This window comes from Mytilus edulis, chromosome 6 (genome assembly GCF_963676685.1).
Source record: "Mytilus edulis chromosome 6, xbMytEdul2.2, whole genome shotgun sequence".
In the NCBI taxonomy this organism is placed as follows: domain Eukaryota; kingdom Metazoa; phylum Mollusca; class Bivalvia; order Mytilida; family Mytilidae; genus Mytilus; species Mytilus edulis.
The window spans coordinates 52,993,612-53,137,790 of NC_092349.1; the positions used below are offsets into that span (position 1 = coordinate 52,993,612).

Below are 144,179 nucleotides of genomic sequence, written 5' to 3' on the forward strand. Positions count from 1 at the left end.
TATGTCTTTTCAACAGCGTTATACTACTGCTGCCTTGATAAATGGGGTTTGCTAATGCAAAGTATTTTATATTATCATTCGGAATGTAACATCAATTTGAAAAAAAAATATGTTATAACTATGTGTACTGCCTTGAGGATTTGTTTTATGTATATGATATAGTTTCAGAAGTTTCAAATGCAGATCAAAACATGCATGGAATTTAGAGAGGAACTTTTCTCTACCAAGTCTCCAATGTTTTGACATTGAAATAGACATCAAACTTTACAGAACTAATTTGAACCAATAAAAGCTCTACACCACTAACTGCATACCTGTATCCGCTTGAAAGAACACGAATGTGAAGATTTTTTTACTATATTAATGTTTTAAACAATTTAAAATATGAAAGAAACTATATATTATGACGTATCTTTGAATATATTCTAAGTTATGTTGTCTTTTTTATCATCTCACTCAACATAAACACTATGATTTATTACTATAGCAAATGCATAGGGTCGAAACTATTACATTAATGACCACAAAATGACCACAAAATGACTATAAATCCGACCGATTTTATCTTCAAAAAGAACATTCAAGTTATTACATGCTCATAAAATCAAATCTAGAAAACAATTTCAAACCATAGACTGTCGTTAATCAAGTTCAGCTGAGACAGTTCTAAATTGTATGAAGAATCATATAGGCATACGAGAATGGCTGTTGTAATCACGAATGAGTGAAGATAAATTCCTAAAAAAATCTTTGTTAACAAATATTTAGATTAAACCTTTCAAAGGTATATAAATATCATCTTTTGTTTCAGGTATGCATGATCTAAGTTCAAACAAGAGATAAAAGTCTATTTGGATTCAGCGGTTTTAGATTTAGACAAAATGTTAGTATTTTATCAAAGTAAACACAATGTATTTGAATATTTTCACATGAATAAACGTCATGAACGTGTGTGAAATAAAAAGAAGGGATTATATGCCAAATATATTATCTCACAGATGAATGTTTTCAGAGACATAGACTGGTTTATTAAGAATATAAGATGTTATGTGTTGATCTATGAAATACTTGTTATGATAAACCGAAAATTTTTAAAAACATTAGTACCATAAAATTCAGACATTTTTCAGTTAAAATATACATAAATAGAATATTATATATACTGATGATTACATTCTTGGTCACAATGTTATTCATATATTAACTTTATCTATCTTTTGTATGTATCTCATTGTAGAATAAATATTTCAAATGGTGAGAAGTGTATAACAATCACACAGAGTTGACTTAGCTCAAATTTCTCTACTCTTTCCAATGTCTTTCTGCTTGTGCTCTTCAATGTAACAAAAAGTTCATTTTTTGAAACTTTTTGTTGAAATTGTACCAGACAGAGTTACTTACAGAATTCAGTTTTATGTGAATGGAATACATGTCATGCTTTATTTTATATTTACATGTTCTTTCATTAACATGAATATGTATATACGCGTTGCAGTATCATAAAACTGTCAAAAAGGGATTTCCAAGACATTGTTTACATGTTAATATGAGTGTGTTTGGCATCAAGTTTTAAGATAATTTAGAAAAATATTGATTGCCAAGGCAGATCATTTAGCACAGCGTGCAAAGTAAAAATGGATTGTGCATTAATATCAGAATGCATAACTTTCAAAAATTGCATGACGTGTGTTAAAGTTGCTTAATAGTATTGTGTATTTAATTATCCTTCAAAGCGTTCGACAGAGGAAACAACTTATTTTGCATTCCTAAATAAATTCCGTTTAAAACATAATGAAATTGCATAAACATTTTTTCCTCTCTATGGTCAGAACAAGCAGAAAACGTGATATATTATAGTTGCAGTATAAAAAGGTCTAAATACTGCAATGCAATGTACGCAATAATTTCATATCCCGCTATCTCTCAATGCCAACAGCTGTATTAGTGTGTCTATTTTCTAAACAATATTTAAATGTAACAGATAACAAATGATTGACCTCGATTCACTCGTCGGATACATATATTCAATAACTTTGTTTTAGAATGAAATCAGTTTCAATAAATTTATAAATAACCTTCCGGTCATAAACCTTGGTATTTTTATCGTTAATGTGACTAATTTATATAATACAGTAAAAATATTACACAGGTTTCGCATTCACTGTTATGATATACCTAGCATTACTGTTTTAAATTTTATTTTCATATATATAGCATTTGGTAGAAATATGTCTTAAAGATTACTTTGGCAGTATTTTGTATACGAAAATAACACAACACTATACTTACAAGTACCAATAAGCTAATTCACATAAAAAAATAGTTTCTATTTTTTTCAATTTTGATACCCACAGCCCAAATGTCGTAACTTACATTATCTACGATGGAAACATTTAAGTTTTGACAATTACATGAATTAAGAAGTGTAAATTTAAAAAAAAACATATATATTTATAGGTATGTATACCTTTGAAAGGTTTAATCTAAAATATTTGTTAACAAAGATATTTTTTAATTTTAGTTTCTTATGTTTCTATTTTTTCTTTTTAAAATGTCTTCCATATGTATCGAAAACATAATTTACAATTAGTATCTGCAATTTAAATTCATAAACTGGTTACTGTGTCAATCATTATCAAACTTCCTATAAGATTTGTTTAATGCCTTAGTACTTAAACGTTCAAGATAGGATGTTTTTGACTTTGAAAACAACCATCAAGTTGTTTTAGATGTTGATAATGTTTATTCAAAATGACAAAATGCTGAATAAAGTGAACTAGGTTTTACTTAAAACGTATTTTTGTGTCCGCATGAAAATACACAATAGAAATGAATACAAATTATAACAACTTAACATTGTCCTTTCCAAATTACGTACACAAAAAAAATAAGCACAAACATTCTTAACTCCGAGGAAAATTCAAAGTACAACTCTGTATACTTGCTTTTCGGAATCACTAGTCATAAAGCTTCCTATAATTGATTTATGTTTTATATAGTATCTTGGTTATACTGTCTATTTTCTTTCAATTTGTTTACTAATCTCACAAAAAATACAAGAGTATGAATACATGCAGGGCAAAAGTAAATACATTGGGCTAATATCATAAACGTAATGGCCACCAAATTACTATTATCCCGTCGATTTGCATCTACGAGAAGGGTTTTTAGGTTGTCATATTTTCATAACATCACATCTGGAAAAGTGTTTGACCATAAGCTGCAAGATTTAGCTTTATCATGATGACTATGTTTATCTAGGACATCTTTCAATTGTATGGAAGATATAAGAAGACTGGTGCAATAATGACTACAGATGGAATTGGTTGAATGAGAAAGGGGAGTTTTTTTAAATTACAATATATCACTTAATTCTGATGACAATCAATGTTGTCATCATGAATGAATGATCTGAAGATTATTTACGAGATTAATACGTATCTGGCTTCAAACAGTTTAAACTTTGAAAATATTAGTATGTTTTCAAAGTAAACAACATTGATCTTACAACTGTCACACGAAAAACTTCAATAAACGAGATGGGTATAAAAAATAGGGATAAGATCAAAAAACATTATTTCTAACATGTAGATGAGCAATATCAAAAACACTCATTGATAAATATATGGATGTGGAGAGTATTACATACCATTAGAGTTGAATTAGTAACGAGTTATCAACATTACCAGGATTATAATTTAGTACGCGCCAGACGCGCGTTTTGTCTACATAAGACTCATCAGATACGCTCATATCAAAATATTTTTAAAACCAAACAAGTACAAAGTTGAAGAGCATTGAGGATCCAAAATTCCCAAAAGTTGTGCCAAACACGGCAAATGTAATCTATGTCTGGAATAAGGAAATAAATTCTTAGTTTTTCGAGAAATTAAATGTTTTGTAAACAGGAAATTAATTATAATGACCACACTATTGATATTCATGTCAACACCGAAATGTGGACTACCGAGCTGGTGATACCCTCGGGGACGAAACGTCCACCAGCAGTGGCATCAACCCAATGGTGTAAAAAGTTATCAAAGGTACCAGGATTATAATTTGGTACTCCAGACGCGCGTTTTTTCTACATAAGATTCATCAGATACTCTCATATCAAAATATTTATAAAGCCAAACAAGTACAAAGTTGAAGAGCATTGAGGATCCAAAATTCCAAAAGTTGTGCCAAATATGGCGAAGGTAATTATGTCTGGAATAAGAAAATTTTAGTTTTTCGAGAAATTAAATGTTTTGTAAACAGGAAATTTATTTAAATGACCACACTATTGATATTCATGTCAACACCGAAATGTTGACTACCGAGCTGGTGATACCCTCGGGGACGAAACGTCCACCAGCAATGGCATCGATCCAGTGGTGTAAAAAGTTATCAAAGTTATCAGGATTATAATTTAATATCCCAGACGCTCGTTTCGTCTACATAAGACTCATCAGTGATGCTCATATCAAACTATTTATAAAGCAAAACAAGTACAAAGTTGAAGAGCATTGAGGATCTAAAATTCCAAAAAGTTGTGCCAAATACTGCGAAGGTAATCTATGTCTGGAATAAGAGTTTTTCGAAAAATTAAAAGTTTTGTAAACAGGAAAAAGATCATTAGTCATTTAATGGAAACTTGTAATGCGTTTCAATTCACACATTATTCCGTGTAGATATTCATAAATTGTAAATAAGATGTAATGAAAATGACCTCCTATGTCTAATGATAAGCTTATATTTTCAGTATTTATCTGTCGTGTGTCTTAAATTGTCAAATAAACGTTTTGAATGATAGAAATGAATTTCAAAATATTCTATTATTAGTCAGAGGATTCGATTATAACAGTCAAAGATATTTTGTTAAAGCGACAGAAGACCCAAAATAACGATGTTCCAATATATAACGAAATATTCATGAATGAATCAGGGACCAACATATGTTAACGGATGAACGAAAAACAAATACGTTCGAACTAAAATGCATTCGTGTATATCAGTTAAAATTTAAACATGTTACAGTTGATAATTGTTAGTCATTTTGTCCATTGTGAAAAGTTTGCTTTGACCTCATGACTTTTACATTAAACAGGGTTTTTTGAAATGTTTTATTTGTTTTTATAATAATGAACCGAATGCAGACTTGAATTGTCAAGATTAACACAGATTCTTCACATACTTAAACATGCTTAATGATATTAGAATCGCGTATACATGTAAGAATTTATATGCATATCATCTTGAGATTGATGGCTGTAGAAATGCCAACCCGCATATGAATTTCAGCAAAAAAATACAGATCGTAGTTTTTTTTTATTTTTATAACTTCCCATTGCATGATCATTGTCTGTGTCTGTGTTATGTTTATATTGTTATTCCATATCCGTATTGTATCGTGTAATTCTAAAACTTTGTGTATATTATAAATTTACTGGTGTAATGCTATAAATGTACTAAATAAATGTAATACTATCAGAATGTGTCAAGAGCGATGGTTTGAGAATATATCCATCCAGTATGATGATAAAAATGTACCTTGTGTAATTTTATTAGAATGTATCCAGTGTGATGTAAGTAGACAACTTCTTCGCAAAGGACAGAAGCCCAATAAACTCATGACTTTTTGGAAATTCCGTGAGCCGACTACCTTTCTTCGGAAATTGGAAGGGAGACTGTTCATTATGTACCGTTATACGAGATTACCTTGTGTATAGGGCCATACAAATTGTGCATGTATCTTAAAGAAATGAAGTGGTATAATATATAAAAAAAGAGATGTCACGGTGGAATGATTACAACTGAAACAGTTTAAAGTAGATCGGATGGTATTTTTTTTATCAGGGCGTCCGTTCTGTTCATTTTGCTAATAAAACACTCTTTTGTTATAAAAATATCGTGCCAAGTGACATTCAATATAAAACAAAATTATTATACTTGAGCTATCAATTCATTTTGATTTTTTGTCAAGAAAATAAGACCGTGTTATTTTTTCTTTAATATTTTAGGTATTCAGGAAAAGCAATTCTCTCGTCGAATTTAAGATTGTACTTAGGCGTGGTTTTGGAAATTGGTGTTAAATGTTCGGACTCCTTGGATTTTTTTCCATCAATACAAGGTAAATTATTTTGCCCAATAACACCTTTTTTTTTCTTTTCATAGAAGACTTTAATAGATCATAAAAGGACATTTTCAAAATTTCAGCAGATTATTGTCTTAACCCAAATAATACCAATGCAAATGTAAGGTAAGTCAGCCTTTTCCCGCCATTTTTTAAAACGCAAATATATTTTTCAATATTTTGCTTCTAAACTGGTCCTCTTTCAACATATAGTTTCAATTTTAATTTGTTATTTTTTGTAAATTTCACCTAAGCACATTCTCAAGAAATTTCTATCGTTTGGAATTTCCTCAATAAGAAAAAATAAAATTTCCTTTATATCAACAGAATTAAATACCCCAAATGTTGTTGATTTCTATGTATTATTACGAGAAAACAAGGTCCTGGGTACACAACTTTATAATGATTTTGAAATTACGTACATCGAGTTTTTTTTACAGAAATTGACGAATAATCCTTCGTCGTACATTAGTCACCATACCTAACTGAATGTAGTAGATGTGAGCAATAAGGGAGTAATTCACTATTTTCAGAGCAATATCGTAACAAATGTCATCCTATGTTTGAACCCGTTCTTAATATGTTTTTTTAAAAAAAACCATCAAATTAGCCTGATAACAAGATTGATAACTTATCAATTGAGCTTGGGGAAGGTTATAACATCAAAATTAATTTAGTAACGGGCGGTGTTTGTTATTCTTTCACTTATTAACTCTTTGGTTAATATGGTATCCAATGACTAAATGTGTTGCACTCCAAACGTTTCGTTGTGACCATACTTGATGGCTTAACTTACAGAATCACACAGTGTGCGCATGAATAATGTCGAACACTATTTATCATATCAATTGTTCTCTTATTAACTGGTCTTGTATGTGTACAAATTTCTTCAGCTAAATATGGTACCCATAATAAAGCAATGTAAAGTTAAACAGATGCAAAACTTATTTATCAACCTTTAATGGATCTCATTGTAAAGGGAAGTTATCTTGGTAATTCACTTAAAGTCCTTAGCGTTACTTGTGAAAGCTGTTTGAAAAATTCAATTTATAATTATAGAACTGAACTCCTATATTGAATCATTGTCCTACGAGCATTGTGACAACCACATTTGGAAAAATAATCGGTAAACATTATACATCTTTGAGTAATTTGAATTCGAAATATCTATGTTTAGCGTCACTGATGAGTCTTTTGTAGACGAAACGCGCGCCTTATGTAAATACAAATCCTGGTGTCTATGATGAGTTTATTTCATATTCAACATAAGTATTGGCCATTTTCATCACTGAAGTGAAAAAAAATTTCGAAATGCGCATCTGTTGCAATACAATTGGTGCCAATTGTTGTTTTTGAAGAGCGTAATTGTATCAATATATTGCGTTCATCATGTTACACTATTTGATGTGCCACAAAAATGCACTGACGTGTGCTTACTTTCCATTCCTGATGTATTTATATCGTTCTTCAATTATAATTATTAAATCAGTACAATGGATACAAATGCTAGTTGGGTTGTGGTTTACTTTGCAGAAGGTGTATTTTTCATTGTGGATGTTTATAGGCTTTATGAGCATGCATGCATGGGTGATGAAAACTCGGTTGTTAAATAATTACTGGTCTCTATACATTTTGACTGACGATAACACAGTACAATGACTGGTCAATCAACGTTTCTTTTTTTTTTTTTAGCTCACCTGACCCAAAGGGCCAAGTGAGCTTTTCTCATCACTTTGCGTCCGTCGTCCGTCGTCGTCGTCGTCGTCTGTTAACTTTTACAAAAATCTTCTCCTCTGAAACTACTGGGCTAAATTAAACCAAACTTGGCCACACTCATTATTGGGGTATCTAGATTAAACAATGTGTAGCTTTACCCGGCCAACCAACAAAGATGGCCGCCATGGCTAAGAATAGAACATAGGGGTTAAATGCAGTTTTTGGCTTAAAGATAACGAGAAATTGTAAACTGCAATAATGTTCAGCAAAGTCAGATTTACAAATCAGCCAACATGACCAAAATGGTCAGTTGACTCCTTTAGGAGTTATTGCCCTTTATGGTCAATTTTTAACCATTCTTCTCTGAAACTACTAGGCCAAATTATTCCAAACTTAACCACAATCATCTTTCGGGTATCTAGTTTGAAAAATGTGTAGCTTGACACGGCCAACCAACCAAGATGGCTGGCATGGCTAAAAATAGAACATAGGGGTAAAATGCAGTTTTTGGCTAATTACTCAAAAAACCAAATCTGACTTGTTAATCAGGTCAAGATCTATCTGTCCTGAAATTTTCAGATGAATCGGACATCCTGTTGTTGGGTTGGTGCCCCTGAATTGGTAATTTTAGGAAAATTTTGCTGTTTTTGGTTATTATCTTGAATATTATTAAAGATAGAGATAAACTGTAAACAGCAATAATGTACAGCAAAGTAAGACTTAAAATTAAGTCAACATGACCAAAATGGTCAATTGACCCCTAAGCAGTTATTGTCCTTTATAGTCATTTTTTAACAGTTTTCATAAAATTTGTAAATTTTTACTATCATTGTCCACTGAAACTACTGGGACAAGTTCATTATAGATAGAAATAATTGCTAGCAGCAGAAATGTTCAGTAAAGTAAGATGTACAAACACATCACCATCACCAAAACACAATTTTGTCATGAATCCACCTGCGTCCTTTGTTTAATATTCACATAGACCAAGGTGAGCGACACAGGCTATTTAGAGCCTCTAGCTAATTTTTCTGTAATCTTTTTTTCATAGTCATGATGTCAACTATATAGCGTAAATAAACCGAAAAAAAATGTTTTTTAACCTTTATTTGATTTGAAAAAAAAAATATAATAAAATATGGGTAAATTCGTCTATCGCTGAAATAAAAAAATATAAAGAGAGGTTACCAATTCAAGACTGTAATTAAATGATAAATGTGTATTGGTTTTAAGATTGGTTTAGTCATCAATAAAGTAAAATCAAAACTAAATAATATTGGTATAAACATATGCCTATTTATGGCTCTAGAATCTGTCGATATCTGTATATACGTTTTCTGACTTTTTATGTCATCTTTACACTAAATCAGTCGGATGTTGGATGTGTACAAAATATTCTTAGATGTATATTTTTATGAGTTGGTGAGCTTTCAACTAGCTGTCAGTGACGGCGAGTAATATCAGAGCTGTAATAAGTGTGCTTTTGTGTTTGTCATGAAAAAGTACCCATTCACTACTAAACTGTGATTGGGTTAGATATCCTTCTAATTGTATTTCTGATGAGTTACATGTATACCCTTTTTAACTGATTGGTTTAGTTTATTCTACACCACTGTTCGAAGTTATGTAAAGGATTATTGCCCACAAAATAGTTAAACCCCTCCTCATTATGTGTGTGTCTGTTCCACGACAGAAGGCTGTTATTCAGTAGTTTTCGATTGTTTCTGTGTAAAATATTTGTTTTTCGGTCCTGATTTTGTAAATGAGATTGACAGTTAGTTTTCTCATTTTAATTGGTTTACATTTGTCATTTCGGGACTTTATCATCTTCGTTTTTTATATTTAATATAAGCAAAAATGCTGACATACACACCGGTATTGGCAAAGGATTAGGATTAAAATTATAATCCAGGATCGTCAATAGATTATCAGATACTGCAATAGAGATTATTAAAATTTATTTCATTTGATATTTGTGAAAAAATAATCTATTTAAAAAAGAACGTATTACATATTTTCAGCATTAAACCACAATATACAGAAATATTTGCAATTACATATATATCCGTTGGTTTCCTTCATTAAGTTAGCTAAGTCGTGTTTCTAGTTTGAGAACATCAATGATACTTTGTCAATAAATGGATAGATAAACTAATATGAATGAGCTCGCTCGCTACTGTTGTTCTAAAATTGAACATATCGTCTTGAACAGATTTAAACTGTATGAAAGATCCTATCGACAATGAAAGGATGGCTGTTGCAATCATCACTACAATTTCCGATTCAAATGAATTAGTTAAGGTTGATGATTCCTTCTGTAGCCATTATTTCATGATTTTTTTAAACTTCAATTGTATCAAAACTACAGTTCGTTCTTATGTGGTACTGTTATACCACTGTCCTAGGTTATGGGAGGGTTGGGATCCCGCTTACATGTTTTACCCCGCCACATTATTTATGTATGTGCCTGTCTCAAGTCAGGAGCCTGTAATTCCGTGGTTGTCGTTTGTTTATGTGTTACATATTTGTTTTTCGTCCATTTTTTATATAAATAAGGCCGTTAGTTTTCTCGTTTGAATTGTTTGACTTTGTCTTATCGGGGTCTTTTATAGCTGACTATACGGTATGGGCTTTGCTCATTGTTGAAGGCCGTACGTTGACCTATAGTTGATAATGTCTGTGTTATTTTGGTCTTTTGAGGATAGTTGTCTCATTGGTAATCATACCACATCTTCTTTTTTATACGGATATTATGAATACTAGAGATCGGTCATTTTGTACATATACCAAGGGGAAACTCGATGCAAATCATTATTATGTACTGTTTCATTGCATTGGATAGAAAAAAAGAACTTTTTGGCAAATAAATCAAGATATTTATAGAAAATCCACAGCCTTTAATACAGAGATTTTTGTAATAAAATTTGAAACATTGATTACTCACTTGTGTTTCTATGATGTACTAGTGTTTATTTTTTACAAAAAAGTTCTAACAAACCCGTAAATTCCAAATTACCTCGTGCTGGGTCACTAAAGTCGAGCGCTTTGATTGATTTGGTCTATATTTTTGTTTGTTTTAATTAATAACTACATAAATAAACTTGTTTTAAGAAAATCAATGCTACCCTACATGCACTAATCCTATATCTATCAGTCGTCAAATTGTTAAATATGAGAATACAAGGATAAAGGCTTTAGATTTTCTATAAAATTTCAAGATGCTTAGCATTGAATCAACACAAGGGTACATAATCATTAAAAGAATATCAACAAAACGAAAATATCCGTTCATTTAATGACAATCATTCATTTCATCTGGTTTGCTTGGTCCTAAATTCAAACACGATATATAGGTATTTAACTTCAAAGGGTTTATATTTGGACAATAAAGATAGCGTGTTTTCAAAGTAAACAAAATTTATTTTAAAACTGTCACATGAAAAACTTTTTTATACGAGTTGGGTATTGAAATAGAGATTATATCATAAAATGATTTCATACATGTTGACGAACGTTATTAGAAACACTCGTTGATCAATATATGAATGTGGAGAGTATAACGTAAAAGGTTAGGATCGAATTATATGTACGACCCTTTAAAACAAAAACACGATTAAATGCACCTATTATCAGTTTAGATATCAATAAATTGTAATGTCGAAATGTCATTTTAATGTAATCTATATTTATTTTGTGTATGTCTTATATTGTGAAATAAAGTTTTTGACACAAGGTTAGTATTGGTTCATAAAATACCAAAAGAGGTTCGATTGATTTAGAATTAAATATTCTGTGAAGAAGATCGAGAACCAAATTAATGGTGTTCCTAAATGTAACGAAAAAATCATTAATGAACCAGGGGCCAATATATATGCATGTATAAACGAATGAACGTAGAATAAATATATTTTTGATAAACTGAAACAATCTAACCTTGCTAGTGCACGTCTTGAACTGACAGTGAGGTGAGAGGGTATTGTTTATGTTCCGTGTTGCGGCCTCATTGTGACTTTGATATGTCAAACAGCAATAAAAGCGCTGTTCCCTTGCATGGTGTGTGATTGTACTTTTTGGTTTTGTCATGAACGAATACCCCATACAATTGTTTTGCTATAAAAAACAATGTTTTGAAACTGTGAATATCAGTAATAGAAGTATAGTTATTAAATCCTGTATCATGTGGTTTCACATTGACAATCATACCACATCTTCGTATTTTCATACACTATATTACATGTTAAAATGAATAATGATGACATGTCACTACAATAGATTGGAAGATGTTGATGTCACTTTACTTTCGTTTTTTTTTCCCTTGAAACGTAAGCATTAAAATATTCTACAACCGACAAAAACAATGTTTTATAGTGTATTTAACCAAGGATGCAGGTCAGCCGAAAAATTTATGTGCACATATTGTTTTATTTGTGAAATCGCAATTCTATGTCAAATGAAAAAAAAGGCTCTCTCTTCACCTGTTTTTGCTTTACCTTTAAGACACTCATTGTCTTAAAATTACACCTTATTATGTAACTAATGTACATGCCATTCGTCCTTCGTCCCCTCACAGTGGTGGGCTTTTATACAAAATCTAACATTAAAACCTTGAATTGAACTCTTATTAGTTTTCTATCATATGAATCAGTACAACGCATTGTCCAAACAGTAATTTTCATTCTTGCCTTATTGAATATTGGATACGTTAAAACACTTCAAAAGAGGGACGAAAGATACCAAATGGACAGTCAAACTCATAAATCTAAAACAAACTGACAACGCCATGGCTAAAAATGAAAAAAGACAAACAAACAACAGCACACATGACACAACATAAACTAAAGAATAAACATCACGAACCCCACCAAAATACTAGGGGTGATCTCAGGTGCTCTGGAAGGGCAAGCAGGTCCTGCTCCACATGTTGCACCCGTCGTGTTGCTTATGTGATAACAAATCCGGTAAATGGTCTAATTCGGTAAGATCTGCTTACCCTTCCTGAGCACATGAGATCACCGCTAGTTTTTTGGTGGGGTTCGTGTTCTTTATTCTTTAGTTTTCTATGTTGTGTCATGCGTGCTGTTGTTTGTTTGTCTTTTTTTATTTTTAGCCATGGCGTTGTCAGTATGTTTTAGATTAATGAGTTTGACTGTCACTTTTGGTATCTTTCGTTCCTCTTTTCCAACTTTATTTGATTGTACCTTCGTACAAATCTATACAAAGATTAAATTATCTTTATATATCTTAAACACGTTAAACCTCAAATGTACTTGATGTACTTACAATTCTATTTAACATAGTTTATCGGATGGTTTAACGCTGTCTGAAGGCCAACAAAAATCAACGATAAAATGTATTGCGTATTTTACCTTTTTCAGTCTTTTTATCCATAATGTAGACTGATAAGGAACTTTTGCTATTTGAATAATGATTAGATATTTTCTGTAAATTGCTTATTCAAGTTATCTGAAATTCCTTGGTTTAAACAAACTTAGTATGAAAAACAGACACAAATGAAAATAAACTAAATGTAAAGTGGTATTCCGTATATATTGTTCTCTTTCGTTTTTCTATTCTATGTTAGTAATATGGCATTATATCATGTAAATAACAGTTTGCGACTTCAGTCATATCATACATTTAAAAAACACTTCTCAATGAAAGTATCCTCAGATATATCCTAAAACTATTTTAGAGACTTCATATCTGATGGTCATAGGAATGAACGTTGATACTGTTAAGAATAAAAAGAAAAAACTTATATTGAATCATTGTCCTACCTAAGATCATCATAAGAACAATTTATGATAATGGATTAACTAATACTGTAGAAACCTTAATTTTCGTGGGGTTAACATTTCGTGGTTTTGTCTCTCTATAAGATTTCATGGGGATTTGATATCGTGGTTTCCTAAAATATAAGTGGTATTATAATGAGATTAAATCCTCCACGAAAATTTCTGATTATAGTAGATATGTATAGGGTGGTAAATATATCAAATTTTCGAAATTTTCTGGTAGAAGTATAATGTTATTTCTATATTATTTTTTTCAAAAAATAGAATGTTACAAGCAAAACAATATCATATTATAATTGGTTATAATTTAAACAAAACTAATCTCAAATAAGAACCTGAATGAAAACTAGTTTAGTCCTATTCTTGTCAACGTGTACCCTTATTCGTGTTAGGCAATCTCCATACATCTTCGTGAGAAGAGTTAAAATAGCTATCATAATCATTTCAGAACGTGTAACGTGCGCCTCTTTTCCATTCCTCATGTATTTATATCGTTCTTTAATTATAATTATAAAATCAGTACACTGGATACAAATGCTAGTTGGGTTGTGGTCTGCTTTGCTGAAGGTGTATTGATCATTGTGAATATTGATATGTTTTATGAGAATGCATGCATGCATGGGTGATGAACACTCGGCTAGTAAATAATTGCTGGTCTCTGTACATTTTGACTGACGATATCACAGTGCAAGGACTGGTCAATCTGCGTTTCATTTTTTTTTTTTTATTATTTTTCGGTTTTTTATAGTCATTTTGTTATCGATATAGAAAAAATAAACGGATAAAAAAAATAACTTTTAACCTTTATTTGATTTGAAAAAAAAGATATTATTACAATATGGGTAAATTCATCTATCGTTAAAATAAAATTATTAAAAGAGGTTACCAACTCAAGACTGTAATTAAATTATTAATGTGTATTGAATATCAGATTGGTTGAGTCATCTATAAAAACTGAATAATATTGGTATACACATATGCACATTCATGGCTCTAGAATCTGTCGATATCTGTATATGTTTTCTGACTGTTTATGACATTTTTACACTAAATCATTTGGATGTTGGATGTGTACTAAATAGTCTTAGATGCATATTTTTTATGAGTTTGTGAGCTTTGAACTAGCTGTCAGTGACGGCGAGTAATATCAGAGCTGTAATAAATGTGCTTTTGTGTATGTCATGAAAAATACCCATCCCCTACCAAACTGTGATTGTTTTAGTTGTACTTCTAATTGTATTGATCTGATGGGTTATACCTTTTTTATCTACTTGCTTTTGTTTGTTCTACACCACTGTTTGAAGTTACGTCGAGGATTAGTGCCTACAAAATAGTTTAACTCCTCCACATTATGTGTGTGCCAGTTCCACGACAGGAGGCTGTTATTCAGTAGTTGTCGATTGTTGCTGTGTTAAATACTTGTTTTTCGTTCCTGATTTTGTACATAAGATAGGCCGTACGTTTTCTCATTTGAATTGGTTTACATTTGTCATTTCGCGACCTTATCGCTGGCTATAAGGATATATGCTTTATATCATTGGCAACCAAAGCACATCTTCGTTTTTGATATAAGCAAAAATGCAGACATACACACATGTACTGGCAAAGCATTAGGATTAAAATTAAAATTCAGGTTCGTCAATAGATTATCAGGTACTGCAATAGAGATTATTAAAATTTATTTCATTTGATATTTGTGAGAAAAAAAAATAATCTATTTAAAAAAGATTGTATTACATATTTTCAGCATTGAACCACAATTTACAGAAATATTTGCAATTGCATCCATATCCGTTTCCTTCATTAAGTTAACTAAGTCGTGTTTCTAGTTTGAGAAAATCAATGAAACTTTGTCAATAAACGGATAAATAAACTAATATGAATGAGCTCGCTCACTAATGTTGTTCCAAAATTGAACATATCAATTGGACGAAGTACCACCGAAATAAAACAATTCTAGAGAATAACGCCGAAATATCTCGACGTCAAAATTTCTCAATATATGGCAGAATCAAACTCTACAGAATGACCACCAATATATCTTTATCCGGTTGAAAAAAAGCGAATGTTAAGCTTTTACTGACTGTACAAACTTTCAAAAATATGAATAAGAATTAAAATCTTTTAATTTTGATTTGTCCTCGGATAGATTTTTTTCTGAATCACAAGTCATATAGCTTCATTTAATTGTTTTCAATATTCTTGGTAATTCTGTCTAAAAAAAATCTAATCTCATGCATAATACTACAGTATGAATACATTTAGAAAATTTACGTGAAGGGCATTAATGTTGTTATATTTTAATAACAACAATCTAGGAAGAGTTTTGAAAACTGATTGCAATATTTTACTACACGCTGTTAACACAGTTCGTCTTGGACAGATTTAAACTGTATGAAAGATCCTATCGACAATGAAAAAATGGCTGTTGCAATCATCACTACAAGTTTAGACTGAAATGAAATAGTTAAAAGAACATCCACCAACGAAAATGCCCAGTCATTTTGATGACAATTATTTATTTCATCTGGTATGCTATGCTCGGTCTTAAGTACGAGCACGATATAAACAGGTATTTGGCTTCAAAGGGCTTATATTTGGTCAAAAAAGATAGCATGCTTTCAAAGTAAACAAAATTTATTTTAAAACTGTCACATAACAAACTTTTATAAACGGGTTGGGTATTGAAATAGGGATTACATCCTAAATTGATTTCATACATGTTGATGAGCGTTATCAGATACACTCGTTGATCAATATATGAATGTGAAGAGTATTACGTAAACGATTAGGATTGAATTATAGGAAGGATCATTTTAATTACGGAATCACGTATTACAAACATGATAATCATATGATACATCATTTATCAAAACCTTTTGTTTAACTAAAATGATAGTTTTTAACACATTTGAGTACATTGGTTCCACAGTACACAAAAAAGGGAATTAAAGTACATTTTTCTATAGTCTGCGTTCAAATCAAGTAAAAATAGGAGAACGCAGAACTACGATATATCGCATCTATCTAAATTTCCGAATAGTAACATGAAATTATCTATCAAAAAGTCATCAAATATATAAAATGTATTCATTTGGTTAGGCTCTCAACTATTCCAGTTGCGACGATTAAATGTACGAGGTACGCAATTAATGTATACCCCGAGCCCTTTCAAAGCCAATTTACTATAATGTCCTCAAATTGAATTCAGTCTATTTTATGAACGATATTTGTATTACGCTGATGATATATAATTTACATAACACGTCTTGCAACATATAAAATCGAAACCAACACACGCTTAGAATGTCTTCAGTAAAACAGTTTTATTCAAAACTTAATCCAAAAATTCATTAAAATGAAAAGTATGCTTTCAACGCCAAAAAAATAGAAATGATTAACTTAGAATTCAAACTAACTATATATTGAAAACAGAATGCATATTTAGTGAGATTTACATCAATTTGTATAAGGATAAATGTAAAGTTTATGAAAAATATTTATGTTCTGATTTATTTGTGTTGAGATAAAATTTATAGGTTAGATTAAACATTAGGAAATAAAGACCATGTAAACTATAATATATTTTCTTTGTTTCTTTATCTCGTTGGTCATTATAACTCATATCTAATTTTTAATTGAAAAGTTAAGTTTTGTTATTTCGTTTTCTTTCTATTCTTTTCTTTTTATATGTCTTTCAATATTTTTTTAATTTTAAAGTGTAAATTACTGAAGCCATCACGAGTTGGTTGACCGTTATGGAATAACCGTTTCACAAATGATATCGGATATGTTCCTTACATCGTAACTACAATCCCCTTCCCTTTCATGAATGTGACCTATCGAATTAGACCATTTACCGGATTTGTTATCACATAAGCAACACGACGGGTGCCGCATGTGGAGCAGGATCTGCTTACCCTTCCGGAGCACCTGAGATCACCCTAGTTTTTTGGTGGGGTTCGTGTTGTTTATTCTTTAGTTTTCTATGTTGTGTCGTGTGTGCTATTGTTTGTTTGTCTTTTTCATTTTTAGCCATGGCGTTGTCCGTTTGTTTTAGATTTTTGAGTTTGTTTGACTGTCCCTTTGGTATCTTTCGTCCCTCTTTTAATGACAAATTTTCAAACTTCCGATTATATTTATCAGAATATGGTGAAAAGTGGAACTCATATGTACTAAATTGGATTTTTGATATGTAAACATCCTTCAATGGGATAAAAATAGGTGATAACAATTGATTATTTTGATAAAATTGTCAATTCCGTGAATCGTTGATATATGACATTGAAATTTGTATTTTCTGTAAATCATATTTTCTGATTTAATACAGTAATTTCCTTTACCAAAGTGTCATTTATAAAGATAAACGATGGTTGATTGATTGTCTGTTGTTTAATGTTATATGATTACTAAATTTAAAAATTTGATTGGTGATGATTATACAAGAAAAGGTAGTGCAAGTATTTTTTTAAACAATGAAATTGAGAGTGGAAATAGGGCGTATGTCAAAAATACAACAACACTACCAAAGAGCAGAAAAAACAAACTGATCTTAAATGTAGCGAGAAATCCCGCACCCGGTGGCGGGTCTCAGCTGGCTCTTAAATAAGAATGAATATTAGTTTAGTTCAATGGAGTCATACTAAATTATGCTTTAAATTCAACATTATTTTACAGATTCAGTGAAAAGCCAATAAGATAAAGTTAACCACAGAAATTACCTTTTATTTTTATTAGAGTAGACAACCATGTTTGTTATATTTAAATCAAGTGATTCGAGTAATCGATAATTTTTCTTTTAATAAAGTTTAAACTATAAATCCGTAAGACAATTAGAAATAAGTACATGTATTTGAACTCTGATCACTTTATTGATTGCACTTTTTAATTATACACAACACGGTATATGACGAAAGGCCAAATTGTAATGTTATTTTAAAATATTCGATGTATAATTCAATCCCACCTCACTGTTTATGAACACATTAAAACATTGTTGTATAATAGTCCAGTCAAACTATGATTTAACCTCAAACTAACTGCAACAGAAAATGTTTTAGTTCTAATCTATAGTATAATGCCCTTTATAAACACAGAAAAAAGTCCAATAAATGACTTGAGGAAAACTCAAAATCAGCATTTTTAATTTCCTAGGGAAATTAGAATCGGAAGGGAGATAACTCTTGCAAAAATGAGTCTTTTTTTGGTCAGTTTTTGGTTGTTTTTCTTTTAATTTATGTAAAGTATGATACTTTGATGGGGTTATAAGTTCGTATTGACTACATTATATAATCTTCTGCTCATGAAATGTACAAAACCTAAGTGTTATGATTAGTTTTATTTTTTTCGTGCATTTTTCATTAAAGAAATTGCAAAGGAGTAGGTCCTGTAAGGGCCGATTTTGGCCTCAAATTTCAGGTTCATCTAACGAAGGATTTTAGACTCTTTTTAAACACCTAAGTGTCTATTTCAATTGATTCGATTATTTTATGTGAAAGATTTTATCTGATTCAGTCATTAAAAACGCTCGGATTCAAGCATAAATATGAAAAATCTATCAAATATGCCAAAGAACGACACTTTTCAGATGTTTTTTTGTCAAAATGAAAGTGGCCGCATCCGTGTTCGTCCTTAACTTTTATATATGTTATGTATTATCATCAAATACAACTTACATTTCAATAATATGGATGAACACGAATGCGGCCACTTTCATTTAAGACGGAAACCGTCTAAAATTTAACTAAAATGCTGAAATTGTGAAGATTTTAGTAATTTAGCACGACTTAATGATGCTAGTACCCGATATGTATTGTCAAAAACAGCCCGTATTTATGTAGCAGAAGCATTCTACTTTCCAATAAATAGCTGAAAGATTACATTTTTACACTTTTGTAAAACTGCTATATTTTGGGGCCAAAAAAGGGTCTTACCGAACATACTCCTTTGTGACCATTTTGAAAAAAATTATGTGAAAATTTGGATTTGTTTATATCTATATATTATATTTTTTCAGCAACTTACTTATCTAAAGAAACTTTAAACCACAAAAAGAAGAATACATGCTTAATTATTTTTATTAAATTTGGGATCCTTTACCTTGACATGTTGCAAAATTCAATAAATGGTTAACTAATGAATTACGAAATCTAGATTATAGCTTGATAAATTATATGAAAACACCTTGAGAATTGTTTGTTATACTCTAAAGACCACTAAAAAATCAAGAATCAATACATTATAATGAATAGAAGCGGTAAAGTTTTTTTTGCAAGAGTTAGCTCCCTTTTCAATGAAAATCTCCATAGGAATTTTAAAAGGTGATTTTTTTTTTTGTCTTCCTCAAGTTAGATTTTATGGGACTTTTTTCTATGTATAATAGGGGTATAATGCTCAAGATTAAAACTTAAAAATCTTCTGTTGCAATTACTTTCGGGTAATGGTCAAATTTATGATAGAATGACTGGACTAAACAGACTATACTTTTCTGACACGTAAAGCTACATTTTTTTTTATATACAAAAGGGTCTATCTGCACCCGATGTTTTAGTCCATTTTAAACGTAGCAAACAAGATGATAAAATCATAGGAATTGCTTGAATTGTAAATGAAGTTGGCCAGTAAGATTCTTCTACAACGCCCCAATCAATCATTTCAAAATTTACTCAGTCAAACTATCTAGGTTTTAAATATGACATAAACTGGTTATATTGACATGTATTTCCCAGTATGCTTTAACAACTGGTAAAATTGTCGCCGGTTTGACGTGCATTCAGAAAAAAATGCACTTACAAATGATTATAACTTTGCATTTGGTCTCTTCTGGACAGTTGTCTCATTGGCAATCATACCACATCTTCTTATATATATATATATATATATATATATATATATTATTCATAGATATTGATTGCTAGAACTGTACACTAGATGTCGATGATGGTTGAGGTGGAAAAAACTCCAACACATCAAACAAATTGATAACGACTGCCGTATTCTAGATTCAATGCCGATTCCGAATTTATCTTCAACTTGCAATAAATCAGATTCAGTACGTACAGGGATTAACTACAGTTCATTTAATGTTATTATTTATGTTTTTAAAAATGTTTAACAATGATTTTTATAGAATAAATCATTGAATTTTTATTCATGGTTTCTTCAGGTATTATGTATAGCCCCTGACAGATTTTTCTAGTAATTATGCACAACTCCTTACAATTCAAGTAATGATAGATTATTACTTGAGTTACAAAAAAAGTATAATATTTCCTGAAAACTTCAAGAAGAATACCATCCTTATTTTAAAAATGTTCTGTAGAGATCAATTTATGTATAAAAACAATTTTTTTTATTTGCGTTTTATATTTGCATGCATTACGTTAGACATTAAAACAATTAATATTGAATGAAATTGCGTTAACTCGGATTAATTATCGTGTAATATATACATTTAATTGTAGAATTACAATTAATAGAAAATTGTATGACCATTTTATTGTACAATGTAGCAAGGGGGCAAACATATACTAAACCAAATATTAATTACGCTCTACACCATCATTATCTTACTTTCAATTCGTTTACAATTTTTTTTAAATATGGTATGAATGAGACAATGAGGCTACGGAAGCCAACATTATCATTTTATTTACTAAGTAACTGAAACAGTTAAAAAAAGAGGTTTCATAAAAACGCTTTTTAGATGAAATTCATATTCTTTTTAATATGCTATTATAGGTTACAATAAATATTTTAAAGTCATAATGACAACACAAAATATAAATTGTATAATTGTTCATATTATTTTTTGTTTGATAATTGGACATTGTCATATATTGTTCAGTTCAGTTTATTGTCCTCTATTCTTTACTTTTTAATATGTCCTTCATATATATATATATATATGTAGGTCTGCTTTTAACTCAGTGTCTGCAATTTTGATGCGTAAATTGTTTACACATTGCTATCAAACTTCCGATAATATATATCAGTAAACGGGAACTTGTATGTATTTGATCTCGTTTTATCACATTGTCAACATCCTTAGAGGTGTTTATTTTAAATGATAACGTTTGATATAATGATAAAACTTATAATTCCGCGAATCGTTGAAACATAACATTGAATTTTGATATTTTCTGTAAGCCATAATTTCTGATTTGATACAACTACTTATTTTACCAAAAAGACAAAAGAAATAGGTCTGTCTCCATAAAGACAAGTTTATATATATAAAGTGAACTAAGTACGTACACTAATATTTGTTTTGTAAAAATCAAATTTGTTATCTTTGATTATGTAATATAAATAGTTAGGATGATTTAAGCTTATCATTATTTTCTTTTTTAATTTTAACTTTCTGAACTAGCTACTTTTATTGTATTTTAATTTTTTCTATATTGGGATTTTTACTAGTGATGGTACCCCTAAACAGAATTAGAATATGGTTTTTTTTGGTTATACTCTAAGGGAGATATCTTTTTTTTTAATATAACAGCAAACGATTGATTTTTTATAATTTTAAAAGCTTTAGCATGATATTTTCTGTTTTATTCATATTTTCCTTTGAACTTGAAATCCAAAAAAAAAATATAAACATCAAAACAAATATTTAATTTCGACCCCATTCCCCCTTTTTTGTATTTAAGGAAAGACGTTATGAATGGCTTTGCCAGTTTATCTACTCGTATCTCGTTTATCTAAAGTTGAGTCAACCAAGGGATTAGTTCTATTATATGACAAAGTCAAGTGATCGGTGACACTGTCCTATTTATTTCCGTTTAAGATGGTAAGAATGTATTTAATCGTAAGACATTCGTATTTCAGTGGATATGTCTATTTCATTGGACTATGAACATTTTAATTAATGCACTTTGAAATTTAAACATAACCTAGTTTAAGACATGAGGTTGATAAAATTGCCAAAGTTATAAATGCATTTCAATTTTTTAAATTTAATAAATGAATAGAATGTTTTGTGACAAATGTGACACTAGTTCAAAACGTATGCATAAGGGATAGTGATTTATCTGCATAAAACAAAAATAAAGTCAAAATTTTACCCTTTCTATCAAATGTTCTAATAACGTGCAACTAAATCTATAAAAAAATCTGAAAATACGCATGTTAAACATTTTAACATTAGAGATGTTTCCTGTCCACTATATGTTTCCTGTTTCGATCAGTAGTTCTTATTTCTATAAGTGAGAGTTATTTGTAAAATTTTATATATAATGTATAATCCAAAATAAATTTAAATAAGATACATATTTTTTTACAAATAATTAATAATAACTCAAAATAACAATCAAATGCACTAAATCAACAATCATTGATGGAAAATAATTTCTAAAAATGAGGAGAAGAATTTTTGGATGGTATTGTTGTAAACTTATTGAACTGCTTTAATTTAATTGTGTTATATTTTTTCGGAAGGGCGGGGCTTAGTAGTAACCCTGTTGTCCTATCAAAACTGTCCAATGTCTGATTTAGTTAGAGGACGTCAAGCGTTGATAATAAGAATAAAGTTATCAGTCTTGTGACTTTCTTTATCTTGTTTTATCAATTGGAAGGTAGAAAGAGATTGTATATAACATAAGGAACAACCACAAAGTGTGCACAAGTGATAATTGGTACTCTTAAACACCCATAAAATAAAGTAGATAGATATCAGCGCGGGAACCATTCGCCCACATACATAAGTGTGTCATGTGACAGTGTTATTAGTTTTATCTTAATATTCTTTTCGTTTAAAGGTAGACGATTCAGATTCGTATTTAACCCTTCTTTATGTACATATAAGTCAGCAAATTAGTTAGTAATTGTCTTTTCTATATCTTGATACTTTTGCTATCTTTCGATTTCGGAATCTGTTGTTGATGGTTTTTTCATTGCTTTGTCTGATCTACGTGCCGGCATTTGGGACAGATTTAATTTTGACAAATCTTAAATTGTCAATTGCTGATTACTGCACTAAAAAATCATTTTTTCCAGGGCATAAAATCGTTTCGATGCTGTTTTAATAAAATGGCCCAACATCTCCATATTATCTTATTGATCTAGATGCGCACTTCATTTTATGTAGGTATTTCCCAAAAACTCATCTCTCCATATAAAAAATGTGGATATTTGTGATAGTATTTTTCGAAAGTTCTGCTTTTTCACATACATTTGTACGCTCTTAAATTTTCGGGATACGAAGTATGATCCATTTCCCGTGATTTAAAGGGGCACCAGCTGTCAAATTCGTGGTCACCGATTTGACTCAAATTCTCATATTTGATTTATAATAATGAAAAATATTTATCCAAACTACCAAAAGTCTAAAATAAACAGTTTACAGAGCATGGGTTAGATAATTTTTAAGTTTGTTTCGTGTGTATTTTAGTCCAGACGTCATCTAATTAACTATCGATTTGACCTCAGATGACCATATTAGCGATGTAAACATGAATAAAAACATGAATAGATTAAACCAACACGTGCAATTGGATTTTTTCAGGTCTGTTTCAGTTTATTTTAAAGTTTAACAATAGATGTTTCTCATTGTTTTTGACAGAATCATTTAATATGAATCGAATCAGTAATCAAATGATTTACCGTAGTTTCACTTTCATTGTTGGCATTCTTTTTCTTTAAATAACCAGTACACGTACAATGCATGCGTTGTCAATCTCTAGCAAGGGGTTAAATTGAAGTTCATGTGAATACGGATTTAATGAGGTCGACTAATTCACTTGCAAGTGAATGGGTAATTATCAATGTTTCTTCGCTTAATTTGACAAAATTGAACCATTTTGGCTGCTAAAAGCGAATTATTATTTCATTATTTCACTGTCATTATTGATTGATCAAAAACAAATCATACTTTAGTTTTTTATATATCTCGTAGCTAGTGCCCCTTTAACATAATTTCCAAGTCCTCTGCACTGCTTATCAGGGTAAACAATCATTTTTTTCACAAAGTTTTTTGCATACATTTAGCATGTTTAGTTATTCCCTATTCTGTTTATTAAATCAGCATCACTATGAAGTTGAAAAAGAATGAAATATGTCTATTGTCACTGTTCAGATATTTTATGTTTAAATACTATAATAGTAGTTTTTCAATTCGAAATGTATACTGAATATTAACCCATAAATAGTTATAAGAAGATGTGGTATTAGTGCAAAGTAGTCAACTTTCCATCCAAGTTATAATTTGTAAAAGTAAACCATTACAGGCTAAAGTACTGTCTGCAAAACGGTGCCTTGGCTTACACCAAAAAGCAAGCTATACAGATCCCTATAAATCACCAGTGTAACACCATTCAAACGGGAAGACAAAATACTTATGGTTAAGTAAAAGTTGAATAATTGTTGTACCTACAACGTGTACGTTGTTGCTATCAATAATGAATGACAAGGCTAAGGATATTGCAGATACCTTTAATAACGCTGTGTATTTCATTTGATTCGATCACCGAAAAAGCGATATACGTGTATAGGATATATAAATACTCCCTCGATATTACAGATGTCTTTGTATTTTGATTAAGCTGTTGCGATTGTTTTCTGTGAATCGTATATTTGGAATTTGATAATTTTATTAGCTCATGAAAATATTTTTTTTTGTTCTTAATAATATTGTGTAATTAAAACTGTGGTTCCTTCTCATTGTTATTAGAAATCATAGACATTAAAAGTATGAGCTATCTTAGAGTCTAGTTTATTAGTGATTTGACATAAAACCCATCTAAATTAATTTGATAATTTAAAAAAAAGCTTTCTTGTGTTTTATTGAGTTATAACGGATGACGGGGAATAACCTTAGAATTAATCTAGAGAAATAAAGTTCTGAATATGAATTTGTTTCGATTTTAGAGGTTTTTTTTTTAATTCAGCTTACTCTGCAAAGCTTAAAACCAAACAACATGATCATGATCAATGCGTTTATCTAAGTGCTTGTAAACTATCAGACCAAAACAAATCAGCTGTGGGAATCAGTTCTTACATATATATTTGTCCGAAAGCGAATAAATCTTTTTCCAGTAGTACATTTGAATGAAACGAACCACTTTTTAGCTCACCTGGCCCAAAGGGCCAAGTGAGCTTTTCCCATCACTTGGCGTCCGTCGTCCGTCGTCCGTCGTCTGTCGTCCGTCGTCGTCCGGCGTCGTTAACTTTTACAAAAATCTTCTCCTCTGAAACTACTGGGCCAAATTACACCAAACTTGGTCAAAATCATCATTGGGGTATCTAGTTTAAAAAATGTGTCCGGTGACCCGGCCAACCATCCAAGATGGCCGCCATGGCTAAAAATAGAACATAGGGGTAAAATGCAGTTTTTGGCTTATAACTCAAAAACCAAAGCATTTAGAGCAAATCTGACAAGGGGTAAAATTGTGTAACAGGTCAAGATCTATCTGCCCTGAAATTTTCAGATAAATCGGATAACCTGTTGTTGGGTTGCTGCCCCTGAATTAGTAATTTTAAGGAAATTTTGCTGTTTTTGGTTATTATCTTGAATATTATTATAGATAGAGATAAACTGTAAACAGCTATAATGTTCAGCAAAGTAATATTTACAAATAAGTCAACATGACCGAAATGGTCAGTTGACCCCTTTAGGAGTTATTGCCCTTTATAGTCAATTTTTAACCATTTTTCGTAAATCTTAGTAATCTTTTACAAAAATCTTCTCCTCTGAAACTACTTGGCCAAATCAATCCAAACTTGGCCACAACCATCTTTGGGGTATGTAGTTTGAAAAATGTGTCCAGTGACCCAGCCATCCAATCAAGATGGCCGCCATGGCTAAAAATAGAACCTTGGGTAAAATGCAGTTTTTGGCTTATAACTCAAAAACCAAAGCATTTAGAGTAAATCTGACATGAGGTAAATTTGTTTATCAGGTCAAGATCTACCTGTCCTGAAATTTTCAGAAGAATTGGACAACCCGGTTTTGGGTTGCTGCCCTAGAATAAGTAATTTTAATGAAATTTTGCTGTTTTTGGTTATTATCTTGAATATTATTATAGATAGAGATAAACTGTAAACAGCAATAATGTTCAGCAAAAAAAGATTCACAAATAAGTCAAGATGACCGAAATGGTCAGTTGACCCCTTTAGGAGTTATTGCCCTTAATAGTCAATTTTTAACAATTTTCACTAATATGGTAAATTTTTGTAAATTTTTACAAAATATTTTTCACTGTATCTAAAGGTCCAAGTTTATTATAGATAGAGAAAATTCTAAGTACCAAGAATGTTCAGTAAAGTAAGATCTACAAACACATCACTATCAGCAAAACACAATTTTGTCATGAATCCATCTGTGTCCTTTGTTTAATGTGCACATAGACCAAGGTGAGCGACACAGGCTCTTTAGAGCCTCTAGTTATGTTTAATATTTATTATCTGTGTATTAAACTCATTGTTCAAATAGTTATATTCATTGTTGACTTATTGAATATTGGATCGGATAAAACACTACTAACTAATAAAAGGGTTAAGCGAAACTTTTAATGCTTAGTAGAATTACTCTCCTTATATTTTCTGGGCCAAACAATAGTCAATTTGTCAGTTTGTCTTGACTTTTATACTTGAGTTGATTGGGGATTATTGATTGAACTTTTAAACGCAGTTGGTTTACAGATAGCACTTTTTATGCATAGAACTATTGTAATCATGTGTTGTTATCTAATTTCATACCACTTTTTTTATTCGACTGTCATTATGAAAGTTATGGGACTTAGACCGTGGGTTTTCCTTTGTACCGCAATAAAACCTTGTGTATGCAAATCGTCCGAGACCGTTTGACAAATAGTTTCGCCAGATTGGTTTACACAATATATAGTTCGCCTTAAATGATTTCAATTTGATTTGATAATTTGTACCATAATGACACATTATAAATGTGTGAACTCATCTGATACCATTTCATCAAAAGAAAACTGCTCATATTTGGTGTATGATATTTTACCAAAAATTTTAAATGAACATTTCATACCAGTACTGTGATTTAAAACTAATAAAAAGGAGGGGCGAAACATACCAAAGAGACAGTCAAACTCATCATGCTCATAGATCGAAAATAAACTGACAACACCATGGGTAAAAAGGAAGACAAACAGACAAGTAATAGTACACAAGACACAACATACAACCTTTTGAGGTGTCATACCACCAATTACTCCCTCAAATTTAGAACGTACTGATGTAAATAAAAACAGTTAAATGACCATGACTGCACTTTTGATCAATTTGTAGTACTTTACTGACACCAGATGAAAAAAAGGGGGGTCAGCATTCATTGACACTTCAATACCTTGGATTTTTTACTAAATGCATTGCAAAAATTGTTGAAAGTCTTTAAAGTAGTAGAACAAACAAGGAAAAATCAGCAAAAACTGATCTTGATATTGAAAGTTTATGTTCCTGTAGCTCAAAATGAATTTTTCAAGTATTTTCTATCAAAGTCATACATTACAGTCAGTTTAAATTGAGCTGTGAAATTTTTGATATAAGTCGCATTATGCTCAGAAAGGCTGTTTTTAACTTCAAATTGACTAAGGATTAAGAATAAAGCAAAATAAAAGATTTTTAATCAACTTTTTTGTCTCTTTAAGCGAAATGCGGTGAAACATCAAATTCAGAAAACAATTGATTTTGTTTTGTCTTAACTGATCATTTAAAATAATAGTAGTCACATTTCAATCTTTTTGGGGGCAAAATGTCACATATTGCATTTAGAGCCTAAAACTTGAGTTTGTGCTATTTTTAGCTTTTCCCACCCTGACAATATGCTTTACTATTAAAAAAATGTCCTAAATTGTTATAAATGCAAAGAAAGTTGTTTCTGTGGTGTTAAACATTAAAATATAGGTTATTTACTACCCCCAAACAAATTTTTTCATGCAGATTTAATGAAATTATTTGATTTTTACCCTTTATATCATTGCGTCATACTATGTACTTAGTAGATAGCATAGCCTAATGTAAACACTGCAGAAAGTCACAAAAATACCATTTATTATTCGAAATGAAATTTTTTAGCTTAAATTTTATTTGCTGATGTAAATAAAAACAGTTAAATGACCATGACTGCACTTTTGATCAATTTGTAGTACTTTACTGACACCAGATGAAAAAAGGGGGGTCAGCATTCATTGACACTTCAATACCTTGGATTTTTTACTAAATGCATTGCAAAAATTGTTGAAAGTCTTTAAAGTAGTAGAACAAACAAGGAAAAATCAGCAAAAACTGATCTTGATATTGAAAGTTTATGTTCCTGTAGCTCAAAATAAATTTTTCAAGTATTTTCTATCAAAGTCATACATTACAGTCAGTTTAAATTGAGCTGTGAAATTTTTAATATAAGTCGCATTATGCTCAGAAAGGCTGTTTTTAACTTCAAATTGACTAAGGATTAAGAATAAAGCAAAATAAAAGATTTTTAATCAACTTTGTTGTCTCTTTAGGTGTCATACCACCAATTACTCCCTCAAATTTAGAACGTATGTGAAAGTAGGCCTACTCAGACAAAAAATAGTGCATTTGATGTCATTGTTCACCTAAACTAACCAACAAATTTGCAGAAATGAAACTTTTGTTGAAACAGAAATATATTAAGACCATTTTGAGCCAAATTTTACCTGTCTAGGAGTTTGCATTTAAAATTGAGGATTAATGCGCTCCATGGTATACTAATTTAAGATTTCCAGAAAACCAGTTTTTTTTTTAGTGGTACCTCCTTTCGGGAGCTCTCTTCTTTCTTATATGATTTTGAATGTATGTTGAAAATTGGCATGCAGAAAGGTGACACCTGTACAATTCAGGATATACCTAGTTTCTATGAAGTTAAACTTAAGGTAAAATATTTAGAAAGCTGTGAAAATTGCAAAATTTGGTTGAACAGATAGGGACTTTTAATTGGTGGTATGACACCTAAAGACTAAGTTTTATGAATTGTAATTTGAAATTTTACATTTTTGTCGAATGCAGTCGGTCTATAAGAATTGGTGTGCTTCGGATGTGACATGTAGTTTGAGGTGTCTGTGTTGTCGTTAATTTCTTTGAGATGTCCGTTGTTATTTCTGCGGTTTACATGTAGTAATGCACTGTTAAACTATACATTGTTGGTTTCTCTGCAATGATTGTTCGGGTTTTTTTTGTACGGTATTCCCGTCATGTTGTGTTGTCATTTAAGCGGTATTGTGTAACATTGTAATATTAGCGGGTCATTTAGCTAGCCATAAAAACAGGTTCTACCTACCATACGTTCTTAAAATGTCCTGTACCAAGTCAGGAATTTGACAGTTGTTATCAAATTGTCCGTTGTTTCTTTGTATATTAGCGTGTTTTTTGGGTTTTTTTTTTTTGTTCAATTGGCAGGTCATTGTTTTTGTTTAGGTATTTCCAGTTTTATTGTGTAACCCTCATTTGTTCTCTCTTAATCGGTTAATGACTTTTCAGCCGCGGTATACTACTGTTGCAATTATAAATGATGCTTCCGAATACAAAGTAGTTTATATTATCATTCGGGATGTTACTAAATTGGACAACATCGGTGCTATACCAAACATTTACTCTGTTGATATTTTATTGTAAGTCTACGACATTTTTCAGTAGTTCAAATGCAGATCAAAACTTGCATCGGATTTAGTGTGGAACTCTTCAATAACACATCTCTGTTTTGACATTGAGAATAGAATCAAACTATACAGTATTACCTCATTGTAATTCTCTATCCGATTTAAGGGGGTTCGCGGGTCTAAATCATTTATATAGGATTTGTCTATATTTTTTATAAATGAACTTTATCTTATAGTTAATAGAAAAATAAAATAAAAAAGTGGGGTCACCGTTCATTTGCGCTCACAATCTGCCCTCGAAAGAAGCATACATTTTTGTAAAGGCGTCTTTTTTCTGTTGAAGTAATAGGAGAAATAAAGGTAATATCGAAATAAAAAAAGGAAATTTATTACAGAAATCGCTAAAATTTTACAATAATTTAGTTTAAGTACAGCTTATATGGAAATTATATAAAAAAAAAGATAGGTCACCGATGAGTTGAAAAAGATATTTCAATTTTAGAGCCAAAAAATGGCATTTTTCCACCAAAGGGAGATAATTTGGAACTTTTTCAATGATATATACATTTTGAAAGTCATCTGGGGCCAACACGAATTGATTGTTTTGAATGATTTTTGTACCATATGATAAAGTAACAACTACAAAAGGAAATAAATAAAATTTGTAATGAAAAACAAATGTTTAATTTTTTTCTGAAAATTTTATACCCTCGAGCCTCCTTAAAGAAAGCAAATATGAAGTTTTTTTTTAAATAAATAAGAAGGAATATCATATACATTGTATGTTTGTATTTTCTCAAAATCGCAATTTAAACAGCTCCACTTAATTGATTTATGTTTTCAAGATTCTTGATTATTCTCTTTCTAATCTCGCAAAATACAACAGTATGAATACATTAAGGACAATGGTAAACACATAGTACTGAAACCATTAACGTAATGGCTGCCACAATTTTTTTTTTCACACAACCAATTTTCCTCTCCGAGAAGGGTTTTAAGGTTTATATTGTTTCATAACACCACATCTGTAATAGGTTTTCGACAATGCATTGCACGATTGAACAACTTCCTGTTTCCAATGTTAAACTGGGACATTATTAATGTATGAAAGATCATATGGATTATACAAGAATGGCTGTTGTTATCATGACTATAGGTAGGACATGGGTGAATGTTTAAAGAGAATATAGATTCTTAAATAATGATATCACTTAATCTTGATGACATTCAAGGTTTACATTAATTTTGTATCATCTGAAGTTCAAATTTGAGCTTAATACGTGTTTGGCTTCAAAAGGTTTAAATTTTGAAAATTGTTAGTATGATATAAAGTAAACAATATTTGTTTTAAAACTGTCACACAGAAACCTGGCGTGAACGAGTTGATATCAAAACTAGGGATTAGTATAATTTTTTTTTATCTCATACATGTAGAACAGCATTCATTGATCAAATAGGAATGCAAATAGCATTACGTAAAAGGTTAGGGTTGGATTAAGAAAGGCATTAGTCATTTAGCGAAACATTGTAATACGATTAAATCCACATTCCGTTTAGATTTTTATAAATTGTACGTTATATCTCTTGAAAATGATTTCCCATGTCAAAATGTTATGCTTATATTGTCTGAATTTATCTTTTGAATGTCTTGCGTTGTTAAATAACCATTTAAAATGATAAAAGGTGTATTACAAAATATTATTTTTATTGGTCATAAAATATTGAAAGAGGATTAGATTAGTATTGTGAACATATTGTGTTTATGGATATGATTCATAACCATGTAATACATATGTTATGTACAATTTTTAATGTTGTATGAATTATAATTTATAACTTTTAAACTGATGCAAACACACAGTCTGTAGTTTCGCATATTTCTGTCATATTTCCATGTGTACTGATACTGATACTTTTATGGATATGATTTTGGTATTAGGAGAAAAACAAAAGTAAACTAAAACCTTTCGGGTGTCGTTATTTCCAGTTAGAGGAAACGGAGAATAGCATTAAATTGAAGGGTTGAAAACATAAAACTGTTTTATTTTAAAAGACAAAAGTTAATACCGGGTGCAAAAAGGTATGTGTAAAAAAAAACAAAAAAACACAAATATATGATTATTACAAACTTGCGTGTTGTTCATTAAATAAATAATTTCATTTTAGAATGATGCAATTTATAGAAATCATATGAAGGTTGCTGTACCAATGATTTTCCAAATAAAAGCAGACTAAAATATACTATACAAAAAAGCGCACTACATGAATTTTTATTTTTTTATTTTTTTTATTTTTTTGTTTTCCTTTTATTCTATTTTTTTCTCCTTTTCTTTATTCAGAAATTTTAAAATTCGGTATTAAATGAGACAACCTTCATAGCCTTGAAGTTCAATATCTTTTTATTTTATAATTTAACCATTAAAATTTGATGTTTTAACAAATACTTGTTTTTAAATAATGATATTGTAAACTATAAATTGTATAATTATTTATTTTTTATTTGTTTAATAATAAAAATAAAAGGTAAAATCAAAACAATACTGAAAATTGATATTTTTCCAATTGGCAACCGTGCATTGTACCCCACATTTTAATTTTAGTTTATTGTCTTCTATTATTTACGTTTTAATATGTCCTTCATATATATACTGAGAACTGATTTCAAATCAATATCTGTGTAATTTGTTTACACGTTTATTTGTAGTAGATCACGTTTTATTACGTTGTAAACATCCTTCTTGATGTTTGTAATAGGTGATAATAATGATAAAATTTTGAATTCCGCGAATCGAGGATATATTTAATTGAATTTTATATTTTCTGTAATCCAATTTTTCTGATTCGATACAGCTACTTCCTTAACAAAAATGTCCTTGGAGATAAACTAAATCCGTCTTTCTCTATGAACACAAATTTAGTTATATAATGTGAACTATGTACACTAAATTTATATGTTTTTTCAACCCTGTATCTGTATCTTTATTTAAGCTTTTTGTTTTTACTAAGTCTTTTTTAAGTTAAAAAAAATGTTAGTATATATGTTTTTCCAATTAAGATTCGGTCGTAGATTCTAACTTTGAATATGAAATATCAATGGTGCGGATGAGTTAAGTATACCATTAAATTAGCAAAAATTTCCTGTCTAATATATGTTGGCTTTTTTAGTTTGGATTTTTTCAACTTTCTAATTTTTTTCCACATTCTAATATTTGTCATATTGAGTTTTTACAACTCAGGTCCTGACTTGAATTGTGATGGCTTAAAAATGCATAAACATGTTTTTTGGTTTTACGTGTGAGGATATGTATGTTGACCATAACAGCAAATGCATGTTCTTCAATTATAATTCTAATAGCTTTACTAATAATTCCAAGCATGATATTTTTCCGCTTTACTGTAAAATCAAAATAAAATATATAAACATCGACACAAATATTTAAATCCGACCCCATCCCCCTCTTCCTTTTAAATATACAGTTGAAATACGTTACGATTTGCATGATCTACTTATCTATCTCGTTTATCTTAAGTTAAGTTAACTGAGAGATTTGTTGTAGTGACCAGTGACACTGACTTATTAACTTCCGTTTAATAGAGTACAAACGTATGCACCCATAAGACATTCATATCGGAAGATACATACAAGTGATTAGACTATAGGCGTACTTTGAAATTACAAAAAAACTAGTTAAAGGTTGATAAAGTAACCAAAGTTGGAAATGCATGAAAAATATTCAAATTTAATAAATGAATTGACTTTTACAAGAATCCGGAACCACCAGTACATCATTTTATCCATGTTATCATTAGGAATAGTGGTTACTCGACATACAGCCAATCAAGGAGAGGATTTGTTCCATAAAGTCTTAATTTGTTCCTTAACGTAGGATTTCCTAGCATTACTAAATGTTCTAATAACGTGTAGATAAAATATTTTAAACAATCGGAAATATTCATTTAACATAATTAATTGATTAATTATGTCCCATAATTGTTTCACGTTTCAATAAAATACTACTGTTGCATTCACTTATGGTCTATTCATTTCTTACAACGTTGTCCAAAATTAATGTATTTTAAACATATAATGAGATCTTGTCGATAACGTTTAAAGCAAAAACTTCTAGTTCATAAAATTCTATCGTAAGGATGCCAAATTAGGACTTTTGATTTTACATTTACACTGCTACTTTTTGAGGATTTGTTTTTTAAAGTTCGCTCGACAGGATATCCTCAAATCTTTAACAATAGATCTGAACTTCAGTATCATTGAATTTCTAGGTTATTATCAGCATTGTTTGTAATTCCATAAACAAGTACAGAGGTGTAAAACTTAACTTTCTCGTACAGTGTTTCATAAATGTAAGTATGGAATGCTCTTCTAATACAAATTAAAAATGTATGTACTTTTAACGTTACCAATGTATTTGTACTGTTTAGCCATGCAATAATTGTTTATTGTAATTCAATTTTTTACATTTTCATTTATCATTTATATTGATATTTTATTGGTCTATTTATAATGTAATTATTATTTTATTAGGAAAGCCTTATTGAAAACTTGGTGTAATCTTAATGAGTTCCTCTCTCTAAATATAGATATTCATTGTTATCATTATTAACATTATTATTTTTATTGTTGAATATAATTGTTTTTCTTTATGATATCAACAACTTTAAATCTATTCTAAATCATATTCCGTACAAGTATTTGGTGTACAAAAACGAGAAAACAGATTTTTCGGTTTTTATTTTTAAAGCATATACAGGATTGATTTTGCATTATTAACAATATACTGAGTAATTCAGTATGAAAAACGTCCGACCTTGGTTAATTTGATTATCGGTTTTTATCCAAAAGAAAAAAAAAGAGTTTCAAACAAACATATAGAGTTTTTCACTAATACAGAATACAGTATCATATACTTGAATTTCAAATAAACAAGTCTAATATAAGTTTCCGTATGATCACTTGGCTGCTCATGGCAATATAATTTGTTTTTATTCTATCAACTTCATATCAATACTTCGTTTGATTATAACTACTGTATCACATTAAATGTATGGTAATTCTTGTCCAATATCAAAATCTAGTTTAGTGTTGGTTTTGTTTTCTTTGATATTTAACGAAATAAACATAATTCAAATGCACCATTGTAATACTTTAACATTGCCAAACATACAATTTTGGGGATACCGTATTGTAAAAAGATAATATCTAAACGTAGATTGCAAATGTACAGTAGTTCTTAATTTATGAAGTGAGAGTTATTTATATATATTTAATGTATTATCTAAAATAAATTTAAATAAAATAAATATATATTTTACAACGTATTAATAGAAATTGAAAATAATAATAAAATGCACTAAAACCACTATACTTGATTCAAAATAGTTACTAAATATAAGAAGATAATTTTGGATGGTCTTTCAGTTAACAAATTGAACTTCTATGATTAAACCGTGTTAATAATTTGTCGAAAAGGCGTGGCCAAGTAGTTACTCTCTTGTCCTATCAAAACTGTCTAACATCTGATTTAATAAAAGGACTTCAAGCGTTGATAATAAGAATAAAGTTATCAGTCTTGTGACTGTATTAATCTTGTTTTATCTATTTGAAGGTAGAAAGAGATGCTATTTGACATAGTGAACAACCACAAAGTATGTACAAGTGATAATTGGTTATCAAAAACACCCATGATATTAAGTAGATAGATATTAGCCTTTGCGTGAACCATTCGCCCACACACATTATTGTGTCATGTCACACTGCTATTAGTTTTATAGTAACATTTTTGTCAAATAAGGGGAGACGATTCAGACCAAAAAACTGTAATTTAACCCTGTTACATCATCATACAATTGAGTAAGCAAATTTGTTAATGATTGTCTTTTTCTATATTTTGGGAATTTGTTGTTGATGGCTGATTTCATTGGGTTTTTTTTGTGTTCCACGTGCCTTTGAAAAATTGTAAATTATTTATAACACGTCTTGCATCATATATAATCGAACCCAACACACTCTTAGGGTGTATTCGGGAAAACAGTTTTATTTAAAATCTTAATCCAAAAATTCATTAAAATTTTATGTATGCTTTCAACGCCATTATAATAGAAATGACTAGCTTGGAAATAAACTATGTATTTAATACAAAATGGATATTTACTGAGGTTTACATCAATTTTTATAAGGATACATGTAAGGTTTATAAAAAATATTTATCTTCTGATTTATTTGTGTTGAGATTAAATGCATAGGTTTGATTAAATGTTAAAAAATAAAGACCATGTAAACTACTATGATGATTTCTTGTTTCTTAATCGCATTGGTCATCATCATGATCATACCTCATATCTTTATATTTTTATATGAAAATAAAGTTGTGTTATTTTGCTTCCTTTTTATTCTTTTCTTTTCACTTCGTTCTCATGTAATATTCAAGCTCATATCAATAAAATTGAGAAAGGAAATGGGGAATGTGTCAAAGCGACAACAACCCGACCCTAGAGCAGACAACAGCCGAAGGCCACCAATAGATCTTCAATGTAGCGAGAATTCCCGCACCTGTAGGTGTCCTTCAGCTGGCCCCTAAAATATGTATACTAGTACAGTGATAATGGACGTCATACTAAACTCTGAATTATACAGAAGAAACTAAAATAAAAAAATCATACAAGACGAACAAAGGCCAGAGGCTCCTGACTTGGGACAGGCGCAAAATTGCGGCGGGGTTAAACATGTTTATGAGATCTCAACCCTCCCCCTATACCTCTAGCCAATGTAGAAAAGAAAACGCATAACAAGACGCACATTAAAATTCAGTTCAAGAGAAGTCCGAGTCCGATGTCTAAAGATGTAACAAAAGAAAATAAATAAAATGTCAATAATAAATAAATAACAACAGACTACTAGCAGTTAACTGACATATATATTTTCAATTTTAAAGTGTTAAACATTGAAAAATTATCAAACATCCGATAATATTTATCAGTATATAGCAACATGTGCATTTTGTGTGTAGTTAATCTGATTTTTGATATATTAACAGTATTCCATTGGATTAAAATAAGTGATAATAATTGATTGTTTTGATAAAATTGTCAATTCCACGAATCGTTAATTTATGACATTGAATTTAGTATTTTCTGTAAACCATATTTTCTGATATGTGACTTCCATGATAAACGTGTCATGAGAGATAAACAATTGTTGGTTGATTGTCGCTTGTTTAATGTCCTGTAGCAAGTACTTCATTCAAGGTCAGGACGAAAACAAACTAAAAATAAAACAATAGGTAAGTACTATAATAGAGACCGTTCTTGATGAAGGTCGGGGACATTTTGACTGCCACCGGAAAACGAAGAAATTTTGGATAGGGACAGAGGTTAAGCATTGCGTACATAAATGCATGAAATGTATATCTCAAGTTAGATTTTTTGGCCCAAATAAATGGCATTTTGAGAAAACGGGAGGTTTGAAAATAGCAAAATCACAAAAAAAAACACTGAACTCCGAGGAAAATTCGAAAGATAAAGTCCCTAATCAAATGGCAAAATCAAACAAATCAGAAGAATGGATAACAACTGTCATATTCCTGCCTTGTTACAATGCACAGGAATTTTTAAATGGACCCAAATGGACTTGATATTGAAGACACAGATGTCCATTAGGGGTATTTATATATCATATAAAACTGTAGGCTTGATATATATATATATAAAAAAAGCATTTATTGGTTCAACTATATGTTATCATGGCTGGCTTTGGTTTGAATTTTCGCAGAAATTTTGTTCGAATCAATGTAGATGTCATCTCAATTTATACTATATTTTCCTAGAACTGTTGAACTGATTTTAACAAAATTTGACAATAGTGCTCCAAATAATCACTATTACAAAAGACAAAAATCACATTCAATTAATTTAACAAAAATCCTGTATGTGTAGTATCACCAAATCATAGTGTGTCACATCCAGTTGCATACTAAAAAAGGGTGGGACAAATCATTCTTTTGAATTTGACACCTACATTTCATCGTAAAAAAAAAACCAATTCTGATCATAAACATACATCTTATGTCTTGCAAAGCACCACTATTTTTACAGTTTGTGTTTCTATAGAAATTAAGGAAACATGAGGTTACATGGCTACTCAATCTTGTACACAGAAAAAAAAAGGGTGAACACTTAATTGTTGATGGTTAAACAAGAAAAGGTACTGCAAGTATTATTTAAACTAAAGAATTGAAAAAGGAAATATGTCAAAGAAACAACAACCCAACTAAAGAGCAGAATAAAAGTCGAAAGCAGCCAATGGATCTTCCGCGCAGCGAGAAAATCTTGAACCTGGATACGGGCTTAAGCTAGCCCCTAAATGAAAATGTATTGTAGTTCAGTGAAAAAGGACGTCATATTAAATGATGTTTTAAATTCAACATTTCTAACGATTCAGGTGAAGGCCAATATGATTGAATTAACCAATGAAATAGTCTCTTAACTTACTTTAAGCAAACAGACACGTTTGTTATATTTGAATTGTGTAAGTCAAGTGACCTATTATAATTCTTTTATGTGGGTTTTTTTTATATGTTAAATGTGAATTTTTATGGATGATTATATGTTTCATGAGAATGAATACAGGGCTTGTTGCAAACTGGACTGGTACATAATTACTAGTCCTTACTCTTATTGATTTACGGTGGCAAAATACAAGGACTGTTGGATCTAGTAGTACTTTGAACTATAACTCGTTGTTAAGAAGGAGAATACTAACGTCCTAATCGTATTATACCGATTCAGATAAAAATTGAAGTTCAACATTCAATTTGATTAGAAAAATATATATTGAAAAATAGAGGAAAATCTAATTAGCCATTATATAAGTACAATGATTCAAATCTTAAATGCAAAATGTTCGACTTCAATTCATTTCTTCCCATCCCATTCTTCTTTTGTGATTTTACTTTTCATCACATCCCAATCTGACAGACAAATATGGTTGACTGTAGTCACCTTCACTAATATCCATCGCATGTCTGTGCATAAAAAAAGAGAAGTCAACTTAAATCTTTCTTCAATGTTAGGGAAAGGCCCATGGTAGAACTTTAATAACAATTGGAATGTGGGCTTTCATAGTATAAACAACAAGATAATTATAGCTTTCGGATATCTAAGTTTAAATACTCATAGCTTCATTAAATTCCATTAAGTTCGTTTTTTAATTCTACTATCCTAATGCTTTTGTCTGTTTATCTTTTCCTCCTTATTTTTGTTCTAAACTTACGCAAAGGTAAATATAAACATCTTCTCAACATAAGGTCTATAAAAAACAAAACATGCGTGCTATTTTCCTAGAATTGATCTTATACAATAGTTTTAAAGAATTAAAATAATACCGATTAAAATGTATGCAATGATACAAAGCTTATTTTGCTTCCTTAAATGGATGTCATTGTGAAGAAACGTGATGTTATTGTAAGAAATATTTCTGGACCTTTCCAGAACTTAAAGACGTAATGAATTATTCCAGTTGCAGTAATATAAGTAAGAATTAGTTAAGATTGGTGCTTCAATATACAAAATGAGATCAATGAACTCCAAATTTCCTTGCCGACAAATTTCAGTTTTTCAGTTTTTTTCCTCAACACCAATTATAAAAAAATCAAAAATTATCAAAAGCTAAAACACATAAAACGATTGGACAACAACTGTCATACTCCTGACGTGTTCTTTATGTAGAAAATAATGGAGAGATTGATGACAAAATACACGTATGGATATTTTTCATACCGATGATTTTCTAGATAAAAAGTAGACACAAATATACTACTCGGTAGGTATGAATGACTCATTTTCCATAGCCTGCAATATCATTTTGTTATAACTTAAACAACTAAAATTTGAATTGGTTTCAAAAAACCTATTTTGATTAATTTCATTTATTTCTAAAATACTATAAAAGATTAAGATGTATATTTTTAATTAATACTGACAATATCAAATGTAAATTGTGTTATGATTTTGTTTGTTTGATGTTTATTATCTCATTGGTAATCATGCATTGTACTACACCTCTTCTTATTAGTTTATTGTCTTTTTTCTTTATCTTCAAATATGTCCTTCATACATATCTAGGACTGAGATAAAATCAGTATGTTTAATTTTGATATGTTAATTGTTTACACATTATTATCAAACTTCCGATACCATATATCAATAAACGGGAACTTATATGTATTAGATCGCGTTTTATCACATTGTAAATATCCTTCAAGGTGTTTATAATAAGTGATAAAGATTGATAATAATGATAAATTTTTTGAATTCTGCGAATCGAGGATATATTAAATTGAATTTCATATTTTCTGTAATCCATATTTTCTGATTTGATACAGCTACTTCCTTTACCAAAATGTCCTTGAAGATAACAGAAATCGGTCTCTCTTCATAAAGACAAAACTGTATATTAACTAAATGGAATTAAGTGCATTAATATTTGTTTTGTAATTGTAAAATTTGTTAACTCTCAACATGTAATATCAATGGTGAATATGAGTTAAACAAATCGGTAAAATAGCAATAATTTCATACCTATTACATGTGTTGTTTTTATTTTTTGGATTCATGCAAAAAAAACTCATCATAGATACCAGGATTAAAAAAAATATATATTTACGCCAGACGCGCGTTTCGTCTACAAAAGACTCATCAGTGACGTTCATATAAAAAATTATCAAAAGGCCAAATAAAGTATGAGGTTGAAGAGCATTGAGGACAAAACGTTCCTAAAAGTTTTGCAAAATATAGCTAAGGTAATCTATTCCTGAGGTAGAAAAGTCCTTAGTATTTCAAAAATTCAAAGTTTTGTTAACGGTTAATTTATTTTTATGAACATATGAATGATAACCCAAGTCAACACAAAAGTGCTGACTACTGGGCTGGTGATACCCTCGGGGAAATTAATATCCACCAGCAGTGGCATCGACCCAGTGGTTGTAAAAACTCATCATAGATACCAGAATTAAAAAAATATATCTATTTACGCCAGACGCGCGTTTCGTCTACAAAAGACTCAAAAAATATTTAAAAGGCGAAATGAAGTTGTTTTGATGCTTTCTATATTTTGATTTTAAAATTCAAGTCAAGATCTATACTTGTGATGATGCTTTTAAAAAAAGATTAAAATTATGTTTTTGGTTATACTTTAGGGGATATATTGTATTAGCATAACAGCACTTGAATGTTTTTGAACTGAATCTTTAAAAGTTATTCTAATAGTTCCAAGAATGATATTTCCGCTTTATTTATGTTTTCCTTTGAATTGGAAATCCATTTCAACCACCCCTCCCCCTCTTTTCTAAATTATGCAGTTGACAGTCGTTCTGATCGACTTGACCAACTTACCTATCTCGTTTATTTAAAGTTAAGTTAACCAAAGGGTTCTATTATATGAAAAACAGTCAAGTGATCAGTGACACTGACCTATTTATTTCCGTTTAAGAGTGTCTAAATGTATGCAGCTATAAGACATTCGTTAATAAGGGGTATATTCTTTTAATTGGACTATGTACGTTTAAATTAATGCACTTTGAAACAACCTAGTTTAATACATCATGTACATAAGGCTGATAAAACTACCAAAGTTGTAAATCCATATTAAAAATTAAAATTTTATGAATGAATAGACTTTTATGGGACAACAGGTCACCAGTTAAAAATTGATGCATTAGGGAAAGTAGTTACTCAGCATAAATGAACGAAAAACTCGATTAAGAAGGAGTTTGACCAATTAAGTCGAGATTTTAAACGTGGTATTTTTTAACACTACCAAATGTTATATAACTACACAAACAATCTGAAAATACGCATTTTAAACACTTTAACATTCGACATTTTTCCTGTCCACTGTCTGTTTCCTGTTTCAATCAGTTATTACTGTCTATTTCTTCTCTACAACGTTCAATATATTTTATAACATATGTTTTAAAGACGAGATCCTAACCATATGACCAACAATGCATGTTGTCGACAAAGTTTAAAGCAAAAATGTATATTTCTTAGATTTACCAAATTATTACCTCTCAATTGCATCATTCTTACTTTGTGTTTATTGAGTTTGTATTTGTATTAAATATCGTTCTACATATGTTTCCTTCAAATATTTTACAACATTTCTGAACTTCAATATCATGGAATTTCAAGGTTAGTTGCAACTATTTCCTTTCTTTATGGATATTAACGAAAGTAGAATTTATTTTAAACGATATTCCCATTTTATGTAGGTTTTAATTTATTATGTTTTTTAGTTTTAAAGTTAATTATGCATTTTGAATTACTTAACAAAATTCTTAGTTATTCATTATTAAAACATCAGACCTGATTTATTTAATTATCGTTTTAATATATAAAAAAAACTAAATTAAAAAATAAGAAGAATGAAAATAGAATTTTCAAACAAAAATATCGAGTATTAAATAATAAAGATTACAGAATTATATACTTTAATATAAAAAACAAGACTAATCTGACTTCCCGTATTGTTAGTTGGCTGCTCATTACGGCAATACAAAAAGTTTTTTTTATATTTTTATACCTATGCTTCGCTTGCTTATAATCATAAAATTATGGTAATTCGTGCATTTAAACAAAAGTTTATTATTAGTTTTGTTTTCTACAATATATACATGATATAATAAAATAAGCAAAATTAAAATGTATCTTCGTTTTACTTTACCATTGCTTTGCATACAATTTTTGGGACATAGTATTACAAAAAGATCATTTAGAATACACATGTGCAGTAGTTCTTATTTCTCAAAGTGAGAGTTATTTGGCTAATTATATGTTTTATGTAAAATCCAAAATAAATTTAAAATAAGATTTATATTTATTTTACAACGTTTTTTAAAAAACTATAAAAAAATAATCAAATGCACAAAAACAACAATACTTGTTTTAAAATATTACTAATAATTTTGGATGGTATTTCAGTAAACTAATTGCACTGCTATGTTTTAATCGTAATCATAATTTTTCGGGAGGGTTGGGCCAAGTAGTAACTCTCTTATCCTATCAAAACTCTTCAATGTCTAATTTTATAAAAGGACGTCAAGCGTTGATAATAAGAATAAAGTTATCAGTCTTGTGACTTTATTTATCTTGTGTTATCAATTCAAAGGTAGGAGAGATGATAATTGACTTATGCAACAACCATTAAGTGCGTATAAGTGATAATTGGTCCTCTAAAACACCTATGAAATAAAGTAGATAGATATCAGTCAGCGCGGGAACCATTCGCCCACATACATTAGTGTGTCGTGTGACAGTGTTATTAGTTTAATCTTAATATTCTTTTCATCTATAGGGAGACGATTCAGATTTGTATTTAACCCTTCTATAAATAAGTCAGCAAATTTGTTAGTGATTGTCTTTTTCTATATCTTAATACGTTTTTATCTTTCAATTTTGATATTTTATTGTTGATGGCTTTTTTCCTTGTTTTTTTCTGATCTCCATGTCAACATTTGGGACAGATTTGACATTGACAAATCTTAAATTATCCATTGTTGATGACTAACTATACAATCTACATTTTTCTAGGGCATAAACTGGGTTCGATGCCGTTTTAATGAGATGACCTAACATCTTCATATTATCTTACTGATCGTGATGCGCACTTCATTTTAGGTAGGCGGTTACCAAAATCAAAGATGTAAATATATGTGATGGTTTCTTTTGAAGCTGACACCTTTTAACTAAAAATTGCATGTTCTTAAATTTTCGTGGTTCGAAGTGTGGTTCATCTCCCGTAATTTTGCATAATTCGAAAAGCCCTCTGTGCTGGTTCTCTAGGTTGATTTTTTTTTATTTTACAAAGTTTTTCGCATACATTTAGTAATTCCATAGTGTACACTTCATTGTATGTTCCGCTATTCATTAAATCAGCACAACTATGTTGGTTGTTAACAACTACTCAGACATGTCTTATATCACTACTCAGAGATTATTTATTTTAGTACTTTAGTAGTTCCTCAGATCGAGATGCATAATGGATGTTGGCCTATAAATAGATATAAGAAGATGTGGTATGAGTGTAAGTGAGAAAACTCTTAAATCAAATCACAATTTGTAAAAGTAAACCATTATAGGACTAAGTACGATCTTCAATACGGATCCTTGGCTCACACCGAATCGCAAGCTTTTAAGGGCCCCAAAAGTGACCAGTGACTTATATATTATGGTTTGAAAAGATGCTAAATTTACAAAATGTATGGTGTTGCCATTCAATGAGGATTGGTAAGCCTACTCATATTACAGAAACGTCCAATAACATGAATAACGCTGTGTATTTCATTTGTTTCGATCACCTAAAACGATATACGTGCATAAAAACCCTATCATTTATATGATGAAAGGTAGATATATACTAGTATAAAAAAAAAACAGGATATATGTACTCTATAGATGTAACTGATGTCTTTGTATTTCAATTAAGCTGTTGCAACTGTTTGTTATTCACTTGTCACTGGCATACCTTCAATTATGAAATAAACCGAAACACATCATGCATATCTCCATTGCTAAATATTGATTTAGGATAGTCTTGACAAAACATGTCATATCTAATAACAAATTAATCTTTTCGTTCTAAGTACCAAGTTCTCCGATATGAAATTAGCATATTTTGGTTTCTTTGTTTTTTCTCTTTCTGTATATCATATTTAAGGACTTTGATATATTTTATTAGCTCACGTTAACGTATTTTTTGTTGTTAATATTGTTAGAAAAAAACTTCTCTTTGTCTATTAGAAATCATCAACATTAAAATAATAAGCTAACTTAGAGTCTACTTCATCATTGATTATTTGACGAATTCTTTGAACAAACTGTCGTTTGTTTTATTTAGATGTAACGGATAAAGGGGAATAACTTTAGAAATAATTCATGAAAAATAGATATAAGACTATAAATATGTTCCGTCTGTAGTGGTTTTTTACTTCAAACTAATCAGAGACGCTTAAAACCGAACAACTTAATAGTAGAGTTTATATAATAGTATACTTGTTTAAGTATTTGTAAAACTATAGGATCAAAACGGACCAGCAGTGGGTACCAGTTCTAACTTCTCTTCAAATTGCAAAAAAAAATGTAAAAATAATTAAATAATTCATATCTCGTAACACTGGAATATACTTTGTATTTGTAATATCTATAAGAAAACAAAACAATTCTGGAAATCCTTATCAATATTTGCCCCCGTCAGTCATCCACATTTGTGTTGATGACATGAATTATCATTGATATGGTTGTATTTATAAATTAACTTTTTACAAACTTTAGAATTTTTGAAAAACTAAGGCTTTTCTACCTCAGGCATATATTACTTTAGCTGTATTTGGCAAAACATTTAAGAATTTTGGTCCTTAATGCTCTTCAACTTCATACTCTATTTGGCTTTTTCAACTTTTTTGGATTCGAGCGTCACTGATGAGTCTTTTGTAGACAAAACGCGCGTCTGGCGTATATACAAAATTTAGTCCTAGTATCTATGATGAGTTTATTTCCACAAGTTCATTAACATGTACATATCTAGTCTGAAAGAATCATTTTGTATACCTCTGTAGGTATACTTGATTGGCGTTGATACATGTATGTATGAAAACGATTTTTTTTTACAATTTACCTGATATACTTAAACATTAACTGAACTCCGATGAAAATTCAAAACGGAAAGTCCCTAATCAAATGTCAAAATCATAAGCTCAAACACATCAAACGAATGGATAATAACTGACATATTCTGAAATGGTACAGGCATTTTCTTATGTAGGTTCCATATTTCCGTCCGTAAACGAATATATATTTTTTCCAGAAATACAATTTTATGAAATGAACTGCTTAGTATTTCATTATCAGGTTTAAAGAATATATATATAAAATTCCTGGTCCAAAGACTTCTATTTATATTTACTACATTTCAATGCATTGAATAATTAAAGCAGTGCAATACTGAGAAAACGTTTAATGTAAAACTTGCATACTACAGGGTTATATAAGGTACCAGGATTATAATTTAGTACGCCAGGCGCGCGTTTCGTCTACATAAGACTCATCAGTGACGCTCATATCAAAATACATATACGAAGTAAAATAAAATCAAGTCATATTTTTTTGGGCATACATTCTCAGTTTGAATTGACTATTTAACGGGAGCTATTTGGGAGAAGATAACTTGTGAAAAGCTGCCATGTGTTCGATTAACAGATAGCTCTTTTTGTGTATGAATGGTTGAGTTGTTAAAATTATTATACTGCTTTTTAACTCGACTTTTGTTATGAAAGTTATAGTACTTAGACCATCTATTTTACTGTTGTACCGCAATGACACCTTGTGGTTACATATCATCCAAGAGCGTTTGACAAATAGTTAAGCCAGATAAGTTTAAACGATATTTAATTCGCGGAAATTGCTGTCAATTAGATTTGGCAATTTGTAGCACAATGTCACAATGCTAATGTGAAAACTTATCTGATATCATTTCATCGGAACTGCTCATATTTGGTATGATTGTTTGCCAACAATTGTAACTGACCATGTCATGCAAGTACTGTGATCCAAAACTTATGAAAGGAGTATTGGGAATTTTACAACTTTGTCCTTCGACATAGGGTATCTTGCAATGACATGTGTACTTACTTATGTCTTTCTGAAACATACCAATTCTTAGAGACCAACCACATTACAGAAAAACTGCCAAAAGTATTATTCTTTTTTCCTGACCAATACCCACGATGGATTTTGACCATTTTATAAGGTATTGTCACAATGACACTAGTGTAATTCACTATGATTGTTTTACGCTTCATTGAATTGTATACCATCCTATTAAGTTTATCAAAAGGTGTCATTTGATAATTTTGGCAGAATTTAGAAGAAAATGACTATTCGTTTTATTATGTCAACACTGAAACCTAATAATAGCAGTTGATCTAAGACCTTTTAACAAAACCTCTCATAATTAAAAGATTGTATTCCATAATGGTTAAGATGACTATATTGTACAGCCATAATGATACGACCGTTTTTCAGGTGGTATGGGACTTTTACCAATCTTTTTTATTATTGAAAAAGGTCACCGACCAAAAACTTCCTCAGACACCCTTTGAAACATATTATATTAGACATATGATTCCTGTCAGATTGGTCATATAATAACGTTATTAGTTATCAAAAGTACCAGGATTATAATTTAGTACGCCAGACGCGCGTTTCGTCTACATAAGACTCATCAGTGACGCTCATATCAAAATATTTATAAAGCCAAACAAGTACAAAGTTAAAGAGCATTGAGGATACAAAATTTCAAAAAGTTGTTATGTTTGTTTTGTTGACTTTGATGAAAGTTATTGTAATGACAACCTCTTTTAAGTGAAACACAATTGAAATGGTTTGTTAGAGAGCTCTTATTACTGGTAAGAAGGTTTGCCATAAAATAATGTTGAACATATTAGACTCGAAGATAATCAAGAAAATCTTCATGAATCAACCCTGTTCACAGGTGAAATGCAACTATTGTGTAATATTCTACAAAAGTATAAGCTTAAAATACACGTTTTCGCTGTGTTTCCGTTATACGACGGTAATTACGAACCGTGTAATTTATTTTCAATTTAGCCCTCGCGGTGCAGGTTGGTTTGGTTATTTATTTCTGACACATACATTTTGTAAAATGCTCGTTTCAAAATAGAAACGTATATCTAGCGTCATGCTCATGCTCTATTAATAACTCATCATAGATACCAGGAAAAAAGTTGTATTTACGCCAGATGCGCGTTTCGTCCACGAAAGACTCATCAGTGACGCTCGAAAAAGCTAAAAAGGCCAAATTAAGTACGAAGTTGAAGAGCATTAAAGAGCATTGATTGCTTACAAATAAGTCACGTCTTTTTTTGTAAAAAGCAGCATATTCAATTAAAATAAAACAGAAACGTTATAAAATGCACATTCATCTAAAACGCATAACGGTAAATATTAAAAAATGATGTATGAGAACTAAAACATTTGAAGAACTATACAAACTAAAAATACCAAAACACAATAAACAATTTCATCAACGATGAACTTTGCTTGATGGAATTAAAAGAATCATACATTTTGCAGGATTATTTGCATGTAAAGGGAAAGGGGAAGTATTAAAATTTAAATGATATAATAAAAAATAAGAGAAGTACACAAAGTTTATTTCAGATCATGTGTATTTTGTTGTAATTATGCATTATAGTTTGATGCTTGTAGCAGTTGCATATTTGTTACAGATATCAAATACTCTGAATCCGAACTCGAAGAACGTATGCCCTGAAAAGTTGCCACCAATAAATGAGTACGTAAAATTTTATTTTCATAGTTCATATGTAGCTTAATCATCAATATATATTCTTTATTTCTACTATTTTACAGATAATAAATCGATTTATTTCTCCCTTTTTTAGTGAATTTCGAAACATTTCAAAGGATGCGTTTGGAGTAAAATGCTGTCCAAACTTCTTTGACAAAAACGGCATGTGTGAACGTAAGTATTATCGGGCTTTTACATGGTAAAATACCCGGGGAATCAAATAAAACAGTTTATATTCAAATAACGAGTTAAGGAGAACAAGAGATATACAATGATGTATAAAATTACTGTTTCATTGTCTTTTAAAACAAAATGAACTATGTTAATAATATGATATTAAAATAGTAATCAAAAGAGGGACGAATGATACAAGAGGGAGAGTCAAACACATAGATAAAAAATAAACTGACAACGCCATAGCTAAAAAAAAAAAAGACAAACAGACAAACACTAGTACAGAACACACAACATAGAAAACTAAAGACTAAGCAACACTATCCCAACCAAAAACTGGGGGTGATCTCAGGTGCTCCGGACGGGTAAGCAGATCGTGCTCCAGATGTGACGCCCCTCGTGTTGCTTATCCATGAATATGTTTATTAGGTATGGTGATATTTTCAATATAAGTCTAATTTGTTTGGAGATTATTTTGGAGTAAGGAACCAGACATTCGTTAAGAACTTTGCAATAGGTTAACTATTTCAAACGCCTGTTGGTACGCTCCTTTCCTCAATTAAGGTTTCGTTTAAATTGAGGGATCGATGAACATTTCATATTACATTGACAACATTGGCATTGTTATAATATTACCCTATTCTAGAACTAAATCATGAGAGAGAGGGGGAAATAGAGGAAGAGATATGGGTTTGGGAGGAGTTTAAATTTCATCACAATGTTTTATGTTTTCAGCATGTCCAGCGGGAACTTACGGAAAGTCCTGTAAAAACCAGTGCTTACCGGGTTCTTATGGAATGCTATGCAAAGCTAAATGCAATTGTAGTTCAGTCCAAGAATGTCACAATATATTCGGATGTGTTTGTAAAACAGGTCATAGAGGAGACAATTGTGATCAAGGTAATATCGGCAATGTCCTCTGGCCTTTGTTAGTCTTGTATGATTTTAAATTTTAGTTTTTTGTGTATATTTCGGAGTCTAGTATGCCGTCCATTATCACAGAACTAGTATACATTTAATTTAGCGGCCAGCAGCTGAAGAACGCTTTCTGGTGCGGGAGCTTCTTTTGTTTTTTTTTTAAGACCCATTGGTGGACTTCGGCTGTTGTTTTCTCTTTGGATGGGTTGTTTTCTCTCTGTCACATTCCCCATTTCCATTGTCAATTTAAATGCAAGAACCTAACACAATGAAGGTTGTGACAATAGCTGTGTATGCTGTCATATTTTAGTGCCAAAACTGATAATATTGAAATCAAAATTTTTCTTTTTCATCGTTCTGATACATGTACTAAAGACCAAATGATTAAATAATTAACAACTTAAGGTCACTTCAGCAATGAGTAATAGGTTTATTAATTCCTCTGGATGACATAGCATTAGCATACCATGCATTTAAATTTACGTACCGGATTACATTAATATTATGGAATTAATTATTTCCGGAAATCCGCTATCGTGTTATTATGAAAAGTGATTAAAGTGGAACTCGTCTCAAACTAAACAAAATGCACAATTTAATAACACTGCGTTAACGCATAATAGCCAGTTGTTCAGTTCCGAACATTTTTTACTGGGAATGCCAGATTTATTCTCCAAAGAAACCTGGCTTCAATCTACATTAACAACCTTCTCGATGCTCTACAAGGGGCTTTAAACATTGACAATCACTCATATTCCAAAATAGTTCAACAATGAGCATCAAAAAGCAAAAATGTATCAACTGTGCAACAATTTTGAGGAGTTAACGAACAAAGTTGAACACGAATTATATTTTCCTAAGGAGGATATACACAAACAAGGAAAATGAACATTGTTTGGGGTAATAACTCTTTCAAAAAAAGTCCTCGGCTAAAAAGGATGAGTTTCAAAGCGTAATATAAATGTTTGATATAATATTCAAAACATATAAAAGACATCTTGCGATACTCCTATAAACTGCATGAAAAATGGTTGGTGGAAAATTTAAAAAAATATAGTTTAAACAGAATCTATGGATCTTCCTACATATAAGAGGAAAGACCTAATAAACGGGTTGGAAATTCGGGACTAAAGCCATGTATTTTAGATAAGCAAAGAGAGTATGCATAGATAAGGGGAGAAAACATGTTCCGCAAATGGATAAATCTGGACTCGATAATATTTTAGAGTTGAACAAAGAGTGCCACAGACCAGGCTTCGGATTTAACGTTCCCCATCAGACCACAAATCGACACATCCAGCACAACAAATGAACGCCTGTATTTATCAATGATTTAATGTATTAACGGAAAGAGTCAAGGGCTCATCATATTTCTATATTCATTTACTCTTTTTGTTCTCCCCCCCCCCCCAAAAAAAAAAATTAAATCTTATATGCTTATATTACTATATTTGACAATTTAAACATAATGACGTCTAGTGATCTTCTTTGGTATACGACAGTAATCCATGTGAAAATTACATAGATAACACAATAATAAGTTTTAGAATTTTGTTGCAGAAATATCATATGAAGATAGTACCGTCACAATAATAATTTCTACTAGCATTCCGAGTAAAGCTATCATTATTGAAGAGACAACAGTAAAATACAATGGTAGGTAGAAGCAACAATTTGTTGAGTCTAAATAATAGCAAAAGTAACTGCCATGTCATTTTCAATTAGCAGATTCAATTAAAAAAAACGTGATATATAGGTTGAGCAGAGGTCAATCGGCGCAACCGATGTCATCGAACAATTGATTCTTATTGTGACTTAATCATAAAGGCATGTGACATAAATGTGCACGATTAGGAAATTTGTCTGTTAACTACATGGTACCAGTTTCGGTGATACATTTGTAATAAACGTCAAAGAAAAGTATACTCGCTATACCGTTTCTTTTAATTCTGATTAAATTACAATAGTAATGCAAAGTTTCGTGAATCGCAGTTCTGTTTTTTTTAATAAATTTTACACTTGTATATCTACTGCCGTGATAAATTGATTTCACCTTTGTAGGATCATCAAATATGGATTGGCTTTTGTATACACTTTGTATAGCTGGCGTTATAGTGTTGACTGCGTTTACCCATTTATTACGTTCTTACCAACAGCGAAAATCAACTAAAAGATCTAAAAGCGAAAAAGTAGTTTGGGAATCGACTACAACTTCTCCGTATACAGGCACTTACGACGAAATTGACGAAAACATATTAACAGATAACACGCCAGGTTTATGCGTGACAGCACAGCAATCTAAAATGGAAGCTGTATACTTTGTTCCATAAGAAAGTACTTATAGCACAACAATCACTGGACAAGTTAAAACAGATTATCTTGATCCTGTTTTCGAAGCTGAAGTAGAAGAAGGAGAGAAATCGGAGGATCAAACTTTAACTTGCTTCTCGTCTATAGTTCCAACCGAAAGTGTAAGTTCTTCTACATCGAAGGAAAGTACGCATGAACTTTTACATGAAAATAGAGTATCAGTGACGATTCATCAGTTTATCGAATGTTCATCAGATGAAGATACTACCGAAAATAAATGTTCTCATACGTATCAATCCCTACAAAAAGACTGTCAGATTTCAAGTAACAAGTATGAACAATTTCAAAAACCAGAAAGTAATTATAAGATCGCACATGATGCAAAGTTACAAGCAATTACTCAATGTATATATGGAATTAGTGAACCTCCGAATGTAATAAATAAATATGTCGAACCTGATACAACAATAAACGGTTGTGAAGAAAATCCGTCTAATCACGACAAGCTGACAAAAGATGAAAAGAACAGTTGTCCTGATTTTTAGATTAAAGAAAGTCCAGTAAATTAACATGCAAACAAAGATTTCTGTAGACAACAGTAGTAACGCAAATATTTATGCTGACGAAAACTTTTGTTAAAAAAATGTTATTTCAGTCGGAAACCCGGTTTAAATAGAAATAAAGAATCGAAGCTCTTTGTTAGAGAAGGCGATAAATGCTTACTGTAATGTTTACTATAGTAACACAAATTTTAATAGAAACAAATAAAATGACAATTTTCTTCTTAATAACGAAGTGTTTTATTTCAACACACCATTTGCATATGTTTTTGATTCATCTATTACATAGTTAAGAAGAACAATTAGATATCAAGTCGACGACATGGGTATCTAGCAAGTTGGATAAAGAAAATGCATAACCTCGGATTTTTCAAAAAAAATTACCACGGACGAAAAACATCAATCTATTATTTCAGTAATTTCCGTGTCTGCCCTCCCATTATGTGACTCAAGAACAATTCCAAAAAATGGGTAACAATTGTATCGAAAAGTGAAAAACGAATGCACCTTTTTATGTTAGGGCATGTTTGAGTTGAATATTTTATCTTGAAATCGTACAAAGTAAGAATATTTGATACATCATCTCGCTTCAGATTCTATCGTTTTTATATATTAAAGCTGCAGGTTGACTTTATAACATAAAAAAATCACAGTACTAAAAGATGAAATATATGGGTCAAGTGAAATACCTATCTAATGAATAACAAAAACAGAGAAGGTGTGTTCGAATAGTTATTTTTTTTGGATAAAAGTACTTGACGACAGTCTTTCAAGTTGGATGATGAAAATGCATATCTTCGAAAAAAAAAATTGAGTGTGATAACTAGGGTTTATAGTCCTCAACCACTAAAAAACATCTAGTATGCCATTCCACGAAATAATTAATTAGATTTTTTAAATGTTTATGAATTTTCGAAAATTCCACCTGACAACCGACCAGACAATAGATTTAAGTTGAACCAATGCAGACAAGATCATTAACTGACGCTCATTAGCTAGTAGATACATTTGTCTTTTAAAATACAACTGACATATAAGGATCGTAATGGTGCTATGTGGATAAAATCGGTTTTCAAGAGCAAAATTGGCAGCGCGTCATCCCTACAATGCATGGCTTCCATTTTTACGATTGTGAAAATTAACTGGCGTAATGGGGAGATAATTTTGACGATTTTGTTGAAAAAAAGGACAAAAGTAGTTTTCTGATGTTCAAGTTTCATAAACCCATTGTGATATGCAAACTAGAATAACAATTAAAATTAATGTGATAGCATAAGCGTCTCATGTTATGCTTGTATCACCTGCCATGTATATTCACGCTAGATTAAAAGGAAATGATCATGAGTAGAATGCACTCGGAAAAATTGATATACTAATCTGGTATCTTAAGAGTGCATTTGATTTTTTATTCAAACGATGTAAATGGTTACGTGCTAAGTCGTTTATCCATTTACTACTTATATTGTTTGTCAATGTTAACATAAACAATAAACTTGCAAAGTAGTCATTTATAGTCGTTGATCGTTAGTCGTTCAGAATAATTAAGACTGTATTTTATTCTGCATCTGTCATTTAACTAATTGCTACCTTGTTGTTTTCGCTACGTCCTGGTCATTTATTTCCCGCCCTATTACCTTTTTTGTTGACAGTACATGTATGCAATCTACTTGTCTCAATACACAGAAGTCCGTGTAACACTTATCAATTCAAAGTTTTAAAAAGTTTTCAAATTTTAGATTTTTGGAATTTTGATCAAAGTTTTAAAATATCAAAATTCAAAATTGTGTAAAAGTTTTGAAACTTGGAAATTTTAACCAAAAAATTAGAATATTAAAATTCTACATATGGTTTATAAATTTGATAGTTTAGAAATTTGATCAAACTTTAAAAATACTAAACCTTACGTGCAATTTTGATTAAGATATCACTTTTTGAAAGTTTGATATTTTAACTTTTTAATTAAGATATCAAAAAAAGAAAAGGGGCAAAAAGAGGGGTACCTATAAACTGATATTTTAAAACTTTGATCAAAAATCCAAAAACTTTTTAAAACTTTGAAATGATAAGTTTTACACGGACCACAAAGAGGTTCATAAACTTCATTACACGAAGTATTTGTTTCTACTGCTTACCGTCGACATACATGTAACAAAAATCACCGAGGACAAAGGAGTAGGTCCGGTAAGGGACGATTTTTGCCTCAAATTTCAGGTCCATCGAACGAAAGATTTTGGATACTTTTTAAACACTTAAGTGTCCATTTAAATTGATTCGATTAGTTAATGTAAAAGATTTCAACTGATTTAGTCATTAAATACGCACCGATTCAAACTTAAATATATGAAATTTACCAAATATGCCAAAAAACGTCACTTTTCAGATGGTTTTTGTCAAAAATGAAAGTGGCCGCATCCGTGTTCATCCTCAATCTTTATATATGTTATGTATTATCATTAAATACAATTTACATTTCAATATTATGAATGAACACGAATGCGGCCACTTTCATTTTAGACGGAAACCGTCTAAAATTTAACTACAATGCTCAAATTGTGAAGATTTCAGTAATTTAGCATGACTCAATGATCCTAATACCCGATATATGTGCATTGTATTGTCAAAAACAGCCCATATTTATGTAGCAGAAGCATTCTACGTTCCAGTAAATGGCTAAAAATTACATTTTCACACTTTTGTAAAACTGCTATGTTTTGGGGCCATAAAGGGGTCTTACTGAACCTACTCCTTTCGGGTTACTAGGAACAAATGAACTCTATGACAGTAACTACTGTACTGCAATCAAAATAAACAATTAGCTGACCTTGAATATACCATTAGATTGTATTATATTTTAAACTGGTAAGAGTAAAATCACGAAAATAATGCCGATGCATTCGTGAAATCGGTCCCAAAGCTTGAATTTAATATCAGTCTCGGTATCTTTTTTGTTTTTGTTAATGGTAATATACAGTGAGATATAATTAGTAACAACTAAATGGAAATATGCAAAAGTGGTCTCTTCATACAGGCTAGGATGAATTTGAAAAACATTTCCCGACTATGACCGGACGGAAACCTACACACACCTGTTGTTGCATTTTGTAGTGTAATAATATAATATATTATGTTGATATCTCATAAGCTCCTGCAATACAGTAAATTGTTTTAAATAAATTCCATTATATTTTGGTGTCTTCCTCGTCTTATATTGATATTTTTTTCCAACGGACGCATATGTGAATAGAAAAAATATCTATATATCACATTAAAATATTTACAAACCGTGAGAATTCTCGAATGAAAGTTTAAAGAAGTGTTTGTTTATTGATACCCTGTTTTTCTTCATTATCATTACTAGCAAAATCAGAAGTTTGCTCTGTATTGCCGTCATATTATTTCTATCGGTTATACCAGCATATGAGCCTCATTAATAAGTTCAAATTCACTGTCAAGTTGACTGCCTAAGTTATCATTGTGTAATAGTTGATGTATAATTGCCTCAGTAGTTTAGAAATGTTATGAACCGTTACCTCCCAATATTTAGTTTGTCTATCACTTGTTACAATTGTAATATAGTGCAGTGCAATGCTCTTTCCTTATTTACCATAACAACACATGTAAAAAATTTTGTTTTCAACCCCGTTTAAAATTTGAAGAATGTGACCAATGTTGAACATAATTATGTTATTTAGGTAACGAGGCGGTATGGTTTCCCCCATGGCGATACCATTTTGATATTTAATCTATTGTATCTATAATTTATGAAATTCAATGTACTTGATACTGTGTGGCTATTTCAAATAGCATCAACTTTTAATTCCGATGTAAGTCGGATTTTGGCATTTATTTTTAAGAAATTGAAACCCCTTCTACCTCCTTCCTCCTCTATCAGTAGTGACGATAATTTTTGCTGGAAATTTTGGAAAAAGGGGAGACATCACTAGGCACTATACTTCATCTAAGTTTTCGACTATAGTGTATCGTTTATCGTTGCATTTTTACAGAAGCATGTTATGCTTTACAAGAACAAAAATAAATGCAGCTAATCGTTAATATATTCGCGAATCAGATATAAGTAAAAAAATTGCACAAACATTCATTTAAAACTGCTACAATAACAATTATACACAAATTAATGTGTGGTCATTTTTTGATTGCTTTTTTCTATTTTTATGTTCATTAATGTAGTGGTAAACTTTCTAGATCTTGCTTCGTGTTTTATCCTTACATTTTGACAGCTTTTCTTCTCTACCAAATATCGCGCCTTGTTATCCTTTATCGGTCTTTGTTACAACACCAATTGTGTCTGTGTTACTGCCTGTATCATTTAATAGTGTTCTCAAATATACAGTTTGATAAATAGAAAAAGTACTTCAAAAATGTGTTCAAGTTTTATTACATATTGAAGTAAAGCTGTCGTATTATAAGTTAAGTAGGGTGGTGATCAGATCAGTTAATACTATAAAACAAACATTCAGGCGGACCTTGTTCAAGTGACCCAATTTAAAAAAAATACAATTGAAGAATATTTTATGTGAAAACGCTATTTATATATTTTGGTCCTTGAAAACTTATAACCTGAACAATGATATTTCCTATCTGTTATAGTATGTCAATTCATTTATTTCCGTTTATGCTTAGCAAATAAAGCAATATATTTTCACTTATTTAACTTAAGTGTCTGTATATAAAAAAAAACCTAACCAATTGCATTTTGAAAACGTCATGGGTTTTGTAGAAATGAACATGTTGTCTACTCTATGGTCGGGTTGTTGTCGCTTTGACACATTCACCATTTCCTTTCTCAATTTTATCCGATATATTTGTGTGATAAAGACAAAAAAAAATGTGTCCCAAGTACACGGATGCCCCATCTGCACTATCATTTTCTATGTTCAATGGAATGTGAAAATGGGATGGGGGAATTTATAATCTGGCATTAAAATTAGAAAGATCATGTCATAGGGAACATGTTTACTAAGTTTCAAGTTGATTGGACTTCAACTTCATCAAAAACTACCTTGACCAAAAACTTTAACCAAAAACTTGAACCTGAACTTTGCACTATCAATTTCTATGTTTAGTGGACCGTGAAAATGGGATAAAATCTCTAATTTTGCATTAAAATTAAAAAAAGATAATATCATAGGGAACATGTTTACTAAGTTTCAAGTTGATTGAACTTCAACTTCATAAAAAAAACTACCTCGACCAAAAACTTACATCTGAAGAGGGACGAAAGGACAAACGGACGAACGAACGGGCGGACGGACGCACAGACCAGAAAACATAATGCTCATAAATGAGCATAAAAATAAAGTCTAATGAATCGTGTATTTGTGCGTTTTCTGTGCAAATCATTGTCGTTGATTGGTCAATAAACATACTTCACAGGATATTCTCCAAATAGCAAAAAGGAAGTAATTGAATGATAATTCATAACATAATATAAATAGTTGTATCACAGAATTGTGAAATTGATGTTAAAGTTTATGTTATTCTCAAAATGTATAGTTTACTCATAATAACAGCATATCAGTTGTTGCAGATATCCAGAACTCTGAATTGGACTTTGAGGAATGTTTGCCCTAGAAATTTGCAACCTGTTGAAAAGTAAGAAACTTTAAAACAACCATCACAACTAAAGCACACGTATATCATTTTGTGATTTCATATGTTTACGGGTAACGTTTTGGTGTATTTCTATTTATAGCGTGGCTCGTAACATTTCAAAAGATGTATTGATAGTGGAGTGTTGTCCAAACTATATAGAAAAGAACGGCATATGTGAACGTAAGTATAAGATTAACTGCGATGCATTAAAGTTGATACTAGTTTTAAAATTTTAAGAATTACAAAAAAAATATGTAAGCCTCTTCCAAATTCAGATAGATCTAGATCTCTTCTCGGTATGATACAGAATCAATAAAAAAAACCATCTCAAATCAAGGTAAGATAATTATATTGAATTCCATTTATTACAGGGAATTGTGTTTCTTTTTAACAAAAAGGACCAAGTAAGCTTTTCTCGTCACTTGGCATCCGTCGTCCGTCGTCGTCGTCCATCGTCGTTAACTATTTCAAAAATCTTCAGTCTCCTCTGAAACTACTTGGCTGAAATTAACCATATGTTGAAATAACTCATCATTTGGGTATCATTTTAAAAAATGTGTCCAATGACCCGGCCAACTGACAAAGATTGCCACCATGATTAAAATTTAGAAATAAAACACAGGAGTAAAATGTAGATTTTATATCTCTAACCAATGTAGAATGAACAAACACACAGCAATATGAACAGTAATATTCAATTAAAAAGAATTCGGAGTCCGATGTCAGAATAGGTAACAAAAGAAACTTAGTAAAATGTCAATGATATATAAATTAACAAAGGACTCTCAGCAGTTATGCCAACAATTGGTCCTTGAATAAATATAAAATTTAAAATTTTGAAATGGGTGTGTGTGTCAAAGAGACAAAAACCCGACCAACGAGTAGAAAACAACCAAATGGCCACCAATGTGTCTTCTACACAGCGCGGTATGCGTATTGTTATGCGTTTACTTTACTACATTGGTTAGAGGTATAGGGGGAGGGTTCATATCTCACAAACATGTTTAACCCCGCCGCATTTTTGCGCCTGTCCCAAGTCAGGAGCCTCTGGCCTTTGTTAGTCTTGTATTATTTTAATTTTAGTTTCTTGTGTACAATTTGGAAATTAGTATGGCGTTCATTATCACTGGACTAGTATATATTTGTGTAGGGGCCAGCTGAGGGACGCCTCCGGGTGCGGGAATTTCTCGCTACATTGAAGACCTGTTGGTGACCCTCTGCTGTTGTTTTTTATTTGGTCGGGTTGTTGTCTCTTTGACACATTCCCCATTTCCATTCTCAATTTTATTCCATTGTTTATTTCTGATGTGAAAATCAATATTAATACAAAATATGCCATCTTTGATGACCTGACAACAGTCTCGTAACTATATCCCTTCTCAGTTAGTCTGTTTAAAGGTTTGTCTGTTTCATGTGTTTTGTATGTAAAGAATATTACCTTAAAAAATATATAATTCTATTTTTTAACGATAAAATAAATTAGGTGCCGTAATAGTATTTCAAAGTAAAAAAATCAATAAAAAAAAACATCTCAAATCAAGGTAAGATAATTATATTGAATTCCATTTATTACAGGGAATTGTGTTTCTTTTTAACAAAAAGGACCAAGAAACTTTTCTCGTCACTTGGCATCCGTCGTCCGTCGTCGTCGTCCATCGTCGTTAACTATTTCAAAAATCTTCAGTTTCCTCTGAAACCACTTGGCTGAAATTAACCATATGTTGAAATAATTCATCATTGGGGTATCATTTTAAAAAATGTGTCCAATGACCCGGCCAACTGACGAAGATTGCCACCATGGCTAAAATTTAGAAATAGAACACAGGAGTAAAATGTAGATTTTGTCTTATATCTCTGAAACCAAATCATTTAGAGCAAATCTGACAGAGTTATTATTGTTTATCGGGTCAAGATATATCTGCCCTGAAATTTTCAGACAAATCAGACAACTCGTTGTTTGGTTGCTGCCCCTGAATCAGTTATTTTAAAGAAATTTTCTAGTTTTTTGTCATTATCTTGAATATTATAATAGATAAAGATAAACTGTAAAAAGCAAAAAGCAATTATGTTCCGAAAAATAAGATCTACATATAAGAGGGGGCCCACTGACTGCCTTAGGGGGGGCAATCCCGTCACTTTTTAGTGATTCTCTATATAACCAACCAGGTTTTTTTCTGAAAAGGGGGGGGGGCCTTGCCCCCCTAAATCCTCCTCTGCTTTGGATCCTCCAGTTAATCGAATTTTCAGAAGAAATTATGAAAAGTAACTGTCATTGAGAGTTACATGATGGTGTATATAACCTTAACAAATATTTTGTTCAAAAATAATTGATAGGGCTTGATAAAATTTCACATTCAAAGTGTTACAAAACCTTCAATATATGTAATTAGATTTGTTTATGACTGTCTACCTTAGGAATAAATTTCCCTTAGCTGGATTTTGACAATACTTCCGGAATTTAGTTTTTCGTTTCTTGTATTTTGCCTTTTCTATTTTGTCAATTTTATTTGAGGTCTGGTGTGCACAAAGTTGGTTTGGTATACTCGTATATGATGAGTTTATAAAATCGAGAATGGATATAGAGATTGATTCAAAGGGAAAACAATTCGACAAAAGAGCAGAAAACAGCTGAAGGCCATCAATGGGTCTTCAACGCATCGTGAAGTCCTGCACCCGGAGGTGGACTTCAGCTGGCCCCTAAACAAAAAATATGTATGACTAGTTCAGGAAACTTACCGTCAAACTTAACTTTAAAACATGACAATGAATCGAAGTTTAAAACAAATACAAGACTAGCAAAGGTAAGATGCTCCTGACTTCGTACAGGAAAGACAAATGTGGGGATAAACATGTTCTGTGATCTCTCAATTCTCCCAAATATCTCTAACCAATGTAGAATGAACAAACACACAGCAATATGAACAGTAATATCCAATTAAAAGGAATTCGGAGTCCGATGTCAGAATAGGTAACAAAAGAAACTAAGTAAAATTTCAATGATATATAAATTAACAAAGGACTACTAGCAGTTATGCCAACAATTGGTCCTTGAATAAATATAAAATTTAAAATTTTGAAATGGGGGTGTGCGTCAAAGAGACAAAAACCCGACCAACGAGCAGAAAACAACCAAATGGCCACCAATGTGTCTTCTACACAGCACGGTATGCTTCCGTTGTTTATTTCTGATGCGAAGACCCTATGTGAAAATCAATACTAATACAAAATATGCCATCTTTGATGACCTGACAACAGTCTCGTAACTATATCCCTTCTCAGTTAGTCTGTTTAAAGGTTTGTCTGTTTCATGTGTTTTGTATGTATAGAATGTCACCATAAAAGAATGGATGTTACGTGAAAGTATAAGGTGTTTGCATGTTGATTTATATTTGCAAATGATGCCTGCATTGCCAAAATATTTCAAAATATCTTTCTACATGTTTGGGTCTGGGAAGAATTAATAAAATTAGATACTCATCCAAATTTTGGATATTATCATGATTATTTTTAATTGCAATTTAAAAACAAAATAACAAACATAGAAAAAGAAAGAGTGCACATGAAACACATATAGTCGAATGATTTTGATATATTTTGTAGCATGTCCAGCAGGAACTTACGGGAAGTCCTGTAAGAATAAGTGCACAACTGGTAATTATGGTACAATGTGAAACTCTACATGCCAATGCAGTTCACTTCAAATGTGTCACATTATTTTTGGATGTGTCTGTCCAGCAGGATTTACAGGAAATAAATGTGATAAAGGTAATGTTGGAAATAATACATTTAACTCAAAGACATGCACTTTCTTACTTCAAGTATTTGTTAAATCAACAAAATGTTATGTAAACCCCGCAATTAGCAAATTCTTGCAGCATTGACGACCCATTAGTTGCTTTGAGCGAATTTTTTTTTACGTGCAATATTTTAACTTCAAGTTTTGGCTGTAATCCATACAATTCCCTAAACAATGAAAACGAGGTCACTATTTGTCTTTTTGGTTTCCCATATTTGTAATTCCTGTTATCCGATGTATGCATTATACATATTTAAAATAACTTCTATTGTAGCATGCCCGGATGGAAAGTATGGTGAGGATTGTAAGGACGACTGTAATTGTTCACCATGTAGTACGTGTGACAATGCTACAGGCAACTGTTCCTGTCATAAGCAATCGAGTCCTCCTGAAAAATTAACGACAGAGAAATACAAATCAGGTTGTCATTTTAGTTTATGATTTGGACTTCTGAAAATCGTTTTGATTAGTAACTACACATATTTGAATTTTATGTGGCATTATTTTAGCAAATTAATTAATTTTGGTGCATGTTGACATTAATTTCATGGAAAATATAAGTTTATATCGTTGATGTTATAATTGATGTTATAATGTTGGGAATATAAAAAAAAGAAGATGCGGTATGACTGCCAATGAGACAACTTTCCACAAGAGACAAAATGACACAGAAATTAACAACTAATAATCACCATACGGCATTCAACAAGGAGCACAGCCTTTTATCATGCAATAAAAAGTGATAAATCCTAATAACAAATGTTATAAATAATAGTCCTATTTCAGGTCTCAGAGGATTTATAGTAAAAAATATTATTTGATTCTGGCTACATCCAAGGGTTTAAGAAAACATTAAGGATGTTTTTATAACATTTCATACTGTAAACTGTATAATAGTGTATCACAAAACATTCATATCTAACATATGCAAGTGTTATTTTGATTCATGTTGATATAATTTCATTTCTTTTGACTTAAACATACCAAATAACATAGTTTTGCATGTTTTTTTTTATAATGACCCATCTACGTTGTAACATTTGTTTTGACAGAAAAGGTAAGGTTTCACTGATTTATGCTTACAAACACTCAGCAATGACACCAGGCTTAAAATTGTATACGACAATCGCGCCCTGTTTTCTTAAGTTTTGACATCCTCCACCCGTCCTCCAAGATTAAATGTAAATACAAAAAAATAAATAACTGTTTTACAAAAGAGCCTCTATTGCAATTTTGTAATGAATAATCATAAATAATTTCTAGTTAGATCTTTCTATCAAATGATCAAAATCAAGATACTGGTCACTATTTTGTAGCATACATGTATCAAATGTCATAGACGGCAATTTCTGTATGATATGTCTTGCAAAAGGTCAAGTGTAAAATAATCCGAATTTTAATATGTGTCTATATTTATTTCAGTGACTGATGACCATTCGTCACATCTTGTTCAGGTGTATATCGGAATGGCTGCTGCAATTTTTGTCCTCATTTGTATTGTAGCTGCCACTGTAAGAACAAAGCAGAAAGAATGCATATTGATGAGGTTACGCAATAGAAAAGCTCCCAAAATCAGATTACAAGTACGAAAAGACATCATCACAAAGCCAGCGGGTCGTACACGAAATGACTCCATCGATGCTTGTTCCGATAGATTAGAAACGGATGCACAATCGCTTCATTGTGAAATTGATAAAGGATACTGTGAAATATGGGAAGTTAGCGAGTCACATCATACTTGACATAATGGCCTTGATCAAAATGACAGTACAAAGTAATTATAGTACTCACGAGTGGTCAAATTATGCCTTGTACAGATACTTTATTTCACCAAATTATTGTATCTTGTAGATTCTATGTTTATTATCCGTTTAACAGGAAACTGTAGTGTGTTCAAAATTAATTCAAGTAGGTGTTATAGACAAAGTTAAGTTAACTTTTGTGTCTCAAAGTATAAGAGAAACAAATAAAAAAATCCGTCCTAGTGTGAAGTACATGTCGAGTAATTGTTACATGAGGCAGTTAAATACATTGACTTCAGTAAAGAAAGCAACTTCATCGCAGTAAATGCATTTCGACAAAAATATCTCTAGTACCACAATGTTAGAGCTCACAGTATGCTGAGAAAAATAGATGGTACCTAAATTGCATCTATTTGGACAGACTTTTTTGTATGCCTACCCTTGTAAATACTGTAAAAAAAAAAACAATTATGTGTTAGTTTTGCCGATGTTTTCTTATTCACTTTATACAATGCCACAATTTCCTTTTTATTCCATTTTTAAATCATTATATAAATTGACATTGAATCGACTTCTAAAGGACCTTAGATTATGTAAAGAGGAAACATTCTCCACATTTCTAGAATTAAATATTCACAATATTCCTCGCTTTTAATTTTTCACTTTGTAAAAGATGGATGTTTCTTTTTAAATATGCACATTCAGGTAATTTTTTACTCATGTCGCTAGGACTTTTCTGTGATTTTATTTTGCTTCTCTTGGTACATGTACGTCATATATTGACACAATGTATAACATGTGACAGTTTGATGTTTGTGTAAACATACATATACAGTGTGTTTGTATTCATGACTGCTAAATGGCAGAATTTACGGGGGTCACGATATACTGCAATAGTCAATCCATTTTCAGTGATACTACACTTACAGTTATAATACTGGATCTAATTTGTAATGATTACATGAACAAAGTTGTATGCTTGTCTGACAATTCAAACATCTACATTATTCGCTAAGGCTGACTTTCATTATACTTGTACGACCATGTGAAAGGCAGAAATCCAAAGACAAAAATAAAAATGATATCTTAGGTCAAACTATACAGTTTTCAACAACTGCATTTAAAAAAAAAATATCTCATTTATCAAAAGCTCTTAAATTCCAATATGTGTTAGGCAGCAACTGTTTGAGTTTCGGGGGGGGGGGGGGGGGGCTATGGATTTTTGTGGAAAAAAAAGTTTGTTTCCAGTTTTTGGAGAAAAAATTAATTTGTTTTTTATTCTGAGAAAAAAAATGTTTGTTTAACTCTCAGCTGCCACTATATGTAATGCAAAAATTGAAAGAAAAAAATTGTTTTCGACTTGTCGCGAAAAAAATTAATTATTTTTCGCCACAGGCGAAAACAAAAGTTTGTCTAGAAAAAAAATCCATATGCCGGTTTTTCCATACGATACAAGGTAAATATGTTGCCCCACAACACCTATTTATATTTTAACATAAAACGTAATAGCTCAGAAAAGGTCAATTGACAAAATTTAAGCTGATTCTTGATTTTCTTTCTTTGATTTGAGACCCATGGCATGCAAATATAAGGTAAAAGTCCAAGTCAGTCTCTTCCCGCCATATTTTATATATATAGTAAATATCTCAAAAACGAGCTCCATGATCGACCTATCAATATTTTTAGTTATTTTAATAATTTATTTACCAAATTCTCTTTTATCAGTATCAGTTTTGATTATTTGATATTTTAATTTGCTTATTAAATATGATTCTGAAATTATGAATATATGTATGCACTTTTTTTTTTAAATTGAGTTACAAACGGTAAGAAAATATTCTAGAATTGGAAATTATACGTAGTACAACCTTTATTTTATTTATAACACTTACATTAATGATGCCATTCTATATTTAGAATTGGGTATTTCCAATTTATTAGATATTTAACAATTACGGGACGGTCACGTTTCATTTTCAATAAATTCCGAGGCTCTACTGGAGGGAAAACGGTACTATTTATTCTGCCATAGGCGACAATACTAACATTTTCTAAATTTACAAGTTTTTATAATAAAAACCTGGATAAAACAGTTATGTGTGGTGTTAATACTGTATTACTGTATTCTAAAAATTGAAGCCAAATAGTATCATGACAAATTTCCAACGGAGCTTGTTTATGTTATCCATGCCCACCGTCATTTTGCACCACATTTATGAAATTTTAGAAGCCTTTTCAAATAATTCTTTAGAAAGTATTTTAATAGGTTTTAAAATTTATATTGTAAATTTACACACTGCAGTTTTTATAGATAAATAAAAAAATATATTGTACTCTTACATCAATTCACAGCGCTCTTAAGTTGACTTCCTTCAACTGTCTTGGGTACACAAAAGGCCAACCTAATGCTGGGAAAATGTAATACTACCGTTTTCCCTATGCTGTGACACAAAACTATAAAGAATTCTTATGACACCATCAATGCAATACTGGGTTATTGTGGAAACCTTGACTATAATTAATGCTTGTATGTCCCCATTACTTAAAGAAACATGGATAATTTTATGTCCCCACCCCTACATGCTGATTTACTTTTTTCAGATAAGGCTTTACAAACAACCTGAATTCAACCATATCTTATCTTATTTAAAAGGAATAATAAACATGTCCATTTAAACAGATAAAAAAGACAATTTCATTCAATTTGTATACATTTTATCCAAAATTTGCAACGTAAGCACAAATTCAAGATTTGTCATACTAATCTCCATTCCATGCTTTAGTATATGCCATATTGTGGTTCAAAATTTCAGAGCTGGTTATAAAATCCATTATTTTGTCTTGAAATGATAAAAACAAGGATATTAGGCACTTAAAACATGAAATCTGCGAAATACTCAGCTGTAAAGTTGCCTTTGTTGCCTGTATTAATCTATGAAAAAGCTGAATTTTGTCCCTTGGAAGTATTAAATTCCAACAAAAGTCCTTTCAAACAGTATAAAATTACAAATTATATATGCCTGATAGAATAAAAGATAGAAACTACAAAATGAAGCACTATTGAAATATTTGCTGCATGAATTGCCAACAATGTGAGCATTTCTTTACACAGGAGAGTATAAATTTTATCTAAATTTAGCCTCAAGTGGGCCTCTTTTTTTCTTAGATGAACAATTCTAACAGTGAAAATGCTTCAAGTATGACCAAATACTGCCTTACTATATAAACAGTACAAACCTAACCAGACAATATCCAATTTTAATAGATTGTGTCAAGGGAAATACCCAATTGATACACTTAGGGAATTACACAGCAAAAAAGACAAATATATCGCTTAAAAATAGGTGTCGCGACTTGAATTTTGGATCTTCCAATTGAATTAATCATTGCGAAAGGTGAAAACAAATTAATACAAAAGAACAGTAGTTTGGTGCAGTTTATACAATATAGTTAATATTGACACCCTAGAATAAAGTTTTATATCAGTACCCATCAATTTGACTTATTATGATAACTCAGCACTTTTCTCAACACAGTACTGTTATCAGATAAAAAAAATTATTCTTTGTGGTAAAAAATCAAATGTTCTTATCAAATGCTTCAAAACGGTATATTATGACTGAAGTCTGATTGATTTTGATTTCCCTTGCTATCTTGAGTATACTGTGACACAAAGCTACAAAGAATTCTTATGACACCATCAATGCAATACTGGGTTATTGTGGAAACCTTGACTATAATTAATACTTGTATGTCCTCATTACTTAAAGAAACATGGATAATTATATATCCCCACCCCTACATGCTGATTTATCACTTTCTCTACTTCTTTCAGATAAGGTTTAACAAACAACTTGAATTCAACTATATCTTATCTTATTTAAAAGGAATAATAAACATTTCCATTTAAACAGATGAAAATGACAATTTCTTTCAATTTGTATACATTTTATCCAAAATTTACAACATAAGCACAAATTCAAGATTTGTCATACTAATCTCCATTCCATGCTTTAGTATATGCCATATTGTGGTTCAAAATTTCAGAGCTGGTTATAAAATCCATTATTCTGTCTTGAGATGATAAAAACAAGGATATTATAGACACTTAAAACATTAAATCTGCGAAATACTCAGCTGTAAAGTTGCCTTTGTTGCCTGTATTAATCTATGAAAAAGCTGAATTATGTCCCTTGGGAGTATTAAATTCCAACAAAAGTCCTTTCAAACAGTACAAAATGACAAATCATATATGCCTGATATAATAAAAGATAGAAACTACAAAATGAAGCACTGTTGAAATATTTGCTGCATGAATTGCCAACAATGTGAGCAATTCTTTACACAGGAGAGTATCAATTTTATCTAAATTTAGCCTCAAGTGGGCCTTTTTTTTTTTCTTAGATGAACAATTCTAACAGTGAAAATGCTTCAAGTATGACCAAATACTGCCTTACTATATAAACAGTACAAACCTAGCCAGACAATATCCAATTTTAATAGATAGTGTCAAGGGATATACCCAATTGATACATTTAGGGAATTACACAACAAAAAATGCAAATATTTCAGTTAAAAATAGGTGTCGCGACTTGAATTTTGGGTCTTCCAATTTAATTAATCATTTCGAAAGGTGAAAACAAATACAAAAGAACAATAGTTTGGTGCAGTTTATACAATATAGTTAATATTGACACCCTAGAACAAAGTTTTATATCAGTACCCATCAATTTGACTTATTATGATGACTCAGCACTTTTCTCAACACAGTACTGTCGTAAAGGTGCAATAATTTGATATACCTTTCCTAATATAAGATGTCGTCTAGGTAGAATACACTGTTAAGGCAGGAATCCCAGGGCTGGAGTTCACCACAACTGGGTCGTCTGAGCTCCGGATATATTCTGCGAGGTTGCGCAGTAAATACTAACTAAAGTTCCGGTACCTAATACGGTTATGGCAATAACTTTCCGGACCTTTACTACATTCCATCCTGTTTTATTAAAATGTCAGCCATCAATGCTGACACTAACAACGATATACTAAAATCCGTCACCGAACAGAAAACAAATTCATAACTGTCAATCAATCAATAATCAGGTTAAAAGCATATATACAAACCCCCTCCTCCTGCATTTAATCTATATTATACAATTGTCTGGCGTTCCGAGTTGTCACCCTAGCTATTATTTTCTCGGAGCGTACGTCGAACATGGATGCAAGCTTCCAGATGATTTCCTTAAGTAGTGCAGGAGATGCCTCGTGGTGTCCTTGAGGTTTGAGATAAGGTGAGTCGGTCTCTAAAACTAGATCCTCCAACTTCATCTCACAAACGGTTGCTCTATAACCTGAGTACTTGTTATCATTGAGTAGGAATGGAGAGATACCAAATTTACCGTTTGGAAACATGGTTTTACATTGCCTGTACTCCTCCGTGTCACCGTTAAAACAATGCCAATGTATTGGATGGTCTTCCTCTAGGAAATTGATTAATGAATCCCTGCACATATTCATTATTTTCTTGTCTCCCCTGCAATGAATCACCACAGGAAGATGTTGCCTTTTAGCTATTCTCAACTGCTCCTCGAATACATAGACCTGTTTCTTAAGTTCTTTACTATTTGGTTTATCAGCGGAGTCTAACCCACATTCCCCAACTGCGATCATTCTGTTCACACAGATTCGCATCTCTAAATCTGTAATCCACGAATTCAGGACACTCATCTCCTCCCCTTTCACTATCCGTGAATGTATTCCAGCAGTACTTCTTATTCGTCGATCTCTCCTGATCTCTCCCATTTCTTCTATTGTTGGCCAGCGTCTTGGGAATGCATAGTTTGCTACCAGATGTCTTATTTGGTATACTGACTCTCCATCTTTCCATTTATAGATCGGTAAGCAAGAAAATCTGGCTTGTTGTTTCATCTTATCCAAATGGAAATGAGAATCAGTAACCATAATAGCCTTTTGAATACTGCATTGATAAAGGGATATTTCCTTTTCAAATGTAATAAGGTTTTCTGCATCCTCAGTTCCTTTTAATAATAAAGACAAAATGTTCCAATGTATCAAAGAATATATTGCAGATGGAGGAAATACAGCATGAATGACCTCCACATCAAATCTGTTTTTCGTATTGTAGAAATTCAGTAAGGGTATATCTGTCCAATGGAATACAGCTGATTGGCATTGTTTAAAGACAGCTTCTGTTCGTACATATTCCACCAGATGATCAAGGGTCTTTTTGTCATAGCGCTGGCAAAGTTCCAATAGGAGACCATTCATCAATTCTGTCCATACTGACTGGTCATCTTTGAATATATTATCAGCAGTATTGCAGTTGTGGAGTTCAAGGCAATGATTTTCTAACATTTTGTTCTGACCAAATTGTTTATGGCAGGTCCAACATGCAGTTAGTGGATTAGTGTACCAGGGCAAATGTTAGTGAAATACATGCCTTCTTGCATTAGTAAAACGTCCTGGACATACTGGACAGAGTCTTGCCTTACTCAGATTCCTGCTACTGCCTTTTATCCTTGCATCTTCCTCCAATCTTTCAGGGATTTCACCATCAAATGGACCATAATCAAGCTCATCATCCATACTTAAAATAAATTAACAAACATGTAAATATATACATAGTTATCCTATTTACACTATTTCAAAATATCTACTGTACATAATCATGTAAGTAGGATGGCATTTGTCTTTTGCGCCTACCTAATTGTCCCTGTTTGAACCCATTATCTAATGTATCTGTATCGCGATTTATATCATCACTGTTCAGAAACAGCGAATTTTGACTCAAGTCATAAGCGAGTGTTGCGTCTAAATCAAAAGGGATGTCAATCAAATCATTTTGAGTATTCTGATTCCCACCACTAAATAAAATATCCAGATATAAATCTTCCAGCTCCATATTAGTGTCTCGCTCCAATTTATTCTCAGCTCTTCCAAGAATATCATTTTTAAGTCTCTGTAACCATAGTGGTATTTCTCTGTCAATGCACAGTTTGAGTCTATCATGATGCACGACTTCCTCTCTTTTCCTGTCTTTAATCTTTATCAATGCTGGAGACTTAACTTCAATAACCACATATGGACCTTTCCATGGAGCTTTTAATTTTGGGGATATCCCTACTTTCCTGGCTGTATCTAATTTTAGTACAATATCTCCTACACAATATTTTCTAAAGTTGAGATTTAAATCATAATCTTGTTTTTGACGTTTCTGTGCAGATTTCAAATTATCTCTGGCGATATAATGAGCGTCCTCTAAAGACTTTCTTAAACTTTGAACATACTTACAAATATCTTGATCTGGAAAATGTTCCTTTATTTGTCCTAAAACTAGATCAATAGGCTGATTTACCTCTCGTCCGAAAACCATGAAATTCGGTGAAAAACCAGTCTGTCGATTCTCTGTTGCTCTGATAGCACCTGCTAATTGTTGTAGGTGTATATCCCATCTGTTTTGAGTCTTCTTTAAGAAACAACGGATTAATTGAGTGATTATTCTGTTATATCTCTCTACCTGACCGTTGGAAGCAGGATGATATGCAGATGTTCTTGTCTTCGAAACTTCAAGAAGATCACACAGTTGTCTTATTACCCTTCCATCTACATTTTTGCCTGATCTGTATGTAGCTCCATGGGACAACCGAATCTAGATATAGTGCTATCCATTAAAGCTTTTGCTACCACTTCAGCGTTTTGGTTTGGCAAGGGACAACATTCCAACCACTTGGTAAATTGATCTATGATGACCAAAACATACTTATTATTTTGTTTTGTGACTGGCAATGGTCCAAGTATATCCAAATGGATACGTTCAAAAGGAACGCCCGAGTGGTACCTACCCAATTCTGCTTTGGCTCTCTTCAAAAGTTTTTTGTAACTATTACATATCTGACATGTCGAAACATAAAGTTTACAGTCCATCGTCATTCAATACCAGTAAACTGTGTGTCTTAATTTTGACAAGGTTTTATCTTGTCATAAATGTCCTGCTGATCGTAAATCATGACAAAGATGAAGCATTTCCTGTCTTAATTTCCTTGGTGTTATAAACAAGAGTCTTGGTGCTACTGCATCATCCCAAAAATAGTAGAGTATACCATTTCTAAATTCAAGTTGAGATTTTGACTGCCACAAATGCCTTACAAATGGGCTACTCATCTGTAGATCTTGTTTTGAAGGGGAGAAATCAGTAGATAGCCAGGCAATAACAGTACTCAGATCTATGTCATTCTTTTCTGCATCTCTAAATTCAGTTTCAGTATAAGGCTGTTATATCTTCTCTTTTGTGGATGTGACATCTTTAATGCTTACAGCACGTACTGTTAGTGGTTTAACAAATTCTACTTCTTCTTCAAATGTGGACCACTGATTCCGGGCTTTTGTACAGTATTTACAACCTCCACATGGAAGCTTATTAAGGGGAATACTTGGCAAGTACGAATTGCATTCATTAAGTGTATCTGGGATTCGGGAAAGCGCATCTGCGTTTACATGTTTTTCACCTGGTCTATGTTGAACTAACATGTTGTATTGTGATAGTTCCTCAATCCACCGAGCTAGTTGGCCTTCGATATTCTTGGAATTTAACAGCCAAGTAAGACTATTATGATCTGTACGGACAACAAACTGGTAACCTAGTAAATAATGTCTATACTGCCCTGTAAAAGTGACAATAGCCAATAACTCCATGTCAGACCTTTCAAAACCAACTGAATGACTCTGCTGAAAGTTGCTGGTGAGTTACATAATCCAAACGGACATCTTTCTCATTGATCTCTATTTGCCAATAGCCCGCAGCCATGTCCAACGTACTCATGTAGGCGCTTCCTCTCAAAGTATCCATACAAGACTCAATCTTTGGAAAAGGAAAAACGTCCTTAGTTGTCACTTTCTTAAGGGGACGAAAATCAATGCAGTACCGCAGACTGCCGTCCTTCTTTTTCGCTAAAACAGGACAGAAACACCAATCTGAAATAGAAGGTTTAATAACCCCCTTATCCAACATTTGACTAAGATGTTTTTCTTCTTCATTTTCAAATTTCAGTGGAGTTCTACGCATTTGTTGTTTAATAGCAGCTGCTTCCCCTGTGTGAATTCGATGTTTAATATCCCCATTAAACAATCCTAGATCCATGTCTCCTTTTGCAAAAATATTTTGAAATTCAATGAGTACTTCAGCAATCTTTATGCTACGATCTATGTCAAAATCTTCTACTGTTCGAGTATACAAATCTTTCAGGTGTTCTGGAATCTTAGAATTGAGTTCTTTTAATTTGTTACGTTTATTTACAGAATCTCCATCTTTTATTACAGTACGAATTTTTTTTGACGGGTTGACAGAAAATCTGTCACCTTTGGGCGGTTTGACAGAAAATCTGTCACCTTGGGGCGGACCGACAGAAAATCTGTCACCTTGAGGCGGACTAACAGAAAATCTGTCACCTTGGGGTGGACCAACAGAAACTCTGTCACCTACATGTACCTTTTCCAATGTCTCAAAATTACCAGTTGGCGAACTGACAGAGAATCTGTCACTTACGTTTTCTGATGTTTTACACGAATATGGATTATCGACATTGACAGAAACTCTGTCACTATGTACCTCGGGGTCTTCAGCCAAATCATCCTGATCAGTTACAACATTGTATATCTCCATACATGTACCAATACCAAATTTATGACCCCCTTTCAATGTGATAAAAGTGTCTGTGTCGTTTCGAAATACAGCCATCCCGGTTTCGAAATACAGCCTTCCCGGTTTCATCCTTAACAATTAAAGCATTTGGGGACAAAAGACCTTTTAAATTGGATTTGGGCTGAATGATTATATCATCTGCTGGGGTGTGATCAATTTCCATATCAACTATTTTTAAGCTATGAGGTGGCACAACTGTTTTCTTCTTTATACTAATCCTGTATAAATTTATTTCTTCTCCTTCGTTCCCAATCAAACAGACTGCTGGTATAGCCTCATTGTTTATGTGGACAGTGTAGTTTGCCATATCAATAACTGCTCCAAATTTCTCCAAGAAATCAATACCCAGAATGATGTTATCATTTATGTTAGCAGTTACAAACCTCCATTTTGATTTTAACTTTCCTATTTCGATAGGTATCTCCTCTGTATATCTAGCATCAATCTTAGAATTCTTTCCAGCTCCTCGCAAAACTAAATGTTCCTTTAGTTTAATTGTTGACTGCAAAAGTGGTAAAATTGAAGTACTCAAAACAGATATTTGAGCAGCACTATCTATTACAGCCTTAAATGTTTTCCCTAAAACTTTCATCTCAATGTACAAGGTTTTTGATTTTTTGTTTTTATCAAATGAAAAAATTTCTTGAATAGAAAACTTTTGTTCTTGACCAGACATTTCTGTTGGTGGTTGGCCTGTATCATCTGAAAAGGTCAAGGATTGGCCTACATCCTTGGCCCTGAGTCGTTTAAAGCTTTTGGTGATGGAGATCTATTATTACGATAGGGAGAACTGTTTCTTGGCTTCTTGCAATCCCTACTAAAATGACCTTCTTCCCCGCAATTGTAGCAGTTACCTCTTGCAGGACTATTGTACCTTCTTTGTGGCGAAAAAGCTCTATCTGTTCTCTGTGGTGACCGTGACCTCATATTCTGACTTACTATATGCTCAATACTTTTTTTACCATAATCTTTGTTTCTAATAAATCATCTTTTGTCTTCTGCAATCTTTTCTCGAACACATTCATCTTATTTGCTCCTTCTTCAGACTTCATAAATGCCCGTACATTTTGTACTGATGTTTCCTGTGTATCCTCATTTTCATCCTTTTGCTCCATAAAAGAAACCCTTTTAATTTCTGCTCTTCGTGTACCCATTATGACTTTTTGATTCGCCACTGCACTTCGTACATATTGTACCGCTTGATCCAGAGCATCTGGATTTTTGTCCATAGCAGTCAAAGCTGCACGCTTGTTTACACAACCTTTAAGAAAAGCATCTGTTGCCAAAGTTTGTTCGAAATTATCCGGTGTATCCGGGTAGCCATCGGTAGCCAGCTCCTGTGCTCTTTCTGCAAATTCCTCTAACGATTCCTCTTGTTCTTGTTTAAGATCTTGTAAAGTCTTCTAACAATGTGTGGCGGTTCCTTTCTACCAAAACGCTCTTCCATTTTTTTGCATAAGCTTTCATAATTAGTTTGTACTAACTTTGGTCTCGAGCTATAAAATTTCAAAGCTTTATCTCGCAAACATTCAATCAATTTATACAACCTTTGCTCACTCTGCCACTTGCATCTATCAGCTATAGTGCTAAATTGTAGATAATAAGTACGCCAGTCATTTCTGCCATCATATGTTGACATCTTTGGTGCTGTGGGACCACAATAATCTGAGTGTTTATGATCATAAGCATTATATTTTCCTTTCAATAATTGAACAGGACTACTCTTTTCCTCTTTTTCGGTTATTACTTTTTCTACTTTAACCCTTTCCCTTTCATGCATTTTAGACCTTTACTTATCGAAAATACATTATCGAAGTTTAAATGAATACATAATTCGCATCAATGGTCATACACATGCCATGTTGGGGTCAAATGAAAGATAATTGGTAAAATATTTCAAAAAATTAAGTTTGACGATAATTCGTCATTTTTTGGTCACGTGGTATACTTCCAAAAGTCACGTGACTGTTGGAGAAAAAGTGAAAAAATACGAAATCCTTGGGCAAAAAGTCGTGCAGAGACATATTGGTGGGGTAATAGGGTCAGGTTTTGATGGAAACACAATGCTTCGAGTCTGTTGAAGCCATATAAGTTATCATAGTGGTATAAATAGACGCATAACGTGCTATAGGCCTTGAAATATCGATGTCCGTAACATTCAAAATAATTGATTTTAGACGCTCTTTTTGTCCGATTTCGAACTTGGACCCTAGTTATTTGTCTAATTCGTTTTCAATCAATCAGCAACCTTAACTTTGTTTTTACAAGAGAAAATTCATTGAATTACCAATGCTAGCTCGATCTGGGACACCCTTGACCGAGCCCGATGGAGCAAAGGGGGTAAAAAGGGGGTGGGGCAATTTTGCTCACACATTCTTTTAAAAAAAATATTCGTAGGTTTTCTTTTTGAAATTGAAAGAAAGTACAGTTAAGTTAAGTTACATTTAATATAGGAAATTGTTTTTCCAACTCCGGCAGTGAGATTCGAACTCTCAATCTTAGCGCCTTGAGATAGATCAGCGTACCCCTGCGCCACTGACATTGTAGTGAATTTATCGAAATTTAAGAACTTAAGTCTACTACTACAAGAGAAATGGAAAAAAAAATAATATAAAGATTCTCACCCAGTTTTCTTTTTGGAATTATGTGTTCAGATGATAATTTTTTGTTGCCAAATGCATGATTTTTACGCAAATCTAGGAGGAATCCACTCTTTAAACTGTCATTTTTTCATTGAAATATACATGTTTCTTCATTCAAACAAAAGTGTTTTCAACTTTAGTATACCGCAACACTTACGAAACCATGTTTTGTTACATCTATTTCAACTTTGCCAAAAAAATTCAGAATATTTTAGCGGTTTTTGTCTCTTTTCTCATAATATCTTTAAGAAATGACTTCAGATTTTTAGCGTAATTCAAGTTTGTGATTGCGCTGCTACACTAAAAATTACATTTGCAACTAGTGTACAAGTTAGAACTATTAGTTCAATACTATTCTTCAAAAACTCACTGCACAGTTATTGAAAAAAGACATAAATCCTCTTAAAATAGCAGTTTTCTTTGCACTTCTATTTGAGAATATCCCTCAAAATTCGAAGAAAAATAAATGGTTTTTACAGAAAAATTACACATCAGTAAGGGGCGACTTGTTTATCAACTAATAATGATAGAGGTTTGATGCACATTCAATCGCATTGCTGGTTATCGGAGGATTAATGTGAGCCCGTAACCACATCTGTACGTTAGCAAATGGCGATTAAACATGTCTAAATGTCCCAAAAAAATCTTGAAATTGGTTTCACCGGTAAGCTGTACCGGTGTGAAAGGGAGAGGGTTAAGCAAAGTTTCTTTCTGCTGTAGTTGAGTCTGAATGTTCTTTGAATATTCATGTATATCTTTAATCTCTTCATTCTGTGATTTAATCATTTCTTTCATTTGTTCAATTTGTTCTTCTTTCTGTTTTGTATAAACGTCTCTTTGTTGTTCAAACATAAGCCTCTGTTCTTCTATATGTGCTTTACTCTGTTCTGAAATTTTCTCTATTTTTGTTTGAAAAGTCTCTGCCATATCATCTCTGGACTTTTCTACCGACAAAATCTTGTGACGTAATGACTCAATGGTGTTTTTTAGAACCTCTTGACCTTCATCAGACTCCTCTGGGTTCTCAAAACAACTTATTTTCTCATTCAACAGTGCAGTCCACAATGATCGTGGTGCTTCTGGAATCTCCTTTAAATTATCTAAATTAAGTAATCCGTCTTCTTCTCTCTTTGCAATTATTGCTAAGGCTCTAGTTTCACCTATCTTTTTAATCGCTTTTAACTGTGTAAAGTTAGCTTTGTTTATATTAATAGGTTTCGCCATTTTATCTTTACGCAATGTTTATAATTATACGATTTATTATTTACAAAATAACCGTGTAGCGGTTTGTCCCGGTCTGTCAGTAACACTGACACAATAATATAAATATGCAGTTTATTATTTACTGAATAACAATGTAGCGGATTGTCAGTAACACTGACACTGATTTATAACTATGCGATAATTTTTCAGTGATAAGCCGTATTGTGGAGGTAAAACTGACACCAGGAATTTTTCAAAATTTTCAAAAATTATCAAAGTAGATATTTCTATGAAAACAAATGGATGTATGGGCAATCGGTTGTCAGAAAGTCTGACATTAAATTTCCATGATTATTATACTCATGAAATATGTAATGTTCTTTTCTATTGGTACAATAACTATTTGTTCTCTTGTTGTGATTTTTCAGTTTTGCCGCCAAAATGTCAGGAAACAATGAATGTCTCGAGTCGATTTAAAGTCGATACGAACCGACTTCTGACACCAATGTTGTAAAGGTGCAATAATTTGATATACCTTTCCTAATATAAGATGTCGTCTAGGTAGAATACACTGTTAGGGCAGGAATCCCAGGGCTGGAGTTCACCACAACTGGGTCGTCTGAACTCCGGATATATTCTGCGAGGTTGCGCAGTAAATACTAACTAAAGTTCCGGTATCTAATTCGGTTATGGCAATAACTTTCTGGACCTTTACTACAGTACTGTTCTCAGATAAAAATTTCTATTCTTTGTGGTAAAAAATCAAATGTTCTTATCAAATGTTTCAAAATAGTATATTATGACTGAAGTCTGATTGATTTTGATTTCCCTTGCTATCTTGCGTGTAGGGAAAACGGTACTATTTATTCTGCCATAGGCGACAATACTAACATTTCCTAATTTTTTTATAATAAAAACCTGGATAAAACAGTTATGTGTTGTGTTAGTACTTTATAACTGTATTCTAAAAATTGAAGCCAAATAGTATCATGACCAATTTCCAACGGAGCTTGTTTATGTTAACCATGCCCTCCGTCATTTTGTCCCAAATTTATGAAATTTTAGAAGCCTTTTCGAATAATTCTCTAGAAAGTATTTTTTTATAAGAAAATAACAAAAAAAGAGAGATATAGAGTGCACAGGAAACACATATAATCGAATGATTTTATTATTTTCTAAAGCATGTCCAGCAGGAACTTTCGGGAAGTCCTGTGAGATTCCCTGCATTATTGGTTATTAAGGTAAAATGTGCAACTCTACATGCCACATGTGCCATTGCAGTTTAGTTCAGATATGCAACACAACATTCGGATGTGTCTCTACAGCAGGATTTACAGGAAACAAATGCGATAAAGGTAATATTGGATATAATACATTTAACTTCAGACATTCACTTGTTTACCCAAATCATTTAATCAATATAAAAAAATAAAATATAGCAATTAACAAATTCAGATTGAAATACACCTTTTTTCGCTCGGGATTGACAGATGTATTAACTATAAAAATTGATTGACAAACTGTTGATTGCCTAACGTTCAGTGGCAAATGTTTCATCCATTTAAAGGAGTAGACCAAAAAAGACGTCAATCTTAAACATTTTTAATAGTAAGCAATCATCAAATTGGGGTTCGACTAGGATAAAGGCCGAAATATGTAAATGCGACTAGAAAATGAGATAACGATAGAAAGGGACAGACATTTATCATTAGTTAAAATGTCACCTTATGTCGCATCACATAATTGTTGCAATGTTTATTTAACATACAGAGAGTCTGACACTCTCACTTTATATCCGTTGCATTGAATTTTAAGTCTCCAATCTGACCGAACGTGGCTGCGAATTTATTAATGTTGCTCAGCCAAATGGACGTCTTACTTTAGCAAGTATTTTAATGCATTTTTGAAGAATACCAACGATTAAGCAATAGGTAATTTCTTTTGCCTTTCTCTTTTTTACATGTACATGTACAGTGCAAGTTCTGTTCAAATTGTATCTTTTACGTGGTTTTGATTGACATTTATTGTTCGTAGTTGTTTGTTTGACATTAATTGGCAAATATTTCATGCATATTTAGGATGGGAAAAAAATCAACTTACTAGATTTATTTTGAAATATGGGTCGACCCGGATAAATGGCAGAAATTGTGAATGGCATTGTAAGATGAAGTTATGTTTAGATTAAGGTCCGCGAAAGTATATCAAAGAAAAGCAAAGGTCCCTTTTCTAAAACATTTTCTGATTATCCCGTTGTTCTGCAATGTAAAATTTGAAGGAACTAATATGTTTATTTTTGATGTTTTGATGATAAAGCGACATTTTCTGTTAGTACCCAATATCAGGTACATACATGTAGTATGTATACACAATATATGAACATTTTCGTAAAATATAAGATTATGTGTGCACAGCTTTTCTCCTGTTTAGTATAGAGTACAAATGCATTATATATAAATTTTGCAAAAAATGTATTTTATATTGTTTTATGCAACAATTTATGACCGGCACTTGAGGCTTTAGTTGTTTCAATCCTAAATATTGTCTCTGTTTTTTCACAGAAATCTACATCGTATAAACGAATAGGGGCCAAAGACAAGATGCTACACAAAAACAAATACTCACATTACTGCTTGCTCAACATATACATGTGTATACCTACTTAAAATTAATGAAAGTACACCTTCACGACGACTATTTTCTGCATTTCCCTTCATATTATATAACTTTCATTAATGATTTAACAAACAAAAAAATCATATTAATTTTTTTGTATATCTCGTAGGTAATAAATAAAAAGTATATTTTAGGATGATCACTTTGAATGAATATGTACTGATGTTCTAGTTATTAATATTGCCATAACTTTTGAGCAGCTAACCATATTCCATCATTGATTTAACAGTTAGTAAATAGGTGTAAAAATTTATTTTAAAAACAGTAATTACTGGTATTTACCGGGCCATTTAAGGAATTACTTGTATTTACTAAGTGCATCGGGAATAACATGTAATTCCTAAATTTTAGTAATTACATGTAATTCCTAATTTCACCTATTTACTGTAACATATTTAATAAATAATATGTATTAAGGCAGGAAAATGCATTAACGACTTTAAAAGGCCACGAAATAAAAAATAAGAAACAATTTCTTTGGGAAAACTTACGGCCTCATTAATAATAAAACAGTCAACGAAAAAAAAATTGACAGACATAAACCAACAACAAACACTGAACTACAGGTATTTTTTTTTTTCTCTTCTTCAAAAAAAAGAGAATAATCAGTGAAAGTTTGTATGATTTCATGTAAATGTACAAAGCAAATTAATGTGCTTATTTCATACATGTATTTATATGTATCAGTTAATGGGAGATAACCATAGGAATATTTTAAAGATTTTGAATCCATCATGTGTATTGGTGAACTTTGGTGATTTTTTGTTAAAACTGATCGTCAAATAATCCAAGTCTCCAGATCGGAAATTAAAAAAATAACAAAAAATCGAAGTCATTTGTCATTGAACAGAGATTCATCAGTTCGTTTTATCATGATTCGGTGTCTAAAGAAGTGTTTTCCTCTGACTAGAATGTCGTTTCGGTGTTTCGTATGGCGTCCATTTTGCTAAACTGGTATAAATAACCGTTAAGGGGTCCATTGAGACCCGACTCAAGGTAAGGGATTTTCTTGCAGCATTGATGACCCATTAGTTGCTTTGAGCGGTTTTGTACTCTTTGGTTAGGTTATTTCTTTTTGTTACATTCCCGTTTCTATTTTCTATTGTCACAATCTGATTGTAGTAGTTTATAAGTATCTTTTTTTGTACCAGACCGACACTGTAGGTCAGATTTTAAATGTGCCAACTCACGAAGGAATTGCTTGACCTTTTGATTGACCGCTCTTAATTGCTTTATCTTATAATTTAATGCTGGGTATATGACAGAGAAACAGTCAATAAATGTACAATCCAAGTCGTTCACGAGTAATGATAATGAATTGGTACTTAGCATCAAGCGGCAAATATTACATGATTATCAGGATAGGATCATATTAAGGTGAATAAGATATAATTCTTATCTTTTTTTATATAATATCGACACGCTCAGCATAAGGAATTCAATATGAAATTCATTAAAAAAAAATTACGTGCAATATTTTAACTTCAAGTTTTGGCTGTAATCCATACAATTCCCTAAACAATGAAAACGAGGTCGCTATTTGTCTTTTTGGTTTCCCCTATTTGTAATTCCTGTTATCCGATGTATGCATTATACATATTTAAAATAACTTCTATTGTAGCATGCCCGGATGGAAAGTATGGTGAGGATTGTAAGGACGACTGTAATTGTTCACCATGTAGTACGTGTGACAATGCTACAGGCAATTGTTCATGTGATGAGCAATCGAGTCCTCCTGAAAAATTAACGACAAAGAAATACAAATCAGGTTGTCATTTTAGTTTATGATTTGGACTTCTGAAAAATCTTTTTGATTAGTAACCATTATATCACCATAAGGCCTTCAACAAGGAGCAAAGGCTTTCATCATGGCAAAAGTTAACGAACTGAAAGCGCTAAGTCAATTGATCAGTAGTATTACATGATAACAAATTAAATCGCACTCTAGGAACACTACTGACGTTGGTACTTCCATTTTTTTAGAGATTGAAATGTGAATGTGTAACGTTTATGCTAGAACAGACAGACATAAAGAGCTCAATCAGTTGATTTGTGGAATAACTTTTAATAAAAAATTAATTTGCATTTGTTCAAAACTTGAATTCAATTAATATTATAAAGTATGCCATAAAAGTCTAACCGTAATGCATGTGTAATATATACATTTATAAACTGTGGTTGTTTTAAACTAACCTTGATTTGTATGTCTATAGTTATCACATGATCAACACGTAGTTAAGTATTTTTTTTTTACATGCGTACTGTCCTTTAATCGTCTTTTTTTTTTTGGCAAGAGCCTTTTTACGCGTGAATTAATCAATTTTAAATAGGTTATTTCGAAAATTGAATTTGTTAATGTATTTCATTTCAGAGAAAGACCATTCATCACATTTTATTACAGTTTATGTCGGCATGGCTTCGGCGCTACTGGTTCTTGTTTGTATAGTCGCTGTCATTGTAAGAGTAAAGCAGAAAGTTTACAGATTTTTTAGGTAAAAGGTAATGTCCAAACGAGAAACATAAACTACGAAAAATCATTCCTATAAAGTCTGACGACCATACATAAAATGAATCTGTCGAAGCTGTTCCCAATTTTTTTGAAGCGCAGCCGTTTCTTTGTGAACTTGGTGATGGATACTGCGAGGTATCCGATGTAATTAGCGTTCCAGATCATACTAGACATAATAATATTGGTCAAATTAACATTACAAGTTCTTTATAATAAGTATGTCCTTGTATATATACATTTACCATACCCTTAGCATTGACATGATAGCTTTTGCATAAGTGTAATGAACGAAGTACACAAGCCATAATTTCCAATCCGGGCTGATAACCCATACCAGGGGCATCTCGTGCACAAAACCCATAAAATGCCACTCGTGCAAGTTACTTCTGGTATTTCTGGTATCGGTTGTTTACTTTTCTATTGTGACGTCAGATATTTTTTATGACGACGTCAAAATTTTCGGGAACTTTTGTGGGGATAGTTTTGTACTGGCTAACAAATTCCACTGAAAATTATAAATCATTTTATAATACAACAAACATGTAGTAATAATGATCATAAAACTTTTCCAATTTTCAATGTTTCAAAATGCCTCAATAGGAAATAGAAACATAAATAAATATGGAGTATGGAGGTAGCGATGTTATTGTTGGGCAATTATCGTGTATTTATTTTTATTCATAATTTAACTTTTATATAAAGTTTTTGACTGTTTTAGTTATTTTATTTGTTAATTTGCCATACATAAAACAAATGTCGGAAGTATATGATAACGACTACGTCTCGGGCTGATATGGGGGTCTCGAGATGATACCCGGCCCGATATGGAAAAGGCCATATATTGATCTCTATATATACTTTAATAAGTTCACCACCTATATATACTTTAATAAGATCACCACATTATTGTTTCTTTAAGATTTTAAGTTCATTTACTGTCCGGTGGACAATATTGGCACGTATTGTACATTGATTTAATTAACAATGTGTGTTGCAGTAGTCAATATTTCGGTGTTGACATGAATATCAATAATGTGGTTACTTTTATAGATTTCCTGTTTACAAAACTTTGAATTTTTCGAAAAAACAAGGATTTTCTTATCCCAGGCATAGATCACCATAGCCGTACTTGGCACAACCTTTTGGAATTGTGGATCCTCAATGCCCTTCAACTTTGTATTTGTTTGGCTTTATACATATTCTGATACGAGCGTCACTGATGAGTTTTATGTAGACGAAACGCGCGTCTGGGGTGCTGAATAATAGTCCTGGTACCTTTAATAACTATTAAAAAACGAATTCATTTATATTTAATGACATACAGTACAAGATAAATAAATGTTATTCAGGTTTGCCAAAAGGTGAAAGTATGGATTGTACAATATGTATCATAATTCATCCCAAACATATGTCCTTTGTTTGAAAAAAAATGAATACGTGAGGGTACCCAAAGTGCACCTATATTTCCATTTTTTTCTTTTTTTTGGAAACAAGACAACAATTTTCATTTTGTTTTAGTTTTGTAGATAAACAATGTATCCTCATATATATAGTAAATTGGTGTTGAACTGACTTTTGAATGGTCCAATTTTGTTTTAATGATGAGTACTTACAAACCATACCAGCCATGCTCAACTTCACATCTATGCAAATCGAGCAACAGATGTTTTGTTTTATATTTCCATATTGTAAAATCAAAACCCTACATTTGGCTACACCTCAGGAAGTATGAATTTTTAAATCTGGTTTAAAAATCTCTACAGCCGTGATTACACCAAGATAACTAATATCACTTTGTCATAAAAAAAAGAACATTTTTACAAATCATATGTAATTGGCACACTGTTATCTCTATCTGAACTGTCTAGTTTGTGTAATATTGGAATATATAAAAGGAGTGATTGTACATGATAAAGACACAATCTTTCAATCAGTTTAATTGAGTTTGGGAGCTGGTATGTTACAATGTAGTAACTGCTAGTAGTTCTTTGTTAATTTACGTATCATTGTCATTTTGTTTAGTTTCTTTTGTTACAAATGTACCTGTTTTGACATCAGACTCTAACTCCTTTTAAAATGATTATTTTTGGACCTGTTGCTATGTATTTGTTTATTCTACAATGGCTAGAGGTATAGGCGGAGGATTGAGATCTCACAAAACATGTTTACCCCGCAGTATGTTTGCGCCTGTCCCAAGTCAAGAGCCTCTGGCCTTGTATATTTTTTTTAATTTTAGTTCATTTTTTTGTTTTGGAGTTAAGTGTGACGTCCATTTTCACCGAACTAGTACACAATTTTATTTAGGAGCCAGATGAGGACCATTTCGGGTGCATGAATTTTTCTCGCTACAATAAAGATCCATTGGTGACCTTCGGCTATTGTCGGGTTGTTGTTTCTTTGACATATCCCCAATTTTAATTCTCAATGGTATGTATCTTATAATATAACTTGTTTTAATCTAAACGGAATTATTTTATATTCATTTTTATAATGCTGTTGCATGATGTTGCATCAAAGGCAACAAATGTTCAATATTTTAAAATATGTTTAAAATTCTTACTGTATTTGAACTTTAAAAATAACCATTTGAAATCGATCTGTTGTAATGCATGTACGTTTTTCGAAATTCGTTGTACATTATTATCTTTTTTACTTGACACTGTTGAAGAAGAACAAAGTGAAGTGGTTTTTTTTTCTTAAAGAAGAAAAATAAAGGCAACAGTAGTATACCGCTGTTCAAAACTCATAAATCCATGGACAAAAAACAAAATCGGGGTAACAAACTAAAACTGAGGGAAACGCACCAAACATAAGAGGAGAACAACGACACAACACTACAATGTAACACATAGAAACGGACCAATCATCAGACAAAATCCCACGAAAATAACAAATATAACATCAAAACCAAATACATGAATTTGGGATAGACAAATACCGTGACACGTCTTATCGCAATGTAAATTTACACATAAGAGAAAACAAACGACGCAACGTTAAAATATAACACACACAGAAACGAACTATAATATAACAATGGCCATATTCATGACTTGGTACAGGACATTTTTAAAGGAAAAAATGGTGGGTTGAACCTGGTTTTGTGGCATGCCAAACCTTTCACTTTAATGGCAATGTTAAATATAACATTGAAATGACAACATAATATTACAGGACTACAATAAAAATAAAAAGGAGAACGTATTAGACAAAGAAACACATGATTCATGGATAACAAAAAGCATCAGGTTTAAAATTCAATACGTCAAAAACGCGCCTCGTCCACAGAAGACTCACCAGTGACGCCCAGATATAAAAGATCGAAAGTGAAAAAAAGTACAAAGTTGTACAGCACTGAAGATCAAAAGTTGAAAAAGGTGGTTTCAAATACGGCTATGTTTAAAAGCAGGCTTATTTCAAAGTTCTGACAAAAAATGTTCCTCAGGAAAGGATTAAAACTAATGTTTTTGTTTGTTTGTTTTTTTCTTTCAAAAACGGTAGAAACACAATAGTCAGGGGAACACTCATAAATCCATGGACAAAAAACAAAATCGGGGTAACAAACTAAAACTGAGGGAAACGCATTAAATATAAGAGAACAACGACACAACATAAAAATGTAACACACACAGAAACGGACTAAGCATTAGAAAAATACTATGAGAATAACAAATAAAACAACAAAACCAAATACATGAATTTGGGATAGATAAGTACCGTGACACGTCTTATAGTAATGTGAATTCACACTAAAAAGTAAGAGAAAACAAACGACACTAAAGAAACACAATGTTAAAATGTTACACACAAACGAACTATAATATAACAATGGCCATGTTCAATTATATTAAACAGAAAACTTGTATTAGTATGTTTCTTGGATACATGTAATAGATTGAAGTAGTCTTTTCATACCCTTATGAAAATTACAATAATAAAATGTATTTCCCTTTCTTTACAATTTGGAAGTTATATTTGTTCATGTCATTTTGTTTGAATAAGTTATGTGATCATAATCCAATTTTTCACAGAATTAAATACATGATATATTCTAGATGAAATGAACTGGCATGTCAGTTAACTGCTACATGTAGTAGTCTGTTGTTATGTATGTATTATTGTCATTTTATTTATTTTCTTTGGTTACATCTTCTGACATCAGATTCGCACTCCTCTTGAACTGAATTGTAATGTGTGTATTGTTGTGCGTTTACTTTTCTACATTAGCTAGAGGTATAGGGGGAGGGCTGAGATCTCATAAACATGTTTAAACCCGCCGAATTTTTACGCCTGTCCCAAGTCCCAGGTTAAGATTTATCTGTTCTGAAATTTTCAGCCGTTGTTGGGTTGCTGCTCCTGCATGAGTAACTATAATGAAATTTTGCAGTTTTTGGTAATTATATCCAATATTATTATAGATAGAGATAAACTTTAAACAGCAATATTGTTCAGCAAAGTCAGATATACAAATAAGTCAACCTGACCAAAAAAGGTTAATTGACTTAATATGTTTTTGTAATTTTCACAAAAGTTTTCTGCTGAAACAACTGAGACAAATTCACTAAACTAAAGCAAACGTATAACGGTTGCATTATTTCATGCATCAATTGTAAATGAAAATGTGAGGTGAACGACACAGGCTTCCTGGAGCATTTAGTTATTTGATTTTTAAAAGTAACTTTAATTGAAAGTTATATAATGGTGGAATTATATAGTAAGTGAGTATATCATTTATTATTGTGGCATGTGTAGTATATATAATATTACATAATAAGAATACAATCGTTAAATGAATTTACACCCGGCTCGTTGGACCTATAACATGTATAAGTCACTTTAAACCTAATGTTGAAATTGTCAATACGCAATGTGATTGTTACTTATAAAGAAGATCCTTTCTTTTACAGAAAAATATTTGGCAGTTTGTCTTTGATGAAGAGTCATTAAATTATCAAATGTTCTATTATCAATAAAATTACTATCAAGGTTCACTGATTCAAATAATAATCTTAAATTATGATAAGCTTTACAGTACACCAAGAAATGTTGTTCATCTTCAACAGATCCGTTATCGCAGAAAGTGCAAAATAGTTCATCAGGTGCCTCATTTCTGAATCGTCCAGTTTCAATGCGTAAAGGTAGAATTCCACAGTGAAATTCTGCCATAACTGATCGTTCTTGTTTCTTGATGTTCATTTTGACGTAAAGTTATGTCTCGTACTTCTGTTTAATAGTAATGTAAGTCTTTAATTTGGGGAGAGTAGTGATTTTACCAGTCCAATCGTTTTCACAGTATTCCATAATCTTTGTTTGAAAAAGTTCAATGTTGCAAAAATTTACATATTCATAGCAACTGTCCATGTCCACTTTGTGAAAAATTTCCTTCATCTGAGAGCTCGACTGGCCCGATTTATTATAGTTCCAAAGAAAAAGCTTTTTCGTAAGTAAGAACAAGCTTTTTCGTAAGTCTATCATTGTCCATTTTAACAAGCCGATTCCATCTTCAAACAATAGAAATCCACCGTCTTAAAGTTGGCTGTAACAATTAATCATCGTAATCGTCATTGTTTTTCATGTACAAATTTAAAATCGGATTCCCAGTTGTTTATCACTGTTTTCTCATCGAATGACATAGAACCATCGTCATTAACACATTCTATCGAAATATAATTCTTCTTCTTAGGACCAAGTTTTTGAAATTCGGCCCCAATTTTTTTTTGGATCTTCTGTATTCATAGTTTCTATTTGTAAAGTTAAATCCTGCTTATATTTCCGTTCATGAAATCGTAAACGCATATCGAATTTCTTTTGCGCCATTACAAATTTGTCTCGTGTCTCACGTTTACCTTTACCGGTTTTAGATTTCCTAAATTGTTTCTCACAACTGTGCATAATTACCCATAAATCACTTAATTCAATGTTTTTTTTTTATTTTCCTAGACGCCTCATGATATGGTATTGTTTCTTTCATTTTTTTTGCATATTTGTTCGTAGACCGTACCAATGTCTTCTTGCTGTTCTCTGCAAAGTTCAATTTGACGAATAACCATATTTATAGCCTCTTTCGTGATGTCGGATCACATAAAGTTTGACGGTATTTCTTTAAATCTAAATCTTTTCTTTGTCGACAAAACGTTATATTTCACATTTTCAGATTTAATTATCAAGTTTTCGACATAATCAAATATTAAAAACGCATGGTCTAAAATTCTACTTCTTGTTCCAATAAGATGCTGGATTCTTTCGGATTCGATTATTTCATTGTATGTGTAAAGTGCCAAGTTTATTATAGATAGCGAAAATTGTAAGTAGCAAGAATGTTCAGTAAAGTAAGATCTTCAAACACATCACCATTATCAAAACACAATGTTGTCATGAATCCATCTGTGTCCTTTGTTTAATACATGTATGCACATAGACCAAGGTGAGCGACACATGCTCTTAAGGGTTTCTATAATACGTACATTAAAACTTTTCAATATAAAATGCTGAACAAGAAATCCTACACCTCGGAAGCTTTCGGGGCATTTCTGTGAATAAAATTTCTATTAGATCCATACCATTTATATCCATCTTCTGCTAAATTTAGTTCATTTGTCCCCGACAGATGAGTTTCGCAAACACTTACAATATCTGCATTTATATTACAGATTAAGGCTCGTCTCAAATATATAAAAATACTTTGTTCAACTATAATTGATAGGGCTTGGTAAAATTTCACATTAAATGTGTTACAAAACCTTGAATATATGTAATTATATTTTTCTTAGAATTGTCTACCTAAGAAATATATTTCCTTGAGCTGGATTTTACCATTTTCAGGAGTAGACAAAAAAAGACGTTAATATTATACATTTTTGTAAATAGGCCATTCATTAAATAGGTGTTCGGAAGAATACCAACGATTGAACAATAGGCCTGTTCTTTTGAATATTGTTTCTTTCTTTCTTTTACATACATGTACAGTGTAATTTGTGTTCAAACTATTTCTTTAACGTGGTTTTGGTTGAAATTGATTGTTCGTAGTTGTTTGCTTGACATCAGTTGGCAAAATGTTCATGTAAATTTAGGACAAAAAACAATTTACTAGATATATTTTGAAAAATGGGTCGACCGGGATAAATAGCAAATATTTTGACTGACAATGTAAGATGAAGTTGTGTTTAGATTAGGGTTCACGAAATTACTTCAGAGAAAGTCTAAGAGCCTTTCTAAAACATAACTGTATATTTATTTAAGGTGGTACCTAACACTATAGGGAGATAACTCTGTAAAGTCAGCTAAACGTTTTAATTACGTTGTGTTGTAAAGGGAATATTAAGATTCTCAATGATCAAAATATTGGTGTTTGTCAAACTGCTATATCACCAGTGTATTTTTTCTGAAAAAACAGTTGGTTCAAAATTTTTGAAATTTTTATGTTTTAGTTGAAGGGTCAAAGTAAAGACATTGTCAACATTTTATGAAAATTAAACGAGCCAAATTGTTTTTAGTGAAAGTGTTGGGTACCACCTTAAAGAAAATGTAAGCACATTTTCCCATTATTCCGCGTTGTTCTGCAATGTAATATTTGAAGAAACTAATATGTTTATTTTTGACACAAATGTTTAATGGTTTAATGATAAAGCGACATTTTATGTTAGAACCCCATATCAGGTATATGTATATACAATATATGTATTATATAGTATATTGTCGGTATATATAAAATATGTGTGCACAGCTTTTTCCCTGTTTCGTAGAGTACAAATGCATTACATATTTCCGAAAATGTATTAAATGCTGCAATTTACGGCAGGCACTTGAAGCTCTAGTCGTTTAAATCCAAATTAATGTCTCCGGTTTTTCACAGAAATCTACAGCGTTTAAACGAAGAGGAGCAAACACTAGAGACTGTGTCGCTCACCTTGGTCTATGTGCATTTTAAACAAAGGACACAGATGGATTGATGACAAAATTGTGTTTTGGTGATGGTGATGTGTATGTAGATTTTATTTTACTGAACATTCCTGCTACTTACAATTTTCTCTATTCATAATAAACTTGGCCCTTTAGTTACAGAGGAAAATGCTTTTAAAAAATTTACAAAAGTTTACCAAATTATTGAAAATTGTTAAAAATTGACTATAAAGGGCAATAACTCATTAAGGGGTCAATTGACCATCTTGGTCATGTTGACCTATTTGTAGATCTTACTTTGCTGAACATTATTGCTGCTTACAGTGTAACTCTATCTATAATTATATTCAAAATAATAACCAAAAACGGCAAAATTTCCTCAAAATTACCAATTTTATTTTACTGAACATTCTTGCTACTTACAATTTTCTCTATTCATAATAAACTTGGCCCTTTAGTTACAGAGGAAAATGCTTTTAAAAAATTTACAAAAGTTTACCAAATTATTGAAAATTGTTAAAAATTGACTATAAAGGGCAATAACTCATTAAGGGGTCAATTGACCATTTTGGTCATGTTGACCTATTTGTAGATCTTACTTTGCTGAACATTATTGCTGCTTACAGTGTAACTCTATCTATAATTATATTCAAAATAATAACCAAAAACGGCAAAATTTCCTCAAAATTACCAATTTAGGGGCAGCAACCAAACAACCAGTTATCTGATTCATCTAAAAATTTCAGGGCAGATAGATCTTGACTTAATAAACAATTTTACAGTTTTCAGATTTGCTCTAAATGTTTTGGTTGCAGAGATTGAAATTAAAATCTGCATTTTACCCCTTTGTTCTATTGTTAGCCATGGCATCCATCTTGGTTGGTTGGCCGGGTCACCGGACACATTTTTTAAACTAGATACCCCAATAAAGTCTGTGACCATGTTTGGGTAAATTTAGCCCAGTAGTTTCAGAGAAGAAGATTTTTATAAAAATAACAAAAATTTACGAAAAATTGGTAAAAATTTACTATAAAGGGCAATTACTGTTTAAAGGGTCAATTGACCATTTTGGTCATGTTTGACTTATTTGTAGATCTTACTTTGCTGAACATAATTGCTGTTCACAGTTTATCTCTATCTATAATAATATTCAAGATAATAACCAAAAACTGCAAAATTTCCTTAAAATTACCAAGCAGGGGCAGCAACCAAACAACTGGTTGTTCGAGTCATCTGCAAATTTCACGGCAGATAGATCTTGACCTGATAAACAATAATACCCCATGTCGGATTTGCTCTGAAGGCTTCGGAATCAGAGATATAAGCCAAAATCTACATTTTACCTCTTTGTTCTATTTTGAGCCAAGGCGGCAATCTTGGTTGATTGGCCGGGTCATCGGACAGATTTTTTTTTTTTTTTTTTTTACGATAACAAATATTTTTATTCAATTATTTCCTGCTATATAAATACCTAAGTAGCCCAGGTCGCATACTTAGGGACCCCTGTTTTTTAACAGCCTCACTTGACCAGGGAAAATATCAAGTGAGTTTAAACTTCCCATAGTTTACATAAGTATACATTTAAAAATAACCAATACAATTGATTTTACCTGCTACGCATCACTGGCACTGTAATTCATAATAATTAACGTATATCCGGTTCACTGACTTACATTATACATGTGTTGATTTAAACGTGAAAACTATATATTTGATTGAAAAAATAATAATAGTTATAGTTAGAATTGGAAATTATTGAATTAATGTGAATGAACAAAAGTTGAAATGATTCTATGACTGACGTAGGGATTATAAAAGTGTAAAGCACATGTGGTGAGAACTGATGTATAATAAACGTGATGTGTGTAATTTACTAATAAACATATTAATATGCACAGACATAGATTCAAATATCAATTACAGTACAAATCTTTCTTTCTGTAAAAAAAAAAAAACAATACCAAACAAACATAGTGTTCCCTACGTTCTTCCTAAGATATAGTATTATTATTACATATGGAATCAAACACACCTTTAGTTTAGAGCAGTTGAACTAAAAATATTTACCTACATATTTCCGATATAGAGTTCAATTTTTAATCTACATATATATTTTATATCTGACCGTAGTAAAAGTAGTTTTAATTCGTTTTTCATATGCAATTTCAACAAAGCCTGTATAGACTGCATACTCAGTTTATTTTTTTCGAATTTGCATTTATTACGTATTTTCCAAATAGCCCATTTAAAATAAAGTATTATTGCGTTAACAATTATATTATTCGAATTATCTAAACAGATTCCTAATAGAATATCTTTTTCAACGAGTGCATCGTTATTTATTAAGTTACACAGTTGTAAATTTTTGATAACTGTTTCTATCAATGGGTTAACATTGTTACATTGGTAAAATAAATGCTCAAGAGTTTCAATGTTATTGTTTTCATCACATAAATGACATTTTCCATTTGACATACGCATTATTTGCAGTCTGTTTTCTGTATATATAATCCTGTGTATACATTTCCATTGAAACTCTTTAACTTTTCTATTAATATCCAGTTTACTGAGATTTAGCCAAATTTTTTCCCAATTTATGTACTCGTTATACAAATTTTCCCATTTTGTTTGACATCTAGGGGTCTCAGTTATGTTTAAGTTTAACTGCAGATATTTTAATGTCAAATCTTTGATTTTAATGATTTTGTTATCAGGATTTATAAATTCAAAGTTTTCAGAAATTTCGATTTTGTAGTTTTTTAAAGTGCGTTGTACATCGTTATTTCTTAAAACCTGTATAAAAATTTGCGGTACGGCACTTTTAATTCGTGAATATTCCGAAATACAATTGCGTTTATCTATAAGTTGTTGATATATTTCATTGCACGATTTAAATTCATTGGTATTATCATCCCATATATCACCAATAGTTTTTATTAGACTTTTTGAAAAAGAAGAATAAAATATAGATTTTCTTTGAAATAAAATATTTGAGTTTCCAAATAAAGGCTGTTTTTTTACTTCAATTTTATTAGTTATTATACCCTGTGTGATCCTTGTCAATTTTGACCACGATTGTAAAGCGTTTTTGTAATAATGTGGTAGTTTTTTTATCTCAAGACCTGAAAGGTCTGAACATCTACACAGAAAAAGTTTATCTGCAAATTTTTTATCATATTTTTTTAACCAAAATTTACCTATCGCATTCCAACTTGATAATGGCTTATGTAATATTGAATATATCGATTTGATATATTTACTTTCAATCCAACTATCCAAATTTACCATCCCCATGCCCCCCTTTTTACCGTCTAAACAACAAACCTTCCGGTCTACTTGATTCACTTTACCATCCCAAATAAAATCCCATATTATCTTATTTAAGTCTTTTTTATGTTTTTCAGGTATACCTCTTATTTCTAATTCATAACCACACACTGAAATAATTAAATTTTTAACAATAAGGACTTTTTTTTAAAGTAGATACCCCAATGATAATTGTGGCCAAGTTTGGTTAAATTTGGCCCAGTAGTTTCAGAGGAGAAGATTTTTGTAAAAGTTTACAGACGCCGGACGGCAGACACTGGACGACGGACGACAAGTGATGAGAAAAGTTCATTTGGCCCTTTGGGCCAGGTAACCTTAAAAAATCTTCGCAAAAACAAATATTCACATTACTGCTATCTCAACATACATGTATATATATACCTCCTTGATTACAACAAAAAGAAAGCATCAGTTTCTGCTCATCATGAATCGAGTAAGAGCTGAGTGCACGTGTCTCTCTGGTGTGTAAAACAGGAATAGCAAGCAAAAGTCAAAATTCAGAAAAGGATATTGACCTTTTACATTTACCTCATTTTCAAAGTTTATACCGTAGGACCTCATATAAAAAATTTCTATGATAATACGGGTAAGTATTGGTGAGTTTTAATAACGTAACTTTTGTCCGGAACATGCATAAAATATTTGCCACTAGACGTTAATCAACCAACAATCAAACAATCAATAATATAACCACCAAATTCAGTTAACAAAGGTAGATAACTCCCATAACTATTGAACGGATCGCTTAGATCTAAACCAGCCAAAATACGAACAAACATGAAAAATAATTCTGTGATTATCTTCTTTTTTCCTAAGGAAGAGATACTACACAAACAAGAAAAATAAACATTGTTTTCGGAATTAACTCTTCCAAAAAATAACTTGTCTAAAAAGAGTGAGTTTCAATGTTCAATACAATATCCAAAACATATGAAAGACATCTTGCGATACCCCTATGAACCGCAAGAAAAATAGTTCGCGGAAAATTAAAAAAATGAATAACTAAAACAGAAACAATGGGTCTTTATACAGAAAAGAGGATCCTAATGACTGGCTTGAAATTCTGAAATAATGCCATGTATTTTGGATAAGTAGAGAAATTGTGCCTAGAAAAGGAAATAAAATATGCCTTGACCTATAATGCTTTACTTTAATAAATTGTTATTTGGATGGAGAGTTGTCTCATTGGCACTCATACCACATCTTCCTTCATCTATCTTCTTGCAAATCGATATCTCTTGATCGCATTATATTATATAGTTGTTGCATGGATTCTGTAACGAACAGAGAAGTTGACAATTTAAACACAACAACTTAGTCTTCTTTGGTATACGACATTAATGCATGTGAAACTTAGAAAGAAAAAAATACAATGGTAGGTAGAAGCATCAATTTCTTTAATATAAATCATTATCAAAAATAACTGAAATGTTATTTGCAATTAGCAGTTCCAATTTAACCAAAAGCGAACTATAGTTGATCAGAGGTTAATCGGCCAACCGATGTCATCGAACAATTGATTCTTATTGTGACGATATCATATTCGCATGTTACATGGAGGAACACATTTTGGAAAGTTGTCTGTTAATCTCATGTTACAAGTTTAGGTTATATATTTGTAACTTGTATACTTGCTATGCCTTTTTTAATTCTGAGTAAGTAACAATAGTAATGCAAAGTTTATGACGTTTCTTCGTGAATCTCAGTTCTGTTTCTTTTAATACACTTTAGTCTTCTCTTGTACATCTATCTACTGCTCTGATATATGGATTTCATTTTTGTAGGATCATCAAATAAGGATTGGCTTTTGTATGCACTATGTATAGCGGGCGTTATACTGTTGACTGCGTTTACTCATTTTTTACGTTCTTACCAACAGCGAAAATCAACTAAAAGATCTAAAATGAAAGAAGTAGTTTTAGAATCTTCTCCGTATACTGGCACCTATGATGAAATTGACGAAAACGTTATAACCGATAATATGACAGGTTTGTGCGTGACAGCACCATCACCAAAAGTAGAAGCTGTTTACTTTGTTCCACTAGAAAGTACGTCTACCACAACAATCACTGGACAAGTTAATAGAGATTATCTTGATCCTGTTTTTGCAGCTGAAGGAGAAGGCGAGAAATCAGAGAACCAAATTGAAAATCAAGATAGTATTTCAATTTGTTCTTTCGCTATAGTTCAAAATAATTTCGAAAATGTGATCCCTTCTAAATCTAAGGAAAACAGGCGTGATCATTCACATGGAAATAGAGTACCAGTGACGATTCATCACTTTATTGAACGTTCATCGGGTGTTGATAAAGATACTATCGATAATAAATGTTCTCATATGTATCAATCCCTACAAAAATACAGTCAGATTTCATGTAACCAGTATCAAAAATCAGAAAGCAAGATCACACATAATTTAAAATTACAGGCAGTTACTCAGTTTATATATGAAACCAGTGAACTTCCGAATGTTATAAACAAATATGTCGAACCTGACACAACAATAAACGGTTGTGAGGAAAATCCGTCTAATCACAACAAGCTGACGAACGGTAACAAGAACCCTAATATTGCTTTGAGTGTTAAGAAAGTCCAGTAAACTAACATTTAAACAAAGCTTTCTGTTCTCAATAGTAACGCAAATAGTTATGCTGACGTAAATCTTTGTTAAAAACAAATATCATTTTGCTGACAAAAAGGACAAAAGTAGTTTTCTGACGCTCTAGTTCCATGAACCCATTGGTTTACTATTGAGTTCATTATCAATATTTGTTTAGGAGCCAGCTGAAGGCCGCCTCCAGGAGCAGGAATTTCTCGCTGCATTGAAGACCTGTTTGTGGTGCTGTTGTGTGTTCCATGGTCGGGTTGTGGTCTCTTTGACACATTCCCCATTTCCATTCTCACTTTTAAATCAAAAAGTAATGATCAGGAGTAGGACACAATCCATTTGTCACTTACATAAATAATTATCTTGTGTGTCAATGTTGACATCGTTCATTTAAATAATAAATGTGCAAAATAGTCCTTTAGTCGTTTGTCGTAAGTCGTTAGTCGTTCAGACGTAAAAACAACACATTTGCTTCTGCATCTGTCATTTTTTTAATTGTTTAAAACTTGCTGTTTTTGCTCATTTCTGATCATTCATTTCCCACACTTTTAATTTAATTTTACAATACTTGTCTGTAGTCACATTGATCAGGGTCGATAAAGTTCATTACAAGATGTGTTTTTTGTTTTTAAAACTGACCACCCATTTAACGAAAGTCCCCGATGACCAAATTTCAGTTTAGGAACAAATGCACTATATGGCAGTAACTACTGCAGTCAATATAAACAATCGGCTACTATTTAATCTGCCATTAGAATACATTATGTCTTAAACAGTAAAATTTGATCAGTAAAATCACGAAAATAATCCCAATACATTCGTGAAATCGGTCGGAGAGCTTTAATTCAATATCGTTGTCTGCTTCTTTTTTTTATTATTGATGTTAATTGATACAGGGAAATATACTTAATAACAACCTAATGGACATATGCAAAAGTGGTAATTTCATACAGGATGTAGTTAAAACACTTGTCATACGTATGACCGGACGTAATGTAATAACATGTGATCACTGGCATGTGGTAACATTTTGAAGTATAACAAAAATATATAATATGTTGATATCTCATTTCCATCTGCAATACAGTAAATTGTTTTTGTCAATAAATTGCATTATATGTTGGTGTGTTCCTTGTTAAAATGTGTTCCTGTATTAATATTGATATTTCTTTTTTTTTTACGTACGCATTTTAAAATAATAAATAATCATTAAGAAGATGTAATCAGTTAAGACATCCATATAATTAGTCAAATTTAAATATTACAAGACCGTGAAAATTCCCGAATAAGAGCTTGCAGAAATAATTGTTTATTATCCATAAACATTGTTTATTGCCCGTGTTTATTTCATCACCATTACAAGCAGCAAAATGAATCAACCGTGTGTTTTTCCTATTAATTATTAACGTCATATATATTTTCAGTTATCCAAACATGTGTGCTCTGGTTAATATGTTCAGTTTTACTGTCACGTTAACTGCCAAAGATATGATTTTAAAATATGTAATGAACTAATGATGCTCTATTGTAGGAGTTTTATAAACCAGTTCCTACCAATATGTAGTTTGTCTAAACTATCACTTGTTACTTTTGGAAAACATTTTTGTTTAATGCTCTTCTTTTATTTACCATATAAAGGCAGCAATAATGCACTACACGTCATCTTAGTTTTCGACTATAACTCATGTCTAATATATCGTTAAAATCGTTAAATCACAAAAATATTGTACTCCGAGGAAAATTCAAAACGGAAATTCCCTAATCAAAGTTAAATCTTTGCATAAACTTTCTTTTAAAACTACAACGATAACAATTATTCACGAAGCATTGTGTGGTTTTCTTTTCGTTTTATGTTTATGTTCAAGCACTGTTCGTGTAGTTAAATATCTTTTCTTGTTCAAGCTGATGTGTTGTCCCTATATTTTTACATCTTTTCTACTTTTCTTGTGTCGTGCCTCGTTATCCTTTATCAGTCTCTTGTTACCAAGTTATGTCTTTGTAACTGACTGCTACATTTAATAGTTTTCTGAAATATGCTTTGTATAATTCAATTATTTTAATATAAAATGTGTACAAGTTTTATTGCATATTACCGTTATATAATTATATCAAAGTCAACATAAGTAAAGCGGTTGTACTGGAAGTTAAGTGAGGTTAATATAAGATCAGTAAATGCTATAGAATGAAATTGAACAATACAAATGTTTACATTTAGACGAACCTTGTACATGTGACCCTATTTAGAAAATACATGGGAAGAATATATCATGTCAAAACTTTATTTATAGATTTTGGTCCTTGAACACTTATAACTTTAACAATGATATTTCCTATCGGTTGTAGTATGTTAAATCATATATTTCCGTTTATGCTTAGCAAATTTTTTTTTTTAAATGAAATTATATTGTGTAAAGATGTTAATATCAGTGAAAATACACCTACTTCATGTAATTGCAGTAATTCCGAATATATTTATGAACCCATTTCCCATGTTATAACAGGAGATCTTAACATCGTTCAAGACCGAGAGTTAAAATCATTCCTCAGTAAAGAACCTAAATATCGTCCCCCGTCAATTATTAATTGGAATGAGTGTCGTAATATCATCCACGACTCACTCCATACTTACTGTATGAAATGGATAAAACGGAAAAAAGCTGACAAAAAATCTTTGAACTCTTTTTTTAATTCAGTAATGAAGATAGTTGATATACGTATTCAACATTTTAAAGAACATTTTACCATAAACAATAACCACAATAAACCTATTTCTCGTATCAAACATAAACTAAAAGAACTAGCCAAGGAATTTGTTTTTGTACCGGCCGATAAAGCTGCTAATAATATTATTATTGTTTGACGTAAATTTTACATTGAGGTTCTGAAAAAGGAAATCACCAATTCACCAACATTCCAACTGACTCCATTTTCAGAAAACGAAATCTGTAACAAACATAAACTTTTAGCCACCGCTTTACAAGCAGAGCCAAATACAATGAAAGTCCCAACTATGTATTGGCTTCCGAAGCTACACAAAACCCCTTACAAATATAGATTTATTTCGTCTTCAAGCCATTGTTCAACTACTAAATTGTCTATTCTTCTTACCAGTACACTTGGTACAATTAAAAACCTGATAATAAATTGTTCAAATAAGGCCTTCGAAAATAGTGGAATAAATTACTTTTGGAGTGTCAAGAACTCGTTGGAAGTACTTGATAAATTGCATGCTTATATTGGTGATTTTGAATCTGTTCAAAGTTTTGATTTTTCTACCCTATATACCACATTGCCTCACATTCTCATTAAGAAAAAATTCACACACCTAATTAAATGGGCATTCAAAAAATCAGAATGTGAATATATATGTTCAAACTCTTTTAGGTCATTTTTTAGTAGCAATAAACAAAAAAACTATGTTAATTGGACATGCTTTGATACTATATATGCCCTTGAATTTTTACTAGATAACATTTTTGTTCGCTTTGGGGATTCCGTATATCGTCAGATTATCGGAATTCCAATGGGGACTAACTGTGCACCACTTATTGCGGACCTGTTTTTGTATTGTTATGAGTTACAATTTATGACAAAAATAAGCAAAGACCCATCGAAACAACATCTGATAAACAAATTTAATAATACTTTTAGATATTTGGATGATATTTTGGCTCTCAATAATGACGACTTCAGTATGTATATTAATGAAATGTATCCTGTTGAACTTACTTTAAATAAAGCTAATACTAACAATGACCACTGCCCTTTTCTCGATCTTGATATCTATATCACTAATGGAAAGGTGAATACTAAAATTTATGATAAAAGGGATGATTTTTCATTTCCTATCGTTAATTATCCGTTTTTAGATGGTGACGTTCCCTTGTCACCATCTTACGGTGTTTATATATCTCAACTTGTACGATTCGCTCGTGTATGTAACAGTGTTTTAGATTTTAACGAGAGAAATTTATGTATTACTGAAAAATTATAACACCAGGGTTTTCGATATCACAAACTAGTCAAAACATTTACTAAATGTTATCATCGGTATAAAGACATCATTCGTAAATATAGCTCAAAATGCAGACTTCTAATACGTTCAGGTATTTCACATCCAATTTTTTATGGAAATATTCTTTATAAAGCACAAAGGTGTCAGTATTCACCTCAGAAACTTACAAAACCTTTGAATAGACTTATTAAGAAGGGATATAATTACGATACTGTTGTCAAGTCATTAAAGATTGCATATTTTGGCGTTAATATTGAGTCACTGATTAGGTCTTTGCATCGGAACTAAACACATTTATCCTAAAAACAGTTGTTGGCATGACACGGTTATGTTCTTCTCATATATGTTATGATGATATGATACTAAACCCCTAACGGGAAGGATTATGCCTGATGTTCATATGATGAAATCATAATCTTTCAGTCAGTTTAATTGAAGTCTGGAGCTGGCATGTCAGTTAACTGCTAGTAGTCTGTTGTTATTTATGTATTATTGTCATTTTGTTTATTTTCTTTGGTTACATCTTCTGACATCAGACTCGGACTTCTCTTGAACTGAATTTTAATGTGCGTATTGTTATGCGTTTACTTTTCCACATTGGTTAGAGGTATAGGGGAGGGTTGAGATCTCACAAACATGTTTAACCCCGCCGCATTTTTGCGCCTGTCCCAAGTCAGGAGCCTCTGGCCTTTGTTAGTCTTGTATTATTTTAATTTTAGTTTCTTGTGTACAATTTGGAAATTATTATGGCGTTCATGCGGGAATTTCTCGCTACATTGAAGACCTGTTGGTGACCCTCTGCTGTTGTTTTTTATTTGGTCGGGTTGTTGTCTCTTTGACACATTCCCCATTTCCATTCTCAATTTTATAGTTTTGCATGTGGGGTTAAACTCCCCTGTTACTTAGGAGTACAGCTGACAAATGTTTCATAATCAATACTATTTTCATATTCTTACCAGTAATACACAGAACTTGTTTCGAAAAATCATCACCAAATTGAAAAGAACATCTCTCAGTTCAATAAACCAGAGATACGTTCAAAGGTTCGGATACATCTGTATTATGTAATATTACAGGACACACATATTTACATATTTTCTTACGGTATTCTCGGATTTTAACAAAAAAACGTTTAAAATTATATAAACATAGCTCAAGGGAGTTCTATTTATTGTATTCATTTCATGCTGATAAGTATGAATATAGAAAAGAAAAATTAGTGATGTAACACTGAAGTCAAGACCCTTATATCCATTTGGGGGGATATAAAATTCATTGATCATTAATGAAGTTTGTGTCTAAAGTATCGTTATCTTTTAATTGAATAATGCATTTTGAAAAGAGTGATATCTTCTTTATTTTGACAACATGAATAAGTATATAGGACGATAAAAACATTATCCGACATTTGTTATTTAATATATATACCAAATACTACAAGTTGATTTTTATATTATTACTATGATTATGTATTAACTAATAAAATTCAAAAAAATAGAAAAAAAAATATACAAGAAATTTGGCACTACTGTATAAAAAAAGTATCTGCTAATGTAACACAATAAACTATACTAATTACTGTTTACGGCTATATTAATTATTGATTGCTGCTACATCAGCTGGTAACTGATCACGACAAAATTTACCTGTTCAAAGGATATGTACTAGGGTGCGCAGTTTTTGTTAATTTTAAAAATCTTATTTATGAGTATCTTTATCTCAAAAGCTCAAAAGACCTTTTCCTAACACCTTATCAAATTAATGGCATCAGGATGACTTTGCATGTTTTTTTCAGTCTTAATACATGTATTATAACACTATCCTTTTGTTTCGTGTTTGTTCTCTTTATTTTAAAATTCTATAATCTAGAACAAGCTTAATTATGCCAACGGTTACAAGAGTTCCAAATGGTGAAGTTGAAATCATCCCTTCGTAAATTTTACGAACGCCATCACGAGTTGGTTGACCGTTATGGAATAACCGTTTCACAAATGATATCGGATATGTTCCTTACGTCGTAACTACAATTCCCTTCCCTTTCATGAATATGACCTACCGAATTAGACTATTTACCGGATTTGTAATCACATAAGCAACACGACGGGTGCCACATGTGGAGCAGGATCTGCTTACCCTTCCGGAGCACCTGCGATCACCCCTAGTTTTTGGTGGGGTTCGTGTTGTTTATTCTTTAGTTTTCTATGTTGTGTCGTGTGTACTATTGTTTTTCTGTTTGTCTTTTTCATTTTTAGCCATGGCGTTGTCAGTTTGTTTTGGATTTATGAGTTTGACTGTCCCTTTGGTATCTTTCGTCCCTCTTTTACAAAAATGTCAGTAAAACTGATCAACTGCTGCTAAGTGACCGATGTTTGTTCACACAATCCTCAAATAGAATACACTTGTATAAAAGTGGAGTTAAACGTATTTGAAAACTTGTAATCGATCGGAAATATTTGTTTCGGGTATTTGAAGTACTCTACAAAAAGGTAAAATCACAACAATACTGAACTCAGAGGAAAATCAAATCGGAAAGTCCTTCATCATGGCAACATCAAATGACAAAACACATCAAAATCGAATAGACAACAACTGTCATATTCCTGGCTTGGTACATGTATTTTCAAATGTAAAAATGGTGGATTAAGCGTGATGTTATAGCCCTAAACCTCTCACTTTGAACGAACGTTCATAGAATTTCGTTCTATTAACAATGATGTGTGAACTAAACAGACATCATAAATAAAAAAAAAAGTCAAAAGATGAGTACAGTAGTCCTCATCGTGTAACAATTTAAAAGAAAAATTTAACAGAACACAAAAGCATCTATCAAATCAAAAACACATGCATTGCTTCGCGTGTCCGACGTCAGAAAATGTATGTCACATATTTTTGTCGTTCAATGTTTATACAGACAATTTTAAAATTTGACATGGACAATGTAAGCATACAAGATTAAAAAATCAAAAGTATGGAAGAATTAATTTCAGAAATAGACCGAGATTTGAAATAGTCCAAAAGTTCTATAGAATTTATAAGAATCCACAAATGGTTCATTCCACAACCATATTGTCGGTATAGTGAATCGATATTCAGTCTGCCACTAAAAAAACAGGGTACATTGAATAAGGTAAAACAAATTGCTTTGCAACAGCCGCAAATAGAACCTTAAAAGAGTTTGTTGCAAGGGTTTAAACGTGCAAAGAGCGGGTCGCTCTATATATACGTCATATATCGGACGTAACGTCCTCATTCTGACCTGACGTGGCTGCGAACTAGAGCAACCCGCAGTCAAACGGGTGCCCAACTTTTGCAAAGGTTTTGCAGTCGGTCTTAAAAATGCCTTTAGTGACCATATTTATATTCGCCAGTCACCCATATGTGTGACAAAATCACAAATTCTTAAACTCTATCTCCATCAATGAAAGATGACAACATTATGTCATGTATGTACTATCAGACATCCTCCGCAGATAATTACAAAGAAAGAGTAAAGTATTGGTGTTTTGTAACTGATACTAACATCTAAAACCATTTAGAACTATTTCCCCTTATTTAAATAGAATGTCTCTATATAAAAAAAAACACTAACCAATTGCATATTAAGAACGTCATGGGTTTTGTAGAAATGAACACCCGATATATTGGTTTGTTAAAGACAAAAAGACAAAGCCTAATGAATCGTGTATTTGTGCATTTTCTGTGCAGGTCATGGTCGTTGATTGGTCAATAAACATTCTTCACAGGATATGCTCCAAATAGCAAAAGGGAAGTATTTGAATGATAATTCATAACATAATATAAATATATGTATCACATAATTGTGTAATTAACGTGAAAGTTTATTTTATTCTCAAAATGTATAGTTTAATCATAGTAACAGCATACCAGTTGTTGCAGATATCCAGAACTCTGAATTTGACTTCGAAGAATGTTTGCCCTAGACATTTGCAACCTGTTGAAAAGTAAGAAATTTTAAAACAACCATCACAACTAAAGCACACGTATACCATTTTGTGATTTCATATTTTTACGGGTAACGTTTTGGTGTATTTCTATTTATAGCGTGGTTCGTAACATTTCAACAGATGTATTGATAGTGGAGTGTTGTCCGAACTATATAGCAAAGAACGGCATATGTGAACGTAAGTACAAGATTAACTGCGATGCATGATAATTAATACTAGTTAAAAGAATTAATGAAAATATAAGAATGTAAGCCTCTACCAAATTTAGGTAGATCGGGAGTATTCTTTTAGCATCTCTTCTAGGTATGATGCAAAAATACCTTTCTGCTTTTACATATTTTGCCGAATATCATCCAAGACACAACAAAAACATCTAAATTCTATAATTTTGATTTTTAAAATAAACTTGGTGCCGTAAATAGCATTTCACAGTAAAAACAATCAATTGAATTTAATTTATTACAGGAAAACTTTTCAACAAATAAGCACCCCACCCCTAGGGCCAAGTGGCTAAATTTATAGGGGTATTGTTGAGATCTAAACAATATGTTCAACCCCGACGCATTTTTGCGCCTCTCCCAAGTCAGTATCCTTTGGCCTTTGAAAATCTTTTTGATTTTATTTTCTTGTGTATAATTGGGAGTTTAGTATGACGTCCATAATCATGATTATCACTGAACTAGTATATATATTTGTTTATGGGCCAGCTGAAGGACGCCTCCGGGTGCGGGAGTTTATCGCTGCGTTGAAGACCTATTGACGACCTTCTGCTGTTGTCTGTCAATGGTCGGGTTGTTGTCTCTTTAACACATTCTCTATTTCCATTATCAGTTTTATTCTCGACATGTTGCTTCAGTCTTCCGTCGTCGTCGTCGTCCATCGTCGTTTACTTTTAGAAAAAAGAAATCTTCTCCTCTGAAACTTAACCATACTTGGCCACACTTATCATTGGGGTATATATTTTTAAAATGTGTCCGATTACCTGGAAAACCAACCAAGATTGCCGCCATGATCAATTTACCCCAAAAGAAGTTATTGCTCTCTATAGTCAATAATATTTAATTATTCAAACATTTTTTTAATCGTTTACAAACGTCTTCTGCTGAAACAACTGAGACAAATTCAACAAAACTTGGCCACAATAAGAATTATAGAATCTAGTTAAAGAAATGTGTCTGGTGACCCTCTCCGCCAACCAACATGGCAGACATGGCTAAGAATAGAACATAAGGGGAAAATGCAGTTTTTTTCTTACATCTCTGAAACAAAAGCAAATGTATAACGGTTGCATTATTTCATGCATCAATTGTGAATGAAAATATCAGGTAAGCAACACAGGCTCCTTAGGTCCTCTCGTTCATTTCTTTTGCTTAAGAAACTATGAATTTAAAGTAACTGTTATTGTTTCCTGTTTACAAATAAAGGCAACAGTAGTATACCGCTGTTCATCTATGGACAAAAAACAAAATTGGGATAATAAACTAAAACTGAGGGAAACGCAATAAATATAAGAGGAGAACACACTGCATGAACGCATGCGTTTACTAACATTTAATTTTTCAATAAATTTCTTTCTACTGAAGTTTAGAAATATACTTGAAATTTAAGGCAAATTATACTACAAGTTTGTCAGAAAATACTGAATTGATTCGATTTGAAAATTAATTCACATTAAAGTAAATTTACAATACAATATATTTCAAGTTTATCAGAATTTATAAAAAGTTTTTTAGTTGGAATTGAATAACGAATAACTTGAATTTAAAATATTTTCTACTTCTAATTTATGAGAATTTAATTTGTTATGTTTTTTGCAATTTAAAGTCTAGTTAAATTACATTTGACCCCATCCTTAATGAGAGTTATTTTTATAGTATACATATAGTTAGGAGTGGTTTAAAGCAAATTTGCAAAATATAGCATTAATTTTATATTCAAGTTATTCTATTCTTTTTTCGTCTTTGCATTTGTTCACTGAATTATCGGATAACGAGGAAAGTTACTATACATTACTTTTGTGCAGACATTTGAGACAACAGTAAAAATTTAATCTGAGGTTGGATATATCGCTAATAAATCATTTATTAAAAAAGACTATGTTTGTGTCAAATTTCAAGAAGTTGATACTAATTCTTTACTCCCCTTTCCATTATCATATAACTTCTTTTACATTGCAAATTCCTATTTTCCTCGTACATAATTTAACAATTTTGGGGTTATTAATAAATAAGGCTTTTGGTTTTCTCAATTTAATTGTTTCATAGTTTTTATGTCGGGGCTTATTCTAGCCGACTATACGGTATAGGTGTTTTCTCATGGTTGAAGGACGTTCTGTACGGTTGCCTATAACTTAAATCCACTTCATCTGAATTTTGATGGATATATGTATATATATATATATATATAGTTTAATCTTAGTTGTCTCATTGGCAAATATGCCACATCTCCTTATTTTCATAAACATCAAATATGGTGTATAATGCTATTAAACTGTTTAATCATTCGTATATTATTCGGCATTATTTATATTCCTTTGCATTATCAGTACTGTCAGAGTTTTAATTTTTGCAATAAATTAGCATATGTTGTAACTGTTTAGCATACATCTAGTTTTGCTTAGTATGATCCAAAATTGTATCCCTATGTTCGTAGAGTTTACCTCCCTTTGATTGCAAAAGATGCATCCAGGGGAACTAACTGCGTTGCATTTACAACAACGTTTTATTTGGTTATTCTTAAATATTAGATACATGATAATTGGTTAATTTACCGTTTCTATCTTTCTATTTACTATCACAACAACGGCAGCACATAAACGAATTTGTAATATACAATCAAGGTTAAAAAAACAGAAAAGGTAAAATACTGTAAAATGTTAAGGACATGGCTATTTCCTAAACAGATCATATATATCTAGTATTTGTTTATGTAAAGAAAGCAATTGAAAGAGTCTGGCCAATCTTTGAATTAAGAAGCCGAAGAAAAATAAAAATATGAAGCAACTGTAAGATATAATAGTGTCCTGTGAAAATGTGTCCACCTGAACAGTTTTTCATTGAATTTTGGTATTTAATAATGTCCATTGCCATGAAATATTGTCGCTTAAGTGGACATATTTTTACTGCAAAAACCATGAAATAGTGTTAACCACAGGACAACTTTCATAGAACCTGCAATTAAATTGTGTCCTCCAAGGGAAGTAATACAAAGATCATTAAAAAGTTTTAATATACTTGAATTTTAATAAAATCTGAACAATTGAAAATTCGGAAACTCGCATGACTGATTAATATACAAATGTTAACAACCATATTATGGTTGGAAATGAATATAGAGACATTAATTCCTTGGAAATACCCAGGTAATGCTAATGACAATGAAAGGAGGAAGTTTGTAAAGTATAAAAATCAAATTTGAGGAACTTTACTATACTTATTATGAGAAGAAGACAAAATAAAATATAGAATTTTGATATAAATAATGTCCATTGTAATAAAATGTTGTCCTGTAAGTGGACAGCAGTTAACAATAATAGTTATAATTAAAAACCAATTGTTCAAAGAACAATTGAGGGTCTTTCCACCAATAAGTATCTTTTTTGATATGAAAATATTAAAATTCAGTTGAAAATGTCAGTTCCTATGGCTTAATGATGTATAAATATGAATTTCAAGCAAAGGTCAAAATCTAGAACGTCCAATTAACCTATGACCTTGACCTCAATTTTAAGGTCATAAACCAAGGATTCCATATCAAAAGACCAGAGGTCTGTATTATGTATGGTTCATGAGTAATATCCCTTTACGCATAATTCTCAATATAAAAGGGGCAAAAACTCCCATTTATTGTCTACGCACCCTTCCAATCAAAATTTTTAAGTTACGACATGTCGCAACTAACAATTTAGTAAAAATAATTTGTCGAAATCTTATAAAAATAATGAAAAAGAGTGAAAATAAGCCAAAATCAAAATTTAGAATTTGACCTTGACCTTTGACCTTGAACTAATTTTCATTTTTTTGGACCAAGGACCTTAAATCTAAAGATTCTAGGTCTCTAGCACTTATGGTTTACAAGATAGAAATGCATATCACTTATAACAAATGCATAAGGGGAAATAACTCTCATATGGAGCGTTCATATCGCTTCGGTCAAAATAGGACAAATCATGCGAAGGATATAACGAGCAATTTTGTAAAATAAATTTGTCATAATATTTTACGGTTGCGAAGGAGATGCGCTAACAAGGAAAACAGTGTTTGGGGAGATAACTCCTACAAAGAAAAGTATTCGTTTACGCAGGGTAAATTTCAAAAGCGCATAAACTGTTCGATATCATATACCAAATATCTAAGCGACATATTGCGAAACCAATGTTTATCGCAAGAACAAAATTAGGCGGAAGAAAAAAAAAAAAAAAAAATAATCAGAAGAAAAACAATAGGTCTTTCCACAGAAAAGTGGAAAGACCTAATTACAGGTATGAAATATGGTCCAACTACAGGACAATAGTTAGTGTTTAAATATGTCTATGTCCTTGGAAAATAATACTTAAAAGCATTTTGAACTTAAATCATTATACATGTGCATGTACTTATCAAAAAAATATAAATAAGAAGATAAGGATGGTATACATGTGTACTGATGAAACAACTCTTTTTTCAACGTAACAATGTATTCAAGTTCGCAATTATACATGTAGGTTACAATACGTATAGTTTACAAGGCGATGAATATCATTTAATACTTTATCATATAAAAAATTGTCCGTGTGGACACATTATCCCTGGACAGAATTATAGAATTAAATAATGTCCACGTTATACCTGAGGACATATTTTACATAGGAAATCGTGTCCATGGACAGTATTTACTATGAAATAATGTCCAGTGGACACAATTTCATGAAGAACACTATAAAAATTCTACACAATTCAACCACTACGAGATGTAGAAAATCGGTCTTTTTTTTCCAAATTCCCTTTTTTTTATTTTCGATATCTTATACTATTTATTTCGTATCTGCTAATTCATTTACTGTAGTTGCATACAGATTCCCTTATACAAGTGTGTGTGACAATTTGTCCATGATATTAAAACAAGTATGACAATGATTATAGGGAAATCATAGTGCAATGGTTATGTTGACATGATGACTATGTTAAAGGGGCACTAGCGGTCAAATTCATGTTCACCGATTTAATTCAAAATCTCACATTTTATTTATAACAATGTAAAACATTTATCCAAACTATTAAACGTTTAAATAAATAATTTACATTAATATATTGTCTTCTATAAATTTTTATTTTCTCACAACTAAAAAAAACAATTTGTATAAGTATTAGGATTATACATAAATCCACCAGAGACCAACAGATATGGGTTCATCGCATGACCGTCACCAATGAGCTAATCTCATACACTGTATTGAAATTAAGCCATCAATTACAAGTAATTAAATATAAAACAAAAACAATTAAGCGAAATTGAAAAAGCACGGTCAGAATATACGTTAATAATAAACTAAACGAAAATAAGAAAACCCAAGGACACAATTTTAAAATGTAACATACACTCTTACAAACACACAAAACTTTGAATTTTCCGGAAAACTAAGGATTTTCCTATCCCAAGCATACAAAAAACTGTAGATTACCTTAGCTGTATTTGGCACAACTTTTTGGAACTTTGGATCCGCAATGCTCTTCAAACTTTGTACTTGTTTGGCTTCATAAATATTTTGATATGAGCGTCACTGATGAGTCTTATGTAGAAGAAACACGCATCTGGCGTACTAAATTATAATCCTTGTACCTTTGATAACTATAATTGAAAGTTACATGATGGTGTTCCTTTGCTTTTTTATTTTACCTTTTCTATCTTTTTTTTTTATTATTATTAATTTGAGGTCTGCTGTGAACAAAGTTAATTTGTACACTAGTATACATGTATGATGAGTTTATATAATTAAGAATGGAAATGGGGATTGATTCAAAGCGAAATCAAGCTGACAAAAGAGCAGGAAACACCTCAAGACCACCAATGCATCTTCAACACATCTTGAAGTTCCGCACCCAGAGGTGTGCTTAAGATGACCCCTAAACAAAAATATGTTCTATAAGTTCAGGGAAACACGCCGTCAAACTTTACTCCAAAACATAAAATTTAACTTAAACTCAAAACAAATACAAATCTGTCAAAGGCCAGATGCTCCTAGCTTGGTACAGGCTCAACAATTTGGTTGGGATAATCATGTTTTGTGAGATCTCGATACTCCCAAATACCTCGAGCCAAGGGGGAATGAACAAACAAACAGCAATATAAATAGTAAAACTCATTTTAAAAGAATTCCGAGTCTGATGTCAGAATATGTAACAAAATAAACTAAGTAAAATTTCAATGATATATAAATTAACAAAGGACTTGTAGCAGTTATCAATTACTGATATGCTTCCTCAAGAACCTCAATTAAACGGATTGAAAGATTATGTTCTCCATATGGGGTATCATGCCAACAACTGGTCCTGGAATAAATGTAAAATTTAAAATTTGAAAATTGGGAATGTGTCAAGGAGCCAAGAACTCGACCAACGAACACAAAACATCCAACGGCTACTGATGTGTCTTCAACACAGCGTGGTATGCTTCCGCTTTTTTTTCTTATACAAAGACCCTATGTGTGCATCAAATACATTTTTATAAACAGGTTGAAAATAAATAAGCATTATAACGCTTTTACATTTTTTTTTCAAATTGAGTACAATTTCATTTTGTTGTTTGTTTGTATGTTTTAAGTAAATCATATTAAATTAACCCATCTTTCTACATTTTCCTTTCTACATGTTGGGATAGGGGAGGAATTTATAAATTAGAGACTCATCAAAATTTTGGCTATAAATCATAATTGAAGTATACAAAAAATAACAAACAAAGAACGAACGAACGAAAGAGAGAACCCATGAAAAACATATAGTCGGATGATTTTATTATTTTCTATAGCATGTCCAGCAGGAACTTACGGGAAGTCCTGTGATATTCCCTGTATACTTGGTCAGTATGGTAAAATGTGCAACTCTACATGCAATTGCAGTTCAGTTCAGGTATGCAACAATATATTTGGATGTGTCTGTCCAGAGGGATTAACAGGAAACAAATGTGATAGAGGTAATATTGTAACTGATACATTTAATTTTGAGGAATGCAGTCCCTTACTTCAATTATATGTTAAGAATATAAAACAACAAAGTTTAAAACCGAAGTTAGCAAATTGAGATTCAAATTAACGTTTTCATTCGTTATTGGCATAATATTATTAGCTACATAGTGTGCTATTGACCTAATACAGTATATATGGGGTCAGTAAATTACATATGGGGTGAGAGCGAAGCTCGAATCCCCATATGGAATTTACTGACCCCATATATACCGTATTACGTCACTTGCACACTATGTAACTAATTTATCTTACCGACTATCTTAACATGTGAAATTTAGACTAGTAAAATATCAAAATTAGCAAGTCGTCGATACTGTTAGCATTTAGAAATTAGCTACCTCCATTTATCATACAAAAACAGATGCCAACGATAACAACTTGTTCGGTTTAAATGCGTTTTATGAATTTATTTCCGTCTGAATCTTTTAATTTTTTTCTCAGTACCGATTTGTTTTAAAAAGGGAAGTAACACCACTACTAACCGTGTATGAAATAAGCCCCGCCTCCCTTTTACCTAATATGCAAAAAAATAAAGGGACGTTACACCACTATTAACCGTGTTCGAAATAAGCCCCGCTTCCCTACTAACCTAATATCAAATATACACGAGGACGCTTTTAACCAATCATATTCCTAGAAATGTATAGGAGGTAAGATAAATTTGAGTACAAGGATTGATTGAGAAACTTTAGGATGTTTAAATGTTTCAGCTATGTCAATGATTGGACAAAAAAAAGACGTCAATATTATAAGTAGGCCCTACAATAGGTGTTCGACTAGGATGAAGGGCAATATATGTTTAATGCCACTACAAAATCAGATCTTAATAGATAAGAACAGACATGTATCATAAGTTAAAATGTTACCTACTGTCGCCTCACAATTGTCGCAATGTTTGTTTAACATACGGAGAGTCTGACACTCGCTCTTCTATCCGTGGCATCAAATTTTAAGTCTCCAATCTGACCAAACGTAGCTGCGATTTATTCATGTTGCTCAGCCAAATGGACGCCTTACGTTAGCAAGTTGTTTTAATGCCGTTCGGACAAATACCAACGATTTAGGAATTGGTCATTTCTTTTGAATATTTTGTTTCTCTTTATTAAATGTACATATACAGTGGAATTCTTTTACGTGGTTTTTGTTGAGATTGATTTATCGTAGTTGTTTGCTTGACATCAGTTGGCAAATATCTCATGCATATTTAGGATGAGAAAAAATCAAATTACTAGATATATTTTGAAATATGGGTCGACGAGGATTAATATCAAAAATTGTGACTGGCATTGTAATATGAAGTAATGTTTAGATTAAAGTCCACGAAAGTATATCAAAGAAAAGCAAAGGGCCTTTTTCTAAAACATTGTTTTCACTTAGTTAAAAAAAAATGTATGCACATTTTCCAATTATCCCGTTGTTCTGCAAATGTAAAATTTGAAGGTACTTATATGTTTATCTTTGAAGGTTTAATGATAATGCGACTATTTTTGTTAGGATCACATATCAGGGATATAGACAATAACTGTTTAAAGTCTTTAAATATCGGCTGTATTTGTACGAGGCTAAGGAACAGGTGTAATGCGGGCTTTATTACTCCTGTTTCGAGCCGAAAGCAAAAGCTCACAGTACACATTTACGTGTGCACAGCTTTTCTCATGTTTCGTATATAGTACAAATAAACTCATCATAGATACCAGGATACAATTTTCTTCTTTACGCCAGACGCGCATTTCGTCTACAAAGGACTCATCAGTGACGCTCGAATCAAAAACATGTTTGAAAGGCCAAATAAAGTACGAAGTTGAAGAGCATTGAGCACCGAAAATGTCTAAACGTTTTGCCAAATACAGCTAAGGTAATCTATTCATCAAATGTATTATATATTTCCCTAAAAAAATGTATTGTATATTGCTTTTTTACGCAACAATTTATGTCCGGCACTTGAAGCTTTAAATTAGTGGTTTCAATCCTAAATATTGTCTCTTAGTTTTTTCAAAGATATCTACATCGTTTAAACTAATAGGGGCCAAAAACAAGATGCTACGCAAACACAAATACTCACATTACTGCTTGCTCAACCTATACATGGGTATACCTACTTAAAATTAATAAAAAATACACCTTCATGAAGACTTTTTCCTGCATTTCTCGTCATATGAATATATTAAAGCAAGAAAATGCATTAGCGATCATGACAAAATAAGGAGATGGGGTATGATTGCCAGTGAAACATTTATCCACCAAAGTTTTCGGAACGCTAGAACTGTCTTATAGTGTAAACAGTTTTGTGTTGTCGCTTTGTCTTTACGTCCTGTCAATTCTTCTTCATGTTATGTGCAGGGGCCTTACTTTCCCGACACTGCATCTCTGTGTCATGCCAAATTTATTATTTGTTTTGTCAAACTATTGTATGATACGTCGTTTCTAAACTTTGTTGTGTGCAATTGGCATTACATTACACTGTAAATACCATGCATTATGTGAATACTTTCAATCTTTATTATCAACCACCTTTACTTTCTTTCATATTTTCTCTATGTTCTGTCTATTCTTCCTTTACGTACGTCAGTTGAAAATTGCGTCCTGTCTCGAATGTGATTTTTTTGCTGAATGTTCTTAACCTTTTGTTTTAATACATCTTTGTTCTATAAAGACCGCATGTTATTATTTTAGTCTAACTGCTTTATGTTGTTTTTATACATATATATCTCCAGTGAAAACATAATACATCATGCTATAGTTCATATACGTTTTGCGAACGATTGATACTCTCTGTAAGCATTCATTACGTCATGTACACATGCCTTTTACATCTTGTTCAAACACGTTATATATTATGTACAAACACTTGTAACGTTATGTGTAAACATTGTTTACGTTATGTGCAAATACCTATTACGTCATGTGCAAATGCCTATTACATTTTGTGTAAACATCAATACCGATAAGTTCAAACACCTATTACGTTATGTATAACACTTATTTCATCATGTGCAAACACCTATAACGGTATGTGCAAATAGTATTGCATTAGGTGCAAACACCTATTACGTTATGTGAAAATGCCTATTACATTATGTCCAAACATCTATTACGTTATGTGGCAACACCTATTCCGTTATGTGCAAACACCTATTACGTTCTGGTAAACGCCTTTTTGACACATATCAAAACAAAACGCACCATTGATATATATATACACTTTGAAAATAAAGAAAATTACAAGTTTGAGCTATATAAAAAGCTGTTGACTGCTTCGCTATAAATATGTGTGCATCAGATTGTTGATTTAGTATTGGAAATGTGGTATTTTTAGATATAATTGATTGATATAAAAGTGCTATATAAATTTATTTCATATCGTTGAGATTAAGATTGTCTTATTGGATTAAAAGGGGTCACATGACATTCATTATTCTTCAGTAATAAATTCCATCGGTCATTAACAGAAAAAAACAGACCAGAAAACCGGTCGTTAACAAACTTTTACATGATAATGACCGGTGGGGCGTGGTTTCCGTCTGATAATGACCGTTGGGGAGTGATTTCTCTGTTAATGACCGGTGGGGCGTAGTTTCTCTTTTTAGAGAGATGTATAACTTTTATTAAACATGTTCCTCTTTTTAATATATGATTATATTTAAGTTATTGAATTTTTTATCATATGTTTTCGTTAATTCTAAAATTAAAGATTGATTAATAAGTATTTATATAGTGCAAATTTGCACTAGCAGTATAACTACGACTGGTCGTCACTCTTTGCCATAGAAATCGTACAACTACTCGAGTTCGCTGTAGGCATTTTGAATTTATGAGAATTTTCCATAACATGGTTTCTCAATGAAATAAGCATAATAGTTCTTGAAAAACTGGTCATTATAGTGATACATGGACTGCCCGTAGGGCTGTGGTATTGACTGCGACAGCGATAATGACCTCCCCTTCGGCTCAGTCATTATCACTATCTTCTCGATGATATAGGAAATTGCTCAACAAGGGGCTTTAAACATTAACAATCACTCATATTCCAAAATATTTCAACAATGAGCATCAAAAAGCAAAAATGTATCAACTGTGCAACAGTTTTGAGGAGTTAACGAACAAAGATGAACACGTATTATATTTTCCTAAGGAGGATATACACAAACAAGGAAAATGAACATTGTTTGGGGTAATAACTCTTACAAAAAAAGTCCTCGGCTAAAAAGGATGAGTTTCAAAGCGTAATGTAAATGTTTGATATAATATTCAAAACATATAAAAGACATCTTGCGAAACCCCTATAAACTGCATGAAAAATAGTTGGTGGAAAATTTTAAAAAAAATATAGTTTAAACATAATCTATGGATCTTCCTACATATAAGAGGAAAGACCTAATAAACGGGTTGGAAATTCGGGAATAATGCCATGTATTTTAGATAAGCAAAGAGAGTATGCATAGATAAGGGGAGAAAACATGTCCCGCAAATGGATAAATTTGAACTCGATAATATTTTAGAGTTGTACTATGGGTTTTGTAACGAACAAAGAGTGCCACAGACCAGGCTTCGGATTAAACGTTCCCCATCAGACCACAAATCGACACATCCAGCACAACAAATAAACGCCTATATTTATCAATGGTTTTACTGTATTAACGGAAAGAGTCAAGGGCTCATCATATTTTTATAATCATTTACTCTTTGTGTTCTCCCCCCCCCCCAAAAAAAAAAATCTTATATGCCTATATTACTGAATTTAACATTTTAAACATAATGACGTCTAATGATCTTCTTTGGTATACGACAGTAATCCATGTGAAACTTGTATAGATAGCACAATAATAAGTTTTAGAATTTTGTTGCAGACATATCATATGAAGACAGTACCTTCACAATAATAATTTCTACTAGCATTCCGAGTAAAGCTATCATTATTGAAGAGACAACAGTAAAATACAATGGTAGGTAGACGCAACAATTTGTTAAGTCTAAATAATAGCAAAAGTAACTGCCATGTCATTTTCAATTAGCAGATTCAATTAAAAAAAATGTGATATATAGGTTGAGCAGAGGTCAATCGGCGCAACCGATGTCATCGAACAATTGATTCTTATTGTGACTTAATCATAAAGCAATGTGACATAAATGTGCACGATTTGGAAAGTTGTCTGTTAATTAGATGGTACCAGTTTAGGTGATAAATTTGTAATAAACGTCAAATAAAAGTATACTCGCTATACCGTTTCTTTTAATTCTGATTAAGTTACAATAGTAATGCAAAGTTTCGTGAATCGTAGTTCTGTTTCTTTTAATAAAGGGGTAGGTTCAGTAAGACCCCTTTGTGGCCCCAAAATATAGCAGTTTCAGAAAATTGTGAAAATGTTATCTTTAAGCTATATTTTGGAAAGTAAAATGGTTCTGCTACATATATATGAGCTTTTTTTGACAATACAATGTACCAATATCGCGTGCTAGCATCATTATGTCATGCTAAATTACTGAAATATTCAAAATTTTAGCATTTTGGTTAATTTTTGGACGGTTTCCGTCTAAAATGAAAGTGGCCGCATTCGTGTTCATTCATAATATTGAAATGTAAGTTGTATTTAATGATAATACAAAACATAAATAAAGGTTGAGGATGAACACGTATACGGCCATTTTCAATTTTGACAAAAAACATCTGAAAAGTTACCTTTTTTGGCATATTTGATAGATTTTTCATATTTAAGCTTGAATCAGAGCGTTTTTAATGACTAAATCAGTTAAAATCTTTCATATAGATTAATCGAATCAATTGAAATAGACACTTAAGTGTATAAAAAATGTTGAAAAACTCTCGTTAGATGAACCTGAAATTTGAGGCCAAAATCGGCCCTTACTGGACCTACACCTTTTACACTTGTATATCTACTGACAGAATAAATTGATTTCACCTTTGTAGGATCATCAAATATGGATTGGCTTCTGTATACACTTTGTATAGCTGGCGTTATAGTGTTGACTGCGTTTACTCATTTATTGCGTTCTTACCAACAGCGAAAATCAACTAAAAGATCAAAAAGCGAAAAAGTAGTTTGGGAATCGACTACAACTTCTCCGTATACTGGCACTTACGACGAAATTGACGAAAATGTATTAACAGATAACACGTCAGGTTTATGCGTGACAGCACAGCAATCTAGAATGGAAGCTGTATACTTTGTTCCACAAGAAAGTACTTATAGCACAACAATCACTAGACAAGTTAAAACAGATTATATTGATCCTGTTTTCGAAGCTGAATTAGAAAAAGGAGAGAAATCGGAGGATCAAATTTTAACTTGCTCCTCATCTAAAGTTTCAACAGGTACCGAAAGTGTAAGATCTTCTACATCTAAGGAAAATACGCATGAACATTTACATGGAAATAGAGTACCAGTGACGATTCATCAGTTTATCGAAAGTTCGTCGGGTGTTGATGAAGATACTACCGAAAATAAATGTTCTCATACGTATCAATCCCTACTAAAAGAGAGTCAGATTTCAAGTAACAAGTATGAACAACTCCAAAACCCGGATAGTAAGATCGCAGATAATTCAAAATTACAGGCAGTTACTCAGTTTATATATGGAACCAATGAACTTACAAATGTAATAAACAAATATGCAGGATCTGACAAAACAATTAACAGTTGTGATGAAAATCCGTCAGCTCACGACAAGCTGATGAAAGGCGACGAAAATCCTAGTGCTGATTTTAGTCTTAAGAAACTCCAGTAACCTAACATTCAAACAAAGCTTTATGTTTACAAGTAACAGTAGTAACGCAAATAGTTATGCTGACGTAAACCTTTGTTACAAAATATTATTCTACTAACAAAAAGGATAATTGTAGTTTTCCGATGTTCAAGTTTCATAAAACCATTTGGATATGCAAATTTGAATAAACATCAAAATTAAGGTAATTGCATGAGCATCTCCTGTTATGCTTGTATCACCTACCATGTACATTCAAGCTAACATCCGACTCGGACTTCTCTTGAACTGAATTTTAATGTGCGTATTGTTATGCATTTACTTTTCTACATTGACTAGAGGTATAGAGGGAGGGTTGAGATCTCATAAACATGTTTAACCCCGCCGCATTTTTGCGCCTGTCTCAAGTCAGGAGCCTCTGTCCTTTGTAAGTCTTGTATTATTTTTAATTTTAGTTTCTTGTGTACAATTTGGAGTTTAGTATGGCGTTCATTTTCACTGAACTAGTTTATATATTTGTTTAGAGGCCAGCTGAAGGACGCCTCAGGTTGCGGGAATTTCTCGCTGCATTAAAGACCTGTTGGTGACCTTCTGCTGTTGTCTGTTCCATAGTCGGGTTGTTGTCTCTTTGACACATTCCCCATTTCCATTCTCAATTTTAAATTAAAAAGATGATCAGGATTAGGACACACTCGGAAAAATAGCTAGACTTATCTGGTATTTTAAGAGCGCCTTTGTTTTTTTACCTAAACGATGTTAATGGTTACCCGCTAAGTCGCTTAATCCATTTGTTACTTACATAAACAATTATCTTGTTTGTCAATGTTGACATCGTTCATTTAAACAATAAATGTGCAAAATAGTCATTTAGTCGTTTGTCGTTAGTCAGATGGAAAAACAACACATTTGCTTTTGCATCTGTCATTTATTTAATTGTTTAAAACTTGTTGTTTTCGCACATTTCTGATCATTCATTTTCCACACTTTTACTTTAATTTTACAGTACTTGTCTGTAGTCTATTTCAGTCACACTGAGCAGGGTCGATAAAGTTCATTACAAGATGTTTTTTTTTGTTTCTCCACTTAACGAAAGTCCCCGATAACAAAAATTAAGTTTAGGAACAAATGCACTATATGACAGTAACTACTCTAGTCAATATAAACAATCGGCTACTATTTTGTCTGCCATTAGAATACATAATATCTTTTAAGAACAGTAATTTGATAAGTAAAATCACGAAAATAATGCCGATACATTCGTGAAATCGGTCGGAGAGCTTTAATTTAATATCATTGTCTGCTTTTTTTTTTATTATTGATGTTAATTGATACAGGGAAATATATTTAATAACAACCTAATGGACATATGCAAAAGTGGTAATATCATACAGGATGTAGTTAAACACTTGTCATGCGTATGGCCGGACGTAATGTATTTACATGTGATCATTGGCATGTGGTAACATTTTGTAGTATAAAAAAAATATATATATAATATGTTGACATCTCATTTCCACCTGCAATACAGTAAATTGTTTCGGTCAATCAATTGCATTATATTTTGGTGTGTGTCTTGTTAAAATGTGTTCCTGTCTTAATATTGATATTTCTTTTTTTTTTTTTTCACGCACGCATTTAATTTTAAAATAATAAATAATCATTAAGAAGATGTAATCAATTAAAACATCCATATATCTAGTTATATTTAAATATTACAAGACCGTGAAAATTCCCGAATGAGAGCTTATTATCCATAAACATTGTTTATTGTCCGTGTCACGTTAACTGCCAAAGATATCATTTTAAAATATTTAATGAACTAATGATGCTGTATTGTAGGAGTTTTATAAACCAGTTCCTACCAATATGTAGTTTGTCTAAACTATCACTTGTTACTTTTGTAATACATTTTTGTTTAATGATCTTTTATTTGCCATATAATTGCATCAATAATGCACTACACGTCATCTTAGTTTTCGACTATAACACATGTCTAATATATCGTTTAAATCGTTAAATCACTAAATATTGTACTCTGAGGAAAATTCAAAACGGAAATTCCCTAATCAAAGTTTAATCTTTGCATAAACCTTCTTTTAAAACTGCAACGATAACAATTATTCACGAAGTATTGTGTGCTTTTTTTTCGTTTTATTTTTATGTTCAAGCACTGTTCATGTAGTTAAATATATTTTCTTGTTCAAGCTGATGTGTTGTCCCTATATTTTTACATCTTTTCTACTTTTCTTGTGTCCCGCCTCGTTATCCTTTATCAGTCTCTTAAGCTTGTTACCAAGTTATGTCTTTGTAACTGACTGTTACATTTAATAGTTTTCTGAAATATGCTTTGTATAATTCAATTATTTTAATATAAAATGTGTACAAGTTGTATTGCATATTACCGTTATATAATTATATCAAAGTCAACATAAGTAAAGCGGTTGTACTGGAAGTTAAGTGAGGTTAATATAAGATCAGTAAATGCTATAGAATGAAATTGAACAATAAAAATGTTTACATTTAGACGAACCTTGTACATGTGACCCTATTTAGAAAATACATGGGAAGAATATATCATGTCAAAACTTTATTTATAGATTTTGGTCCTTGAACACTAATAACTTTAACAATGACATTTCCTATCGGTTGTAGTATGTTAAATCATATATATCCGTTTATGCTTAGCAAATATTTTTTTTTTAAATGAAATTATAAACAATTTTGCATGTGGGGTTAACTTGTTTCAAAAAATCATCACCAAATTGAAAAGAACATCTCTCAATTCAATAAACCAGATATACGTTCAAAGGTTCGGATACATCTGTATTATGTAATATTACAGGAGACACATATTTTCTTACGGTATTCTCGGATTTTAACAAAAAAAACGTTTAAAATTATATAAACATAGCTCAAGGGAGTTCTATTTATTGTATTCATTTCATGCTGATAATTATGAATATAGAAAAGAAAAATTACTGATGTAACACTGAAGTCAAGACCCTTATATCCATTTGGGGGGATATAAAATACATTGATCATTAATGAAGTTTGTATCTAAAGTATCGTTATCTTTTAATTGAATAATGCATTTTGAAAAGAGTGATATCTTCTTTATTTTGACAACATGAATAAGTATATAGGACGATAAAAATATTATCCGACATTTGTTATTTAATATATACACAAAATACTACAAGTTGATTTTTATATTATTACTATGATTATGTATTAACTTATGAAATTCAAAAAAATAGAAAAAAAAATATACAAGAAATTTAGCACTACTGTATAAAAAAAGTATCTGCTAATGTAACAAAATAAACTATACTAATTACTGTTTACGGCTATACTAATTATTGATTGCTGCTACATCAGGTAACTGATCACGACAAAATTTACCTGTTCAAAGGATATGTACTAGGGTGCGCAGTTTTTGTTAATTCTAAAAATCTTATTTATGAGTATCTTTATCTCAAAAGCTCACAAGGCCTTTTCCTAACACCTTATCAAATAAATGGCATCATGATGACTTGCATGTTTTTCTCAGTCTTAATACATGTATTATAACACTATCCTTTTGTTTCGCGTTTGTTCTCTTTATTTTAAGAGTAATTATGCCAACGGTTACAAAAATGTCAGTAAAACTGATCAACTGCTGCTAATTGATCGATGTTTGTTCACACAATCCTCAAATAGAATACACTTGTATAAAAGTGGAGTTAAACGTATTTGAAAACTTATAATCGATCGGAAATATTTGTTTCGGGTATTTGAAGTACTCAATTAAAATCAATATTTCAAATGTTAGCAGTGCTAAACTTTATACATACTATACAAAAAAGTAAAATCACAACAATACTGAACTCAGAGGAAAATCAAATCGGAAAGTCCCTCATCATGGCAACATCAAATGACAAAACACATCAAAATCGAATAGACAACAACTATCATATTCCTGGCTTGGTACATGCATTTTCAAATGTAAAAAGGGTGGATTAAGCGTGGTTTTATAGCCCTAAACTTCTCACTTTGAACGAACGTTTCATATAATTCCGTTCTATTAACAATGATATGTGAACTAAACAGACATCATAAATAAAAAAAAGTCAAAAGATGAGTACAGTAGTCATCATCGTGTAACAATTTAAAAGAAACAATTTAACAGAACACAAAAGCATCTATCAAATCAAAAACACATGCATTGCTTCGCGTGTCCGACGTCAGAAAATGTATTTTACACATTTTTGTCGTTCAATGTTTATACAGACAATTTTAAAATTTGACATGGACAATGTTAGCATACAAGATTAAAAAATCAAAAGTATGGAAGAATTAATTTCAGAAATAGACCGAGATTTGAAATAGTCCAAAAGTTCTATAGAATTTATAAGAATCCACAAATGGTTCATTCCACAACCATATTGTCGGTATAGTGAGTCGATATTCAGTCTGCCACTAAAAAAACAGGGTAAATTGAATAAGGTAAAACAAATTGCTTTGCAACAGCCGCAAATAGAACCATAAAAGAGTTTGTTGCAAGGGTTTAAACGTGCAAAGAGCGTGGCGCTCTATATATACGTCATATATCGGACGTAACGTCCTCATTCTGACCTGACGTGGCTGCGAACTAGAGCAACCCGCAGTCAAACGGGTGCCCAACTTTTGCAAAGGTTTCGCAGTCGGTCTTAAAAATGCCTTTAGTGACCATATTTATATTCGCCAGTCACCCATATGTGTGACAAAATCACAAATTTTTAAACTCTATCTCCAACAATGAAAGATGACAACATTATGTCATGTATGTACTATCAGACATCCTCCGCAGATAATTACAAAGAAAGAGTAAAGTATTGGTGTTTTTTTACTGATACTAACATCTAAAACCATTTAGAACTATTTCCCCTTATTTAATTAGAATGTCTCTATATAAAAAAACACTAACCAATTGCATATTAAGAACGTCATGGGTTTTGTAGAAATGAACACCCGATATATTGGTTTGTTAAAGACAAAAAGACAAAGCCTAATGAATCGTGTATTTGTGCATTTTCTGTGCAGGTCATGGCCATTGATTGGTCAATAAACGTTTTTCACAGGATATGCTCCAAATAGCAAAAGGGAAGTATTTGAATGATAATTCATAACATAATATAAATATATGTATCACATAATTGTGTAATTAACGTGAAGTTTATTTTATTCTCAAAATGTATAGTTTAATCATAGTAACAGCATACCAGTTGTTGCAGATATCCAGAACTCTGAATTTGACTTCGAAGAATGTTTGCCCTAGACATTTGCAACCTGTTGAAAAGTAAGAAATTTTAAAACAACCATCACAACTAAAGCACACGTATACCATTTTGTGATTTCATATTTTTACGGGTAACGTTTTGGTGTATTTCTATTTATAGCGTGGTTCGTAACATTTCAACAGATGTATTGATAATGGAGTGTTGTCCGAACTATATAGCAAAGAACGGCATATGTGAACGTAAGTACAAGATTAACTGCGATGCATGATAATTGATACTAGTTAAAAGAATTAATGAAAATATAAGAATGTAAGCCTCTACCAAATTTAGGTAGATCGGGAGTATTCTTTTAGCATCTCTTCTAGGTATGATGCAAAAATACCTTTCTGCTTTTACATATTTTGCCGAATATCATCCAAGACACAACAGAAACATCTAAATTCTATAATTTAGGTTTTTAAAATAAACTTGGTGCCGTAAATAGTATTTCACAGTAAAAACAATCAATTGAATTTAATTTATTACAGGAAAACTTTTCAACAAATAAGCACCCCACCCCTAGGGCCAAGTGGCTAAATTTATAGGAGTATTGTTGAGATCTAAACAATATGTTCAACCCCGACGCATTTTTGCGCCTATCCCAAGTCAGTATCCTTGGTATATATATTTGTTTAGGGGCCAGCTGAAGGACGCCTCCGGGTACGGGTGTTTATCGCTGCGTTGAAGACCTATTGGCGACCTTCTGCTGTTGTCTGTCTATGGTCGGGTTGTTGTCTCTTTAACACATTCTCTATTTCCATTCTCAGTTTTATTCTCGACATGTTGCTTCAGTCTTCCGTCGTCGCCGTCGTCCATCGTCGTTTACTTTTAGAAAAAAAATCTTCTCCTCTGAAACTTAACCATACTTGGCCACACTTATCATTGGGGTATATATTTTAAAAATGTGTCTGATTACCTGGAAAACCAACCAAGATTGCCGCCATGATCAATTTACCCCAAAAGGAGTTATTGCTCTCTATAGTCAATAATATTTAATTATTCAAACATTTTTGTAATCGTTTACAAACGTCTTCTGCTGAAACAACTGAGACAAATTAAACAAAGAATTATAGAATCTAGAATATGTGCCTTACAAATAAAGGCAACAGTATACCGCTGTTCAAAACTCGTAAATCTTTGCACAAAAAACAAAATTGGGATAATAAACTAAAACTGAGGGAAACGCAATAAATATAAGAGGAGAACAACGACACAATTTTAAAATGTAACATACACTCTTACAAACACACAAACTTTGAATTTTCCGGAAAACTAAGGATTTTCCTATCCCAAGCATACAAAAAAAATGTAGATTATCTTAGCTGTATTTGGCACAATTTTTTGGAACATGTATCCGCAATGCTCTTCAAACTTTGTACTTGTTTGGCTTCATAAATATTTTGATATGAGCGTCACTGATGAGTCTTATGTAGAAGAAATTTTATTAATTTGAGGTCTGCTGTGAACAAAGTTAATTTGGTATACTAGTATACATGTATGATGAGTTTATATAATTAAGAATGGAAATGGGGATTGATTCAAAGCGAAATCAAGCTGACAAAAGAGCAGGAAACACCTCAAGACCACCAATGCATCTTCAATACATCTTGAAGTTCCGCACCCAGGGGTGTGCTTAAGATGACCCCTAAACAAAAATATGTTCTATAAGTTCAAGGAAACACGCCGTCAAACTTTACCCCAAAACATAAAATTTAACTTAAACTCAAAACAAATACAAATCTGTCAAAGGCCAGATGCTCCTAGCTTGGTACAGGCACAACAATGTGGCTGGGATAAACATGTTTTGTGAGATCTCGATACTCCCAAATACCTAGAGCCAAGGGGGAATGAACAAACAAACAGCAATATGAATAGTAAAACTCATTTTAAAAGAATTCCGAGTCTGATGTCAGAATATGTAACAAAATAAACTAAGTAAAATTTCAATGATATATAAATTAACAAAGGACTTGTAGCAGTTATCAATTACTGATATGCTTCCTCAAGACCTCAATTAAACGGATTGAAAGATTATGTTCTTTATATGGGGGTTGAGTATCATACCGTCATAAAATATATAAGAAGACCATAACCCGTATCATGCCAACAACTGGTCCTGGAATAAATGTAAAATTTTAAATTTTAAAATTGGGAATGTGTCAAAGAGACAAGAACTCGACCAACGAACACAAAACATCCAACGGCTACTGATGTGTCTTCAACACAGCGCGGTGTGCTTCCGCTTTTTTTTTATACAAAGACCCTATGTGTGAATCAATATTAATACCAAAATATTCCATCTTTGATGACCGGACACACAGTATCGTAACTATATCCCATCCCAGTAAGTCTGTTTACAGATTTGTCTGTTTTGTATATATAAAATATCACCATAAAAGAATGGGTGTGAAATACCGGAAAGTATAAGATGTCTGCATGTTGATTTATATTTCATTGCGAACTTTTTTATAAATGTGTTGACTAGTTTGTAATATCGAAAACCGTGGTATAACAATTTTTCAGAAATACAGATATTTTTGTTGTTAAAATCAAATACATTTTCATAAATAGGTTGGAAATAAATAAGCATTATAACATGTATAACGCTTTTACATTTTTTTTTTTTCAAATTGAGTACACTTTCATTTTGTTGTTTGTTTGTATGTTTTGAGTAAACCATATCAAATTAACCCATCTTTCTACATTTTCCTTTCTTCATGTTTTGGTCGGGGAGGAATTTATAAATTAGAGACTCATTCTTTTGGCTACAAATCATAATTGTAGTATACAAAAAATAACAAACAAAGAACGAACGAACGAGAGTACACATGAAAAACATATAGTCGGATGATTTTATTATTTTCTATAGCATGTCCAGCAGGAACTTACGGGAAGTCCTGTGAGATTTCCTGCATATCTGGTCAGTTTGGTAAAATGTGCAACTCTACATGCAATTGCAGTTCAGTTCAGGTATGCAACAATATATTTGGATGTATCTGTCCAGAGGGATTAACAGGAAACAAATGTGATAAAGGTAATATTGTAACTGATACATTTAATTTTGAGCAATGTAGTCCCTTACTTCAATTGTGTGTGAAGTATATAAAACAACAAAGTTTAAAAACGAAGTTAGCAAATTCAGATTCAAATTAACGTTTTCACTCGTAATTGGCATAATAATATTAGTACTAGTGACCTAATACGGTATATATAGGGTCAGAGTGAGAGTGAAGCTCAAATCCCCATATTGAATTTACTGACCCCATATATACCGTATTACGTCACTTGCACACTTTGTAACGAATTTATCTTACCGACTATCTTAACATGTGAAAGTTAGACTAGTAAACTATCAAAATGAGCAAGTAATCGATACTGTTAGCATTAAGAAATTAGCTACTTCCATTTATCATACAAAAACAGATGCCAACGATAACAATTTGTTAGGTTTAAATGCGTTTTATAAATTTATTTCCGTCTGAATCTTGTATTTTTGTTCTCAGTACCGATTTGTTTTTACAAAGGGAAGTAACACCACTACTAACAGTGTATGAAATAAGACCCGCCTCCCTTTTACCTAATATGGAAAATAAAGGGACGTAACACCACTAATAACCATGTTCGAAATAAGCCCCACCTCCCTTCTAACCAAATATACACGGTCTCCACGAGGACGCGTTTAACCAATCATATTACTAGAAATGTATAAGAGGTAAGATAAATTCGAGTACAAGTATTGATTGAGAAACTCTATGTTGTTTAAATGTTTCAGCTATGTCGATGATTGGACAAAAAAATTACGTCAATATTATAAGTAGGCCCTTCAATAGGGGGTTCGACTAGGATGAAAGGCGAAATATGTTTAATGCCACTAAAAATCAGATCTTAATAGATAAGAACAGACATGTATCATAAGTTAAAATGTTACCTACTAGCTGTCGCCTCACAACTGTTGCAATGTTTGTTTAACATACGGAGAGTCTGCCACTCTCTCTTCCTATCCGTGGCATTGAATTTTAAGTCTCCAATCTGACCAAACGTAGCTGCGAATTTATTCATGTTGCTCAGCCAAATGGACGTCTTACTTTAGCAAGTTGTTTTAATGCCGTTCGGACGAATACCAACGATTTAGGAATTGGTCATTTCTTTTGAATATTTTGTTTCTCTTTTTTAAAAGTACATATACAGTGTAACTCTTTTACGTGGTTTTTGTTGAGATTGATTGTTCGTAGTTGTTTGCTTGACATCAGTTGGCAAATATATATCATGCATATTTAGGATGAGAAAAAATCAAATTACTAGATATATTTTGAAATACGGGTCGACGAGGATTCATATCAAAAATTGTGACTGGCATTGTAAGATTAAGTAATGTTTAGATTAAAGTCCTAGAAAGTATATCAAAGAAAAGCAAAGGGCCTTTTTCTAAAACATTGCTTTTACTTAGTTAAAAAATGTATGCACATTTTCCAATTATCCCGTTGTTCTGCAAATGTAAAATTTGATGGTACTAATATGTTTATCTTTGAAGGTTTAATGATAATCCAAATTTTTGTTAGGACCCCATATCAGGGATATAGACAATAACTGTTTAAAGTCTTTATATATCGGCTGTATTTGTGCGAGGCTAAAAAACAGGTGTAATGTGGGCTTTTTACTCCTGTTTCGAGCCGAAAGCAAAATCTCACAGTACACATTTACGTGTGCACAGCTTTTCTCAAGTTTCGTATAGAGTACAAATAAACTCATTATAGATACCAGGATAACATTTTCTTCTATGCGCCAGATGTGCGTTTCGTCTACAATGGACTCATCAGTGACGCTCGAATCAAAAAATATTTAAAAGGCCAAATAAAGTACGAAGTTGAAGAGCATTGAGGACCAAAAATTCCTAAACGTTTTGCCAAATACAGCTACGGTAATCTATCAATCAAATACGTTATATATTTTCCAAAAAAATGTATTGTATATTGTTTTTTACGCAACAATTTATGTCCGGCACTTGAAGCTTTAGTGGTTCAATCCTGAATATTGTCTCTGTTTTTTTTTCCACAGATATCTACATCGTTTAAACTAACAGGGATCAAAAACAAGATGCTACGCAAACACAAATACTCACATTACTGCTTGCTCAACCTATACATGTGTATACCTACTTAAAATTAATAAAAATGCACCTTCATGACGACTTTTTCCTGCATTTCTCGTCATGTGAATATATAAAAGCAGGAAAATGCATTAACGATCATGACAAAATAAGGAGATTGGGTATGATTGCCAGTGAGACATTTATCCACCAAAGTGTTCAATTTAGGTGGATACAAGAAGTTATCGGCAACTGTATGGCCTTTAACAATAAGAAAAATCCATACTGTGTTGTCGACTTTAGAAGGCCCCGACATAAAAAATAAGAAACAAATCTATGGAGAAAATTTACGGCCTTATTTATAATAAAACAGTCAACGAAAAAAAAATTGACAAACATGAACTAACAACAAACACTGCACTACAGACTCCTTTTTCTCCCTCTCTCTCTTTCTCTCTCTCTTTTTTTAAAGAGGGTGATCAGTGACACTTTGTTTGATTTCATGTTAATGTTCAAAGCGAATATATGTGCTTATTATATACATGTATTTATATGTATCGGTTAATGGGAGATAACCAAAGGAATATTTTAAAGATTTGAATCCAGATCAAATTGCTTGGTGCTTTAGTGAATTTTGCTCAATCTAACCGTCAGATAATCCCAATCTTCAAATAGGAAATTAACAAATAACGGAAAATTCGAAGTTTCCCGTTTCCATATTCTATTGTCACAATCTGATTGAAGTATTTTATAAGCAAGTGCGACACAAAAATATAACAACGAAGTTTTTTATATCTTGCTTTGTACCATGCAGACCAACACTGTAAGTCAGATTCTAAATGTGTCAACTCACGAAGGAATCGTTTGACCCTACTTCCATACCAACTTTTTGATTGACCGCTCTTAATTGCTTTATCTCTATAATGCTGTGTCTATGACAGACAGAGACACAGCCAACGAATGTACAATCCAAGTTGTTCAGGAGTGATGATAATGAATTGGTACTTAACGTCAAGCGGCAAATATTACAAGAATGTAAGATAAGATAATATTTAGGTGAAAAAAAGATACCATATTTTTTACTATATCGACACGCTTAGCACGATATAGTCACGTATATAGTCAATATTCACCTTTTATATTTTAGTGCAATATTTTAACTTTAAGGTTTCATTTTTTTATGACTATAATCATAATACAATTCCTCATACCATGAAAACGAGGTCGCTTTTTTTTCTTTTTTGGTTTCCCATATTTGTAATTTCTGTTATCATACATATTTGAAATAACTTCTATTGTAGTATGCCCGGATGGAAAGTATGGTGAGGATTGTGATGACAACTGTAATTGTTCAACATGCAGTACCTGTGACAATGCTACAGGCAACTGTTTATGTGATGAGCAATCGATTCCTCTTGAACAATTAACAACAAAGGAATACACATCAGGTTGCAATTTTAGTTTATAATTTGGATTTCTGAAAATCTTATTGATTTGTAATTGGTGCATGCTGACATTATTTTGATGGAAAATATAAGTTTAAATCGTTGATGTTTGGAATATTAAAAAGAAGATGTGGTATGACCGCTAATGAGACAACTCTCAACAAAAGACAAAATGACACAGAAATTAAAATCTATAGATACACCGTACGGCCTTCAACAAGAGCAAAGGTTTTCATGGCAAACGTTAACGAACTGAAAGCGCTAAGTCAATTGATCAGTGGTATTACATGATAACAAATTAAATCTCACTCTTGCAAAACTACTGACTTTGGTACTTCCATTTATTTTTTAGAGAAATGTGAAGGTGTAATGTTTATGCTAGAACATACAGACATAAAGAGCTCGATCAGTTGATGTGGAATAACTTGTAACAAAAATTTAATTTGCATTTTTTCAAAACTTGAATTCAATTGATATTATACAGTATGTCATAAAAGGCTAACCGTAATACATGTGTAATATATACATATATACATTGTAAACTGTGGCTGTTTCAAGCTAACCTTCATTTGTGTGCCTTTAGTTATCACATGATCGACACGTATAGTAGTTGAGTATTTTTCTAGACATGCGTACTGTCCATTAATCGTCTGTTATTTTTGCAAGAGCCTTTTTACGCGTGAATTAATCAATTTCAAACAGATTATTTCGAAAATTAAATTTGTTAAAATAAATGGATTTCATTTCAGAGAAGGACCATTCATCACATTTTATTACAGTATATGTCGGCATGGCTTCAGCGTTGATAGTTCTTGTTTGTATAGTTGCTGTTATTGTAAGGGTTCAGCAGAAAGTTTACAGGTTTTTTAGTGCAGGCAAAAGGAAATGTCCCAACGTGAAACATAAACTACGAAAAATCATTCCGAAAAAGTCTGACGACCATACACACAATGAATCTGTCGAAGCTGTTCCCAATATTTTTGAAGCCCATGCGCAACCGTTTCTTTGTGAGCTTGGTGATGGATATTGCGAGGTATCCGATGTAATTTGCGTTCCAAATCATACAAGACATACTGGTATTGATCATATTGACATTACAAGTTAATTTTTATAACACTTTCCATTGGACAAGTCTGTCCTTGTATATATGCTTTAATTAATTCACCACATTATTCATGTTATTGTTTCTTTAAGATATAAGTTCCTTTACTTACCAGTGGACAATATTGTAACGTATTGTACATTGATTTAATTAACCATGTGTGTTTTAGAAAACGAATTCATTTATATTTAATGACAAACAGTACTAGATAAATACATTTTATTCGGGTTTGTGGAAAGGTGAAAGTATGGATTGCATAATATTTATCACAATGCATCACAAACATATGTCCAGAAAAAAAATGAATACACGAGGGTACCCAAATTACACCTATATTTCCGTGGTTTCTTTTTTTTTTTATCTTCGTTTATTTGGAAACAAGACAAAAAAATCATTCTGTTTTAGTTTTGTAGATGTACAATGTATCCTCATATAGAATCGATGTAGTTCCACAAATTTATTTTTGAATCAAAGTAAATTGGTGTTGAACTGACCTTTAAATGGCCCAATTTTTTTTTAATGAGGAGTACTTTCAAACCATGCCAGCCATGCTCAACTTCACATCCGTTCAAGTCAATCAACAGATGCTATGTTTTATTTCTCGATATTGTGAAATAAAAACCCTACAATTGGCTGCACCTCAGGATGTATGAATTTTCAACACTGGTTTACAATTCGCTGCATCCCTGATTACACCAAGAAAACTAATATCACTTTGTCATCTAAAAAAAGGCATTCTTGCAAATCATAAGTAATCGGTATCTCTGTCTGAACTGTCTAATTCGTGTTTGTGAAATAGTTTAATATTCAACTGGAAAAAAGTATTACAACACTTCCATTGAAAACAATGTAAACTGATGTGCCTGTCCCAAGTCAGGAGCCTGTAACTCAGTGGTTGTCGTTTGTTTATGTGTTACATATTTGTTTTTCGTTCATTTTTTTACATAAATAAGGCCGTTAATTTTCTCGTTTGAATTGTTTTACATTGTCTTATCGGGGATTTTTATAGCTGACTATGCGGTATTGGGGTTTGCTCATTGTTGAAGGCCGTACGGTGACCTATAGTTGTTAATGTCTGTGTCATTTTGGTCTTTTGTGGATAGTTGTCTCATTGGCAATCATACCACATCTTCTTTTTTATACTTGGTTGATTTATGTATCATTGTCATTTTGTTTACTTGTTCTGACATCGGATTCGAACCTCTTTTAAACTGGATTTAACTGTACACATTGCTATGTTTTTGTTTATTCTACATTGGCTAGAGGTAAAGGGGGAGGATTGAGATCTCACAAAACATGTTTAACTCCGCAGTATTTTTGCGCCGGTCCCAAGTCAGGAACCTGTGGTCTTTGTTAGTCTTGTTTATCTTTTAATTTTAGTTCATTTATATGTTTTGGAGTTTAGTGTTACATTGTACGTACATTTTCACTGAATTAGTACACAATTTATTTAGGTGCCAGCTGATGACCACTTCGGATGCGGGATTTTCTCGCTGCATTGAAGACCCATTGGTGACCTTCTGCTGTTGTCTGTTCTTTGGTCGGGTTGTTGTCTCTTTGGCATATTCCCAATTTTCATTCTCAATTGTATTTAATATGTTATTTACCGGATTAAAATTTTGTAATCACATAAGCAACACGACGGGTGCCACATTTGGAGCAGGATCTGCTTACCCTTCCGGAGCACCTGAGATCACCCCTAGTTTTTGGTGGGGTTCGTGTTGTTTATTCTTTAGTTTTCTATGTTGTGTCATGTTTATTATTGTTTTTCTGTTTGTCTTTTTCATTTTTAGCCATGACGTTGTCAGTTTGTTTTAGATTTATGAGTTTGACTGTCCCTTTGGTATCTTTCGTCCCTCTTTTATAATATAACTTGTATTCATCTAAACGGAATTATTTCATATTCATTTTTGTAATGTTGTCGCATGATGCTGCATTAAAGGCAACAAATGGTCAATATTTTAAAAATAGGTTTAATTAAAGAATATTACTGTATCTGTTGTAGTGTGCGTTATTATCTTTTTATTTGGACATTTTTTTTAAGAAGAACAAATGTGAAGTGTTTTGTTTTTCCTTAATCATTATGTTTCTTTGATACAGTAAATTGATTTAAGTAGACTTTTCATAGCCTGATGAACATTAAAAAGTTGTGTTATTTTTTATAAAAATAAGAAAGGACGTTTTTCGAATAAAATATATTTTCCATTCTGTACAATTTGAAACTTGTTTGTGTTCATTTCATGTTGTTTAAATAAGTTATGTGATCATAATCCCATTGCACAGTATTATTATTTATCTATAATCTCACTTATGACATAATGGCGAACGATACCAAAAGGACATGGGAACTTGTAAGTCGCAAATAAACTGACGAAACCATGGCAAAAAAAAAGGAGATCAAAAGACAAACAACCAATAACATAGGAAAAAGCAACCTCTTTCCATTAACGAAACAAGCTTTTCTGCTTTGGTCCCATTAATATATTATAGTATTTAACTAGAGATGTCAGACACCACATACACTGTGAGCTTCATACATGTATCCATCATTTTAGACAACCTCATTTTTTTTGCTACAGTGGTCATCTCAATACCAGAGTCTATTACAAACGAGATGATTTCCTCATCTTAAAGGCTACTTTCTAACTTGTGTATGAATTCAAGATTATGTAAGAGTATGTAAAACGTAATCAGTGTATGAGCAAATCATAAATGAGCCAGCATTCAGATGCTATCTCTGTTTAGCATTTTATCTATTTTACTCATTTGTGTTTACTAGTCTTTGCACAACAAGTAATAAGTTTCATTCGACCGTATGCCTCTTGTCGCTTGGGTCGGTATATTGAGGATAATACAATCATGTATTTTCGTTGGTACAAATATTTATGGATTGAGGAAAACTTGATTATTCAATTTCGTGGTTTTTGCAAATTCTGTATGCATATAAAAAAAAAGAAGATGTGGTATGATTGCCAATGAGACAACTCTCCACAAGAGACCAAAATGACACAGAAATTAACAACTATAGGTCACCGTACGGCCTTCAACAATGAACAAAGCCTATACCGCAAGGTCAGCTGTAAAAGGCCCCGACATGACAATGTAAAACAATTCAAACGAGAAAACTAACGGCCTTTTTCATTTTAAATAAGAGTGCACACGCTAAAATGTCTCGCCTTCTTTACTAATCATCGATTTTATGTTGATAGTCCTAAATATATAGCTTAATTTCAGCTGTCACATAAACTTAACATTAACCAAAAAAAAACTAAACATCAACCAATGAACCATGAACATGAGGTCACGGTCAGATGAACCATGCCAGACAGGCATGTACAGCTAACAATTCTTCCATACAACAAATATAGTTGACCTATTGCATTATATACATTATAAGAAAAACAGTCCAAAAACACTAAAACTTAACTATATAACCACTGAACCAGGAAAATGAGGTCAAGGTCAGATGGCACCTGCCAGTTGGACATGTACACCTTACAATCCTTCCATACACCGAATATACTAGACCTATTGCTTATACAATGTAGTATCTGAGATATGGACTTGACCACCAAAAATTAACCTTGTTCACTGATCCATGAAATGAGGTCAAGGTCAAATGAAAACTGTCTGACGGGCATAAGGACCTTGCAAGGTACGCACATGCCAAATATAGTTATCCTGTTACTTATAATATAATAAGAGATAAATAAACATTACAAAAATTCTTAACTTTTTTTTCAAGTAGTAACTGAACTATGAAAATGAAGTCAAGGACATTTAACGTGTGACTTACAGAAACTTCGTATCCTGAGACATCCGTATACAAAGTATGAAGCATCCAGGTCTTCCACCTTCTAAAATATAAAGCTTTTAAGAAGTTAGCTAATTCTGCCGCATCCGCCTGATCACTATCCCTATATCGAGCTTTCTGAAAAGTCGCAGGCTCGACAAAAACGAACGAAAAACTAACATGTAACACATAAACAAACGACAACCACTATATTACAGGCTCCTGACTTGGGACAGGCACATACATAAATAATGTGACAACAAATGGAAGTTTTTAACGACCTTGACTGGCTATACAGCCCTTGCACGGTCGGCAAAAATAATGTGGCGGGGTTAAACATGCCTTTATAACATTTATAATTCGTTAAACATTTAGATTCGTGGTTCCCCTGTTCCAAGAAATCCACGAAAATTGGTATTCAATGAAAAATGAATCCACAGTACAGCATGTGCTTTCAGATTTCGATAACGCAAACGATGTTTTTTTATACTATAGCCTCATTGTGTATACTACCCTTGTATTTACAAATGTATATTTTAATTTTCATGTATTTTATCAGGAACGTGTTTATGTCATTATGTGAGGATCCCCTTATTATTACCATTGTAGCATACTCAAGGGGAAAATTTGGTGACAATTATGCAGGAGGATGTAACTGTTCAATGTGTACAACATGTGACAATCGCACAGGCAACCGTACCTTTCACGAGCAGTTCAGTTATCCTTATACATCAACAAAGACATATAATGCAGGTCGAACATTTATAGTTAATGATTTGAATTGCATAGAATTACCATTATCTATTATACTAAAATTACGAGGTCCAATTTGTCAGCCGTCATCACGTAAAAACGACGAATCACAGAATTCAACTTTATATATAACTAATATAGTACAAAGGTGTAGATTAAAAATTACACCACTCCAGGCCCTTTTTTTTCCACGTAATTAATATTGCCAATAATTAAGAAGTTCCGGATCGAGTCCGCTACCGATACCAATAGTATATTCACCTGTTACCTATTACCTTATATGTACGTTCCGCATCTGACAGGCGCACCACCAAACGTTGTATTCGGGACTAATATGCTATATACACGGGTCATAATCACAGGGTTGACACTACTAAATTGTAAAATTGTTACCTATTGTAGTATTTTAATCAGTAAGACTTACTAAGATAACAATACGAATACTCAAAATCTGGACTAAAAATAAGGCGTATAGGTACAGTATCAATTTGTTAGTAGGCATGACGTTAAACAGCAAAGCAAAGAATTCAACTTTATTTATAACTAATATAGGACAATGCTGTTGATTAAAAATGCTCCATTCCAGGACCTTTTGTTTTCCAAATAATTAATATTACCAATAACTGATAAGATCCAGTTCAACGGGTTCAAACAGTAAGACTTGAAAGCAGAGAAAAACTGTGTATCTTATAATTTGTCAGCCGTCATCACGTAAAAACGACGAATCACAGAATTCAACTTTATATATAACTAATATAGTACAAAGGTGTAGATTAAAAATTACACCACTCAAGGCCCTTTTGTTTTCCACGTAATTAATATTGCCAATATTAAGAAGTTCCGGGTCGAGTCCGCTACCGATACCAATAGTATATTCACCTGTTACCTATTACCTTATCTGTACGTTCCGCATCTGACAGGCGCACCACCAAACGTTGTATTCGGGACTAATATGCTATATACACGGGTCATAATCACAGGGTTGACACTACTAAATTGTAAAATTGTTACCTATTGTAGTATTTTAATCAGTAAGACTAACTAAGATAACAATACGAATACTCAAAATCTGGACTAAAAATAAGGCGTATAGGTACAGTTTTCAATTTGTTAGTGGGCATGACGTAAAACAGCAAAGCAAAGAATTCAACTTTATTTATAACTTATATAGGACAATGCTGTTGATTAAAAAATACTCCATTCCAGGACCTTTTGTTTTCCAAATAATTAATATTACTAATAACTGATAAGATCCAGTTCAACGGGTTCAAACAGAAAGACTTGAAAGCAGAGAAAAACTGTGTATCTTATAATCGACATGACTTTATCAGATGACAATACTAATACTAAAATAAGGCTTGCGCATAGTTTGATATATATTTTAATTCAGTCACGGACCCGTGATATCACGGGTGTGTTCTAGTACCATATAAATATCATGCGAAATAAATTTGTTACATAACTGACTATGAAAATGAAATTTGTTTTGACAGAAAATAATGGTTTCGCTGATTGATGGTTCCAAAAACTCAGCAAAGATACCAGTCTTAAAATTGAATATGCCAGACACGCGTCCTGTCTTTTCAAATTTTGCCATCCCCCGCCCGTACTCCGAGATTAAATACACACACAAAAATTGAAATAAATGTAACCTCTATTACAAAATATCGTAATGAATAATCATAAATTATTTTTAGTTAAATATTACTATCACATGATCAGAACCCAGTTTGTTAGCATACATGTATCGACTGTCAAAGACGTCAATTTCTATACGAAACGTGTTGCAAAAGGTCAAATGTACTTAAAAAAGTGTCCGAATTTTAATGTATGTCTATATTTTTTTCAGTGGTTGACGACCATTCGTCACATCTTATTACAGTATAATATATCGGCATGGCTGCGGCGTTAATGGTTCTTGTGTGGATTGTCGCTTCTATTGTTAAAATCAAGCAACGGTTTACAGATTTTTGAGATCAGGCAAAAGGAACTGTCCCACAATGAATATAAACGACCAAAAACATTCCGAGAAAGTCTGAACGGCATACTCGAAATGAATCAGTCGAAGCTGCTTCCAAAATTTTAGAAGCGCATGCGCAACCGTTTCTTCGTGAACTTAATGATGAATACTGTGAGATATCCGAAGTTAACGTTTCAAATCATACATTCAAGCACTTGACAAAATGGTGCTGATTAAATTAACAGTACAAGTTAATTATAATACTTACCAGTGAACAAATCTGCCCTTGTACAGATATTGTATTTCAGCAAATTTAAATATTGTTTCTTTAAGATCCTATGTTCATTTTCCGTTTAGTGGGAAACCTGTAACGTGTTGAAAGTGCATTTAACAAGGTGTTCTTAAGAAAGTTAAGTTAACTTTTGTGTCTCAAAGTACATTAGAAACAAATAATAAAACGTCGTCCTAGTGTGAAGTACATGTCGAGTAATTGTTACATGTGGCAGTCAAAATTACATTGAATTCAGTACACAAAGCAACTTCATCGCAGTAAATACATTTCGACAAAAATATCTCTAGTACCACAATGTTAGAGCTCACAGTATGCTGAAAAAATAGAGGTACACGTGATGGTACCTTTATTGCATCTATTTGGACAGACATGTTTGTATGCCTTTGCCTGTTCAAACTGTAAACAAACAATTATGTGTTAGTTTTGTCGATGTTTTCCTTTTCGCCATACAATGCCACAATTTCCTTTTTTATTCCATTTTAAAATCATTATAGAAATTGACCTTGAACCGACTTGCAAAAGACCTTAGATTATGTGCAGAGGAGTTATACTAACACATCATAATTGCATGTTTAACTTCACATTCACAAAAAAAAAAATAACTGATTCTTTTTATTTTTCCACAAATTATTTTTCAAGAATAAAAATTTGACAATATTCCTTGGTTGTTTTTTTCATTTTGTTAAAGATGGATGTGTCTTTCATATTTAATTTTATATGCACATTCAAGCAATTTATTACTCATGTCGCTAGGACTTTTCTATGTTTTTATTTTGCTTCGCTTGGTACGTCATACATGTATGTTGATGCAATGTATATTATGAGACAGTTTTATGTTTGTGGAAAAATTCTCCACATTTCTAGAATTAGATATTCACAATATTCCTCGCTTTTAATTTTTCATTTTGTAAAAGATGGAGGTTTCTTTTTAAATATGCACATTCAGGTAATTTTTTACTCATGTCGCTAGGACTTTCTGTGATTTTATTTAGCTCCGCCTGGTACATGTACGTCATATATTGACACAATGTATAACATGTGACAGTTTTATGTTTGTGTAAACATACATATACAGTGTGTTTGTATTCGTGACTGCTAAATGGAAGAATTTACGGGGACCACGATACATTGCAATACTTAAAGTTTGTCAATCCATTTTCAGTGATACTACACTTATTGTTATAATACTGGAGGAACTATTTCGTAATGAACGAAGGTGTATGCATGTCTTCCAATTCGAACATCCACATTATTCACTAAGGGAGCTACCATTTGATTTTTATGGGGAGGGGGGGGGGGGGGGGGGGGGGGCTAGGATGAAATTTGAAAAAAATAGGCAGGACAGGAGTTTTGAGTAAAAGAAAAGGCAGGATGTGACACTTGTAAAAAAAAAAAGTCAGGACAATTTAGGTAAAAAAAGTCAGGATAAACCCCCCCCCCCCCCCCCCATAAAAATCAAATGGTAGCTCCCTAAGGCTGAAACTCTATATTATACTTGTACTTTATGTGAAATGGAATAAAATCCAAAGATACAAACACTGAAATGATATCCTAAGTCAAACTACATGACTTTTTTGTATACTACATATCTATAAAAAAATATCTCATAAAACAAAAGCTCTTCAATTCCAATATGTGAATAATATTAACATTTATACTATACCAGTCTATGGTACGGATGACGAAAGGATGGTTGTTAATCGTCCAGCGGCAAATTTAATTCAAACTCAGGACGAACACATGATAACGTGGTATGAATATTAATCATACTTGTACTTGTTCCAGACAGACACGCTTCAGGGACATTTTGAATGTGTTACATGTACATGTAACAGTCCGCTGGAACACATGTCAACCTACCTTGACACATTACTCTGACTCCGAGCCAAACAGTCTTTGATTATTTTCCTAATGACGCGTGCTTAGCGGAGAGGAAGCTAATATATATTTTAAAAGATTATTGTTTGATCTGGTCTGTGTTTGAATTCTGACACAACCGACCGCACTAAAGGCATTCATGAGACTACCAATGAGATATATGAGGAAAATGAAATTCATGGTAGACAGTTATCTCGGTTTTACATGTACAACCTACTAGGTTTATTTCATTATAGAAAATTACCAGAAAATCTGTGGTTAAACAGATCAATATATAATCATGACAAAATAGAACATTAAATGACCTCTAATCAAAGATCTCGCCTGAAGTTTATACTTAATGTTTAAAGGCAAACATTGAAATTTTAACCAACTCCCTTTGCAATTCTTTTAAAATATATGTTTAATAAAAGAAAAATAGATATAATTTATATATATAATAGCCCTATTTACACCAAATCCTAACTATTCAAGCAGGCCAACAGCTGTTAACTGTGAGATGTTGTATAGCTTTAAATTTGTATAAATGACCTGAAATGTTCATACATTTTGGTCATTATCAGAGGCGGACTTAGGGGGGGGGGGGGGGGCAGGGGACCCGGGCCCCCCCTTTTTGGGAAAAAATTGATAGCTTATATAGCGAATCACTGAAGCGTGACTGGAGCGGGCCCCCTCTTAAGTCAGTCAGTGGGCCCCCACTTATGGAAATTTCTGGATCCGCCACTGATTATTCATGGATTATGTCCCGTCAACAATATGATTTTTGTCCGTGACACAATTAATTTCCGACTCGCATCTTTTATTGTTTTCAATGATTTCTACCTTCCAAATATATGCCGGTTTTTCCATACGATACAAGGTAAATATTTTGCCCATAACACCTATTTATCTTTTAACATAAGACGTAATAGCTCAGAAAAGGTCATTTGACAAAATTTAAGCTGATTCTTGATTTTCTTTCTTTGATTTGAGACTCGTGCAAATATAAGGTAAAAGTCCAAGTCAGTCTTTTCTCGCCATATTTTATATATATATATCAAATATCTCGAAATCGAGCTCCATGACCTATCAATAATTTTCAATTTTGATTATTTGATTTATTTGATTAAATTTGCCTTTAATATATCACCTTTAGAAGTATACATCCTAGCTTATAACTAGCATTTCCAGATATTTTAATATGCTTATTAAATAGGATTCTGAAATTATGAATATATTATGTATGCATCTTTTTTTTATTTGAGTTACGCACGGTAAGAAATATTCTAGAATTGAAAAGTATGCGTAGTACAACCTTTATTTTATTTATAACACTAACATTTATGATGTCATTCTATATTTAGATTTGGGAATTTCCAAACTATAAGATATTTAACATTTACGGGACGGTCACGTAAGATTTTCAGTAAATTATCTACTGTACTTGAACTCACTGTAAGTATGATCTTATTGTTTTTAAACCATTTTATTTAAATAAGTGACAATATTTGGCAGAACTTATGTGCGCCTTCAGAAGCAAAGTATAATTCTTAGCGCTCGAAATATTTTATAAGTTTCTATACGTGTAATACAACACATTTTTCACTCTTAATTAGACTATAAGTTCCTGCCTTTTTATAAGTATATCCTGACTTTTTAACATTAAGTTTTCATCCTGCCTTTTATTTTGCAGAGTTGCTTAACCCGACTTTTTTAACTCAATATAATCCTGTCCTGCCTTTTTTTTAAATTTTATTCTTAACCCCCTTCCCCCTTTTTCCATAAAATGAAATGGTATCTCCCTTACCCTAACTAATCAAGCAGCATAGATATGATAGAAGCACAAGTGTGAATACAAGATGAAATGCGAGAATATTTAGCTTAAATACATTTAGGTTCTGGTCGACAGTCTATACATGGTCTACTTTGAGATTTCTATAGTTTTTTTATAAATGACCAGAGATTTTCATACAATTGGGCCCCGCTTTAATAAATGTGCATATAATTATGTCCCCATCAACAACATGATGTTTGCTATCACAATTAATTTCCGACCCGCCACTTTTATTGGTTTTGTAATGAAAATTGATAGGGTATGTAAACTTGGTGTTTTAGGACCCTCATATTCAGGGCCGACCATCTATGACTTAGTATTACATGGTGCTTTATGGTCCTAAATTATGGAGCCTGTAAGCCCTAATTATACACGGTACACGGTAGCCCTAATATGTATGGAGTCCATAAGCCCTGGTGCCCATAAGCCCGGTTGCCCATAAGCCCAGAAACTCTGGTGCCCATAAGCCCGGTTGCCCAGTTGCCCATAAACCCTGTATCCATAAGCCCAGAAACTCTGGTGCCCATAAGCCCACAAGCCCATATTGCAAGAGAAGGTATATAAGGGAGTGATAATTGTGAAACAGCAGAGCTGACGAGAGAACGAGATTAGAGGATTGTTAATATTACTTAGTGTGCTATATCTGTATATACTGTATATTCTGTTATTACGTTATTACTGTGTATTGTGTTTTTACGATACTTGAATACACTGTTGAACTTTACACAGCGACTTCGTGTTTATTTTAGTCAGTCAGAGAAAAGGTCCAAGCAACACAAGAATCCCTCATTTTATATACGCAAAAGGATCTTCTCGGGTCACGAACTACCCGTCGACAACACCACTGGGAAGGTCCCCCGAATTTTTGCGTTACATTGGTGGCAGCGGTGGGATTTATTTATTTTTGTGTTGAATAAGGATAATTCTTTATTGGATTTAAAACAGGATTTTCGCGTTGTGCTAGGATGGAAACTCCTAGAAACAGGATATACACTCAGGCATATATGCCTTCTGAGGTAAGACAGACACACTTTTATACCGATAATGGAGTCTATGATAGTCGCTCTCCATATGACTCCGGAATTGAAAATTCCACGGTATGTGGGACCCCTCAGCCAAAGCACCTAGGAAAATATACAGGCTTCCAAACGAATGCCGGATTATTTCCACAAGAGGAGCAATTTGGTCTGGGTACGGAGGTTCCGGGATACGATGAGGAAAATATAGAAGAGAATAAACAAAATTGGAGAAAATTTTGGTTAATTTGGATAACTTTGCTCTCTGTCTGTACTGGCTTAGTAGCAATAGCCTGGAAATATTTTCCGTGTAACGAAGTAGTTAAAAAGTCGCAGGAGTATGTGATGACCGGATTACTAGGAATCATAGCTTTTGTGCTAGTAACGACCGTATTAAAAATTTTAATACATTTTTGTAAGACCCCGCGTGAACAGGATGTTGTAGCGTCGCCAGGGCGTGAACAAAGGGGAAAACGATCTAAACAGTCAACGATTCTCAGTAAGAATAATATACGGAGCATGACAAGCCCTAACCAAGAATGTGGGTATGTCGATGCACCGAACAGCCCTTACTATGCGCCAAATAATTCTATGTCCAGTTACATAGGAAAAATGCCAGTTAGCCAAAAGTCCACGTTGAATAGCCCAGTTAATACGGGACATGAAAACCAGGACAAATTGGAACACAAGCAAATTCCAGAACGCAATGGACACGATAATAATATGAATGTAGCTAGCTTTGATGCTTTTAGTGGATCAGATAATGCTAGAGATTTTGTTTCTGTTGAACCAAACAATAGACCGGGAACCGAGTTCACGAATGTAGGGGCACAAAGTAAAGAGATGGGAAGATTTTCAGCACGTCCCTCCGAATATCCGGTACGGCGTACGTTCTTGGGGTCAAATTCAGACGTATGGTCGGAATTTCTCCAATATTTTGAAAATATTCGGGAGTTAAATTTGTGGGACGATGAGAAAGCAAGACGAGTTTTGCTTAGTACGTTAAGGGGCCAAGCGGAAACCTACGCTTACGGGCTGCCTTTGATAATTCAGAGAAATTATCAACGTTTAGCGGAGAAACTGAACGATAGATTCGGGCATGCTGCAATGAAAGAGAGATATATTGCTGATGCTAAACTACGGAGGAGACAACCAGGAGAATCCCTCCGAGATTTTGGTCAAGCTATTGAAGACCTGTATAGGCGGGCTTATCCAAACAATCCTGACATAGTTGAAGAAAACGCTATGAAGTCATTTTTAGACAGATGCGGCCAAAACGAAGAATTTCGTTTAAATATAAAACGCACTAGACCTAGAACTTTACAAGATGCTGTTTTATCGGCTGTGCAAGAAGAATGTTTACGGTTAGGTGAACAAGATTTATTTCAAGATGCCAAACCCGCAAATCGTTTAATCTTTGGAATAGACGGCGAAGATGATGGTGGAGAAATAAATGACGAGAACGATTTTGAAATTCCCTGTTCGTCAGGGGAGAGTTATCAACCTCAAAATGATTATAGGAGTGAAACCTAT

General features: G+C 31.9%; 2 protein-coding genes and 1 long non-coding RNA gene across 4 annotated transcripts; all 3 read left to right on the top strand.

The window, feature by feature from the left end:
* Positions 1 to 48,450: 48,450 nt before the first annotated feature.
* On the top strand, positions 48,451 to 119,077 carry LOC139527859 (uncharacterized). 2 transcript variants are annotated; one of them, XM_071323535.1, is made up of 5 exons: positions 48,451 to 48,588; positions 48,698 to 48,777; positions 49,513 to 49,677; positions 116,339 to 116,434; positions 117,418 to 119,077. In XM_071323535.1, the coding sequence occupies exons 1-5, from the start codon at positions 48,479 to 48,481 to the stop codon at positions 118,233 to 118,235; spliced, it is 1,269 nt and encodes a 422-aa protein (XP_071179636.1). In that variant the 5' UTR covers positions 48,451 to 48,478; the 3' UTR covers positions 118,236 to 119,077. The 2 variants fall into 2 exon arrangements, with proteins under 2 accessions (XP_071179636.1, XP_071179637.1); XM_071323536.1 differs by lacking the exons at positions 48,451 to 48,588; positions 48,698 to 48,777; positions 49,513 to 49,677 and adding exons at positions 104,105 to 104,269; positions 104,370 to 104,449; positions 111,275 to 111,439.
* On the top strand, positions 58,049 to 62,389 carry LOC139527863 (uncharacterized). Its single transcript, XR_011665470.1, has 3 exons — positions 58,049 to 58,358; positions 61,779 to 61,943; positions 62,249 to 62,389. It is a non-coding gene; the product is annotated as an uncharacterized lncRNA (long non-coding RNA).
* Positions 119,078 to 123,413: 4,336 nt separating the features above from the next.
* On the top strand, positions 123,414 to 133,113 carry LOC139527862 (uncharacterized). Its single transcript, XM_071323537.1, has 5 exons — positions 123,414 to 123,528; positions 123,629 to 123,708; positions 126,378 to 126,542; positions 129,896 to 130,042; positions 130,789 to 133,113. The coding sequence occupies exons 1-5, from the start codon at positions 123,422 to 123,424 to the stop codon at positions 131,142 to 131,144; spliced, it is 855 nt and encodes a 284-aa protein (XP_071179638.1). The 5' UTR covers positions 123,414 to 123,421; the 3' UTR covers positions 131,145 to 133,113.
* Positions 133,114 to 144,179: the final 11,066 nt, after the last annotated feature.

Bases quoted from the DNA above. Each gene is read 5' to 3' on its own strand.
- LOC139527862 (XM_071323537.1), top strand. From the start codon at position 123,422: ATGTATAGTTTAATCATAGTAACAGCATACCAGTTGTTGCAGATATCC. The intron at 123,709-126,377 runs GTAAGTACAAGA...TATTTTCTATAG, and splicing joins AAAGAACGGCATATGTGAAC to CATGTCCAGCAGGAACTTAC. The intron at 130,043-130,788 runs GTTGCAATTTTA...ATTTCATTTCAG, and splicing joins AACAAAGGAATACACATCAG to AGAAGGACCATTCATCACAT.
- LOC139527859 (XM_071323535.1), top strand. From the start codon at position 48,479: ATGCATTATAGTTTGATGCTTGTAGCAGTTGCATATTTGTTACAGATA. The intron at 48,589-48,697 runs GTACGTAAAATT...TCCCTTTTTTAG, and splicing joins AAGTTGCCACCAATAAATGA to TGAATTTCGAAACATTTCAA. The intron at 49,678-116,338 runs GTAATATCGGCA...ATTTTGTTGCAG, and splicing joins AGGAGACAATTGTGATCAAG to ACATATCATATGAAGACAGT.